This window comes from Nicotiana sylvestris, chromosome 10 (assembly GCF_000393655.2).
Source record: "Nicotiana sylvestris chromosome 10, ASM39365v2, whole genome shotgun sequence".
Taxonomy (NCBI): Eukaryota; Viridiplantae; Streptophyta; class Magnoliopsida; order Solanales; family Solanaceae; genus Nicotiana; species Nicotiana sylvestris.
The window spans coordinates 143777413-143891059 of record NC_091066.1 but is presented as its reverse complement, the minus strand read 5'-3'; the positions used below and the strand labels follow the sequence as shown (position 1 = coordinate 143891059).

At 39.6% G+C, this 113647-nt stretch overlaps 2 protein-coding genes and 1 long non-coding RNA gene across 7 annotated transcripts; 2 read left to right on the top strand and 1 right to left on the bottom strand.

Moving 5' to 3' along the window:
• Window positions 1-12208: 12208 nt before the first annotated feature.
• LOC138880482 (uncharacterized) lies at window positions 12209-20550 on the bottom strand. The gene is made up of 3 exons (XR_011403179.1): window positions 20086-20550; window positions 15405-15720; window positions 12209-12428 (listed from the first exon to the last, which is right to left on the bottom strand). It is a non-coding gene; the product is annotated as an uncharacterized lncRNA (long non-coding RNA).
• A 27698-nt stretch (window positions 20551-48248) lies between these two features.
• LOC104212020 (binding partner of ACD11 1) lies at window positions 48249-52388 on the top strand. Of its 4 annotated transcripts, none has more exons than XM_009761191.2 (5): window positions 48249-48398; window positions 49610-49749; window positions 50685-50760; window positions 51452-51565; window positions 51658-52388. In XM_009761191.2, the coding sequence occupies exons 2-5, from the start codon at window positions 49634-49636 to the stop codon at window positions 52087-52089; spliced, it is 738 nt and encodes a 245-aa protein (XP_009759493.1). In that variant the 5' UTR covers window positions 48249-48398; window positions 49610-49633; the 3' UTR covers window positions 52090-52388. The 4 variants fall into 4 exon arrangements, with proteins under 4 accessions (XP_009759493.1, XP_070016507.1, XP_009759494.1 ...); XM_070160406.1 differs by having other exon boundaries at window positions 48264-48398; window positions 51661-52388; XM_009761192.2 differs by having other exon boundaries at window positions 48395-48469.
• Window positions 52389-53430: 1042 nt separating this feature from the next.
• Window positions 53431-60137, top strand: LOC104212021 (sucrose transport protein SUC3). 2 transcript variants are annotated; one of them, XM_009761194.2, is made up of 14 exons: window positions 53431-53805; window positions 54541-54606; window positions 55072-55170; window positions 55253-55317; window positions 55399-55483; window positions 55563-55596; window positions 55699-55798; window positions 56039-56114; window positions 58284-58643; window positions 58791-58934; window positions 59107-59340; window positions 59469-59532; window positions 59618-59661; window positions 59794-60137. In XM_009761194.2, exons 1-14 carry the CDS (start codon window positions 53527-53529, stop codon window positions 59959-59961), a joined length of 1818 nt encoding a protein of 605 aa, XP_009759496.1. In that variant the 5' UTR covers window positions 53431-53526; the 3' UTR covers window positions 59962-60137. The 2 variants fall into 2 exon arrangements, with proteins under 2 accessions (XP_009759496.1, XP_009759497.1); XM_009761195.2 differs by lacking the exon at window positions 53431-53805 and having other exon boundaries at window positions 54536-54606; window positions 55278-55317.
• The last annotated feature ends 53510 nt before the right edge of the window (window positions 60138-113647 follow it).

Below are 113647 nucleotides of genomic sequence, written 5' to 3'. Positions count from 1 at the left end.
CGCCTACGTATCCTTCTTTGAGGAATCAGGTCAAACGTAGTTCACTAAATAATAGTGATTTTTTTTTATTTATTTCATATTTGATTTTCATTGATTCCAAGAGAGGGTAAGAAAGAAACAAATATGGCTCGAAGGGGAAGCAAATGGTATAGTGTTTGGATAGAAGAATAAATTGCCTTTGTCATTCCAATCTTCGAAATAATGCTAAATACAAACATTCAAAAGTTATGCATAATATCTTTTTACCGCGTCAGAATTGATCGCCATATCTATGCATTTGCCTTCAATATCTGTTAAGCATAGTGCACCATTCGATAATACTCTGGTCACAATGAATGGTCCTTGCCAATTCGGGGCAAATTTGCCTTTTGCCTCAACCTGATGTGGAAGAATACGTTTCAGCACATGTTGACCCACTTCGAACTTCCGTGGACGCACCTTTTTATTGTATGCTCTTGCTATTCTTCTTTGATATAATTGACCATGACATACTGCGGCCAATCGTTTTTCATCAATCAAGTTTAACTGTTCTAGACGGGTTTTGACCCATTCATCATCATCAATCTTTGCTTCGGCGATGATCCGAAGGGAAGGAATCTCAACTTCTGCAGGAATTACTGCTTCAGTGCCATATACCAACAAATAAGGAGTTGCTCCTACTGAAGTGCGAACAGTAGTGCGATATCCCAATAACGCAAATGGTAGTTTTTCGTGCCATTGTCTTGAACCTTCTACCATTTTCCGAAGTATCTTCTTTATGTTTTTGTTGGCTGCCTCGACTGCTCCATTCGCCTTGGGCCGATATGGGGTAGAGTTGCGATGTGTAATCTTAAACTGTTGACATACTTCCTTCATTAAGTTGCTGTTAAGATTAGCACCGTTATCTGTGATGATCACCTTTGGGATTCCGAATCGACATATGATATTTGAGTGGACAAAATCGACCACAGCTTTCTTGGTCACCGATTTGAATGTCTTGGCCTCAACCCATTTGGTAAAATAATCAATGGCTACCAGAATGAACCTGTGCCCATTGGATGCTGCCGGCTCAATTGGTCCAATCACATCCATGCCCCAGGCAACGAAGGGCCATGGTGCCGACATTGTGTGCAACTCGGATGGTGGAGAATGAATCAAATCTCCGTGTATCTGGCATTGATGACACTTGCGCACAAAACTGATACAATCTCGCTCCATGGTAAGCCAATAGTAACCAGCTCGGAGGATTTTCTTTGCCAACACATATCCACTCATGTGGGGTCCGCAAACTCCCGAATGTACTTCAGACATGACAGCTGTAGCTTGTCTGGCATCTATGCATCTTAATAATCCAAGATCTGGTGTTCTTTTATACAAAACTCCTCCGCTTAAGAAGAATCCATTTGCCAATCGCCTAATGGTCCTCTTTTGATCTCCTGTGGCTTGTGCGGGATATATCCCCATCCTGATATACTCCTTGATGTCGTGGAACCATGGTTCACCATCAAATTCTTCTTCAACCATATTGCAATAAGCGTGCTGATCGTGGACTTGAATATGTATCGGATCTACATAAGCTTTGTCCGGATGGTGCAACATTGATGCCAGGGTAGCCAATGCATCGGCAACCTCATTATGGATTCTTGGAATATGTTGGAATTCCACTGATTGAAACCGCTGACAAAGATCATGTAGACATTGTCGGTATGGTATGAGCTTCAAGTCTCGGGTTTCCCATTCTCCTTGAATTTGATGTACCAAAAGATCTGAATCTCCCATGACTAAGATTTCTCGGATACCCATGTCTGCGGCTAGCCTTAACCCCAAAATGCAAGCTTCATATTCAGCCATATTATTGGTGCAATAAAATCGCAATTGAGCCGTAACAGGATAGTGATGCCCTGTTTCAGAAATGATTACAGCTCCTATTCCGACTCCTTTCATGTTGGCGGCTCCATCAAAGAAAAGTTTCCAGCCAGGTTTTTCAATTTGTTCCACCTCGTCGATATGCATTGTTTCTTCATCAGGAAAATAAGTCTTCAACGGCTCATATTCCTCATCGACTGGGTTTTCGGCTAAATGATCGGCCAGTGCTTGGGCTTTCATTGCAGTCCGAGTCACATAGATGATGTTAAACTCTGTGAGCAAAATTTGCCACTTTGCAAGTCTTCCCGTTGGAATAGGCTTTTGAAAAATATATTTCAATGGATCCAAACGCGAAATGAGGTAAGTAGTATAGGACGACAAATAGTGTTTCAACTTCTGAGCCACCCATGTTAGGGCGCAACATGTCTTTTCCAGATGAGTATACTTAACCTCATAACCTGTGAACTTTTTGCTAAGGTAGTAGATGGCCTGTTCTTTTCTGCCGGTGAGGTCATGTTGCCCCAATACACAACCAAACGAGTTTTCCAAGACCGTCAAGTAAAGAATCAAAGGTCTTCCTGGCTCTGGCGGGACCAACACGGGTGGGTTCGACAAGTACCCTTTTATTTTATCGAACGCTTCTTGACACTCATCGGTCCATTTGACTGCAGCATCCTTTTTCAACAATTTGAAAATTGGCTCACAGGTTGTTGTGAGCTGAGCAATAAACCTGCTGATGTAATTTAACCTTCCCAACAAACTCATTACTTCAGTTTTGTTCCTTGGAGGTGGCAATTCTTGGATGGCTTTGATTTTTGATGGGTCTAGCTCGATGCCTCGCCGACTGACTATGAATCCCAGCAACTTTCCAGATGGAACTCCAAATGCGCATTTGGCAGGGTTAAGCTTGAGGTTGTACCTGCGAAGTCTTAAGAAGAATTTCCTCAAGTCCCCAACATGGTCGGACTGATGCTTTGATTTTATGATCACATCGTCCACGTATACCTCAATCTCTTTGTGTATCATATCATGAAACACTGTGGTCATTGCTCTCATATAGGTTGCTCCGGCGTTCTTCAAACCGAATGGCATTACCCGGTAGCAATAAGTTCCTCATGGTGTGATGAATGCCGTCTTTTCTGCGTCTTCTTCATCCATTAGAATTTGATGATACCCGACATAACAATCCACGAAAGATCCTATATCATGCTTAGCACAATTATCGATCAAAATATGGATATTAGGTAATGGGAAATTATCCTTCGGACTTGCTTTGTTGAGTTTGCGGTAGTCGACGCATACTCTAATTTTGCCGTCTTTCTTTGGTACAGGAACGATATTAGCTAACCAAACAGGATATCGAGTGACTCGAATGACCTTTGCTTCCAACTGTTTGGTGATTTCTTCCTTAATTCTCACACTCATATCAGGCTTGAATTTTCTCAGCCTCTGCTTGACAGGAGGCACCGTTGGATCGGTGGGCAATTTGTGAACCACTAAATCAGTGCTCAGGCCCGGCATGTCGTCATATGACCATGCAAAAACATCTTTGAATTCTATGAGTGCTTTAATTAACTCTTCTCGGATCTTTGGTTCGAGATGGACACTTATTTTAGTTTCCCGGATATTACTCGTGTCCCCTATATTGATGTCCTCGGTATCACTCAAGTTAGGTTTGATTTTTTCCTCAAAGTGAATTAACTCTTTACTAATCTCTTCAAAAACCTCATCTTCATCATATTCTGATTCATAATCACAATATATTTCTTGAATTAATATTTCGGAACCAGATTGATTTTTAAGACTGGGCTGAGGATTCCTCATGCATGCCATATCACTAGAGCCAGCGTAAAAGGAACTGTACAGGAAAGAAGAAAAAGAAAAGAAAACTATCAGGAATGATAATAAAAAGGAAACTGCTTTTTATTGGATGATGAAAGATAACAAGGTTTGCACACTTCAAACAAACTGTAAGATAAGCTTTGGGATTACAACCCTGAAGTAACCCAAACAAACTGAAAGAAAATCAAAATAAACTACCAAGACTCCTTTCGAATTGGGAGAGGAGTGGCTTTCCAATTATTAAGCTTTGTTTCTGGCCCAACGAATTGAACTTCTGCGTTGCTACACCCTTCTCCGCTTTCCAACATATTCACATCATTAAACAATTTCTCGAATCTTTCAATTAATTCCTCCTCAGGATTGACCCGGGATTTAGGAATTGTTGTTATCGGGCGATTTTTAGCACCGGTCTTGACAAAAGACTTTGACAGATGTGGGACTGGTTTTGGAAGAACCCATGCCTTGTGTTTCAGCTTTCTGGCCTTTTTCACATCGGTGATAGTGGGTATAAATCCCAAACCAAATGTTCCCCAGTTCTCGGGGAGAGATACTGGTTGTATAATTCCTTGCAAAGATGAGCCCAGACCTTTGCCGGGTATAAAACCATTTTTTAACATTTCATAGGCTATCATGACTGATGCAGAGGATATCTTTGGATTCGGAAGGTATTTCCCCTCTGGAATTTTCTCTACCGACACTGTGTCGGACACTTGGTATACCCATGGTCCCTGGTAATTTTCTATTCCCTCGACCGGTACAATGGCACTGCTGCGAGCATTTAAACTTTCTTCCCCATGCACAACTATTTCTTGATGATCCCATTCAAACTTGACAGCCTGATGTAGTGTTGACGGGACTGCTTTAGCAGCATGGATCCATGGTCGACCCAACAACAAGTTGTAAGAAACAGTTATGTCCAACACTTGAAATTCCATTGTGAATTCAACTGGCCCTATTGTTAGTTCCAACACTATGTCGCCAAATGAATCTCTGCTTCCACCGTCAAACCCCCGTACGCAGATACTATTCTTCTGGATCCTCTCCTCTTTAATTTTTAATTTGCTTAAAGTGGAGAGAGGGCAGATATTTGCACTTGACCCATTGTCAACCAATACCCGGGTTACTACGGAGTTTTCACATTTCACGGTGAGGTAAAGAGCTCTGTTGTGCTCGGTACCTTCCACAGGCAATTCATCATCAGCAAATGTAATTCTGTTTGTCTCAAAGATTCTGTTGGCTATTCTTCCCAAATGATTTACAGAGATTTTTTCAGGAACATGAGCCTCATTCAGGATTTTCATCAAAGCCAGACGGTGCTCCTCTGAATGGATCAGTAATGACAACAATGAAATTTGAGCGGGCGTCTTCTTCAATTGATCCACAACAGAATAATCATGGAGTTTCATTTTTCTTAAAAACTCTTCCGCCTCTTCTTCCGTCACAGCTCTCTTTATTGGTGTTGGATTATTTTTAGTTTTTCTTAACTCTTCGGGCGTAAAACATCTTCCCGAACGAGTCAAGCCTTGCACCTCACACACTTCTTCCTTGACTTCTTTTCCCTTGTACATTACAGTCACCCGTTCATAGTTCCATGGGATGGCTTTGTTGTTGATGACTGGCAGCTGGGTTACAGGTGTGATAATAACCCGATCTGTACGGGCTCCTTCCACGAATACAATGGGTTTGTTAGCAACCCCTGGTACTATCACTTTCGGCCTTTCTTGTTTTGTGGCAACTTTGCTCGATGATCCCTCCTCGACTATCATAGATGGTTCATCACCATTTCTGTTCTGCTTAGGTACCGGCTTCTCCTCTGTTAACTGCTTATCTGGCTTGGCTTCATGAGACTTGATCATCATGACAGTTTGTGACGGCTTCTTTGTCTCCCCATCAGCTTGTATGATTTCTATCATATTGGCCTCTTGATGGGCTGGCATTGGATTTCTATTGATATTGGGAGCTTCGGGGGTTTGAACCTCGATTTTATTAGTATCAATCAGCTCTTGTATTGCATTTTTCAAATGCCAGCATTTCTCCGTATCATGGCCTGGTGCACCGGAGCAATACTCACAGCTAATGGTGTAATCCAGATTCTTTGGAGGAGGATTGGGTAGCTTGGATTGTATTGGTCTTAGCATGTCTAGCTGTCTCAGCCTGTGGAACAGACTAGTGTAAGACTCTCCCAATGGAGTGTAAGTTTTCTTTTTCTGTTCCCTTTCTCCCCTGAATGCTGGCCTAGGCCTGAAACCTGGTCCGGGATAGGCTCGTGGGTAAGTACTTGGTATGGCAGGAGCACGCCAATTGGCGTGAACAGGTGGCTGATTGTATGCTTGAGCATGGTTAATGGAAAAATGAGGCTCTGAAGGGTGATAGTAGTGTTGGGATGAATCATGGTGGTAAGCTGATTGGCGAGGTCGTTGTTGATTATAGTAAAGCGGTGAACCTCTGGGTCCCGGCCAAATTCCTGAATCAACTACTGCTGCTTCCTCCCTCTTCTTTCTTCCGATTCCTCCTACCCCGCCTTGAATAGCTTGAGTAGTTGCCTTAATTGCTGAATAGCTCATGATTTTATTTGTCTTGAGGCCTTCTTCCACCATACCTCCCATCTTCACTACTTCGTTGAATGATTTCCCTACCGCTGAAACCAAATGGGCATAGTAAGTTGGTTCCAAGGCTTGGAGGAAGTAGTCTACCATTTCACTCTCCTTCATAGGAGGATCCACTCTTGCTGCCTGTTCTCTCCACCGGAAACCATACTCTCTGAAACTTTCATTGTGTTTCTTCTCAAATTTTGTCAAAGATAGTCGATCTGGGATGATTTCCAGATTGTATTGGAAATGGTATGCGAATGCCTGTGCCAGGTCATCCCAGGTGTACCATCTCCCATGGTCCTGGCGTGTATACCACTCCAAAGCTGATCCGCTTAAACTTTGACTGAAGTAAGCCATCAATAATTCATCCTTTCCCCCAGCTCCTCGCATCTTGCTACAGAAACCCCTTAAGTGGGCTACTGGGTCGCCGTGCCCGTTGTATAGGTCAAATTTGGGCATCTTGAAGCCAACTGGTAATTGCACATTGGGGAATAAGCACAAATCTTTGTATGCTACACTGACTTGCCCACCTAATCCTCGCATGTCTCTGAACGATTGTTCTAGACTCTTGACCTTCCTGAACATCTCTTCTTGTTCAGCATTTTTGGCTGGCTTGTCAATTTCGGTTGGGAGATCAAAACGAGGAGCAGTTGAATGGATTTCGGAGGCTTTGAGGGTGGGCTCCGGGGGTAATATTGGTTGTCCTGGGCCTGGAATGTAGGCTCACTAGGAGATTTGTGGAATGTAGTCGGGGGAGGTGCTACGAAAACAGGAGTCATAGGTGGAGGAAAATATGGAACTGGTTTCGGAGGTGGAGATTGCGGTGTCTGAGAGGTGGTGCCTCGGTAGTGCTGGTAAATGGGGAAATTTAGGGATAATTCAGTGGTAATATTATCCTGAGTTTGGGTCATTGATGGAGCAGGGTTAGTTGGGTAAGACGGGGGTAACTGTCCTGTAGACCAGGCTTGGTACATCTCAGCCATTTGCTGCTTGAGTTTAAACATCTCTTCTTTCATTTTCCCGACATCCATCTCCTCTAGCTCCATACCTGTGTCAACATCTGGGATAGACATACTTTCGGGTATTGGTCCTTTTGATCTTGTGTGATAATGATAATATGCCAGTATACTCTTTAGAGAAACTAACTGCTTGAATTCTGAAAATGAACAAACTTGTTAGTTTTGAGAGTTTAACACATATATAATTACACGTTGAGATGCAATGCTCCTAGACAAATAATCCCTTTCTATTATGCATTTGCTCGGCTGCTTGTGTCGTCCCAGCTTTCTTGAAATTTTTATTGTTGTTCACTTTTAATTTTATTTATTATATATATCTTTTATTGTGGTGGTCGAATCTTATAGAGATTGCCTACGTATCATGCCCCCGCATGAATCAGACCTTGCGTAGTTCGGACACGAGGCAAACACTTTTATTCATTATACAAAGATGAACAGACATTACATTTGAAAACTTTGTAAGAAAATGGCTTGAAACACACACATTTAAATCAAAATAAAAGATACAATTCTTAACATCTCACAACGTGCCCCACTTTCCACTTGTGTTAATAGATTATTTGCTCAATGTGGGGCTTGACCTGGATGACCTCCCAGCGTACGATACATCCTTTCCAACTCCATTGCTAAATGACGGGCAAAAATGGGTGCATGCTCTGTAAATCTTTCATAATCCATTCCTTGGCAGTTTACGTAACTTTGAGAGGTATAGACTGTCAGGTCGTGGATTTGTGCCCTGAAATCTTGGAGACGTTGGTCTTGGTCCTGCAATTGCTGCTGGCGAGTGGTGGCTATATCTCTGACACGGTTTTCACGATCTAGAGCTGACTCTAATAGAGCTCGGAGTCTGGCCTGCTCTAATCTTGCATGCGCTCTTTCCCTGTCGATGTCTGCTTGTTGATGTTCTCTGTTGCATCTTCTTGCCTCTTCTAGTTGTGCACGAAGCTGATCTTTCGATCGTATCCAATGGTCTTTTTCCTTCTTGAATTGTGCCATGTCTTCTTCGGATTGCCTTACTTGGCGTTCCTTATTAGATCTGGCCTCTTCGTTTAATTGTTGGATCCTTTCTTTTGCTTTGCTCAACGCCCTTTCGTTTTCCGCAAGAATGGAATCATAATCTTGCATTCTTTCAAAAAGATTGGCGATGGTTTTTTGATCCTTCCAGCTCCTCTTTGGTGTCTCAGAAACTCTTTTCATTTTTTGGAATCGAGCATGAAGATTTTCATTCTCACAAGCTAGACTCTTCTTCTCGCCTTCGGCTTCTTGTGCTTGCAAATCTTTCTCCAAACTGAGGCTTCTCAGATTTTCTTTTAGGGCATGGATAGTTGCTTTGTACCCTTTTTCCTTTTCTCCCCAGATCAACCGCTCTTGGATTTTATCATTGAAGTTTTGAACATGGGGTCTTTTTGTTGGCCTTCTTAGCTCAGGCTCTGGTACATCATCCACGCGAGACCGTTTTTCAAACCACCTTGCATATCCAGGATTTATCTCACCCTTTGTAGTGTCTGGGACTTGAGTATCACTTTTCAAGTATCGACATCCATTCCACATCTGCTGAAGTAGAGCCTCGGGAATAGTGGCTTCTGGGTGTAATTCGATTACTTGCATACTCAAATCTTCATCATCAGGAACTACTTGATATCTCCCTAGTTGTCTTAGGACTCTTAGTGGCGCATACGGCTGGATGCTTCTCAATCCCAATAGTAGCAGATAACTATTTGAGGTTGACATGTGTATCACTTCCCTCATCGGGAGCCATCCCAAAGTCCATTCAATCTGATTTGCCGTTAAAGCCTTTAGATGAGATACCCATGCTTCTATCCCTTCTGGAGCCTGATAATTTTTTATTCTTTCCTCATAACTCTCGATGCAATTATCATTGTTTGACCCATACTGTATGATCTTGGGCTGTTGTTGGAGATGTTCAATCACCCACATTTGCAACAAAATTTTGCATCCTTCGAAGACTTTTGCTCCTGATTTACATAAAGTCAAAGCCCGATAAATGTCTGAGAGAATGATGGGGACAAGGGTGTGATTTTCTTTGGTGGTGAGGATTTGCACAACTTTCGCGGTGCGAATATCAATTGTTCGCTCTTTGTTTGGGAAGATCATGATTCCTAGAAAAGCCACCATGAAGGCAAAGCGACGGTGAATCTGCCAAGTGTCTTTGTTTTGCTTGTTAGTAAGGCCTTTCTCATGAATTTCGAACCCATCTGACTTTCCGAACCTTGAATACAAAAAGTTGAAGGAACAACATCCATTGATGACATTGCTTTTCCTGATTTGACTGCTGATGTTCAGGAGACCGAAGAATCGATGTACCGAAGGAGCCTTTGTAAATATCAGGCTTTGATTTCTTAGACTTCCGTCGAAACCAGCATATCCAGCTATCTCCTGTAATGTAGGAGTAAGCTCGAAGTCAGAGAAACGAAAGACATTGTGAACAGGGTCCCAAAAAGTTACTAACGCCGCAATCAGATCATCACGGGGTTTAACTTTCATAATATCCGTGAGATTTCCCAAATGCTTGACGACCCATTTTTGACCATCTTCGCCTAAATCATACCACCACATTTGAAGCTGAAATAGAAACTCTTCTGTATTCGTGGATGGGGGGTTTTGCGTGGTGCTCATTTTGTATCTGAAATTTAATTTAATAAAGTCAAGACTCATTTTGAAAATATACACTAAAAATCATTTTCAAAAATTTTTATTTATTAAAACCTTTATTTCAAGATTTAAAACTATTTTTTGGAATTTTTTTTTTAAAAAAAACAACCCATTTTATTCCTTGGTTCTCACCATGATTTCATTTAAGCTGGTCAACAAGCATGTTCGAGGCAAATGAATGCACAAGTAGCAAGTAGGATGCATCAGGATGGTCTTTTTGTTTCGGGTTCACCTGTCCTAGACAGACCCAACCCCTGTGTTGAGTCTCCAAGGCCAAATGTACATGATGCAAATAGACGTTCCTACTAGGGATCCGGTACATGGCTGAGTTATTCTAGGTGAAAAACCTGAGGTTAATTGTTCGAAACCTGGCTTACCCAAACGGACAGTTTGAGCCGAAGTGGGGGCAACGTACCGGGAGCACGAAAGTCTACCCGACCTAGTTACTTGTCCCAACTCCGTCTTATTTGGTATGACTTTAACAGAAAGGTGGGTCACGCGCACGTGTACACCATAAATTCAGAAGGCTCAGAAAGAAGGAGGTTTCGTAGCAGTTGTATATATTCACAATTCAAATAATATTAAAGCGGTAAAAAAAACATTTAGCATGTTAATCATATAAACAGTTGAAAATCATATAGTAAATAAAGCCAATTATCGCAGTTATTTTAAGCTCGAATTCTTTAAACCCTGAACCAGTGGTTCTGGGTTACAGTACACAGTTGTCCCCAGCAGAGTCGCCAGAGCTGTCGCACCTCCTTTTTACCGCGCCCGCGGGGCGCGTGGGGAGTTTTCTCCAATTGAAGGACAGTCGAAACGGTATTTATTTAATTATTTCAGAGTCGCCACCTGGGAATTTTAAGGCGTCCCAAGTCACCAATTTTAATCCCTGAATCGAGGAGAATATGACTCTATTTATTATTCTGCGAACCAGAAATCCTGAGTAAGGAATTCTGTTAATCCGGAAGAAGGTGTTAGGCATTTCCGAATTCCGTGGTTCTAGCACGGTCGCTTAACTGTTTTTATTATTGGCTTAATTATCTTGATTTTACTAAATACGTTTTTATTGCATGATTTTACTACCGCTTTTACTTATTATTTACAATTATATAAACGAATTACGCGTACGTATATTCGTATTATATACCTTCCATAATTACGGGGATCATGTCACGCATACGTGTACACAATATAATTGACCATATTATATCCTTTATTACAAATTCATATGTTCGTGATTTAAAATAAAATTAAGAACGTCACCACCCTTATATTTAAACAGTGAACTGCACATCCCGGGTTATATGAAATTTTTTTTTACATCCTCGAAGAAATCCCTTTTATTAAATATTCGCTCGAAATTGCGCGTACGCATAATCCGATTTTGCTTTTAAAAATATAATCAGGGTACGCAAACGCATCCCTAATTGCGCAAAATATTTGTAATGGTATTATGGATTTTTCACAAATTGTTTGTTATATCTACACATTTTATATGAAAATCCTGAGGAATTCACATTTTTAGGATGCCTTTAATTTTTTTTTTTAAAGGATTCACAATTTATTAAATATTGCCCGTCGATTATAATTTCCGAGTATAAATTATATTCATCCACACTATTCTGATTCAAAGAAAAGAATAAAAATATGATTAATACTGTTTTTAGCAAATACAACATATATATATGCCAAAGAATGAATTGTATATGAAACTAACAAGAATGATTTATGAAGGGAAGAAATATTTTTTGAAGAATTTTTATTATTTTTATTTAGTGCAAATTCTATTTCTACTTACCATTGATATAAAGTATTGCAATTTATGCTTGTACACCTCATTTCATTCTCATATACTTGCTTTTAATCTAATAGGCCTAATTGTTTGGTTAATTTATTTATGAGGGTAAATAGGCATCAAGTTGATAAGAAAAGAATTATTATACAAGCTGATTCAATAAAATTGCCTTACATGCAACCTAACTGTATGTCGTAAACATCGTAACAAGCTATATCATATCACTTTTCGCCAATGGTTATACACGCATCTATTATCTTATACATGAAAAACACCACCAACACCATTTTAATCTTATTTAACAATAAATGTTACTAGTGTAGTTTTCTTGATATTTCTATATTAATCTTTACTTAGCTAACAACACCAAAAAAAATTTAAATAATGGCCAACATTCATGCCCTATTCCCTACCTTGACAACTTAATTATAACCTCCTTTAATGAAAATTTAGAAATTAACCTTATTACAACACTTATACAAACTTCAAGAAATGACATTTAACTTACAGTCATCCCGTCAACATATACTACTTATTTAATCATGAAACAAAGCTGAATTTTTAACTAAAGAGCTCAAATGAATAGAAGATAGTATTACAATTCAAACTTTATTTATTGTCATGTTGAAACCCTTCACAACATAGGTTTTAAAAGATATGTACCTGGCAATGAAGGAAGAAGGAGTTAAGATTTCAGCAGTAGCAGCAGTAACAAATTCAGCAGAATAGCAGTATACAGCAAGTCTGAACAAGACCCGTTAACCCAGATGAACAGTGACAGAAACTTGAGGAAAAATTTCAGATTCAAACTGAACAATATCCACAAACAAACAACGGACAGATTCTAGAATAACATTTTTCAGATTTCAGTTTCTTTCCTATTTCAAATTCACATTCCTGATTTTCTGTTTCTGCATTTGTATCTGTTTCAGATTGTGTGTGTGTGTGGATATTCTCTTTTTGTTTCTTTTTCTGTTTTCTTCCTCTCTTTCCTCTTCTTACAAAATAATCTGATTTCTGTTTCTGATTCTATTTCTATTTCTTCCTTTCTTTCTGTTTTTCTCAAATGTATCTGTATTTTTTTTCTCTCTTCAAAATCTGCCTTTTAAATCAGATTTTTCTCTCTCTCAATTCCCTCTTAAAATCTGATCTCTATCTTTCTTCAAAATCTGTATTCAAAATCTGACCTCTTAAAATCTGTTGGCTTCCTGTATTTATACAGGTCTGTCCCTTTCTTTTTAAGTGCTGGCTGGACCCTTTTCTTCTTTTAAAATCAGAAAGTTCCATTAAAAACTGCTTTTGAATACTTTAAATGATCTTATCCTGATTTTAAGCAGCCCCATTACCCTTTGTTCCCCATTATTATCTTAAACTATAGCCACTAACATTCCACTTTCAGCTCACTATTATTATCAGATTACCTTCACTATTTTACCCCAGAAATGCCCCTGAAATCTTGCTGTAATCACTGTTATTACTGCCCTAAAATTCAGAATCTATTACAAAACAGATCTTAAAATCTGTCCAGGCTTAATTATCCTTCTGATTTAAATAGCTAGAACCAATCCTAGACAAATTCTTAAGATAATTGTATCTACCTAACCCTTGTAAGCTTGAATTCAAACTTAACATCACAACAACATTACACTGAATTCAGTATAATAATTCAAACTGAACTTTAACTTTGAACAAAATTAAACAAACACAGGAGCATTGTCAATATACTGACAATGCCCTGAAACTCAATGTTCAGAAATCAACATATACACACCATTGACAAACTTTCTGCTTATTAAACGAGAATCAATTAATTGGGAAGAACTAATTGACTGATTTCAATGATAATAATCAATTCCAAACAGATAAACAAGGTATTACAAACAGCATTAATGGCAATAAGAATTTACAAAACAACTAATCGACGAACTTAATCGAGTCGATTACACATATTATAAACACTCATAAACAACAGAAACAATAGTATAATTCTGATCAAATAGACGAGTATGAGACAGTATAACAGAATTGACTAGAAAATTATGAAAAATTAAACAGACTAATGAAACAAACATAGAATACATGTAGAATACACATAAGAAACAGAAAAATTACCTCTGAACCTTCAAATTCAACCGGACTCAAACTCAACTTGGGTTCGGGCTTTTTGAAATCAAACAGACCTTAGTCGAAGTATTTTCAACTGAAAATACTTTGACTAAGGTCGATTAAACCTCAATCTTTCGTCTGAATTGAAAAAGATTCCAATCTTGGAAAATTTAGGGTTTCAGATCTTGAATTTTAAATCCGAACACTTCTGGGTAGATTCGAATCAAACCAATGATGACACAAGGGTGAGGGAAGCCTAGGGGTGATTTGGTATTAATTTGAACGGGATCTGAGTGAATTCATTTTTGATTCGAACCTTCAAAAGAAGATTCGAAGAGTTCTGAGGGGATTCGAACCAAACCAACACTAGATCCATAACGAGGCATGCTAGGGGGTGCTATGGTGTTAACTAGGGGCTGTTTGGTTTAGATCTGAGCTTGGCTCGAATCTTCAAATGAAGATTCGAGAACCTTCAGGGAGATTCGAGCCAAGCGGATAACATATTCGGATAAAGGGTGTTCATGGGGTTCTGGGGTGTTATTTTGGTGACCGGCGGCGTTGTTGCCGCCGGGTTTCAGGCGGTGGGGATGTTAGGGCGGCTAGGGTTAGGGGTTTGTTTGAGGAAGACGATGATGAACAGTGGAGAGGGGGGGTGTTAAGTTAGGGGGCCGGGGTAGGGGTTTGGACTTATATAGGGACGGGGTGGGTTGATGCTGACCGTTAGATATAGTAGAATGAAAGGTCAGGATTTATCCACTTAACCAAATGATGTCGTTTGGTTTAAGCTGGGGGGACGGGTTGAACCGGGTATCGGATCGGGTAATGATTACGGGTTAGGTTCGTGGGATCTCAGCCGTTGGTCGGCTTTGATCCAACGGTCACTGATAAACTACGACCAAACGATGTCGTTTTGACTCGTTTGAATAAGACCGGATCTGGGCTGCCTGGATTGGGCTGAGGGGGGTAACTTGGTTTTGGGCCTGGATTTTAATCCAGGTCCGATATTTTTTTATTTTTCAATTTATTTTTTATTTTTCTAATTTAAATTTCAATATTAATCACTTTATAACAACTATTCAACATACAGACAAAACATTAATCACACAGTGGAATATTTAAAATAGAACAAAATGCATATTTTTGTGATTTTATTTTGAATCAATGCATAATTAAATCCTAGATATGCATGCAACATGTATTTTATTTTATTTTTCATTTTATTATGGCAACGTAAATATTTACGGATATAAGACAAATATTTAACAAACATCACGCAAATTCAAAAATTGCACAGTAAAAGAAATTTATTTTATTTTTGATTTATTTTGGAGTAGTTTTCGTAAGGCAAAAATCACGTGCTCACACATACACATAAGGTGATACCTAGGATTAAAGATCATTCAACTTCTAAATACACTTGTATACAAAAACATAACTACATATATACTAATTTTAATACCTATATACAAATATATACTAATTTATACATATTTATACATATATATATAACAACATATACAATTAATGACATACCTTGTTGCATTAGATCTCTTCACCTTGAATTGGAACCTCTCGCGTACAGCCAAGTTCTTCATCACATTCATGACTGTCTCTTTATCTTTATAAACTTGATCCTCCTCAACAAATTCGTTCAACATATTATCTATTATACCCGTGTTTTCACTAAGTTTCGTGTTTTCAATCAATTCGATATCATGCATAATCTCAGTGCTATCAATTGTGGATACATCTATAGAATTGGAACTTGTAACAACCAAACAACTTGAACTTGTAGCAACCAAACAACTGGAACTTGTAGCAACCAAACGATTATCATAAATCTCTTTCACTGTCACAAACAAGGGATATTCAGTGAAATTCAAGCTTTTCTTCTTTAATTCGATATACACTTTTACACCTGTATCATTGTATATCAGAATCGGTTGCAAACCATCATTTGGGAGAAAGTTAATCTCTATTGTGTTTAACTCACTATTGATCCTAATCTGTTCCGAAATAGCTGCAACTAAATTGTTGTAGCTGAATGTCGACTCGATTATTACACAATCGCTGACGAAATTGATAAACTTATTTTCTTCCCATTCACCACTATGAAGAACGTAAACGGGAAAAAGCTCCATCGAACAAAAAATTAAAATCAAAATTGCAGCCAAAAATGAGAATTGCGCTGATTTGTAGCAAAAAAAATTGAAGAAATTCGAGATGAAAAAGAAATTCTAGGGTGTTTGGGGCTGCATTGATCGCAAGATCTCATTTTTGTAGTATTTGGGGAAGAAGATTGAAAAGAATCAGAGAAAATCCAGCTGAAACAAAGAAAATCCCGCTTCTTACTCCCCAAAAACGAAAATAACGCCCCTTTTTCGGATATGAGCCTCTAATTTTTGGGCTATTCAATTGTAAATTGAAATTTGGGCTATAAAGTTGAAAAGGAGGCAGCCCCGTTGTTTTAATATGAAAATTTTCCATTTACGTCCCTAGTCACTTGGCCGAACAACCCATAAAAAAATGACCCATGTTTGAAGCCCTTATCCAATGTAGCCCAGGTTGTACATAACCTGAAAATTATTTTTCACCGGTTAGCCCACCCCTTATTTCTGCGTTCCCCTTTTTTCTTCGTTCCTCTTTTTCTTCGTTCTTATTCTCCTTCCCATGTCAGCCTTTGCACCACAAAATTTCTCTACTATTGTTATTCTCCTTCAATTCTTTTTCAGATTTCAATGGTTAACTAAGGATCTGAAAAATAAAAGTCACCATTACAGGTGGTTCGAAGATTCGATTTCAGAAATTGAGTTTTTCGATTTGTTAGTTGTTTGGAATGAGTGTTGTCTCAATTGATTGGAATCATCAAGATAAGTTCAAAACTTAAATTTCAAGTGATTTGGAGTAGATTTAGGCTATATTTGAGTTAAATTTCAGAGGATGTCCAAGGAAGAAGAAGAACACGTGAAGCTCCATTGATAAGATTCATTTGTATAATAATGTATAATATTATATAAATAGTATATAATAGTGTATAAACACAATTTATACACTATTATATCCAAGGTTGATACATTATTCACAGGTATTTGGTGAATTTCTCGCATTTTGTTCTTCTTATACACCTATATACATAGTGTATCAAGAATATTTTCACTCTGTGATTATACATTTTTATACACTTTTATACAACTATATACATAATGTACCTCTTTGTATAAAAGTGTATAACATTGTATAAAAGTGTATAAGCACCGTTGACGAAATTTTTGTACAATTTTCACTTGCAATTGTTGTATAAAACTAGTCCAAATCTCTAGCAAATAGTTTCAAACTTTGTATACAATCTACTTAAACTATTTCTAATAAGTTCAAACAATACACACTCCAAATTTCTCACAAAATCATAATCGAAATTTAACAAGATTAGTATTAAAGGAGATGAGATTTTAGGTTTCTCGTGTCTGTTTTTGCATTTTGCAGTTGTGATAGGTATGTATAAACTTGAAGATATACAAAATTAAAAAAACATCAGAGAAGTATTGGTTATGGAAGAAGGCACGAATGAATGTTGACTGAATGGGGAGCTGATTTTTGTTTTCAGTTTTGTTTTGCATATGATTCTTTTTCATTAATTAAATAAATTAAATATTTATGGGTGAAAAATGAGGAGAGAGCTACAATAGGGGTAGATAAGAATAAATGGGGTTGTTATAATTAGAGGGAATGGGAAAAGAAACGATCTTATTGATATTTGGCTACACATTTGCAAACTTGTAACTGGGCTAAAATAGTGCAAGATCAACTTATGGAGTGCATTATTGTAAAAATAGCACGGTATAACCAGTTTTCGGCCTGGTCATTCAAAAATAGCCAGCGTTTACTAAGTCAATGAAAAATAGCCACTATTTTGCTGCAAAAACAGAGACCGGTATGCTTGCTGGAACTCCAGTATATTATGCTGGAGTTCTAGTGTACTTATGCTGGAACTCCATCATATTATGCTGGAGTTCCAACATATTTATCCTGGAACTCCAGTATAATATGTTGGAGTTCAAGTATACTTATGATGGAACTCCAGCATAATATACTGGCGTATTTTCCGGGTTTTAACAGTGTTTTCGCTCAGATTTATCTTTACATGAAAAGTGGCTAAATTTCGATTACTTTTGAAACTGAGCTATTTTTGAACGACCAGTTATAAATCTGGCTATTTTTGAATTTCTCCCTGCATTATTCTGTAATTTTGTCATAAATTTTATATAGAGTTTCTTTAAATATGACATTGAGTCATACTTCTAATAATAGAATAATATTGAATCCTATTTGAAGTTATATTTAATAGAAGAATTTGAATCCTTGTGAGTATCCACGGTAAATCTTAAATATTACCATTCTATCCAATATGGAATAATCTCTTTTAAAGAAATAATTTAATTTCAAAGATGTAAAAGCTTATTAATATTTTTAGAATATTTTTGTTGTTCAAAATTTAGTATGGAACATTCATGCTTTTACAATAAAATAAAATAAATATATAAATAAATAGATAGATCGATAGATACATAATAGATTAACATGGCCTGAATTCCTTCAAACGTTCAGATTATTAGTATCCAAAAAGGAATCAAACGTTTGAGTGTGGGGAATGGCAATTTACGCTTATTTCATTGAAAATCTTAGGCAAAAGCCTTATATAAACAAACGTTTAAGCCATGACTTTGGAATTAAACTTCTACACCATATGGGATTTATATCCCAAAGTGCGGTAAAATGGGATTTTTCAGTCTCCTTGTCTAAATAACTAACTGAACTAATATACGGATAGGTTAGCCTCGTCAACTTTGTGTAACGTCCTATGTGTAGTTTGAATGGGAAAATAATTCTAGGCTTAGGTGATTTACATTTATGTTCTCAAATTATATAAATATTTAAGGTTATAAAAGTCGATCAATATTTCAAGGATATTTTGGTCGTTCAATATTTAGCATAAATTATTCGTACTTTTATAATAACTAGTTTTAGAGTACGCTTGTTGCGCGTGTATATCATACTAAAAAATATAAACTTTTTAAAAATCACATAAATAAATATTGTAAGAAATATTTTTGCACTATAAAATAAAAACTAAAGGAAAAAGTTATTATTACAAGATTGGCTTGATATGTGAATTTGATATTGTGAGATAAACACATTCCAGTCCTTTTTTCATCATATTAAATCTTTTTTATTCGCATTAAATATTTACATCAAATTAATTTCGTGCTTTTAATATAGCATATAGATTACTTCGTCTCAACAAGTATAAATTTTATAAAAATTACATAATTATTTTTAGGAAATGTATGTTAGTAACAAATGATAATGCGCACACACCACCTATTCCAAAAATGTCTATTTAAATCAGTCGATACTGTCACACCCCCTTTTACCCCTCCAAAAGATAATGTGGGTTATGGATTGTGGGTTAAAGAGTTTTTCCAATTAAAGTGACAATTTGAAATAGGGATTATTTTATTTACAGGGTCACCACTTGGAATTGATTTTTGTCGGTGTTCCAAGTCACCTTTTATTTGAATCCCAATTCAAAGGGAGGTTTGACTCTTTCACTATTGGTCAGCAAAAACAAAGTCCGGATAAGGAATTCTGTTGATCGGGGAGAAGGTGTAAGGCATTACCCGAGTCCCGTGGTTCTAGCACGGTCGCTTTATTGACTATATTTGGCTTATATTATGTAATTACTCATTTTAGGACCTATGTTTATTTTATATTTTACCACTTTTAATTACTTGATTACAAAATCTTGAAACGAGTCACACGTACATATACTCTTTTGGTGCGTCAAAATCTATGTCACGCATACGCATACACAACTAATGACACTTGATTATTACTAAGATTGTTTGGCCAAAGTCACTTAAAGGAATTACATGTCTTAAGCCTCTTTTCAATTAAGTCCAAATCTGTATTAGTCCAGTGCCGATAAATCCCACCATCTCACCTAATCTAAATATATTTTAACAAAATTGCTTATGTTTTTAAAACGACAAACATTTTTACATATGTTTAATTCATTAGATCTACTGATTCAGGGCATTAAGTTGATAAAAGACAAGAAAACAAACAATCATCACATTTAAAAAAAACTAAAATAAACACATGGCTAAAAGACAAAGAAACAAATAACATATTAAAAATTGGTGTAAAAATATACCTTGTATTGATTGAATCCAAACTTTAAAATTGCTGGTACTAAACAACCAAACCAAGAGCGACGACCACCACCGGGAACCTCCAATGGCACAACATTGTCGAAAGTACGAAATTGACTGAAAGTGGAGAAGTGTCAGACCTATTTCAGGGGTATTTTAGGCTTGGCTTTGGGTAGCATTAGAGCTGATTTTCGGGGTTGTTAGCAGCTGATCTCTGCTGTTGTTTTAGCGCTGTTGCGACTGGTTTTTGGCTGATTTTAGAGCTGTGTTAATGGGTTGAAAAAGGGTGCTGGACATGGACGAATTTTTTGCTGGGTTTGAGGATTGTTTCGCTGTCTTTTGGAGCTTGAATTTCCAGCTGGTTTGGGTGGGTTTTGGGCGACTTTTGGCTGCCTTTTTGCTGTTTTTTTCAGCAATTTCGCAGCAAATTTCCCTGCTCTTTTTTGGCCTCTGGGGTCGAAGTTTGGGTTGTCCCTCTTTTTTTTTTTAAGAGGAGCTTTACATGGCTGCTTTTATGGCGGAAAAAATGGAGTGTGATGGCTGCTTTTTTTTCTGACTTTGTTTGTCGAAAGTGACCAGTTCTTCATGAGCTTTACAGCTGGGTTATTTAGGATGCAAGATGATGCACTCATCCTCTTTTCACACGCTCATTTTCCTTTTATTGTCCCCTACTTTCCTCCTTCTTTTTTTGACTTTTTTGTTGTGTGTGTTTGTATTAGTAAGATATAGTGGAAATGTGAGTTGTGAAGGAATAATTGTGTTAGTGGTAAGGTTCGTGCTAAATGATGTGAAGGAGTTAAAAAAATTCAAGCATGGTCAAAAATTAGATGCTCACAGATACATGTTTATTGATTTAAATGTTACAAATATTTTAGGCTAATTATGTTGCACTTGATGTATTTATAAAAATTGAATATGTATTGTTCAAGGAAAATATAACAACAAAACTACGTTTAATAAATAATTAGTTAAATTAGTTCAATATAATTCTCAAAGTTGGTGCATATACATTTTGAGAGATAATTACTGATTCTATTATAAAACATAGGGTCCTCAACAACTAATGCAACTGATTTTAAAGTAAATCATTATCCTAAATAGCACAAAGAAGATCCAAAAAATCATATAGAAAATAAAAATCAATCAACATCGATAAATCTATAAAAATCAAAGAATGCAACTCGTTTTAAGTTATATACGGATTATGCTTACTTTCTCCAAGTCGAATCCATAACAGATCTAGCGAGATGTTGGGAAATCAAAACAAGAAAAATAAGATGTTATGTAAAGCAGGACACTAACGAAAAATTGAACACTAATTAAAATCAAGCATCAAAGTAATAAAAAAAATAAGATGGCAAGTGGTTAAAAAAGCCAAAAACAAAAATAAAGAGAAAGAAGAAGATACCTATGTGATGTAGTGGATATAAGGTTATGAACGTATCATGAGAAAAGTAGTAATTGGTTTCCATACCTCTCGTATACAAGAGAAGAATTAGAATTGGATGTCGAAACAAACTGTGTCTTTTGGGCAGTGTCATTGTGCGAGTGGGATTAATAGTCCAAAATATTAGGAGTTTTTAATAAGGAAAGATTTAATAATTAGTATTTTAAATGATTTTAAAGTCCAAAAATATTAGGAAGATAACTTAGATTACTATTTTGTTCGGTGTAAAAATATATTTTTAAGGGTATAAAAGGCGAACGACATTTCGCTAAGGGCCTTCGTGCTTTTAATATAATATAGAATAAATATAAATAGATATAGATATAGTTATAGATATAGATAGATAATATTCATCACTTACTTAGGAGATTAGAAAACGATGCAGTGTTGTTTGTTTCTTTGCCATGTTTGCGTCGTTTTAAATGAATTGATTTTTGAATTACAGTGAGAAGATTTGTATTGGTATTTTCGATTGTTCTGTTACGGTAACCCCCGCTCCCCACCCCACCCCACCCCACCCCCCAAAAAAGTGTTGGAAAGAAAACTACTCCGTAATAGATATTAGAAAATAAATTACTTTATCCTTTTTCAACTTCTACGAAAATCTGCTCTTTTTAATGTATCGAAATATACATCGCTCCACCAATAATGTATTTATACATTACAGCTCAATCAAAGCGTAAACTTTATAGATTATTTACTCTAAGGGTCATTTGTTCGAAGACAAGTTATGCAGGATTAATAATACAAGAGTTAATAATACCGAAAATTAGTAATTCATGAATTATAATGCGGGGATTAAAATGCAAAAATTTTATTTTTTATTTTTACTTTTTTAGATAACTTTTTTAGCATCTATATTCTTATATTATATTATATCTTATATAAATAATAAGTAAATTTCAACATAAGTTATGCAGATATTATTTTAAGAGAAAAATAAATGAAGCAAACTAAATGATGTCTATAATTGTGGAGAGTTTAATGTGGTGATTAAACCTTGTTTACCTTTCAAATTGGATAATAATTGAATTTGTACGCGATTTTAAGGATATGTGATATAACTTGATACAAATTAAGAAGACACTTTAATATTGAAATTAACGATAAGAAAATAAATGCAAACCACAAAATTGAACAGCCTCTGACTTTGATCACCCTCGAGTCAAGAAATATCTCAACTAGTGTTAGAACTGAACGACAAGGTGAGAAGAACTAGAAATGATTAGTATATTGCTTTCTTTTGTGTGTGTTATAATGTATCCTACAAATGATCTGAACCCCCCTTTGTATAGTAGGGGTGTTCTACTTTTGGTATAATTCTATACAAGGTAAAAATCTCATGATTTGCTAATTAATCGGCCTCTTCTTGATACATGCCGAGATTTTCGCCGTGATCCTTGACCAATTGCAGATATTTCAGCTTTCCGTTATTTGGCTCGGTAAGTTTCCCTCGATCTTGCTCGGTCTCTGGGTCACAAACTCGACGATCTAATTTTACATCTTGGTTCGATATAACCCGAGCTCAAGCTTTGACCTGCCATGTTTCAGTCTAGATTTGTCAAACAATGGACGAACCCAGTTTTGACCGTATACAGAAAGTCCCCTCGTTTTTCGGAGAGAAGATGACGAGAAGCGATATGAACTTCCGAACCTCGCTCCGATAGATCATGACGTAAGCGACAAAAAGTCGTTGAAACGTCCAGTCGGTCCAGTCTCCAAGGCATTAAATGTGTGGTTTTGAACATTCATTAGTAAACTATAAATATCCCAACTTTCATTCATTCAAACTTTATGTTCAAAAGCTTCTTCTACTCTTGTTCTTTAAGAATCTCTTCACTCTCCAACTTTTGTGCCAAGATTTCTTGAACCTTTTGCGGCCACTAAGCGTACCTTCTTAATATCCTTTTCTTCATCTTTGCTTTAAAATGGCGAAAACTTGTAAGACTCTTCCACAGAAAGAAAAAGTTTCTTCATCATGGCCTGTCGGCGATAGGATTGCGGCGGAGCCACTCCCTGAAGAGTTCGTTCCAGGAGGGTGGCTGATCGGTGCTGATTTCAAGATAGAAAAAACTTCCTCGGTACCGAGTCGATGTGAGCCGGTCTCGGGATATATATATACAATCACCGATGATCTCCTCTTCAAGGTCAAAGAGGATTGTAACTGGGTCGATAAATAAGTGGTAGTGCCCTCGCCTGAGGAATCAATTACCACCCATATGGAGGTTTTTTTTAGGTGTTTACACTTACCTCTTCATGTTGGGTCCCTTAGACCCGATCATTATTGCCTTCTGCAAAAGGTATGAAGTGACCCCCAGTCATATCAGTGTTATTAAAAGTGCACGTTTCTCGCTTAAAGCGCAGAAGCGAGGTGAGGCGACTGCCCTGCGCTTTTCTACCCTAAACCGCGACTCACATGAATAAGCGCACGCTTTACCCTAAAAAGCGAGAAGCGAGGCGATGAAAAAAGCACAGAAAAGCTCGCTTAAGCGAGGTCCAGGCATCTGCTAGGGTTTTAAAAAAAATAACTTCGCAAATACACTTACGCAAATACTCTGCTGCAAGCGACGACTACATTGTTCGACGGGTAAGTTTCTTCTTCTTCTTCTTCTTCTTCTTCTGATTTTTTTCAGTTAACTATTTGACTCCCATTTCTCTTATTCTTTCTATTTTTTTCAGTTTTTATTGCTCTGTTCTTCTGCCCTAATTTATGCTATGTTTTCTCTGTGTGCTCTGTTTTTTGTTATTTTCTATTCTTTCACTGTTCTGGTTCGTATCCTTAATTATTCTTTTTTTTTTGGATTGTTGATTGTAGTAAATTCATTCTTATTATTCAATAGCATCAAGCCAAAAAAGAGATCCAACTTGGGCGAAGGAGTTGCAATTGGTAGTACTAACACAAAAATGCAATGTATCTTTTGTCAAAAAATTTATAACGGTAGAATACATCATCACAAGAGACATTTAATTGGTGGTTTTAGAGATGTCAAAGAATGTCCAAGTGTTCCGGATTCTGTTAAGCAAGAAATTAGAGAGTATGTTGAGAGAGAAAATGAGTTAAAAAATCCAATGAGCCATGGAGCATCTATGATTAATCTTCTTAATGAAGATAGTCAAATGGATGAGGATGACCTTGAAGTCAATGATATATCAATGAGACCACCTCCCTCAAAATCTCAAGGAAAAAATTCAACAAGTAGAAGTGGATCATCCACCGCCGGTAGCAATGTGAAAGGTCCTCTTAATCTTTTTTCTCGCAAAAACCAAATGAAAAGAGAAAGGGTGAAGCTATTGACTTAGATTCTTGTAGGAAGAGTTTAAGGGAGCGCGTTGTAGATGCTTTTGCCAGGTGGATGTATGATGCAAGACTCCCTTTTAATTGTGTAAATTACACCGATAGTTTTGGTGAATTTATTGATGTCGTAGGCCAAAATGGCCCAGGAATGAAGCCCCCTACCTATCATGAAGTAAGAGTTCCTTGTCTAAAAAAAGAGGTGGAGAAGACAAATAAGATTGTCGAGGAGCATAAGGTGCAATGAAAAATTTATGATTGTTCCATTATGATGGATAAATAGACAGCAAAAAAAATGGAAAAATGGTCATTAATGTTTTGGTGAATTCTCCGAGAGGTAGTGTTTTTTTTAATTTTATGATGCTAGTGACTCTTCAACCGGTTCCAATAAAATATTCAACTTGTTTGAGAAAACAATATTGAAAGTTGGACCGGAAAATATGGTTCAAGTTGTTACTGATAACACAAGTGATAATAAAAAAGTGGGTGACGTGTTGAAAGGAGTTTTCCCGAATATTTTTTGGACTCCTTGTGCTGCACATTGTATCAACTTGATGTTTGGTGACATTTTCAAGTTAGCCCCATATTTTACAGGTGAACAAGTGGTTCTTATTTTGTATTTTAACCTTCATGTTAATTGCTTATACTTATTAACTATGAAATTGATTTCTTACAGTTTTTGCTAAGGCGATCAAGATACGTTCTTACATTAGTCAAAGGCCATTGTTGTTGAACATGATGAGAAGAGACAGAAATCAGAGAAATTTGGTAAAACCGGCTAAGACAAGATTCACGACAGCTATCATGACTTTGCATAGTTTTTACCTGCAAAAGAAAAATTTGCGAACCTTGTTCATGTCAACCAAATAGAGTGAGAGTATCTATGCAAAGGAAGCTCTTGGGAAAGAAGTTGCGAGATTTATTGTTGGTCCATATTTTTTGAATGACACTGTTCAAGCACTTAAAGTTAGTAATCCTTTTGTTACTGTACTTCGTTTGGTGGATGGGGATAGAAAAGAGATACATTTATGAAGCCATGGATAGGGCTAAAGAATCTATTGAGAAGGCATTTGATCATGATAGGAGGAAATATGAGAGAGTTTTTGAAATCATTGCTAAAAGGTAGACGGATCAACTTAATTAACCTTTACATGTAGTAGGGCATATTTTGAACCCCAGATTCTTTTATACAAATAACGAGAAGAAGACTTTAGATGTAGACATGTGAAAGGGGTATCATGCACGTATTGCAAAGTTGGTTCCAGATAAAGCGATGAAAGACAAAATAGGCGAAGGGCTTGGTGTGTATATGCAAGCCGATAGAATACTTGGATTAGCTTCGGCCATTAGAGGCAGAACCAAATTGGCACCAGGTAAGCAAGTTCTTTTAATTGTTTTACTCTTTAGAGCTTTAACTTTTAAGTTATTAACTTCTAAAATAATACTTCTACAGTTGAATGGTGGATGCGATATGATTATGAAGCTTCAAACTTGCAATAATTTGCTATTAGAGTTCAAAGCTTAACTTGTAGCTCATCCGGATGCGAGAGAAATTGGAGTGTTTATGAACATGTGAGAAGCTATATTACATTATTACTAAATTGAAGTGTATCTCAATTGTCCTAAGTACTCCTCTTAATTACCTTCTACAACTTATATGCAGATTTATACTAAGAAGAAGAATAGGCTTGAGCTAAAGAAACTCAATGATCTCGTGTTCGTAAAATATAATAGAACATTGGCTCGTCGTTACAAAGCTCGCAATATTATTGATCCAATTTTATTTGATAACATTGATGAAGCAAATGAATGGTTAACCGGAGCCCCCAAAAATCGTGAAGAAGAAGAAAAAGAAGAAGAAGTATTTGAAGGAGAAGGTTTCACTTTTGGTCATGTTGCTATGACAAGTGGAGTTGAGGAGAATGTTTATGGTTTTAGGGGAAGTACTTTAAGGAGCAAAGAAAGAGTATCTACAAGTACAAGTACATGTACAAGTAGAACCCTAATTGATGAAGCCTCCGATGAAGAAGAAGAAAAAGATGACCAATATAATAACTCGAACATGACGACACATCAAAAGCTTGGAGATCTTGTTGAAGAATAGGATGTTGCTCCTTTTGTGATTTTGTTTTGCATTTGCTTAATATGTTATGACTTTTGAGGATTATTCACTATCTAGTTTTAGTATCTATTATTTACTTCTTGATTTAAGAATTTAAACATTTGCTTAATATGTTATTTTTATTGAGTTCTTGGCCATTTATCTATGCCTATTTAATTTATGTGTTAAATTGCGCTTCATATGAAAAAAGTGCACGCTTCGCTTCGCTTTTCTCACTTCGGTGAAGCGAGGCCTTCTCGCTCTCCAAAACACTGGGTCAGATTCACCCATATTTCTAGAGGATAGTGATTCTTTTTTATTTTTTCGTAAACAAAATCGAGCGGTGTACTTTCACCCTCGATCACCTTATGCGCCTGTACAGTCCCCGACTCTATCGAGGGGATTAATCAAACTTGCTCGCTGGGCCACCAGGGCCCCGTTCTCGAGTATAGATAAGGATCGGGACCGAGTTTGGATGGGTCGATTTGTTCAAGTGAGGACCTCGGACTTGATCCCTGCCGAGTATATGCCATTTCTCGAGAAATGGAATATGAAGCGTAAGTATAACTTCTCCTTAAGGATTTTATTTATTGTTTCTTCCCTTTGCTTCCTTCTTACAGTATTTTTATGGTGCAACTGTGTCTCGGATGTCAGATGTAGTTCCTCAACTCAATGAGCGGGTCGAGGGCCTGGTGCCACAAAGACCATATTCCGATCCCGCATGGCACGAATTGTCGAAGGGTCGGTGAGAGGCGCATAATCATGGTAAGTTTTCTTTTCTGATGTAATAATGTTTGATTTCCTCCTTGCGCTATCGAATTCTTTTCGATTTTATTTTCTTTTGTAGGTCTCCCCAAAGATGTTGCTATGAGGTCTCCATCCGGTGATGAGGATGTGCCTCTCAAGTCCCCTGCTCCGAGGCAGGATGATGAAAAAAAGAGAAAAAAGCCCCGAGCTCCCCGAACTCGGAAAAGAAAAAACCAAAGAAGAGGTTGCGCAAGCCCAAGGGAAGAACCGACACTCTATCCTCGAACTCAGTCCACCGACTAAGGAACGATTTCGAAGAAGAAGAAGAAGAAGAGAAATTCAAGCTGGTGTCCTGCGTGCGGGCAGGTGTCGTGATACAAGGGCCCTCCGAACTGGTATGTGCTGAAATTGAACCATTTCAACATGAGGAGGTTGATGAGGGAGTTTTATTCGAAGCTCCCGAACCATAAGGGGGTGAGGCCACTCCGCCCTAAGCTAGGGGGGTCGAGAAAGAGAGCGAGGCTGATGCTCCTCGAGCAAAGGAAAGTGCCCTGAAAGATGCGCTTGGGCGATCGACTTTACCAGTGGGTCTCCTTAGTTCTCAGATGCCATGATCCATGAGGCCGGCATGCTAGAAAGTCATTCTTACGAGGGGCCTCAGGGGGATGCAGATATCCACAACTTCTTATATGGGTTAGAGTCTACTACCTTAGAGGATGTAACTGGGCTCGGAGATTTGCCGGTGCCAAAGAAGGTACCATCGCTGGGAGCCAGTGTGTCTTCCTCGAGCCCAAATTTAGTGGACTGGGTCCCGGCTCCGAGTGTTGACCCTGATCGAAAGAGGTCAATAGTTTTCTCTACTCGGAGGATACCTAGGTTTTCTTTGCCCTCGCGGGGATCGCTAGCTATCTTCGGTGTTTGGTGACCGAAGAGGACCTGGCCATGATGGACAAGGTAGAAATGCCCTATCTATTTAATGAAGCTCAACAAACATTGAATCGGGTAACTTCAACTGTCTTTTTCATTATGTATTTTAAACTTAAAGTTGTAAACAATCATAACACATTCCTTTATGTTTGTAGGCCTCGATACTGCACCATGAGACTTTCCTCCAATACCGGGAGGAGTTAACCCAACATGAGGCCGAGGTTCGAGTGCTTACTGAGAAGACGGACACCTACAAACGTCTTAGTAAGAAACTTCAGTCCGAGTTAGAAGTTGTTACAACCCATATCCACACGCGTTAGTTCATGCCATATATTAGTTAACATAAATTCAAGAAGGAATTACCTTTGAGATGATAAGAAGTTAATCCTATTGGTCTTAAGTGATACAAGGGTGTATAAGGGTGATTAACAAGTATTAGAAGTTAAACGAATCAAGGATGTTGTAACTCGTATTTTCAGGTAAACCTAGAGGTTCTTAATACACTCAAGGTCATGTATTAAAGTGTTTGAATCATATAATATCCGTATCATAAGTCTTGAAGTCAAACGAGTTATGAAACAAAAGTCGACAAACGTTGTCGCAACTTAGGTTCATAATTTTACTTAAACATTAGGTTAAATGTTTCTAAGCTTTTCTCCTAATTTACAAGGAATTACGGGGTGATCTACCCACCAAATTAAATATCTACGAGTCTAGTTTCCAACGCATTAAACCATTTGTCAATACGATCTCAGAGTATAGAGATATTCATATTTTCGCAAGCCTACGCAGATTGGTAGATGACAAGTAGGTGCATCACCTACTTGCCAAAATGATAGGACAAAATTAAAAGACCTAAGTTGGACAAGAGAGTACTTTTAAGGGTTTATGAACTCAGTTATTTCATCCATATTTTCAGACCCTCAAAACCAAAGTTAACCCCTGCAACTCCTCCCCAAAAATCCCACACAAACCCTAATCGATTTTCCCTCTCTTTCAAGTTCTATTTGAAGGTAAAACCTAGAGTTTGAAGAACCAAGGGAAGGGCTGAGTTATCCAACAAGTAAGGTAAGTTACTGCCATCTTTAATACATTTTTCTCTGCTGTGAATTCATGGTAATTCGTTCTATACATGTAAGAACTCACGGGACGGTGATCGGAAGCCGTGAGTTCGAGTTATTCACTTGTAGCGGACTGTTTTGTGGACTGTTTTGTGTTGCTATTGGGCTGCGTGTTTTACTACTATTTTGTGGAGTTTTGGAGGTGGAAGGGTGTGGAGGAAAACCATATATATGTAGGGTTGTGGGCTGATAGTGATTCGTAACATTTCTGGGTCGTTTGACACGACTACGGTGGTCGTCGTATGTATGTTGTAATTAGGTTGTGCGTGGACTATTTTGGGAGGCTCAATATGTTTATTACTGATGTTGTTTGGGCTGTTTGATGATTGTTTGCAATGGTGTGAAGTTAAATATATAGGGCAGGTGCTGTCCGTTTCAACGTAAAATAGGTTGTGGTCGATACATAATAGTTATGACGCTTAAATGATAAAGATAGTATTGTTTCTCTTATTGTAGACTAAGGAGTTGTGACAATTGCATAGCTTGTAATTGAGGCAGTATATACAAGGTATGTGAGGCTATGCTTTTTCTTCTTTTTCACGACTCCGATAGTACATAATGTAATGAACGAGCTTCCAAAGATACTCTACTCTTAGAAGCTAGCAGTACTTACATTGCTTTCCCTCTTATGGACTGATTGATGTTAATGTTGCTTCTCTTATTCTTATGTTACCAATGTTGTTGGTACTTCCTGATTCTTATAAGGTTCGTAATGAAGAGTTGGTCCTAATAACGTGTACAGAGGATACCGACCTTACGTCAATCTGAAAGGTTTAGAATGTGATTCCATAAGTCGAGCATGCATTATGTATATGTATCTATTTTACTCTACCGAGCCGTGCTATAGTCAGCCGAGTACGGCACATATTTTGCAACCACTGATCAGTTGGGTTTTACCGAGCTCCACGTGGCCGGGTACGATTCTACCGAGCCTTATGACGGTCGGGTACGTTTTTACTGAGCCTATTATGGCCGGGTATGATATGATGATGATGAGACCCACAGAGGCGTATGTTTTAAAAGTTTATGTATACATACATATGTATCATGCATTTCATGTCAGTATCCCTCAGAGGTACTTAGATGTTCCAGGTTGTATATTCTCTATCCCAACTTACATTACTGTTCATATTTATGGTTCCCTGCCTTACATACTCAGTACTTTATTCGTACTGACGTCCTTTTGTTTGTGGACGCTGCATGTCGTGCTGCAGACCCTAATAGACAGGCAGGTGCAGCTCCCCCACCACAGTAGGTTGTCCAGTTCAGCAGTGATTGGCGAGATCCCTTCTCCGGACTTGCCGTGGTCTTGGTATGCATTTTTGTTATAGACATTATGGGTATGTCGGGGCCCTGTTTCGGCTATGTTGCAGCACTTATGTTCATTTAGAGGCTCATAGACAAGTGTCGACTCATGTATAGTTTGGTATGTCTTGTCGGCTGGTTTTTGTTGTATAGTCTTTCATGGTAGCGTGGTAGCTCGTACCTTATATGTAGTTTCTTGATTGTCTGGTCATCCCCTGCTATGTATGTTCATGCCGTCATATTTTATTGCTGGTTGTCCATGATCCAGGTCTACCATTTATATTGCTCTCGTCAACCCTAAAAGATAATAAAAAAAGGTTAGATAAAATGTACGTTGGTGCTCGGCAAGTATGGTCGGGTGCTAGTCATGGCCCTCCAGTTTGGGTCGTGACAAACTTGGTATCAGAGCAAGTCTGTCCTAGGGATTGTCTATGAGCCGTGTCTAGTAGAGTCTTGATTATGGATGTGTAGCGTGCCATATTTATAATCAGGAGGCTACATGACATCTAGGGTTGTTACCTTCTTCCTGAATCTAGATCGTGCGTAGAGTTGAGTCGTAAGTGTTTGTCTCTAATATTCACCTTGTTTTCTTTCAGCGATGCCTTCGACTAGGAAGCAAACAATTAGTAGACGGCTTGATACAGCTGCGGGAGAGGGTACCAGTCAGGTGTCCCAAGCCAGAGCAGGCCAAAGTGAGGCTCAGAATGAGATGTCGTCTCATACCTCAGCTACCCCGTCTCCTCTAGAGGATATTAGGAGGCACCCAACACCTCCAGTTCCTCCGTCTAGCACTACAAACCAGGATATGCGGAGTGCTTTGCAGTTATTGACTAGCTTGGTAGCTGCTCAGGCTCAAAGGCAGAATACAGGTGCTGCTGAGAAACCAGTTAGTACGAGAGTTCGTGATTTTATTAATTTAGACCCTCCAGTGTTTACTGGATCAGACCCCAAGGAGGACCCGCAGACTTTTATTGACCAGGTTCATCGTACACTTCGGATTATGCATGTTAGTGATACAGAGGCAGTAGAGTTGGCTTCATATCGGCTACGGGATTTAGCGGTTCTCTGGTATGATAGTTGGGAGAGATTCAGGGGTTCGAACGCTCTTCCAGCTGTGTGGAAGGAATTTTCTGAGGCCTTTCTTCGTCACTACTTGCTAGTTGAGATACGACGAGCTAGAGTTGATAAGTTCTTAAACCTTAGACAAGGTAATATGAGTGTGCGAGAGTACAATATGCAGTTCGATTCTTTAGCAAGGTATGCTCCCCATATGGTGGCCGAGATGAGTGATAAGGTGCATTTGTTCGTGAACGGATTGGGACCACATCTGATAAATGAGTGCACGACAACCTCCTTGGTGGAGGGCATGGATATTTCCCATATTTAGGCTTATGCCCAGACCCTAGAGGATCGTAAGCGCCAGTAGAGGGCAGATAGGGAGCAGGATAGGGGCCAACATAAGAGGGCGAGATTTGCAAGGTATTCTAATGACTTCAGAGGCAGCGTCAGGCCCCAGTCTTCGAGGAGTTCGGCGCCACCTATAGCTAGTGCTCCCCCATAGTTTTAGAGGCCTCAATATGATCGATTTAACCATTCTGGTCCAGGTCAAAATTCGCAGGCATCAGGCTCGCAACATCATAGGGATACTAGTCAGACGAGACCCACAACACCACGTTGTGATCAGTGCGGCAAGGCCCACTTTGGACTGTGCCGTCGAGGTTCTGATGCATGTTATTCTTGCGGACATCCTGGCCATATGATGCGGGATTGTCCTAACAGGGGAGGTGATGGTATGGCTCAGCCGACTGGATCTGTGTCTGCTTCTTCCTCATTAGTTCGACCTCCAGCACGGGGTTTTCAGCAGTCGACAGGTCGTGGTAGAGGTAGAGGTGCAGTGCCGAGTTTGAGGGGTGGTCAAAATCGAACCTATGCTCTAGTATGTCGACAGGATCTCAAGTCGTCTCCAGATGTTGTTACAGGTATATTATCTGTGTTTTCTTACGATGTATATGCTCTGATTGATCCGGGATCTACATTATCATATGTTACACCCTTTGTGGCTAATAAGTTTGGCATTGAACCTGAATTGATAAGTAAACCCTTTGCGGTATCTATTCCGATAGGAGATTATGTGATTGCTAGAAGGGTATATAGAGGTTGCACTATGATGATTTGTAGTCATCAAACCTCGGCAAATTTATTTGAGTTAGAAATGGTTGATTTTGATGTGATAATGAGAATGGACTGGTTGGCATCATGCTATGCAAATGTTGACTGTCGTACGAAGATGGTTAGGTTTCAATTTCCTAGTGAACCCATCATTGAATGGAAAGGGAATATTGCTACACCAAAATGTAGGTTTATTTCCTATCTTAAGGCAAGGAAAATGATCTCAAAAGGTTACATTTATCATTTCGTTCGCGTTAGGGATGCGGAGGCGAAACCGCCTACTTTATAATCAATCCCCGTGGTCAACGAATTCCCAGATGTTTTCCCAGATGAACTCCCAGGCCTTCCTCCTGAAAGGGAGATTGAGTTTAGCATTGATGTGTTGCCTGACACTCAACCGATCTCTATTCCTCCATACAGAATGGCCCCGGCAGAGTTGCGAGAGTTGAAGGTGCAGTTGAAGGACTTGCTGGATAAGGGCTTTATTAGGCCTAGCACTTCACCTTGGGGTGCACCAGTCCTATTCGTGCGGAAGAAAGACGGGTCGTTACGGATGTGTATCGACTATCGACAGTTGAATAAGTCTACTATAAAGAACAAGTATCCACTTCCAAGAATTGATGACCTGTTTGACCAACTCCAGGGTGCCAAGTATTTCTCTAAGATTGATTTACGTTCAGGGTATCATCAGGTGAGGGTTAGGGAGAAGGATATTCCAAAGACGGCCTTCCGGACAAGATATGGGCACTTTGAGTTCTTGGTGATGTCGTTCGGGCTAACAAATGCCCCAGCAGCTTTTATGGATCTCATGAATACTATATTCAGGCCCTATCTTGATGTGTTCGTGATTGTATTCATTGATGACATTCTAGTGTATTCTCGTTCGGAGGTGGAACATGCGGGCCATTTGCGGATAGTATTACAAATGCTTCAGGATCGTAAGTTATATGCTAAGCTCTCCAAACGTGAATTTTGGCTGAACTCAGTAGCGTTCCTTGGCCATGTGATATCTGACGAGGGTATTAGTGTCGACACTTAGAAGATCGATGCAGTAAGGAATTGGCCAAGACCTACAATACCATCAGAAGTCCGCAGCTTCCTAGGGCTAGCTGGATATTATAGGCGGTTTGTGGAAGGGTTTTCCTCTATATCATCACCATTGACTAAGTTAACACAGAAAGATACCAAGTTCCAGTGGTCTGACACTTGTGAACGTAGTTTTCAGGAGCTGAAGAATCGATTGACATCCGCACCAGTGCTCACTCTTCCTGAAGGAACAGAAGGTTATGTGGTATATTGTGATGCCTCAGGTATAGGTTTGGGGTGCGTATTGATGCAGCGTGGGAAGGTGATTGCTTATGCATCAAGACAATTGAAGAAGCATGAAAAGAATTATCCAACCCATGATTTGGAATTGGCTGCAGTAATATATGCTTTGAAGATATGGCGGCACTACTTATACGGCGTCCATGTTGACATCTACATAGATCACAAGAGTTTACAATACATCTTCAAGCAGAAAGAGTTGAATTTGAGGCAGCGTAGGTGGCTTGAATTATTGAAAGACTACGACGTCGAGATATTGTATCATCCCGGTAAATCCAATGTTGTGGAAGACGCTCTCAGCCGTAAATCAATGGGAAGCTTAGTACATATTGAGGCAGGTAGATGGGGGTTGACTAAAGAGCTTCATCAGCTAGCCAATATGAGAATCAGATTGTTAGACTCTGATGACGGAGGTGTTACTGTACAGAATACATCAGAATCATCTTTGGTAGCCGAGGTAAAAGCACGGCAATATGAAGATCCTATCTTAGTACGATTAAGAGAGAGCATTCAGCAGTGTAAAAGTATGGCTTTTGAGATCGGAAGAGATGGGGCACTGAGATACCAGGGCCGATTATGTGTGCCTAATGTGGCAGGGTTGCGAGAGAAGATTATGAATGAGATTCATCAATCCCGATATTCCATCCATCCCGGCTCGACAAAGATGTATCATGATGTCAAGGAGCAGTATTGGTGGGATAACATGAAGAAGTCTATTGCAGAATTTGTAGCCCAGTGTCCCAATTGTCAACAAGTAAAGATAGAACATCAGAAACCCGGTGGATTGCTTCAGAATATAGAGATTCCGACCTGGAAATAGGAGGTGATTAATATGGACTTCATTATTGGATTACCTCGCTCTTATCATAAGTTTGACTCCATCTGGGTGATAATTGATTGACTTACAAAATGTGCCCATTTTCTGCCAGTTAAGACAACTTACACGGCTGAAGATTATGCGAAGTTGTATATCAAGGAGATTGTTAGGCTTCATGGTGTGCCCATATCTATTATATCAGACCGAGGAGCTCAATTTACGGCTAACTTTTGGAGGTCTTTCCAGAAGGGTTTAGGCACACAAGTAAATCTCAGCACTGCATTTCATCCGCAGACTGACGGACAGGCTGAACGTACCATTCAGACACTGGAAGATATGCTACGAGCATGTGTTCTAGATTTTAAGGGGAATTGGGATGATCATCTTCCACTCATAGAATTCGCCTATAACAATAGCTACCATTCCAGTATTAAAATGGCCCCATACGAGGCACTATACGGGAGGAGATGTAGATCACCAGTTGGATGGTTCGAAGTCGGTGAAACAGAATTATATGGGCCAGATTTGATTCACCAAGCTATTGAGAAGGTGAAAGTGATACAGGAGCGATTGAGGACGGCACAAAGCAGGCAAAAATCTTATTCTGATGTCCGACGTCGTGATCTAGAGTTTGAGGTTGGTGATTGGGTTTTCCTGAGGATCTCACCAATGAAGGGTATTATGCATTTTGGGAAGAAAGGTAAGCTGAGTCCAAGGTATATCGGGCCGTATAAAATTCTTCGACGGATTGGACAGGTTGCTTATGAGTTAGAATTGCCATCCGAATTGGAATTTGTCCACCCGGTATTCCATGTATCTATGTTGAGGAAATGTATTGGAGACCCTTCTCGAGTCGTCCCTATCAAAGATGTACAGGTTACAGAGGACCTATCATATGAAGAAGTGCCAGTGGCTATATTAGATCGACAAGTCCGCAAGCTGAGAACAAAAGATGTAGCTTCCATCAAAGTATTGTGGAGGAACAAGAATATGGAAGAAATAACATGGGAAGCAGAAGAGGAGATGAAGTCTAAATACCCGTACCTATTCCAGAATGAAGATAACAAGGATGCTGGTGGAACACATGATACATTGGAAGGTGAAATGGCTCTATGAGGTAAGCAATAACTTGAGAATACTCTTCCTTAATACAAAATGGCGATATGCAGATAATGTACATGTCCATAATGCTTTGCATACTCTTGTAAGGCCATACGTTGAGTTAACCGCTTGCAAGTTTGTCCTCTATTTATGGGAGAGACTTGACCGGAATCCACGATGATTTAAACTCCCCATGAACCCTTACATTCAAGGACGAATGTTCCTAAGGGGGGAAGGGTGTTATAACCCATATCCACACGCGTTAGTTCATGCCATATATTAGTTAACATAAATTCAAGAAGGAATTACCTTTGAGATGATAAGAAGTTAATCCTATTGGTCTTAAGTGATACAAGGGTGTATAAGGGTGATTAACAAGTATTAGAAGTTAAACGAATCAAGGATGTTGTAACTCGTATTTTCAGGTAAACCTAGAGGTTCTTAATACACTCAAGGTCATGTATTAAAGTGTTTGAATCATATAATATCCGTATCATAAGTCTTTGAAGTCAAACGAGTTATGAAACAAAAGTCGACAAACGTTGTCGTAACTTAGGTTCATAATTTTACTTAAACATTAGGTTAAATGTTTCTAAGATTTTCTCCTAATTTACAAAGAATTATGGGGTGATCTACCCACCAAATTAAATATCTACGAGTCTAGTTTCCAACGCATTAAACCATTTGTCAATACGATCTCGGAGTATAGAGATATTCATATTTTCGCAAGCCTGCGCAGATTGGTAGATGACAAGTAGGTGCATCACCTACTTGCCAAAATGATAGGACAAAATTAAAAGACCTAAGTCGGACAAGAGAGGACTTTTAAGGGGTTATGAACTCAGTTATTTCATCCATATTTCAGACCCTCAAAACCAAAGTTAACCCTTGCAACTCCTCCCCAAAAATCCCACACAAACCCTAATCGGTTTTCCCTCTCTTTCAAGTTCTATTTGAAGGTAAAACCTAGAGTTTGAAGAACCAAGGGAAGGGCTGAGTTATCCAAAAAGTAAGGTAAGTTACTGCCATCTTTCATACATTTTTCTCTGCTGCGAATTCATGGTAATTCATTCTATACATGTAAGAACTCACGGGACGGTGATCGGAAGCCGTGAGTTCGAGTTATTCACTTGTAGCGGACTGTTTTGTGGACTATTTTGTGTTACTATTGGGCTGCGTGTTTTACTACTATTTTGTGGAGTTTTGGAGGTGAAAGTGTGTGGAGGAAAACCATATATATGTAGGGTTGTGGGCTGATAGTGATTCGTAACATTTCTGGGTCGTTTGACACGACTACGGTGATCGTCGTATGTATGATGTAATTAGGTTGTGCGTGGACTATTTTGGGAGGCTCAATATATTTATTATTGATGTTGTTTGGGCTGTTTGGTGATTGTTTGGAATGGTGTGAAGTCATATATATAGGGGAGGTGCTGTCCGTTTCAACGTAAAATAGGTTGTGGTCGATACATAATAGTTATGACGCTTAAATGATAACGATAGTATCGTTTCTCTTATTGTAGACTAAGGAGTTGTGACAATTGCATAGCTTGTGATTGGGGCAGTATATACAAGGTATGTGAGGCTATCCCTTTTCTTCTTTTGCACGACTCCGATTGTACATAATGTAATGAACGAGCTTCCAAAGATACTCTACTCTTAGAAGCTAGCAGTACTTACATTGCTTTCCCTCTTATGGAACGATTGATGTTAATGTTGCTTCTCTTATTCTTATGTTATCAATGTTGTTGGTACTTCCTGATTCTTATAAGGTTCATAGTGAAGAGTTAGTCCTAATAACGTGTACAGAGGATACCGACCTTACGTCACTCCGAAAGGTTTAGAATGTGATTCCATGAGTCGAGCATGCATTATATATATGTATCTATTTTACTCTACCGAGCCACGCTATAGTTGGCCGGGTACGGCACCTATTGTGCAACCACTGATCAGTTGGGTTTTACCGAGCTCCACGTGGCCGGGTACGATTCTACCGAGCCTATTATGGCCGGGTACGATATGATGATGATGATGCCCACAGAGGCGAATGCTTTTAAAAGTTTATGTATACATACATATGTATCATGCATTTCATGTCAGTAGCCCTAAGAGGTACTCAGATGTTCCAGGTTGTATATTCTCTATCCCTGCTTACATTACTGTTCATATTTATGGTTCCATGCCTTACATATTCAGTACTTTATTCGTACTGACGTCCTTTTATTTGTGGACGCTACATGTCGTGTTGCAGGCCCTAATAGACAGGCAGGTGCAGCTCCCTTACCATAGTAGGTTGTCCAGTTCAACAGTGATTGGCGAGATCTCTTCTCCGGACTTGTCGTGGTCTTGGTATGCATTTTTGGTATAGACATTATGGGTATGTCGGGGCCTTGTTCCGGCTATGTTGCAGCACTTATGTTCATTTAGAGGCTCATAGACAAGTGTCGACTCATGTATAGTTTGGTATGTCTTGTCGGCTGGTTTTTGTTGTATAGTCTTTCATGGTAGCGTGGTAGCTCGTACCTTATATGTAGTTTCTTGATTGTCTGGTCATCCCCTGCTATGTATGTTCATGCCGTCATATTTTATTGCTGGTTGTCCATGATCCAGGTCTACCATTTATATTGATCTCGTTAACCCTAAAAGATAATAAAAAAAGGTTAGATAAAATGTACGTTGGTGCTCGGCAAGTATGGTCGGGTGCTAGTCATGGCCCTCCAGTTTGGGTCATGATAGAAGCGGCTCGTAGGGGGCATGCCAAGATGGCCGAGCAAGTAAATTGAGTACTTCACGATAGTGAAGACGAATTGGACATAATGGCTAACGATCCGATCCTGCAGGTCCGACAGAAGCTTGAACTGATATGACAGCTTCAGGCACAGGTAGATACGATACAAGCTGAGGCTGAGGAGTTCAAGAAAAATATAGACCTCTTAGCCTCGAAAGAGGAAGCTGTCCAAGCACAACTGGAGTCGGCCGAGGCCTAGCTCCTGGTTGCAAAAGAGAAATCCTCGGTGCAGGACAAGAAGATAGATGAGCTCCGATCTCAATTGGACTCGGCTATTTCTGGTAAAGAGAAACTGGCCAAGGAACTCAACGCAGCCAAATCAGAGGTGGTTAAGGCCAAGCTCGAGGCTGACGCCAAAGTCGCCTAGTTCAAGGTTGACGTCGAGGCGATCCAAACGTAGACTAAAAGTATAGTGGAGCATGCAAAGTGGCAAGCTCGAAGGAAAGCCCTCGAAGAAGTTCATGCTCAGAACTTCGACGTACTGCTTGAACTCGAGAGTGCTAAAGTAGAAGAAGCTAGGGCCCAGAAGCTGGCCTTTCCCGAGGAATATTCCAAGAGCTTAAGTGAGTCTGAAGACGAGGAAGATTCCGAGGATGAAGAGGCTGCCTCTGATGGGGACCAGGCCACTTAGGCCTTTATATGTTTTTATTTTTTGCTTTTTTGCATCTTTTTTAGGTTGTTCGGTCATTGTAGATTTTTGTATTGGGCAATTCTGGCCTTTGTAAAAAGATTGTTGGATAAATATATATGAGGTTTTATTTCCCTTTTGGTTTTTATATTTTCCCTTTACCTTATTACTTGTATTCACGAAGGCCGGGATGCCTTAGCATAAAATTACTTAGGTTATGTTCGAAAGTCCAAACAAACCTCGCCTTTACATTACTCTATTTTAAGGCGTCTTAAGGGTTCGGTGTTACCGGAAACTTTTTTCCCAAAGTAGGTATTCGAGATCGTAGTTCGCCGAGGGTATCCTTTAGAACCGATTATGAAAAAAATTTCTTTTTCGAAGGCCTAGTTCTTGTTACGTGTTTCGGACGTCTCCGAACTGTGTCAATATGGACGTAGCCTTTTAGTTCAGGAGCTGCCCATTAGACCTGCTTTCCTGAGCTATTCGGGCTTGCCCAAGATAACAGTCCCCAAGCACCTTTAAAATTTGGGGGTTGCCTAATAGGTCTTATACTCCCGAGGCCCAGTTATTTGGGCCGTTCGAGTTTGTTTTTGGAAAGCAATTCCCGAGTGAGGGAGTAACCATTCAAACTCTGGTTATAAATGGCCCTTTATCTTGTTACCTTTAGGAGATCGGAGGTACGAAATTCTTTAAGGGATGTAAAGAGGTAATTTTTCTAAAACAATAGTTATACATGTATACATATTTAATGCTAGGGCTCGAGCAATCTATGTGGGCATGGTTCGTTTGACCGTTTGGCCCTTACAATAAATCCTACCAATCGAGACCCTTCCTTTACGAAGTAATTTCCTCGCTAAAGTTGATATCCGTGGGTAATGCATATCTGGGGGTAATGCCTCCCAGTATTCGAGGTTGATTGTAGAAGAACCTCGGGTACCATTAATGCGATCTTCAACACTGATTCATGAGCGGTCTTTGATTCTAAGTTAGCACAATCCACTGTTGCCTCGTTAAAAACCTTGCCGAAAACCCCATTTGGGATAAAAACAATTCAAGGAAAAAAGAGTGCAACGCGTGCTTTTAGACCTAAAGACTTTGTGCCGCTCCTTGTGGACCACCTGCAAGTGTTAGTCCGAAAATAAAAGGAAATGAAATGGGGTCATACCTTAGCAGTAATACCATTTTAGGTGAGTTATGTTCCAATTGTTCGGTAGTTGTTTTCCATTCATCATTTTGAGCTTATAGGATCCTTTCCCGGTGACCTCGAGAATCCAGTACGGTCCTTCCCAGTTCGGACCCAGTTTTACTTCGTTCGAATTCCGTGTTCAATGTGACCTTCCTTAGTACTAAGTCCCTAACATTGAAGTATCGAATGTTGGCCCTTCGATTGTAATACCTCTCGGTCCATTGCTTTTGGGCGGCCAATCGAACAAGGGCGGCTTCACGCCTTTCATCCAATAGCTCTAGGCTCGTATTCATGGCTTCGTTATTTGATTCCTTTGTTGCATATCAGAATCTGATACTTGGGTCCTTGACTTCAACCGGTATTAGAGCTTTAGCGCCATAAACCAATAAGAACGGGGTAGCCCCGGTGCTGGACTTTGAGGTTGTGCGATATGCCCAAAGAACTTCAGATAAGACCTCATTCTCATTTCCCTTGGCGTTGGTCAACCTTTTCTTAAGGTTTTGGATTATGGTTTTGTTGGTTGATTCGGCTTGTCCGTTCCCACTAGGGTAATAAAGTGTTGATAAAATTCTTTTGATCTTATGATCTCCGAGAAACTTGGTCACTTTGCTGCCGATAAATTGTTTCCCATTGTCACATACAATTTTAGATTGCATCCCAAAACGACATATGATGTGGTCCCAAATTAAGTCGATGACTTCCTTCTCCCTGACCTTCGCGTATGCCTGTGCTTCAATCCATTTAGAAAAATAGTCGGTCATAAATAAAATAAATTGAGCCTTAATCGGTGCCCATGGAAGAGGGCCGACGATGTCCATTCTCAACTTTATAAATGTCCATGGCGATAAGACCGAATGCAAAAGTCCCTGTGTTGGTGAATCATCGGAGCATATCTTTGGCACTTGTCACATTTTCGTACGAACTCTTTTGCATCCTTTTCCATATCGATCCAATAATAGCCGGCTCTGATCACCTTTTGAACCAATGATTCGATGACTGAATGATTTTCGCAGATGCCCTCGCGAACTTCCCTTAGAACACACTCGGTATCTATCGGTCCTAGACATATTGCTAGTGGGCCATCGAACATTCTTCAGAACAAGGTTCCATCCTCGGACAAGCTGAATCGGGCTGCTTTTGTGTGCAGGGCTCTCGATTCTTTTGGATTTGAGAGAAGTTTCCCGGTCTTCAAATACTCTACGTATTTATTTCTCCAATCCCAGGTTAAGCTTATGGAGTTTATTTTGGCGTGACCTTCTTCTACTACCGACCTCATGAGTTGTACGACTGCCCTCGAGTTAAGCTCGTCGTCTTCGACCGACGACCCTAAGTTTGCAAGGGCATCAACCTCACTATTTTGATCTTGAGGCACGTACTGCAAAGTCCATTCTTTGAACCGATGTAATGTTACTTGTAACTTATCTAGGTACCTTTGCATTCGTTCTTCTCTGACTTCGAACGTTCCGTTAACTTAGTTCAGTATAAGGAGGGAGTCACACTTAACTTCGATCACCTCTGCCCCAAGCTTTTGGCCAGTTCGAGACCTGCAATCATGGCCTCATATTCGCCCTCGTTGTTAGTCAATTTCACAGTTCTAATGGATTATCTAACTATATTACCTGTGGGTGGCTTCGGTACGATGCCAAGTTTGGACCCTTTTGCGTTCGAGGCACCATCTGTAAAGAGGGTCTAGATTTCTAAAGACGCCCATGAGTTTACCAATAACTCTCTTTCGACTTCGGATATTACGATCGGCGTAAAGTCAGCAACGAAATCTGCCAAAATTTGAGATTTAATGGATGTCTGAGGTTGATATTCGATATCGTACCCGCTGATTTCTACGGCCCATTTGGCCAATCATCCCGAGAGTTCGAGTTTGTGCATTGTATTTCGTAATGGGTAGGTTGTCACAACACATATAGGATGGCGCTGAAAATATGGTCTCAGTTTCCTAGAGGCACTTAGCAAAGCGAGTGCCAATTTTTCTATGTGAGGATATCTAGTTTCGGCCTCACTTAAGGTCCTGCTAAAATAATAACTTGGAAATTGCGTACCTTGTTCTTCCCGGACTAGGACTCCACTTACCGCTATTTTTGATACTGCTAAATACAAGTATAGTCATTCATCTGCCCTCAGTGTGTGAAGCAATAACGGGCTCGATAGATATCGCTTAAGCTCTTCTAAGGCCCGTTGGCATTCGTGGGTCCATGTGAAGTTGTTTTTCTTCTTCAGTAATGAGAAAAATCGATAGCTCTTATCGGAAGATCTCGAGATGAATTGCCCTAGGGCGGAAATATACCCGGTTAGCCTTTGTACGACCTTGACATTATCCACTACCGTGATATCCTTGATAGCTTTGATCTCTTCAGGGTTGATCGCAATTCCTCTGTTGGACACCATAAACCTAAGAAATTTACCCGATCCGACTCCGAACACGCACTTTTTTTGGATTCAGCTTCATGTTGTACTTCTTCAATATACTGAAGGTTTCCTGCAAATATTTTAAATGGTCCTCTACTTGTAGGGACTTAACTAACATACCATCAATGTAAACTTTCATGGATTTCACTATTTTTTCTTCGAGCATTCGGTTTACTAGGCGTTGGTTAGTGGCACCAATATTTTTTAATCCAAATGGCATTACATTATAACAGTATATGCCATACTTAGTGATGAAGGAGGTCTTTTCTTGATCATCCAGGTTCATCTGTATTTGGTTGTACCCAGAGTAGGCATCGAGAAAATTGAGGATCTCGTGGCCGACCGTAGCATTGATCATACGATCGATGTTAGGCAAAGGGAAAGAGTTTTTGGGGCATACCTTATTTAAATCTTTATAATCCACACACATTCTTAGTTTGTTTCTTTTTTTAGGGACTACTACTACATTTGCTAACCATTCCGGGTATTTGACCTCCCAGATGGATTAAAGAGTTTAGTTACTTCGTCCTTGATGAAAGCATGCTTGATATCGGACTGGGGTCTCTTTTTCTACTTGACTGGATGGAATTTCGGGTCCAGGCTCAGCTTGTGAGTAGTGATGATCCTTATCATATCGAGATGTGACCCAAATCCATGTTAGCTATAAGAAATTGAATGAGTTTTTTCTTGAGCTCGGGTGTTAACCTCATACCTAGGTATATCTTTTGATCGGGAAAATGTTCAATCAATACGACCTACCCCAGCTCTTCAACCTTTGATTTAGTAGCGTTGGAATCATCAGGAACTGTAAAGGATCAAGGAACCCCGCAATCATCATCTTCGTCAGTCCCCTTCTTGTTCGGTTGGGTCGAGGCTGGCATCGGTGATTGCTATTTGGCTTCCTATTTTGCTTTCGAACCTGGCTCCTTTGTCGATGAGAGCATTGATATCAGAATTATTTCATCGACGACAAACATTTCCTTTGTGGCGGGTTGCTCCCCGTAGACCGTCTTGATCCCTTCCGGTGTTGGAAATTTTAATACCTGGTAAAGGGTCGAGGGCACAACCCTCATGTTGTGGATTCATGGCCTACAGAATAGGGCGTTGTACCTCATGTCCCCTTCGATCACATAAAACGTGGTCTCCTAGGTCGTACCGGCTACATTTACCAGTAACGTTATTTCTCCCTTAGTAGTTTTGCAAGCCATGTTAAATCCGTTTAGCACTCGGGCCGCATGCACGATTTGGTCATGTAGGCTGAGTTACTCTACGACCCTCGATCGAATGATATTAGCCGAACTACCTGGATCAATTAATACACGTTTAACTTGAGTTTTATTCATGAGTGTAGAAATTACTAGTGCATCATTATGGGGCTACATGATTCCTTCTGCATCCTTGTCGTTCAAAGATAAAGTTCCTTCTGGTATGTAATCTCGGGTCCGTTTTTCCCAATACTTTGGTGCGCTTTAACATCGGACCTTGAAGAACATTGACCCCTCCGATGATCATATGAATGACATGTTGATGTTCGTCTTGCTTGTTTTGTTTATTGGAATCCTGCTTCTAAAATGATTCTTGGCTCGGTCGCTCAGAAATTCCCGAAGGTGCCCGTTGTTGAATAACCGGGCTACTTCTTCTCTCAATTGTCGACAATCCTCCGTTCTTTGGCCATGTGTGCCATGATATTTGCATATTTGGTTGGGATCCCTTTGGGCTGGATCGGTTTGTAAAGGTCGAGGCCACTTGGTATCTTTGATGCTTCCGATAGCCGATACGATGGCAGCTGCATCAACATTAAAGTTGTACTCTGATAATCGTGGTGCTTCTTTAGGTCCGATAGGTCTATCCAAGCCATTCCTACTCATGATCCCTCGAGAGCTCTGGATTCAATCACTTCTCCTTTCATTTCGTGCAGAATTTTGCCCAGATCTGCTACTTCTACGATCTCCATTATACGACCGGTATCTCTCTCTGTTCAACTCAGTTCTCGGTCAATATCCCTCTTGATTCTATCGATGGGTCTGATAGGATAAACGGACCCGGAAGGAGCCCTAAGTTGATCGTCTTCGACCCTGATCTTTGATTGGTACCGATTATGCACATCCGCCCAAGTAATAGCCGGGTACTCTATCAGATTCTGCTTCAACTGCTGCGAAGCCACCGGGCTTCGAACATTGAGTCCTTGAGGGAAAGCTTGAACAACCCAATCATCAGTGACCAGTGGTAGGTCCATCCATTCCATTTGTAATCGAGACACGAATTCTTTGAGCATTTTATTGTCCTTCTGCCTTACCTTGAAATGGTCGAACTTTCTGGTTTCGACCTTGATGGCCCTGACGTGTGCCTTTACGAAAGAATCTGCAAGCATAACAAATAAGTCAACAGAATTATGGTACCATATCATAGTTCCCTTTGACAGGGTCTCTACAAATTTCTTTAGCTAGACAGATTCGATCTCGTCATCCTCTAGATCATTCCCTTTGATAGCACATGTGTAAGAGGTGACATGCTCATTCGGATCGGTCGTTCCATTGTACTTTGGAATCTCTAGCATGCGGAACTTCTTGGGGATCGGCTTTGGAGCTGCGCTCGGGGGGGGGGGAGGTTTTTGCACAAACTTTTTGGAGCCCAGTCCTTTTAATATTGGCGGTGCCCCCGGGATTTGATCGACCCTGAAGTTGTAAGTTTCCACCTTCTTGTCGTTTTTCTCGATCTTCTTTTCTCCCGACTCAATTCGTTTTGTCAGTTCTTCGAGAATCTCCATGATTGTCGGATTGGTCTCCGATTCTTTCTCGTTTGATTTCCTTGAAACCGATTCGACCCTGTGAACAACTTCCTGGGATGGCTCGGGATCGATCCTACTCGGTGGGTAATTCTGGTTTTGAAGCTGGACTATCGCTTCCTGTTGAGCCTGCAACATTTCGAAGATCAATCGCAGGCTGATCTTGCCATCTTCATAGCCATGAGTGCGTTGAGCGGCTGATCGAACATCTTCACTGATGTTGCCATCGGGATCGACAACCAAATTTGCATTGATGGCTACATGTAAGCTAACGTCGATTGGATCTACAGCCGGAACTTCATCGAGGCCAATCGGGGGAGCGTCATTCCCTGGTGCTATTTTATCACTTTCGCCGTGGTGGCCGAAATCATTGTCAACGTGTAGGGGTGCTGACTGAGAGTTCGACATTTTGGTCTTGGAATCAAAGATACTCCAAAGAACAAGTGTAAAATAGTATGTGTTATGAAAGTTTGTACTAGGTAATCACTATTATTCTTAGCCCCACGGTGGGCGCCAAACTGTTTACCCTTAAAATTGAATAACAATTGAATTTGTACGCGATTTTAAGGATATGTGATATAACTTGATACAAATTAAGAAGATAGATTAATATTGAAATTAATAATAAGAAAATAAATGCAAACCACAAAATTAAATAGCCTTAGCCTCTGATTTTGATCACCCTCGAGCCAAGAAATGTCTCAACTAGTATTAGAACTGAACGACAAGGTGATAAGAACTAGAAATGATCAGTATATTGCTTTCTTTTATGCGTGTTACAATGTATCATATAAATGATCAGAACCCCCTTTATATAGTAGGGGTGTTCTACTTTTGTTATAATTCTATACAAGGTAAAAAACTCATGATTTGCTAGTTAATCGGCCTCTTCTTGATACGTGCCGAGATTTCCGCCGTGATCCTCGACCGATTGCGAATATTTTGGCTTTCCGTTATTTGGCTTGATAAGTTTCCCTCGATCTTGGTCGGTCTCGGGGTCATCAGCTCGACGATCTAATTTTGCGCCTTGGTTCGATATAACTCGAGCTCGAGCTTTGACCTGCCATGTTTCAGCCTCGATTGGTCAAAGAATTGACGAATCCGATTTCGACCGTATATAAACCTATTCTTCTAACAACCAAACGGCTCTAAAATGATACAAATGTTTATAGTCAAAATATTTAAAGTACAAAAATTATTTGATGCAATTATTCTTTTTTAGGTTGAGAAGAGTTATACTCTAGGGGCTGTTGGATTATCGTGATTAAAATTCTACTCTCGATATAACATTTAGGAATGTGTATACCCACTGTTAGGTTTATCATCACTAGAATATCTAAGGTCAAAAGTCAATGTCATTATCATTTCTAGAATATCCAAGATCAAAATTGGAACAATTTTTTTTATCCAAATCTATCAAATTTCGAATCAAATGCATATTTTAAATTATATACTAATATTTTAATTACAAAATAATACTAAATAATTCAGGAATTACTTATATTATAATCCTAACATTACCAAACAAGTAACAACTTGTTTGGATGATTGTTACGTATCGTTTCATAATGTATCGTATCGTATTGTATTGTACTGTATCGTTTGGTAAATACAATGTTTGGATAGATTGTGTCGTTTGCCATCATTTCATGATATCACACACCAGCAATATGAAGAATAAACTTGCAATATTATAAAGAAAAATTATGAAACAGAGTAAAATTACTATATAAAAAGTAGGATAAATGATCAAATAAAATTATTAATAATAATGAAGGATGAGATTGAGATAAAAAGATAATGCAACGACACGACCATACCAAATTAGTCGTTACATAAAGTAGCACATTTCATCATTATGTAACGACGGATTTAACAATACGAGATAATAAAATTTAAGTAACAACCAAAACAAACATCGTATATAAAATAATAATACCATACAATACGACGGGTAACAACCATCCAAACAATATGTAAGTGGGAAAATAAAAAGGGGAAACCGATTTTGGGTTTATTGGCTTTTGTTCTTTTTCAAAAGGGATCAACCGCTCACCAACAAAAGATACTTCATACATACGCTACTGAATACTGGAAAGCTTCACTTTCACACCGACTCTTTTTCTTTCCCTCTTTCATCTAAACCCAGTGAAGGTATGTCTCAGTTTTTAGTTATGGATTTATTCATCAGCTTTATCAATCCATTTATCAAATTAGATTTCTAGGTATTCTCTCGTCTTTTTCTTCTTTGCGAAAAATAAAAATAAAATTGGAGTACTTGTAGGTTGAATTTGTGCGGTAATTGCACATTATGATCACACTGATGTTGTTTATATCATTTATGCTTGGATAATTCTAAATTACGATTGGAATTGTTGATAATTTGAGCATAATCGTTGTTCGGTATTAAGAAAAAAAACATACAGAGATCTTTGTTGGTTTTATAGTTAGGTTTTAAAGCTGTTCTTGCTAATTTTAGTGTTAAATTTATGAAAAAGGATGAAACAGAACTATGGTTGATAATTTTTTTTTTGGCGGGGGGGGGGGGGGATGGTTTGTTTGTTTTCTTGAACCTGCTGTAAATCGATTTACTGATAGCTAGATTGGGTACTCTTTTTTTTAATCAATTTGTTGGAATATAATGTTGACTGGTTAATAATCTGTTGTACTTTCTCCATTTGGGCTCTTTTTGGGCTGCTCGGCTGTAGTACCATTTGTTTCCTCTTTAGTCAGTTGGATATGTTTATAAGCATTGAAGTTGGAGATTTGGTAATAGTGCCCTTAATTGGATCTCGGATATGATTTCCCCCTCTTTTTCCAACTTCTGTGGTTTGTCCCCCAGGGTGTTGGTCTAGTAGTAAGAGCGCAACGCATGTGTGGATTAGGCGCACATCACTGGTTCGAACCCTGCTACAGACAAAAGCATGGTATTTAAGTGGAGAAGCCATGTGTCACCGGTCCTCGGGGATTTTTCGGTTGTAAAAAGAAAAATTATGTGTGTGTGTAGTAATGGGTTTGTGCTATTCGACGGACCTTGTCAAATCTTAACTTGCATCGAATAATGACATCTTTGTCAGGAAAATCCTAGGTTTCTGTGCTCTTTTGATGAGTATGCATGCTGGTGCAATAAAAACAACCAGCTGTCTAGGATGTGATTTCTTCTTCTGTAGATTATTAGTTTAGCGAGCTTCTTTAGTAGATGTGTGAATGTTCTGAGTTTTTACTTTTTTTGCTGATGCTTATGGTTATTTTCTTATTGTGCATATATCACAAATAATATTTGGGCCTGAAAGGTGGTACGGTATACCGATGGCCTAAGTTGTATAAAGTTCAGTTTATCTGATGCCTAATTTCTTTGCTCTCAGTAAAGCAGAGTTAAATCAGCAGATATGAATCCAGGGGGTTATACAGCAGAAGTTACAGGTCTTTCTCCTAATACTACTGAAAAGGATGTTCATGATTTCTTTGGTTTCTGTGGGGCAATTGAACATGTTGAGATTGTCAGGTGTGTTTAATATCTGGGAGTGCATTTACAATTTTATCACTCATACTCTATATTTCCGTGTCAATGGTTTAGGATGAAAAGAAACGAATTGGAAGGGAAATTATGAGTAGAGTTATATCTTTGAACTCACGAATGTATCTTCCTTGTTTTTCTTTTGTTTCAATTTCTTCAAATCCCTCAAAGTTCAAACCGACCCCTTAATTGTATTGTACGTACAATGTAAGATCATCTTTTCTAATACACTTAGCTTGATATACGTACGATAAACAAGTTTTGTAGCCACTATTGTTTCTTGGGTTATTATCTTGTTTTCTTTTCTAATCTTGAAAGCTTTTGAATCTTCTGAAATGTTTGTATCAGGATAGAGCAAGTATGCCATATGTAGGTTGAGCAAAACAAAAGGGATTTGGTGTTCGGGGATATGCATCTATATCTGTTCATAATTTGGTCTTGTCTGTGACATAATTAGTTGATTATTTGGCAAAACTGTATCTTTATGTCTCATTGTTTGTTCTGAGAATCCAGTATTGTCGCTATGTCCTTTAGCAAATGAAAAGCAGGAAAAATTTCACTTATGGTACTTATCTTTTACTTTCTCTTTACCCTTCCAAAGTACAATATGTGTGTAGAGTAGTGTTTGCACAGCCTTTTTGTTGATACCTATTTTTATTGTAATTTGAAGAAATGTGGAGCACCACTGAAGTCTTATACCTCACAGGAGCTTTTTGAGTCAGCCAACTGTTTACAAATCACATTAGGCTTCAATATTACTACTTTTGTTGTTATTTTGTGAAAATCAATCATGTAATCGAGGAACTTTATGCCAAGTTGGCCTCATAACACACAGCATGTATTTCATTCCTGCTTTTTCCATAAGTTACTGTATAAAAAATTTTGGTCGTTGATTGAGTTTATGCTTGTGGTTGAGAATGCAGAGCTGGTGAACATGCAAGTACAGCCTATGTGACATTTAGAAATCCTCATGCCTTGGAAACAGCTGTCTTACTGAGTGTAAGTTCCTTCAGATGGTTTATTGGTTTAGTTGTATAGTGAGTAGTAAGGTTTAGGTCTCTGAATAAGCAGCATAGAATTGCATTCTGTCTACAATTTGACAGTTGCTAATTCTGGTTCCATGTGGTGTTAAATGAATGGATTATGTGTTACTTTCATTTTTTTTTAACTTGTGTGTGTTGAATGTAAAATAGTTCATCTACTGGACTTAAACAAAATGGTATGTGCTTTGAGAGTGAGGGCAAGACCTCGATATTGATGTTTGAGTTCCAATATAAATATTGTTGGACCAATAATTTGAAACCCTTCCATTTGTCACAACAATGCAAAGACTTTCTTTTTCCTCGAGCTGTTTTCATAGAGCTTAAAGTAATGTTGGTGTTGCTCGACAAGGTATTGTTTTATTATATCGCCAGTTATAGTTGGTCAAAATGCTCATCTTCTTTGCGGTAATTGGATGTCCTATTCTCCTGTAACGCTTCTCATGAATTTGCTTGGTCTCAAAATCCAAGCAATGAACCCCTTAGTATTATTTTGATTCTGCATACATCTCTGTGCACTTAGATTCAGTTACATATAAATATAATTTATTGTTGATAGATGTAATTTTTTATTTTTCGCACCAAACTAATTTTTCCTTAAGATGTATATTTTGATTGAATGGTTCTCATTTATAACTAACTTCTCTCAGGGGGCTACCATTTTGGATCAACGTGTGTGCATAACCAGCTGGGGTCACTACCAAGATGAATTTGCTTATTGGGATCATTCATCATGGAGACCTCAAGAGGAAAGTCGTTCAAGTGTATGTTCTTGCCTCCTGCTTTCCTATCTGTATGGTACTCGTTTCTCTATGAATGAGGTGTGTATTTCTAATGAGTGGATTTATAATTCCAGCAGGACCCCCAGGGACAGCATTTTGTTTCTTCTGCTGGGGAAGCTGTGATGATGACTCAAGATGTGGTTAAAACCATGCTATCTAAAGGGTATATTCTTGGAAAAGGCGCATTAGGGAAAGCCAAAGCTTTTGACGAATCTCATGCGCTGTCAGCAACTGCAGTCTCCAAGGTTGCTGATTTGAGTGAGAGAATCGGCCTCACCGACAAGTTTTGTGCCGGGGTTGAAGTGGCCAGATCTGTGGATCAGAGGTATCACATATCGGATACCACCAGATCAGCTGTGTCAGCTACAGGTAGAACTGCTGTCTCTGCTGCAAGTGCTGTTGTTAACAGTAGCTACTTTTCCAAAGGAGCTCTTTGGATGTCTGGTGCTTTAAGTAAAGCGGCTAAAGCTGCAGCTGATTTGGGTAGCCGAGGCATTAACAAATGAGAAGATTCAGAGCAACTGCCATGCAGCTTAGATTCTTCTATATGAGAATAGTGCTAGTTGATGTAGTTTTCTAGAGTATATACTTTTATGCCTGTCGCATGCAGTATCCCTTTCATTGGCACTGGTATTAGTCCTCTGGGTTGTGTGGTCTAGAGTTGTGATTTGAATGGATTGTGCTGATATTGATTCAGCTGAAATCAGACTGGTGTTTCCTTTCCACTTTTGTTGGATATCAGGTCGATGTTGTAAAGGACATACAGTAGATAATACGTGTTTGAGCAGAAATTTTCTTCAGTTTATTGGAGGTTTTTTTACTGGTCTTGCAACATGCAGTTGTGCTAAAATTCTTTGTAAAGATGACTTGTTAGAATCTGCTCTCAAGATACAAATTTTAAGATTAGATTTAAGGAGGCTGCTTTCGACAACTGATGAACAATCTTTTATCCCTCTATGTAAACTGGACTCGGTTGCTGGCTATGATGTACATAAGTATTTGATAAGTGTGTGAAATTTTGTTTATTGCTAAGTTTTAGCGTATTAAGAAGAATTTGCATGGAGTACTCATATCAATATCATATCTTACATGGGTACATTAAGAAAAATAAAAGATCCACGAAATTCAGTAGGTGTTTGGACAATATTTGAGTTGAAATGTTTCCATAAATGTTTGAAGCAACGGTTAAGTTGTCTTTGTGTGACCTATAGGTTACGAGTTCGAGTCGTGAAATTATTCATTGATGCTTGTATCAGGGTAGGCTGCTTACATTACACTCCCTTAGGTTGCGGCTCTTTCCGGACCCTGCGTGAAGGCAAGATGCTTTGTACACCGGACTGTCCTTTTTAAATAATATTCATAGGTCTATATTATTACATGTTGTTGTGTCATTCTCTTTCGTTATCCTATTAGGTTGTTGATAATATTTTGACTATTGAATTGTACAATTGAAGAGCATATTATTAAATTGTCTTATTCAGAAGCATATCATAAGAAAGTAGTATATGAAAATTACAAATGTTCCTGTTGTTATGTCACAAAGGACTCTCGTGTCATGCCACAATGACAAAATGACATAACAAGGAAAGTGAAATTCTTACATTAGACTATTCTTAAACCCGACTCCACCCCCACCCCTCCCTCGCTCGCCTCCTAGCCCATCGCCGTCGGTGGTCTTACGTCTTCTTTGTTTGCCTTTAGGAAAAAGTCAAGCACCCTCCTTTGAATCCAACGCTTACCGAATCAACAATCCGACGTCGTTTCCCTGTAAAATTAAAAAATATTTGACGTATTTTCACTCCATCACGGTTCATACAGCTGAGCTTCAATTTTGATATCTTAGCTAACGCATTTCCATTTTCCAGATCGAATGTGATACCGAAAAAAATAATCAATTTAAGTTTGTAGCTGTAATTGTAACTGAAACAGATCTAAATTCAATTATGGATGCGGTGTCGATAAGAGTACCGTACAAGAATTTAAAGCAGGAAGTGGAATTAGTTAACGTTGATGAATCATCTCGGTTTACTCATTTAGAGATCCACAGTGATTCATCTTCTCCTCCTAGGGTTTCCAATGGCGAATCACACGATTCACATTCTCCTCCTCAGCCGCCGCCTGTACGGAACAGTTTACTCACTTTAATTCTCAGTTGCACCGTCGCCGCCGGTGTTCAGTTCGGTTGGGCCTTGCAACTCTCTCTCCTCACTCCTTACATTCAGGTGCATTGATTTCTGCGCTACGACTCTCTCTGATCCATTTTATATATGATAGTGTTGAACTGAAGTTTGATAGTATGTTAATTTGACTTGTGTACCTGTTTCGTTTTGATTTGTTTGACTGGATATGGAGTTAGAGATGTTATTTGACATATGCATTTATAATACTGGTAGTGAAAGGAACCATTTGAGTCACAATTGAAAAGTTCGTTTAATGGAGGTGACATTATTTTCAAAGCTAAGAAGTCAGTTTCTATTTTTGGTAAAAAGCTGTACATCCGAGAACAGTTTCTTTCTGTACCAAATTTCGGTTTCTATAAGGGAACAATTTTAGTCTATAAGAGGTCACACTGAATATTTCAGCAAATAGCACTCTTTAATAGCTTAACGGCTTTTAAATACAGCTTGCATTTGATATGTCGCCTTTGAGAGTTGATACTTTGTTTTTAAGTAAATAAGAGAAACAGAAAGCAAAATCATGTTCATGTCATTATGGCTGGCATGGAATTTGCTCATGCCAAAAATTAGAAGGTTTGATTTTTCTGTAATCTTAGTTGCAATTATATTGATCCGAAGATGTGCAGAAATGGTCTTTAAAAGCCATAGCAGCTTTCCGCTAGCCTCGAGCAATGAATTCTTACAATTTTCTATCTTTTCAGTGGCTTTAGGTTTTATTTTGCCTATTTCTCGTTTTGAGCTTTTTCTTTGCCTAAAATTCTTCTTTTTTGTGTTTTGCAGACACTTGGCATAGAGCATGCCTTCTCTTCTTTTATTTGGCTTTGCGGTCCTATTACAGGCCTTGTGGTAGGTGTCACAATCAATTTGATATGAAATATCATGGCATTTTATTGCAGATTACTTGGTAAAACATCCATCTAAAACGATGAAAGGCAGTAATTAGGATCAGAGATGTGAGAACAGCTTTACTGAGATTAATTCCTGAAGATATAAAATAGGGATAACCTTTGCACCTGCAGAGCCAACTACATAAAAGCTCCAACACTTTGAAATCTTATTAACTCGTTAAACAAAAATTTGTTAAGACTTCAGCCCTGGTACTTAACCTAGCAGATATGGCTTGTTGAACTATTACAATTTTTTCTTTTGGAGCTCTGCAAAATTTGTCTGTTCCTAGCACTAGAAGTCTGTCCTTTGTTCAGTAAATTAATGTCGCCAGATATATGCTACACACAAAATATGTGGAGAAGTTTTGCTGCAGCTCCATCGATTATTCAACTTAGAAGCTTTTCTTCTTGGACATTCTTTCAGGTACAACCTTGTGTAGGTATATGGAGTGATAAATGTCATTCGAAATATGGCAGAAGAAGGCCTTTCATTTTTGTTGGAGCTGTCATGATATCTATTGCTGTAAGCATTTAGAAGTTATGTTTATCCTATATTGAATTAATTGGTTCCAGTTAAATTGGCTGAACTTAATCTTGTCATTTAGGTGATAATTATCGGGTTTTCTGCAGACATAGGATACTTATTGGGGGACACAAAAGAGCATTGCAGGTTCTTTCTTTCTCTTGGTCCTGTAGTTTTGGTATTATCTGAATAAGCTGTGAAGTCTTTGATTAATGTCTGAAAATACAGCACTTTCAAAGGCACTCGCTCTAGAGCGGCTATTGTCTTCGTTGTTGGGTTTTGGATGCTCGATCTTGCTAATAATACTGTGCAGGTTAGCATCTGAAAGTTTAATACTATTGCTAGGAGTTATGATTCTAATAGATGGTACCATAATTGTTTTATGTTGGCAGGGTCCAGCTCGAGCTCTTTTGGCAGATTTGTCAGGTAAAAGCTCCATTAGATGGAAGGGAGAATTGTCTTTCAATTAGTTGATACAGTTCTCCTTTTGTTGAGAGTTATCCAGATGTCTTTGTAACTTGATTGTAGGTCCTGATCAAAGAAATACTGCAAACGCTGTGTTCTGCTCCTGGATGGCTGTTGGAAACATTCTTGGATTTTCTGCTGGAGCCAGTGGAGGTTGGCACAGGTTGGTTTTTTATTGCGTATCTGAAGTGACATGGTGATGTTATATGTGTATATGCTTATATGAAAAGATAGTCCACATCCTGCTTGAACAATAACACTTGTTCAGCATTCTTCTTAAGGGTCAACACTTTGAAATTTGTTACTCTTTTAGTGGCAAAAAATTGTTTTCTCAATTAAGATTTGGTTCACAAAATCATTACATGCTTAAAGTAGCCTTTGACAAAACTTTGTGTCTGGACAGATGGTTTCCCTTTTTGACAAATAGAGCTTGTTGTGAGCCATGTGGAAATCTCAAAGCAGCGTTCTTAGTTGCAGTGGTGAGTTATTTGTCCTCGATAGAGCCCTTGCATAGATATAGTAATTTCTATTTTTGAATCTTGATTTATGGGATCTTCTACTTTAGTTCGACATGTTTTATTCTACATTTTTTATGGATGTACATTGACAAAAAATATTGCTAAAAGAACATAAAAGGGAGTTTTTGGATCTACTCGTCACATCCTGCATCCTTAGTTAATAAAGATATTCCTCAAGCATCTTTTTTAAACAATGTCTTAAAACATTAATCATGTCCTCTTATGCATCTTGTCTCTTGCTAGTTGCTGATATACTATTGTTGAAATTTGGCTTTCCGAAATTGGATAAATTTCAATGACAACATATACTCCCGAATCCCAAGCTAGTTATGGTCGGCTAATGACTACAAGAAACCCCAGAAGATTCATGTAAATTGATGGAAAACCCAACAACCCTAAAGAGAAGATGAATAACATAAACATAAAGGATAGGGAGGAGTTGAACTAATTAACTAGGTTAACACAAAAGCAAGCAATAGATAGCTTGAATCCTTGCTAACACTATCAGTTAGCCCAAACCAAGATAGAATTGGAAGAAATAAAGGATTGGTTCACATAGAAGAAGCAATTAGTCAACACAAGAAAAATATATGTTCAACCAACTAACTAGCAATTCAACTATAAGGGGTTGTTTGGTACGTGGGATAAGGTGGGATAAAGTGTGATATTAAATTTATACTATATTTGGTTGACAGTATACATTTATCCCGGGATTTATTACCGGCAACCAAACATAGTATGAACTTTGTACCAGGATTAGATATCCCATCTTATCCCACCTTAACCCATCAAACTTGATATTATTTTATCGCACCTCCCAAGTGGGATAAAGTAGTCTGCGTACCAACGACCCCTAAGGTTCATCCAAGGAAGAGGAGAATTGAACTCATACAAACACTTACTAAGAAGCAACAAGATGAGGTTCAAGAAGAGGTAAAGGTCAATCCCACAAAAAGGTTCTCTCACAAGAGATTTTGTTGAAGTCAACCTTAAACACTTCCTATTTATACGCTAAGCTAATGGCCTAGGCCCATCAGATTAAGTTTAATTGTCACTTTTGTTTTCCTTTTGGTGTTGGGAGGAGTTTGTTAATGAAGCCGAATCTGTACTTAGCCTCCTAGAATCCTTGTAAGACTGGAAAAGGGTTCCTTATTTGGTTCTGTTCACCTGTATATATTTAGTGCTGCTTATAATGTGGCCTTTCTCCACGAAAGAAAAAAGAAAAAGCTAGGTAGGCCGTGTGGCCCAAGTGGGGTGGACATGTGGCCCACAAGTGATTTGGTCATGAGAATGACATTTCCAGAAGTCCAAATGCTAGTCAACCAAGTGTCCAAGTCAACATCTTGGTCAAACGTGATCAAATCCCGGTCAATCCTCCGTCTAATTTGGTCACTTTTCGTAGATCCCACCAGTCTTGTTAAATGGTGTAAGTTCGTAAAAATGCTGCCGTGCTACATTATATGAATTCTCATTATTCGTTCCACTTCATGTGAATCTGTTTCATCTAAAATTGGATAAGTGCTGTGAAAAGCCATTGCACCGTTGCTTAAAGTGATGAAGTCATGCGAGGCGGGTTTATTGCTTCATGGGTGAAAGTTGAAACGATGCGCTTCAATGAAATTTATGCTTCAAACAGTGAGACTGAACATGTTTTCAGTTAGAAAGGGTCAATTCTTTAATTCTGGCTTTAAGAGGTGGTAAAAAAGGAGAAAAAATGGAGGAAATGTAACCTTATGAGTTTCCCTTTGAACAGTGTATATCTCATGATTCAGTTACATTTCTTGTGAATTCCAGAACCTGGAATCAAGGGTTCATCAAATAAGTTGACCGTGTCTTTTCCTGCTATTTGTGTTTAGTCTTAAAATATTGTTAAAGAGCTTTAAGTACTATGTAATTCGCAGAAGTCATTTTGTTGACTAGCATTTCTAAACGCAATCAGCTAATTAAGGGAGACAATTTTTCTTTTTATATTCTAATTATTAGGTGTTATGAGTTATGACTGTGAAGAATTAGTACTATGCTTAAGCTTGAACATAGTAAAAATGAAACCTTCTCTAGTGTTGTTACTGGCATGATCTAGTACTCATGCTCGTTCTCTGTCATTCAAAGTTCTTTCTGGACTGTGAACAGGTCTTTTTGACTCTATGCACGTTGGTAACTCTCCACTTTGCCAAAGAAGTCCCGCTGTCACTCAAGCAAACCAATCGCTTATCAGATTCTGCTCCTCTGTTGGATAGTCCACAGAATACTAGCTTTGACCTTTCTCAATCAAAAACGGAGTTACAATCTATAAATAATGTGACCAATAATGAATCTGAGGTGGGTCATGTAACCATTAATAGTCCAAAGAATGAAGACCAGAGACATGAGCAGGATCAAGGTGATAGCTTCACTGATAGCCCTGGAGCGGTTTTGGTCAATCTATTGACCAGCTTACGACATTTGCCTCCCGCAATGCATTCGGTTCTCATTGTCATGGCTCTGACTTGGGTGAGTAACTTTCTGATTTTTCTGATTTAAGCTTTTAACTAGCTGTACAATTTTCCCATTTCGCTATACTCTATGAGTTTTATTCTTTATTTTTCTCATGATCTTTCCACTGCCGCTAATTATATATCTTTATGTTCTTTCAACCAGTTGTCCTGGTTTCCCTTTTTCCTCTTTGACACGGATTGGATGGGGAGAGAAGTCTATCACGGGGACCCGAAAGGAGAAGCAGCTGAAGTAAAAGCATATAACCAAGGTGTCAGAGAAGGTGCATTTGGTTTGCTATTGAATTCTGTAAGAACTCAGAATTGAGAATCACTAGTTATCCTTTATTTAGATCTAATAATAGGTGTTTTGCAGCTTAACTAGAATTAATGATCAATCGAGAGCTTATTTATGTTTCTCTCTCATAACTGCCCCCGTGTTTTTAACGTCTTAAGTTATTGTCATGAATCTCCCTGAGCAGGTTGTTCTTGGCATTACCTCCTTTTTTATTGAGCCAATGTGCAAGTGGATTGGTTCCAGACTTGTTTGGGCTGTGAGCAACCTCATTGTATTTGCCTGCATGGCCAGCACCGCTATCATTAGCGTGGTTTCTATCAGTGCACATTCGCGAGGAGTTCAACATGTGATTGAAGCTACTGAATCAACTAAAATTGCTTCTTTGGTTGTTTTCTCGCTTCTTGGCATTCCTCTTGCTGTAAGTTTTAATTATGTTTTTGTACCTATTAGCTGATCATACAGTAGATATGACTTGTATTTCTGTGGGGATTGATACTTTTGGGTGCATGTTCATCCTTTCATGCATTTTGCTTTACATGCCTGCAGGTCACTTACAGTGTTCCTTTCTCTATCACAGCAGAGTTGACAGCTGATGCTGGTGGTGGTCAAGGTGTTTGTTCAATCTGTTAAAATATTATCATGTCTTACGATAAGGCCTTATATTATATTATTTGAAACTGGTATGCCTTTTGCAGGGTTGGCAATAGGAGTCCTAAATCTTGCAATTGTTGTACCGCAGGTAACTGTCTTTCTATCCAATTATTGCTATTCATCTCTATTGTGTGCGCAATATTTATATGCGAGGATGTAATTAAGTTTCTTTGTATTTTGTAATTTACGTTAAGGTTGACATATTGTTCTATTTTCTTAGATGATTGTTTCACTTGGTGCCGGTCCATGGGATGCTTTGTTTGGTGGAGGGAACGTACCGGCATTTGTCTTGGCATCTTTATCTGCACTTGCTGCTGGCATTTTTGCAATGCTCAGACTACCAAATTTATCAAGTAATTACAAATCAACTGGCTTCCACTTTGGTTGAGTAAATTAGTTCATTATACTCATTACACGTAGGACATGTTAACGAACCAACAAAAGCATAGTAGTGAAAGATATCTGATACTTCCACTCATATTCAATTCATTTGTCCCCAATTTTTGACGTTCTTGTATAATGTAAATTGTCATCTATAATGAGGAAGGAGTGTTGATTCGTATATGTGAATATCTAGATATTTTAGTAATTTGTCGCAATCAATTTTTCTACAATCTTATGGAGTTGTTTTAGAGACTTATTTACTCTTATATATATATATATATATATATATATATATATATATATATATACACACACTAGGGACGAAGCCAAGTTGATATTATATACATACGGTGGTGAAAATGTATCCGATTTCATTGCGCCTGTGGAAGCGTGTATAATTGTAGTTTGGTAGGATGTATAAGAATAATGTGGAATAAGGTGTATTAGTAATGCATGGATTAGTAATGCATGTGTTAGTAATGCAAACATTAGTTGTGCATATATTATTTCTTATCTGCTGTTTGGTGTGGTGTATTAAAATTATAATGCATTGCATAATTTTTAAGAAAAATAGTTGTTTACAAAAATGTCCTCCATATTCTCTAGCTTTAATGAACTCTAAGGACAATTTTGTCTTTAAACATACTAATGCATGCATTAATAGCGTTGGTATTACTAATGCCATGGTTTTCTATGCATTACTTGTATTAGTTATACACATGTTAAAAAAATGTACCAAGCAAGGTATTAGTAATGCATAGACTTAATGCTTGCATTATTTTTTCTAATACCTCCTACCAAACGATCCCTAAGAGTCTGGAAATAGAGTATTAACTAATTCAGCCATATTTAAACCACTAAAGACTCTTGCTTCAATTCCACACGACAGTTACATCAACTTCACATGAAAAGGGTTCCTTTCAAGGATTTAATCCTATATTTAGAAAGGGTTCAACTTCTAATCTCCAATAGGTCATCTTTTCCCTTCAAAATTTCCAATTATAGAGAGCGAGTAAGAGTGAGAAGTGGAAAGCTGAGGAACATTATAAAAAATTATACTACTACACTAATTATGGCAGGTGACTCCTATATAATTTACTAATTTCAATCAACATTTTCCCTCAAGTTGGGCATGGAAATCATATGTCCCAAACTTGTTGCATGTGTAGAGTATTGAAAGGTTCTATCAATGATTAGCGAGCTAGTCGTTCAAACTCGCAAATAGCATTTACAAATTTAATTTTCCGAGCTGCTGATTGTCACACACCAACTGGCCGGAACTTCAATGCAATAAGCAACTGTTTTAGGGATCTTCTTCTTCTTAATATAGATTTCTTCAAATACATACCAAACTTAAGAACGAAACGAGCCCATATGACTTATTTCAAGTGGCAAAAGGGACCTGTGACTTAGGTCCCAAGTTTGGATTGCAAATTAAGCTTGGTGTTTGCAACAAATTATTTGTGAATACAAAAATAAATTGCAACCACAATATAAATATGAAGAAACATAGTTTTATCGATAAAATGGCGCGGGTATAATTCTATTTGTTCCCTTGATTCTTCTCTCCTGATTATCTCTTTGATTCGAGGGCTAGAACAACGTGTTTCTCGAACGTAGGATGTTGCGGGCTTTCATGGATTTATTTGATATCCATGAAGTATGTTGTGAATCTTCTAGAAATATTTGAATATCAAGAATTATTCGGCCACTTCTTGATCTCTTTGTGAATATCCCGTGAGTTTATGGAATTTTCGAGATGATCTCCATTTTTGAGATTTTTTTAAAGGATTATGTGATCCTTTTTATAGGAGTGACTTAGGGTTTTGGTAGAGTAGTCTCCAAGCAACACTAACAAATTTCTAGAATTTTAAGAGGTCTTGTAGTATCTTGAATTTAGGATTTAGCTCTATCCAATAAAATTTCGATGTCTACACTTGGTATTTAAGTGGAGAAGGAAATATTGATAGACCCATTATTCTTGAGTTTTGAAGGTTGTGATTAGTCCTAAGAATAACCTCAGATAGATTTTTCGATCATCAAAAATAAAAAAGACGGAAACCCACAAGCGAAGCGATCACTAATAGAAATTCGATCAAAACCGACTGATATCAGTTAGTAATTAGCAAAAACTGATTGTAAAACGGCTGATTCATAGGGTCGAAAATCGTTAGGTCTGTAGAGCCAATCGACCGACTTTGGTCGATTGTGACCGACCGATTTCAATCAATCAATTAAATCCTACACCCGACCCAAAAGAAAAAGAACGACCGAAAAAACGACTGAATTCGGTTGGTTAAAATCGATCGCCTTCGGTCGGGTTTTTTAAAATTAGGTACAAAAAAATTACATCATCTGAGATTCGAACTGGGGTCTGTACGATGACAAGATACTATTTTGCCACTAAAACATTGGTGCTTTTTTAGTTTAAGACTTTATTTTATTTTATTCATGCTCTTTAATCGTATTTTTACGTGAAAATAACCGATCGATTTTCTGAATATTAATTTTAATTTGTTGTAAAGGGAAAACCTGCTGAAGTTGGTCGATTTCTTGAAAAATAAACTTCCCGAGACGCAAAAGTAATTTTTCGCGTTTTGATGCAAAAAAAATAGAAGACCTTATTCGATCGATTTCGTAAAAAAAATTAAAAAAAAAAAGATTTTTAAAAACTCACCAAAGTTGGTTGGTGTGCTATAGACGATTTTGACTGAATTTTTAGTAGTTACGAACCTCAACAAAAGAAACAGAACTTAGATTTTGTTTACCTAAAAAATACGAGTAACAATTAAATTTGATTAGTGGTTTTAAAGATATGTGATTTAGTTCAATACCAATTAATAATCAAGAAATATGAAGAATAATGAAAGATAGAAGTGAATCAAACCAATGTTACTTAGCAGCAGTGACCTCGAGCTTAGTGACCTCGAGGTGGCTTAGAGCAGTAAGAACAATTAAGTGATAAAAATAAAGTAAGAACAATGGAGCTAAAGGACAATGCTGATGAACAGTAGGCAAAAAGGTAGAAAATATATTTTTTTCTCAGTGATGATAAGATGATCTTACAAATGATTGAGGTCCCCTTTATATAATAGGGGAACCCTAAATAAAGAATATTTCTATTTACAGTAAGGAATATTCTTCGTACAACTGTCTAATCGCCTAGTACGGAATAAGACAATCATATTTCGGGATTTGCGCCATGAATTTGAAGACGTGGCATGAATCTAACTCGTTCTGGTACAAATCCACAACGATACTATTTCGGAGTTGAACACACTCGACCTCAGCATGCATCCAGTGACAAATCCAAAACTTTATGCAAGCGGGTTCAAACGCATGCTGAAGTCTTCAACGACAATTGACAATACAAGCGACATTGAGTTAACAAATGAAGTTTACCTTGCTCTCTTTATTTGGTTCTTAACAAAACATAATTTATTTTGCTAGCGACTCTTTATTTTGTTTCAAAGTCGTACTTTTTAAAATAATTTACTATAAATTTACCTAAATTTTAACAATAAATCTATTTACCTTTACAAATTTAACAATTTATTAAAACTTTAGAATTTTTTAAACTAGTTTTACCATACAATCATCAACGTGATCTATATTAAAATACTAAATGGCTTACTCGTTAATTCTAATTTAATTCACGCTGAATCTAAACAAAAAACAATGAAAGAGAGCTATAAACTCGACTAAATTAATAATTTTATCAAAAAGAGCGCCAAAACTACAAAAAGAAACTAATTTAAACAGCAAAAGAAAGAAGACAAAGAAGTGATATGAAAGTTTCATATCTAAAGGCGGTCAAAGTTTGATAGAACAAAATATGAAGGAAAAATAATTAAAAAGTAAAAGCAAAAAATCAATGTTTATACATTTAAAAATGAAGAAAAATATAAAACCATGGCTCAATTCTCAAACTTGAAAAAGTAAAATCCAAGGTTTATGGTGTAGTATTTACCTGGCTTTCCTGGATTTACTACAGTGGAATTTAAGAAACATAAGGGCCAGAAAAGCTATGAAAACTAAAAACGTAAAAAAAAAAAAAAGCAAGAGCGTGGATTCGACCACGCAACCATCTGCAAGCTTTAAACCTGCTTTATCCATCCAACCAACATATGCCTTTCGTTAAGAGGGGTCAACGGCTCGTATTTAATACAAGTTTGTTTCGCAGAAAGATAATTTCCACATAAAAAAGTAAAAAATAATAATTGCGAAGCGGGTTCAATTGAACCCCCTTAAACCAACGTGGGTCCGCCCCTGCATGCATCATGCTTAGCCTTCGAACTCGGGTCTGGTCCCTTGAGCTCAGACTTGATCTTACCCGGACTCGGACTTAGGACGACCTCTCAAGTATAGAGATCAAAGGCATTCGATCTCGACCATATACAGATAGTCCCTGCGTTTCTTAGAGTAAGATGATAAAAAATTATTTGAGCCCCGATTTTCTCGAACCTCTTATGATGGCGTCATTTCCGTGATGCAGGCGTTCGAAGTGACCGAAACGTCCCATCGGTCCACTTCCCCAAAAACATTGAATGCATGCAGTATTGGTCGGCCACTAGTGCTGCTGAACCATCGTTGCCCTTCTATAAATATGAGGCGATTCCTCTGAGTAAAGAACTTTACTCTTTCTTCACATCTTTCCCATCTTCATCTCTTTCTCTAATCACCTGTTTTCACCGCCTCTTTAAGCGCCGGAAAACGCCAAGCTCTTGCAAGAAACACCACATCCCTGTGCAATCCGTATTCTTTAGCTTACAACCATGGCTAAAACTTCCAAAACGATCTCTAAAAAGGATAAAGAATCGTCTTCTTCTGCCTCCCGATCGGCAAAACCGGTGGTGCCGCCAACTCTTGAGGAAATCACCCCCGGTCCTTGCATAATTAAGAAGGACTTTAGTATCGAGAATATCCCCGACGTCCCAGGCCGATGCGAGCACACATCTCGATATATTAGCTTGATATCGAAGAAGCTCATCAAGGATGTGAAGAAGAATTGTGGCTGGGGAGATGAGGTTGTGATTCAGATCCCGAGCCCCGAGGAAATCATTACTACCCACGTGGAGGTTTTTTTAAGTGTTTACACTTACCCCTTCACATTGGGTTCCATCGATCCGATGGTTATCGACTTCTGCAAAACGTATGAAGTCACCCTCGGTCAAATTCATCCCTCTTTTTGGCGTATCGTGATCATGCTGTGGTATTTTTCCGAGAAGGCCAAGGGGTTGGAATTCACCCTCAGCCACCTGATTCGATTGTATCAGCCTCAATTATTTTGAGGGCTTATCAAGCTAGAACTTCGAACAATGAAAGCCTTCTTTGACAGTACCGATGAAACCAAAGATCGGGGTTGGATGAGCTGCTTTGTTAGAGTAAGAACCTCGAATGTCATCCCCGGGGATAAACTGTCATTCCCGGAGAGGTGGAATTTCAATCGTAAGTGGAGTTCGTTTTCCCAGTATCTATTCATATTCTGCTTTCACATTTCATAACGCCTTTATCTTTCTTTTGGCAGCCAATGCCTGGGTGCCCCAAGTGGTGCCCGACCTCGAGGATTGGGTTCGAAATTTAGCTTCCACCTCATCCTACGATGAGCGCAAGTGGCGTGAATTATCGAAGGGCTAGTGGGAGGCCAAGAACCATGGTGAGTGCTTTTCCCAAGTTTCAAACACTCTTCGTATATTATTGTCATCAACTTACTAACGTTCATTTGCGTAGGCCTTGGTGATGCATCCGAGATGAGGCCGGATCCGCCCGGGGAAAAGCAAACTTTCGATTCCGAAATCGAAGAGGGACAACAAAAGGAAAAGGGTTTCAAAGCCTGAAGACCCTCAAGATAAGAAAACTCCTGCTCGAAGGCTGTGGAAAAGGTTTGCTCAAACGGGCGCATATTCGGCCCATGATTCCCCGGATGATGAAGAAAATTACGGTGAGGAGTCGGCGTTGTTGTCTCGAACCAGGAAAACGATTGAGGCCGCCAAACCTTCCGATCTAGAAACCTTATCCCGTGGTGATGTAACCCCAAAGAAAAATGTGGGCAAGGCCCCCGTGTCCCCGGAGGTTGAGATTGTCCCTCCATATTCAACAACTACATCAGAGGGGGTAAATGTTGAGACCCCCGAAGCTAATGAGAACGCCCCGAGTGAAGAGCTCGGGGCCGCGACAACATGTCACTCCTTTTCTTTGCCAACTTATTCTGAGGGGGAAATCAAAGAAGCCAACGCTCTGCGTATGCCCATTCCGAGCAAGGTCATCCAGGATAATCTCTTTTAGGGTTGGTACACTGGGATTGAGGATGCCAATGACCTTAATGATGTATCTACCATCTTTGAAGAGGCTCAACATCTCCTCTCTCGGGTAAGTATTTACTTCCATTATTGTAATTTTCTCTTTCTTTTTCTTTTAACTGATATGTCTCCATTTCACGTATAGGCCATTGTAAAGTTTAGAGTTGAGCTGAGCCAATGTGAGGCCGAACTCAAGAAAGTTTTGGGCGAAGAGAAAGCCCTAAGGCTCCTCTATAGCCAAAAGGAAGAGAAGCTTAAGAATCTCCGAACCGTATTGGCCAAAGCTCAAAAAGGCGAGTCCGAGCTAGATGAGCAGGTAATTGTGATTTTAACAGAGTTCGACCTTCTTGGCTCTGCTTCGGAGGCTAACACATTGATATCTCAGCTGCAGCAAAAGGTAGAGATGATTGGGCAGCTCCGGGGCGAAGTTGATCAAGTTAGAGCTGATTGTCATTAGTGGAAGAAGAACATGGATCAACTTGCTGCCGATAAGCAAGCTGCTACGGCCCAACTGGCCTCGGCTAAAACTCAGCTCCGAGGCATTGAAGCAACGGATCTGGCTCAGGCCAGGAAAATCGAGGAGTTAGAGGCTGAGCTAGCTAGAGCCCAGGCCGAAGCTGTACAGGCTAAGGCCAAAGCTGAGAAGACAAAGGCTGTGGCTGATAAATCCATTGCCATATACTTGAGGGAAGCTGCGGCCATTCAAGCTGAGTTGAGGGAGGCCTCCAACCGGGGAAAACGAACCAATGAATTGGCTAAGTGACAAGTCCATATGGTGACTCTCAAAGAAATCCATGCCCGAAGGTTCAACCTTGCCTAGGAGATAGCCGAGGCAAAGGCGCGATAAACCGATGCTAGGTTTCTTGTCTCCTCCGATGATGAGGATGTAGCGAGTGGATCCGGGGACGAGGAAGGTGAAGAATATGTTCCCGAGGGATAGTAGACTCCCGAAGATAGAGCCGCTGAAGATGCAATTTCTGAAAATGACGCTCCCGGGGGTGTGACCCCAAAAATAGATTAAATTTTCTTTTTTGTGCAAGGGCCCTTTGTGGGCATTCTAAATATGTTTTGTAAATTTCCCTTATGAATATAAAGTATCTTTTTGCTCTATCCTCGACTTGTGTTGAATTTTATTTTGTCCCCGTTTGTGGAAAATTTTGATGATTCAAATACTCAGCTCGAGTATCGGTTCAGACTCGTAACGTAATAAGCCCTTAGGTTTTTATTGCTTAATGATAACTAGGGATTATAATGCATTTTATACTCCTTCTTACTCGAGTTTTGATTAGAAATGTATACAAAATAGTCTCAAAGGCTTACATGTTGTACTTGATTGCAGGGTTTGGTCAACAAGGTGATACTTCATCAAAACCAGCTCAAACAAAAGGAGTGAAACATGCACAAGTACCAAGAACAAGTCCAAGCACAATGTAACAAAACCAATACAACCGCACTCGATTTTGTGCGGTCCGCAAAGAGGAGGTTCAGAGAGGTGCTCAATTCAGACAATCAAGCAATGCGACCGCAAAGCATTTCATGTGGACCACATTGGCTTCATTGCGGCCACACTCGATTTTGGGCAGTCCGCAAAGCTGGAGTTCAGAGAGTTGCTAATTTTGGGGATCATAGCCAATGCGGTCCGCGGTCCTTTTGTGCGGACCACAATAGAAGCAACCGTGGCCGCGAAGCATTTTGTGCGGCCCGCGGTGGCCAAGTTCAGAGAGCAGAAGTTTAAGCCAAGGAGCCTCAGTGTGGCCGCACTCAATTTTGTGCGGATCGTACTACCCCTGCAAGGGTATTTTTGTCCAGAAAATTCGGGCTAGTATAAATAGTTTCTTTTCCCATTTTTAGGTCCTTAGTTGTAATTTCAAGCAGAGCTGCGCTCGTGAACAGTGTCCTTTTACTATTTTGAGTAATTTTACAATAGTTTTATCATTGAATCTTCAAGTTTCAGCTAGTAATTAAATATTATTGGTTTTTCTTCATCTATTTCTTTGTTTTCTTCTATTATCATGAGTAGCTAGACCCATTAGCTAGGGTTGTGGCTCAACCCTAGTATGGGTATTTGACGAGTCTTGTGTTTTAAGGCTTGAATGTCTATGAGTGTTTGATATTTGGACTAATTTAGGGTTTTAATATTGGATTAGTGGTTGCAAACACTAATTTATGCTTTTTTGACTTGGGCTCTTCTCGAGAAAGAGAGCCTAAGTATAGAAAAATTAGTCCAACAAGGAATTGTGGTGTATCCAAGAGATTGATAGCCCCAATTAAAGGGTTAAACCTAGAGATAGTAATACCGGACTTGAACCTCAATTGCTTGCACAAATTATCATACCCAATTGGTCTTGAGAAAGTCAATTAGGGCAAAATCACTCAAATTATCGAGAGGTATAGAGTGAGAAGTATCGTGCAATGTTTATATCATAATCCCCAAATATGACAACCTAGCCTTAGACTCGAGAACCCGTCAAGTATCCACCTAGGAGAAAGTCACTTCCCTAGTGCCTTTTAACTATTTAAACAACCTTCGAATATCTTACTCTTAGCTTAACTTAACTTAATTTAGCATCTTAGTAGTATAAAGTTAGAAGTAATATCAAAACCAATCATGATAAGAAGTGCAATTAAGAATAATTACGCATCTCTAATTTAGGTAGACACTCAATTCCCATTTCTAGCTCCCTGTGGAAATCGATCCCGACCTTCTTAGGTAAAAGCTGCTTCGACCACTCTCACTACTTTGTAGTAGTGCAAGGTTGGCCTGGATCACTTTTTGGCGCCGTTGCCAGGGAGCTAAAGGTTTTGGCTATCTATCTAACTAGTTTTGTGTATTGTTATTCTTTCCTTCTGTGTTACTAATTTGTGTGTGTCACAACTTCTGGGACAAAATGACAGCAAAATTAAACAACGCACCTCTTGGAGATCTTCCGCCGGGGGAGGATGTAAATGACAATGTTGATGATGAGGTCCCTATTGTGCCTCAAGGCCAAAGAAGAAGCCGCCAGGCCAACGATAATATTCCAGACCCTCCCCCTCCACATCCAAGAGTGGCTCCTTGAGTGCTTCCCAACCAAGGCTATGCAAGTGCAATTGTCCCACCCCAGATCCGAGCGGACAATTTTCAAATTATCAATGTGATGCTGATATTGCTGGAGCAACGTAGGTATTTCACGGGCGCTGCCAATCAAAATTCTTACAAATATCTCAAGGATTTCGTGGATACCTATTGGGGGAGAAAACAAACTAATGTGTCAGAGGATGCACTTCGTTTGAGACTCTTCCCTTTCTCACTTATAGGGAAGGAATTGGATTGGCTTGAGTGACTTCCCAATCATTCCATCACTACTTGGGATGAGTTGGTAGATAAGTTCATTGTGATGTTTTTCTCAACAAGGCACATGGAAGCATTGAGAGATGAGATCTTAGCCTTCAAGCAGGGGCCATCGAACCATTACATGAGATTTGGGAGCACTATAGAACAATGGTAAAGGAATGCCCCAACAATGATATGATTGAGGCGATGATCCAACATACTTTCTACCGGGGCATTAACACAACAAACCAGTGCATAGTGAACCAACTTACTAGGGGTAACTTCATGAAAATGTCATAGGATGAGGTTTGTGACATCCTTGACGAGATGGCTGACACGTCCTCCGCTTGGCAAAGTAGAGCCAATGTGCCCCAGGGTGATCCCACGGTCACTCATTTGCACAAAGAGCTATATGACCATGGGCAGGCTATAGCAGAACTGATAACAACAATGAACCAGCTAGCAAAGGTACAATTACAACAAGTTCAAAATTCGCACCAAGTGAATGCTATGGAGGGTGTCAACATGCTAGTGAACAAAAAGAAGACAAAGAGGTCAACAAAACCAAGGGAGTTCAGATCAATTTGACAATAATTGTGGTGGATTCCACGATGATGGTTATGATGGGCAGAATGAAGAGGTACAATACATGAACAACTATCAAGGCCAAAAGGGCAATTCTTCCAACTAACAACAACGGATACCCTAAGGCAATTGGGGCAATCAACAACAACAAGGGAACAATAATTAGGGAAACAACAACCAAAATTCCAATTGGGGCAATCAGAACAATAATCAGAACAATCAGGGTAATTGGAATAGTAATAACAACAATTGGGGTGGTAACAATAATTAGGGAGGTTGGAACAATGGCAATCAAGGAAATCGGGGGCAAGGCTTTCAAAGACCCCCAATGTACCAACAACCGAACAATCCATCCCCATTTCCATCCCAAGGTCCTAGTTCCTCCAACAACGAACTGGGGAGAATTGAAATGATGTTTGAACAGATGATAAAAAAGAATGCGGACTCTGATGCTCGATTTTCTTCCCACAATACTTCAATCAGAATCTTGGAGGTTCAATCAGGCCAAATCTCACAATCCTTGAATACTCGCCCTAAGGAGGCACTACCAAGTGATACGATAGTTAACCCGAAGGGTGGAAACAATCATGTGATGGTGGTGACTACGAGAAGTGGAAGAGGCGGTGATGTGAATGCCTCTAAGCAAAAAGCAATTTAGAGTGATGAAGTCGAGTTGCAATAAGATGAAATTCCTTTGGTGGTTGAAAATGTGGTTGATGAGAACATGAATGAAGAAGTGAGGATTGATATTCAAGATGCCGAGGTGGAGACTCAGAATGACGTGAACCTGTCTAGGGAACACTTAATAGACATGACGGATCCGGTTGTGCCTAAAGCCAAGGCTCCTTTTCCAAGGCCACCTCCACCTTATCCTCAAAGGCTCGCGAATCAGAAAAATGAAAATTAGTTTTAAAAGTTCATTGACATGATAAAGAGCTTATCCATTAATGTGCCTTTGGTGGAGGCACTTGAAAAAATGCCGTGCTGTGCTAAATTCATGAAGGACTTGATGACAAAGAAAAGATCCATGGATTGTGAAACTATAAAGATGACCCATCAAGTTAGTGCAATAGTGAATTCAATGGCACCGAAGCTTGAAGATCCCGGTGCTTTCACCATTCTTTGCACCATAGGGAGTGCGGACTTTGCTAAAGCTCTATGTGATTTAGGGGCAAGTATCAACTTGATGCCCTACTTAGTTTTCAAGATTTTGGGTATTGGGCAGCCGAGACCGACTTTCATGAGATTGCAAATGGCGGATAGAACGATGAAGAGACCATTGGGTATTATTGATGATGTGCTTGTCCGGGTGGACAAATTTATCTTGCCAGCTGATTTTGTGATCTTGGATTGTGAGGTTTATTATGAAGTTCCAGTCATATTGGGGAGACCTTTCCTTGCTACTGGGATGACCTTAGTTGATGTGGAAGCAGGGGAACTCACCTTCCGGGTGGGGATGAGAAAATGGTCTTTCATGTGTGCAAGTCAATGAAGCAGCCCAATAGTTCTGAGGTGTGCTCTTTTGTGGACCTTGTCACAGCAGTGATAGTTGATGATATAAATGCAATGATCAATGTGGAGGACCCTCTAGAGGCCGTATTGTTGAATCTTGATGTAAATGATGATGAAGGCCGAGTGGAGTGTGTGAATGCTTTACATGGGATGGGCTCTTACTCTTATGAGCCTAAGGAACTATCTTTGGACCTTGAGAATAGGAAGACTCCACCAACAAAACCTTCAATTGAGGAACCTCTGGTGTTGGAGTTGAAGCCGTTACCTCCACACCTCAGGTATGAGTTTTTAGGCCCTAGTTAAACTTTGCCAGTTATTCTTTCCTCTTATCTTACTAACATGCAGGTTGATGCCACTTTGGCGGTGCTCCAAAAGTGGAAGAAGACAATTGGATGGACCTTAGCTGATATTCGGGGAATAAGCCCCGCATTATGTATGCACAAGATTATTCTGGAAGATGATGTAAAGACCTCATTGGAACATCAAAGGAGGTTGAACGAGGCAATTCAAGAAGTTGTGAAAAAGGAGGTGATCAAATGGTTGGATGTCGGGGTTGTGTACCCCATCTCTAATAGCTCTTGGACTTCGCCGATGAAATGTGTACCGAAGAAGGGTGTCATGACCGTGGTTGTAAATTCTCAAAATGAGTTGATTCCTACCAGAACCGTCACAGGTTGGCGGGTATGCATGGACTACTGTAAGTTGAATAAAGTGACCCATCACTTTCCATTTCCTTTTCTTGATCATATATTAGATTGCCTTGCTGGTCGTGCCTTCTAGTGTTTCTTGGATGGGTATTCTGGATACAACCAAATCTTGATTGCTCCGGAAGATCAGGAAAAGACCACATTCACTTGTCCATATGGCACCTTTGCCTTTTCTTGGATGCCTTTTGGGTTGTGTAATGCACCGGCTACATTTCAACGGTGTATGGTGGCCATTTTCACCAATATGGTGGACGATATCTTGGAGGTGTTCATGGACGACTTTAGTGTTGTGGGTGATTCATTTGAGGAATGCTTGAAAAATCTTGATAAAGTGTTGGATCGTTGTGAAGAAACCAATCTTGTTCTTAATTGGGAGAAATGCCACTTCATGGTGGAAGAGAGCATAGTTCTTGGGCATAAAATTTCAAAGCATGGTATAGAGGTGGACAAAGCAAAAATTGATGTGATTCCAAGACTCCTTCCCCTACCTCTATCAAGGGAGTTAGAAGTTTTCTTGGGCATGCGGGGTTCTACCGGAGATCTATCAAAAACTTTTCGAAGGTAGTGAATCCCTTATGCAAGTTATTGGAAAAAGATGCCAAGTTTCTATTCGATGAGAGATGTATGCAAGCCTTTGAACTTCTCAAGCACAAGTTGACCACCACTCCTATTATTACCGCACCTAATTGGAGCTTGCCCTTTGAGCTCATGTGTGATGCGAGTGATGTTGCAGTTGGGACTGTTTTGGGTCAAAGAGTGAACAAAATGTTTCATCCGGTGTACTATGTGTGAGCATGTGATTTTTTCTCTATACGAAATACTCCTATAAAATCCCAAGAAAATAGGTTTTCTGTTAATTATTTGCCATTTTTAGGAATTTTTGTAGAATTTTCTTAATTATTTGCATTTTTGTGCATGTTTAATTTTTATCTAAATCATGAAAAAATACCAAAAATATCATGCACAGCACTTAGGATTTGTTCTTGCATTTTAGAATTAATCAATAATTATTTGTTTTATAGAAATTTGAAAATCACAAAAATAGCTCATTTTTACATTTTTTGTCTTTTAATTTTTAGTTTATTGATTTTTTCTCTTTTAATTTAGAATTAAGTGATGTTTATAATTTTCATAAATAGATAATTAGTCTAATTTTACAATTTAGATAATTTAGGATTTCATTAATTAAAAAAAGAGATTAAACAAAAAAAATAAATAATAAAAGAAAGTGGGAAAAAACGAATTTTGGAAGAGGTCTAACACATTTGGGCTGCTCTTCAATTGGTCTTAATCCCCAGCCCAAAATACCCCTTTATCGCTCCAGCCCAAAAAACCTGACCCAAACCCACCTTTTTACCCGCCCGTTTCCCCTCCATATATAAACCTCCTTATATCATTTCCCTAATTCAAACCCTAGACCTAAAAAATGCAGAAACAGCTCCCCCTTGTACTGTTCATCTTCTTCACCGATTCAAGGCGAGTTCAATCAAACGAGTTCATTCTCTCCACGTCACCTTTATTCCAACATATTTCTGTCAGAGAAAAAGAATATTCCCTCTGAATTCTGTACTATTGAGCGTTTTGCTGGATGAATGGGAGCCGGGATGGATGGAAATCAGTCCATACCTTCCATTTGTCCTTAAAATTGCTCACAAACGAGGGGATTTTTTGGATTTTTGAGCAGAAGCGTTGAGATTTTTTAGGGTTATATATAAGGTAAGTCTTTTCTTGTTAAAGGGAGGAAATTTTTTTCAGAAAATTAGTAGAGTAAATTTCTAGGGTTCTTGAAGTTTTTTCTTTAGATCAGGCCTTCTTTTTAGTCCACATCTTTTCAGAAAACGATAAACACGAAATAAAAAATGGCCTGAGTTTGTATTCTTCATTCGAGTTTCATTTTCAAAAGAAAATTAGAGAAAAAGCACAAAAACGTTTTTCAACATTTTTTTGGTTGATTCTGGTTATCAAGAATGGTTTTGCATTGAGTTGATTTCTGGTTCTCAAAGCTGTGGATTTGCCGTTGATTTCGTTTGATTTTGACTGCTGATTTTGTGTTGGCTGGCTCGATTCATATCTTTCTCTGCCTTTATTTGTTTGCTGCTGATTCTTCTCGAGTTTTGGAGTCGACCTTTGTGTATTGGTTGATTTTTACTAAGAATTTTGGCAATAACAGGTGCCTTCCTATTACTCTTGCCTCTATTATTGTTTCTTGTTTATGGTTAAATGAGAGTTTGGTTGTTCTAATTGTTTGATGTCAAAATAGTTGTGACTGTATTTCTGTTTAGGACATTAAAATTAGTTTGTCTTCTCTTGTTAAAGTAAAAATGAAAGATTTGAACAAGGTTTATCAGTTAATGAATAGGTTCATATTTCTGCGATTCTTCCCTGTTAAGGTCTTTAAAGTTCTTGGTGTCCATGCCTCATCATGATTCACGAGGAACAACTATTCCTGTTAAGGTCTTTGACACATTAGGCCTTTAAAGGAGAGCGAATTGGCTGATACAGAATCTTTGGCATCCTAAACTGGTGCCTTTTTCTTCGCCATATATGTTGTGCTGCTTGCTTGGTGAACAACTATGTTATCCGACTTTTGACTGTTTATACACAAATTGAAATGGAGCCGTTTGGAACCATTATTGAAAATGACTGCAACATTAATTTGGTATTTTTTAGTTGTACATTTGTTGGTAGTCACTTTCTAAGTTGAATCACTGTGATGTGGAGTTATATATGATTTTGAGCATATTACAAAGTAAAACTGAAAACGAGAGTGATGAGACATTTTTGTGTTGCCCTTGGTTTTGTATTTTGTGATAACTTGATTCATTAGTTGGACCGTCCTAGCTCAAAGGAATAGAGTAGTTAGCGAATGTTTAAGAACTGATTAAATTTCCTTCTAACTATTTCATGTTGGCCAAAGTTATGATTTCTATTGCTGTAATGGGCTATGAATGTGTATTTGAATTTTAATTTGGGTGAAATAGTGAAATGGCTTGAGGATGATGCCTAGTGAGCTACTAGGAAGTTTGATTCCAATTAGGGAATATTATTGCTAATTAGTTGAATCATTCAGTTTTAATTTGCAATCCTTAGTCTCGAAATGTGTTAATCACCTATCCTCTGGTCGAATTTTGTAGTCAATGCTTGAATTAATTCACTTCAAGGGTTGTCATTTAAGCTGTTTTTGTATGATTTTGTTTAAGATTCAGATTACCTATTACCTATCCGTTACAATTTTGTATGTACAAAGTGTGATGGGCCCAACTTGCCAAAGGCCCAACAGAAAGGGACTATGCACTCAAGTCTGATCTACCGAGGTCATTGGGCTTCAAGAGTTAGCTCAATTGAATTTACTTGACTTACGAAATTCATTGGCAAATCTGTAGAAAGCCTAATACGTATTACTTTACAAGAATCAGAATGTGAGCATTACTAAATCAATCAGGTTATGACCATTTCTGATACTTCTCTTAGTATTGAAACATGGATCTACTCACAATCAATTTCTTAATTTATGACCTTTACAATAAGCCCAAATTAGGATAAATAATATTTTTTTAATACCGTAGTTTGCTTTTAGGCGCGCAATTAAATTATTACAACTACGGGTACGGTTCCCGTGACGTAGTTGTGATGCTTAATTACTAAAATTCGGGGGTACATTTATGTGACCCGGCCATAATTTAGTCTTTTAAAATTAAACATGTTGTAGATCGTGGGTACGACTCCCGTGACATGATTCGCAATATGTAACAGTAATTATTAAAAGCGGTTATAAAGTTAAAAAATGCATAATAGGTTTAAAATGTGTAGTAAATCAGATAATAAGCCAATTATTAATAGTTTAAGCGACCGTGCTAGAACCATCGAATTCGGGAATGCCTAACACCTTCTCCCGGGTTAACAGAATTCCTTATCTAGAATTTCTGGTTCGCAGACTTTTGAATAAAGTCGAAAATTTCCTCGATTTGGGATTTAAAATAAACCGGTGACTTGGAACACCAAATAAACTATTCCAAGTGGCGACTCCGATAAATTAATTAATCCCATTTCGAATAATGTCACTTTAATTGGAAAAACTCCCTTATATCCCCCTCTCGGGTGTAAAAAGGAGGTGTGATACCTCTGGCGACTCTGCTGGGGATCAAAACCCAGAACTTCGGTTCAGGTTTCAAGAATTCAAGCTTAGAATAATTGTTATAATTGGCTTTTATTTATTATCTGATTGTTTATTACATGTTTTAGCCTAATGTGCTAAATGCCGCTTTTTACCGCTTTGATATTATTTGAACTGTATATAAGCTGTTATGAAACCCTTCTCTTCTCATCTTTGGGGATGTGCACGCTGGCGTGACTCCTCTTTCTTTTAGTGTCATACCTTGAATTAGAAAGAGGCTCAGACAAGTTACAAAGTCGGATGACCTTTTGGTTCCCCGTACGTACCCCCTATCGAGTTGTCCGCTCTGGAACACCAAGTCTAGAACAATATACCCGTGTTTTAAACTTAGAAAACTCAGCCTCATACTGGATCCCTAGTAGGAACGCTTGTTTGCATCATGTGCATTTGACTTTGGGGGCTCAACATAGGGGTTGGGTCCGTCTAGGACAGGTGGATCCCAGAATCAAAAGACCATCCTGATGCATTTTTACGTGCTACCTGTGCAATTATTTGCTTCGGTTTGCACGTTGACTAGTTGCTAGAATAGGGAGGAAATTGGAAAACATAAAATTGAGGTATGAGAGAGATAATTACTCGCCTTTGAAAAAAAAACCTATTGTCCAAAGTATACCGAAACTCTGCCGAAATTTTGAAAATTATTTCAAAACAAAAAAAAAACAAAAAAAAGTATTTCATATTTTTCATTATGTCAAAACTGACCGAACTACGCAAGTTTGATTCTCACCGGATGTGGGATACATAGGCAACCCTCACCGGGTCCAACTCCATTTTTGCAAAAATAACCCAAAATTTGAAATTTTGTTATTCTGTCATAAATAAAATTAGGTAATGTTGTTATTGTCTAAATAACCCAAAATGTCCCCAAAAGGACGCTGGAAGGCTGTTTTTGCAAGAATAACCACCGATTGCCCTTTTTCAAAATTTTGGCTACCTAGCAAACATAGCCCTAAAATCTTCCTTTGCAAAGTGCTGAAGGGCCGCATTTGCAAAAGTAGTTGTGTTATTTAAGTTTTTGCAATATTGACCTCTTTTATAAAATTCGCTTTGTTTTAAACCAATCACCTTAATTTAAATGTGCAGAATGGGCACGAGTCAAAACTTGCCAATGAAGGTCATGACCAAGATTCCTTTGGAACTGTATATGTGGTGGGAAGATCTGGGTAAATCAGGACGAGATGTGGTCAACCATTACTTGGGGGGTCTCACCGGTTTATTGAAGATCAGGCCTAGAGGAGAAATAATAAATGCACTGGTTACATTTTGGAATCCAGCTCACAACGTGTTTCATTTCTCGGACTTTGAACTCACACCCACTATGGAAGAGATAGGCGGTTATGTTGGGAGTACCGAAGCTTTGAGACATAGATACCTGGTTGCCCCAAGATCCGTCACTCCACACAAGTTTCTAGGTTTGCTAAAGATAAGCAGGGGGGTCCAATACCCAGATTTGGCAGCTGGTTTTTCCACTCCATAGTTCATATACAAGCGATACAGACACATAAGGGGGTTCACAATCCAGAAAGCAAAATTTGCAGCAAAGGGAATCGACTAAAATGGGAAGAACATAGATTCTTCGCTTTCATGGTGGTATTTTTGGGTCTTCTAGTCTTTCCCAGGAAAGATGGGAATATCGACGTACGGATAGCCGGGTTGTCAACACTTTGCTTACTCAGGCCAAAATCACCCTCGCACCCATGATAGTGTCTGAAATATTCCGAGCTCTCACAGTTTGCAAAGCCGGAGCAGACTTTTTTGAAGGGTGAAACTTGTTGCTACAAATGTGGATGATTGAGCATCTATGTCATCGTACTCAGTACATGAACTATGGGTCGACGGGGGAAAGCTGCATAGAGGAGTTTTATACAAGGGTCGACGGGTTCAACATGCCAGAAGGGGTCACAGAATGGATATCTTGCCTCCGCCCCGTCACTGTAAATCAAATAGAATGGTCGTTGGCTTGGCTTCCTGTTAATGAAATCATATACGTGCCAACCACCGGTCCCCACTTCCTCTTGGTGGGTCTTAGAAGTGTCCAGCTTTATGCCCCGTACCGGGTTTTGAGATAGCTAGGGAGATGTCAAATAGTTCCCAAAGATGAGGACCTTAACCTTCATGTGGTAGAGATCCGTTCTGATGGCCAGTTTCACGAAGCAGTGGTTCGCCAGATGTGGAGTGAGTGTCAGTATTTGACGGCAAATACCCAAGTACGTGATCTATCCAGAGGTGAACTCTCACCTGATTATCTCATCGGGTACAAAAGGAAAGTTGAGTTTGGAAGTCCAGCCAAAAGACCCCACCTCCAGGAGTTTGTTGAAGCATCCCAAGAACAGTGGGAGTGGTTGACAAAAGAAAATGAAAACCGAGCCACCATAAGCAGGTTAGAAGGGCAGATCAGAGACCTTAAGTACGATAGTGATATGTAAGCTGCTGCGGATGAGGGTGAGAAGAAAAAATTAGCCCAAGAAAATGAAGTCCTCCGGGCCTAGATCCAAAGGATGAAGATAACTGCTGAGAATCTGGAAAGAAGCCGAACAGATGAAAGACTCATTAATGGTCTTAGGAAGAAAATATATGAGTACGGGAATGATTTAGAAAAATCCGAAGGCAGTTTGGCAAGAGCCCGAGCATAGTTAGTGAAGAATTCCGCGGGACGGGCTGAGTTTGTTCGGCAGTTAAAAAGGAAATATGATGGAGAAGTCACAAACCTGAAGAAAAGTCTAACTACCCTCGAGAATGAGATGGCTAAACAAGACAAGAGCTTCAAAGACAAGAGATAACATTGCTACGGTTTGATGGCACAGCTAGAGGGAGACCTACAATATTTGCAAGAACAGAATCATACAGCCACCTAGATCTTGGAGGCTAGATCTCAGTAGATTGGGCGTTTGTTGCAAGAAAAGGGCATCATTAGGGAAAGGGTTAGAAGAATCGCCGACTACATTGTGATGAAGTGCAATGAAAGCGAGGACATGACCAGGTCCATGTTCTTCGCCATAGTAATGATCTTCATTCGCCAGATAATGGATGATCTCTACCGCCTCCAGGATGATATGGCACGTAGGCCCGCAGCAAGACCAGTTGGTGTTCCTAGAGCAGGATTAGAGGCATTGATATACTATTGATTGTTTTCCCTTTTTCAAGTCTGTATTTTCGTTCCTAAAAGTCTGTTTCGAGTCTGTTTTAGTTTTCAATTCTCAAGTATGTAGGATCGAGTCTTTGTAATAGAGAAAAATTAAAGGTCTTGTTTTAATGAAAATTTGAAAAAACCAAAAATGTTTTATTTTTGCATTTTTATTCCTTGAACTACGTCATGATCTGATTCACACGACGTCGGGGAGAAAACAAGGAAAAGAGAATGAGAACAAGAGAGAAAATAAGAGTGCAAAAGAGAGCGAGAGAAAAGAGCGGGGAGATAAACGAAAGTCGGGATGAGACATGCAATCGTTGCAAAACATATAGAAACAGATTTAACTGTATAGGTGCATCACACCCCCAATGTGCGATTTCCAATGTGTTAATTGCTTCAAACTAACCGGTTTGTTGTCTACTGTTGAGTATAGGTTCTGTTTTTAAGGTGGTTGGTTTGTGGTAACCTGGCTTCACACCCATACTTTACAAGATCCAAGGGCAGTATAGAAATATCATCGGAAGGTCATCCACCAACTATTCCCATCCTAGAGGATAGCTCGCTATCGGTTATCCCAACTTCAGAATCAGCGACTGCTGAAGAGAATAAGGCACTGCGCCTCCGCGTGCTAGAAATGTGGGACGCCTAGTTCAATGGGAGAGAGCCACCAAGTGCCATACCCGGTTTCCCCAAGCTACTTCCTAGAGCAAGTGGAAATTCCAATGTCCCAATAAATTACCCGAATACCCCACTTGGATACCCCACCATCTCAACTCACTTCACCGGAACACCTTCTAAGGTTTTCCCCCAGGTAGTTTCGGGAGTGGCCTCCAACATATTTACCGCACCACCAACCTCAGCTGCGGTACAGCCGACTGTGCCCAGGCCAACCTTTGATCCATTATCTTTCACTTTCCAAGTACCATCTTTTCCACCAGAACCTACTCATTTCACCACCAATTCTTACCCTCAACAACTCCAGTACGAGTTTACCACAAGATAGGAGAAGGCTACAAAGAACCCCGAGCAGGAGGAAATCACTCGGAAGATGAGGAGCATGGAACAGAGCCTTAAGAATATACAAGGCTTGAGTGGACAAAGAGCGTATCATACGCTGATCTATGTATGTTCCCACATGTGCATTTGCCCCCGGGTTTCATGACCCCAAAGTTCAAAAAGTATGACGGGCATGGGGATCCCATAGCCCACCTCAAGAGATACTGCAATCAATTAAGAGGGGCAGGCGGAAAAGAAGAGCTCCTAATGGTTTATTTCGGAGAGAGTCTATTTAGCATTGCATCTGAGTGGTACATGGATCAGGACGTATCTCGTTGGCACATTTGGGATGATCTGGCTCGAGATTTTGTCAAGTAGTTTCAGTATAACATAGACATAGCTCCCGACAGGAATTCTCTATCAAATCTCAAGAAGAAGTCATCGGAAAGTTTCCGAGAATATGCTGTTAAATGGCGCGAACAACCGGCCAGGGTCAAGCCCTCGATGGATGAAATGGAAATGATTATTGTTTTTCTACAAGCCCAAGAGGCTGACTACTTTCAGAATATGATGTCTGCAATGGGGAAACCGTTTGCTGAGGCCATCAAGATTGGTAAGATGGTCGAGAATGGTCTAAAAATAGGGCGCATATTGAGCCAATCTGCCATAAGAGCTATATCCCAAGCAATTTAAAGTGGGTCCGGAGGTGTAGCGAATAGAAAGAAGAAGGAAGAAGTGGCGATGGCGGCTTCATGTCTGAGAAACCCTCCTCCACCCAGAGGTTACGACCCTCCAAGCGCACCACAACATTATTATCCCCACCAGGATGTAGCTTATGCTATGGCCCCCAGCCTTACGCGGTGATGAACGCCTAGCCATACGCTCGGCCACAACAATAGTTTAAATAGAGCTCCACCTCCTAGAAATAACCCTTTCCACCAAGCTTCATTATAATCCCCGACCTCCACAAAATAACTTCCCTTACAATGCCCGTGCTCGGGAGCCACCCAGGAGAACAAACTTCACGCCTATTGGTGAGTCATATTCTAGCCTTTTCCCTAAACTAGTCAAAATGGGTTTGCTACAACTCGTACCCCCGAATAGACAAAACCAGAGTCACCTTCCTACCAACCCGGTACCCGATGTGCCTATCATTTTGGGGTGGAAGGACATAACATTGAAGACTGTTAGACTCTCAAAAGGGCCATTGAGAACTTCATAGAGCAGAAGAGGGTAGTACTGAAAGACGAAGAGATCCCCAATATGACCAACAACCCATTGCCGGCTCACAACAACGGGCCAGTAATTGGGATGATTTATGAAGATAAAGAGTTTGATCAGCTCTAAAAGCCATCATTGCCATAGCCGATGTGGAAAAGAAGCCAAAGGCTATCGTGAAGCAAGATAAGGGGGAGAAGAAAAGTAAACCCACCCCTCAAAGTGCAGAAAAGACAGTGGAAACCCAAACTAGGGCAGTACCCCTAAAAGATGCCATTCTCTATGTTCCCCGGGGTCATAGGAAAGAGCAAATGACATTAAGCCTTCCAAAAAAGATTCGAGCTGAACAAGGGAACTAAAATGTACGTGCCTAAAGGGGCCTATATGGTACGGGGGCCAGTAATTTCACCAAGGCTAAATGAGCCCGTGGTTATTGTTCGCGCACCACAGAAGCCCATGACCGACCCTACTGCCGTCCCATGGAATTATAACAAGGCGGTAGTAACCTACAAGGGAAAAGAGGTCCTAGGAGAAGCAAATGAAACTAACACAGCTGAGAAATACCTTAACTTGGAGGATTTGAACAAATCCAAGAAGAAGCGTTTCCCACTCAAGAAGCTCGTCAGCGCTGAGGAGGCCGAAGAATTCTTCCGTAAAATGAAAACTGCGGACTATGAGGTAATAGAACAACTACGAAAGTCTCCTTCACAGGTCTCACTCCTGTATCTACTGGTAAGCTCAACCGAGCATCAAAAAGTGTTGATAAAACCCTCAATAAAGCTTATGTTCCGATTGAAACCACTGTTGAACAACTGGAAAGGATGGCGGAAAGATTCTTCGCAATCAACCAAATCTCATTTAGCAAGAATGATTTGCCCCCGGAAGGGGCTGCCTATAATAAAGCCCTTCATTTGATAGTTAAATGTGAGGGGTACTATGTGAGGAGAGTCATGCTGGATGGCGGATCCGGAGTTGATATCCATCCTCTCTCAACTTTGCAAAGAATGGATATTGGGACTGAGAGAATTAGGCCTAACAATGTATGTGTGCGCGCCTTTGATGGCATCAAGAGGTACACCATAGGTGAGATCGATTTGATTCTGACTATTGGTCATGTGGATTTCGAGGTGACATTTCAGGTCCTAGACATGGACACTTCTTATAATTTCGTCTTGGGAAGGCCGTGGATTCACGCAGCAGGGGACGTACCTTCCACTCTCCACCAAATGGTGAAATTTGAATATGAAGATCAGGAGATTGTAGTCCACGGAGAGGACGAGCAGTCACTTTACCGGGACCCGTCAGTCCCATGTCTCGAAGCTTGGGAAGGTAGCGAACATATAGTCTATCAAGCTTTCAAGGTTGTGGTCGCAAACCAATGTGAAGAAGGAAGCCCATGCCCTCAACACTTTCTCTAAAATGTGTCAATTATGGTTTCCAAGGAAATGATCAGGCATGGTTATAAGCCCGGGAAGGGGCTCGGGACTTCATTGCAAGGTATTACAGAACCTATCATTCTGGCTGCTAGAGGGAAGTTCTTTGGTGTGGGTTTTCAAGCCACGCCAGCTGATGAAACATGGGCAAATGAGCGAAAGAACAATGGTTGGGTCTTGCCTCAGTCGATCCCTCACCTTTTCAAGACATTCGTCAAGCCCAAGTACATATAAGAGGAAGACGAGGCCTTCACGGCCGAAGAAATAGAAGAAATATATGGAGCTATGAGGAAGATGTTGTATGAAACCCACATGGTCCATCCAGGAGAAGTCTCGAGAACCGCTGAGGTGCTGTATATGGGGCCCAATGCCAAGTTGAAAAATTGGAAGACTACTCCGTTCCCAGTCATGAGGTGCTGTATATGTGGAGGTATGAGGCAGATGTTGTATGAAACCCACATGGTCCAGCTGGGAGAAGGCTCGAGCACCACTGAGGTGCTGTATATGGGGCCTAATGCCAAGTTGCAAAACTGGAAGGCTACTCCGTTCGCAGTCAGGTGGGAATCCCGGTAGTCCAATCTTGCCAACTTTTCTGCATCACGAGTTATTCTAGGGTATAACTCGGATGTTTCTTTTAGTTTACCGTCTCTAAATTCCAATATAAACCCTGTTATCTTTAAAATTCAATGAAATGAAATCAATATTTCATCGTTCATGAATCTCTCTCTTTATTCTTTTTTATTTTTGTTATTTTCTCTTATTTCTTCTTTCAGTTCTAATAATGCGGCTTCAAATAACATGACATGCTTGCGGACTTCATGCTCAGATCCAAACACGCTGTCTAATTGTGAAATAATGAATCAAGAACCGGAATATGATGAAGAGGCTTTTAGGGAAATAAACTGAGAATTAGAACAATTCGAGAATAAACCTAAGCCAAACTTAAATGAAACCGAGCCGGTTAATTTGGGTAGTTCTGAAGAGGTCCAAGAAACCATGATAAGCATTCACACGAATGAAAGAACCAGGGATGCATTGATCCAACTTTTGTTCGAATTCAAAGATGTGTTTGCTTGGTACTACGATGACATGCCAGGATTGAGCGTCGATTTGGTGGTCCACAAGTTGCCGACTTACCCCGATTATCCCCCTTTCCAGCAAAAGCAGAGGAAGTTCAAAACTGATATCAGTGACAAGATCAAAGAAGAAGTCACCAAACAGTTGAAAGCGGGGGTGATGTGAGTGGTCCGATCACCACATAGTTAGCTAATGTGGTTCCTGTGCCAAAGAAAGATGGGAAAACTCGGGTGTGTGTTGACTATCGAGACCTGAACAAAGCAAGTCCCAAAGATAACTTTCCTCTGCCAAACATCCATATCCTCATTGACAACTGTGCCAAACATGAGATACAATCTTTCGTGGATTGTTATGCTGGATATCATCAAGTCTTGATGGATGAAGAAGATGCGGAAAAGACAGCCTTCACCACACCCTGGGGCACCTATTGTTACAGTGTTATGCCTTTTGGTCTGAAGAACGCCAGGGCAACTTACATAAGGGCTATGACCACCATCTTTCATGACATAATGCACCAAGAAATTGAGGTGTATGTGGACGATGTGATCATCAAATCTAGAACACAGGACGGCCATGTTCGGGACCTGAGAAAGTTCTTTGAGCGGCTGTGTAAGTATGATTTAAAGCTAAACCCAGCTAAATGTGAATTTGGAGTTCCGTTTGGGAAACTTTTGGGATTCAAAGTCAGTCGGAGGGGCATCGAGCTAGATCCAACAAAGATAAAGTCTATTCGGGATTTGCCTCTCCAAGAACCAAGAAAGAGGTTAAGAGCCTGCTGGGAAGGTTGAATTACATCACCGGATTCATTTCTCAGTTGACTTCCACATGTAAGCCCATATTCAAGCTGTTGAAGAAAGATGCATCGATTAAATGGACAGACGAGTGTTAAGAAGCATTTGACAAAATCAAAGAATATATGTCGAACCCGCCAGTCTTGGTCCCACCTGAACCGGGAGGCCTTTGTTTTTGTACCTGACAATCTTGGAGAATTCCTTCGGCTGTGTCCTCGGGCAACACGATGTGATCGGGAAGAAAGAGCAGGCAATCTACTATTTGAGTAAAAAGTTCACAAGTTATGAAGCCAAATATACCTTGCTGGAAAGGACTTGCTGCGCCTTAACTTGGGTCGCTCAGAAGCTCAGGCATTACCTATTGGCCTACACCACTTATCTCATCACCAGGCTGGACCCGTTGAAGTATATATTCCAAAAGCCGATGCCCACGGGGAGGTTAGAAAAATGGAAGATCCTGCTCACTGAATTTGACATAGTCTATGTCACTCGCACAACAATAAAAGCCCAAGCTTTAGTAAATCACCTAGCTGAAAACCCTGTTGATGATGAATATCGGCCTTTGAGCACTTACTTCCCGGACGAGGAAGTAAATTCAGTTGAGGTAACATCAGAAGACACCAATGCTTGGAAAATGTTCTTCGATGGAGCTATGAACGCAAAAGGTGTCGGGATTGGGACAATCTTGATCTCACCCACTGGCCAGCATTATCCAGCCACAGCCCGACTTCAGTTTTTCTGCACAAACAACACCTCCGAGTATGAAGCCTGCATTATGGGCATGAATATGGCAATCGACCAAGATGTGGAAGAATTGATAATCATGGGAGATTCAGATCTGATCATCCGACAAGCTCAGGGATAATGGGAAACGAGATGTCAAGCTTATTCCATATAGGCAACATGTGGAAGATCTTAGTAAACGGTTCAAGTCAGTTGAGATCAGGTACATTCCTCGTTTTCACAATGAGATAGCCGATGCACTCGCTACTCTAGCCTCGATGTTGCCATATCCAGGCAATGTCCACATTGACCCACTGGAAATCCAAATCCGAGAAAGGCATGGTTACTACCACACGGTTGAGGTGGAACCAAATGTTCAACCATGGTATCATGATATCAAGAGATTTCTAAAAACTAAAGAATATCCTGAGCAAGCTAATGGAGATCGAAAGAGAACCATTAGAAGGCTTGCCAGCGGTTTCTTCTTGAGAGGCGAGGTCTTGTACAAAAGGACTCCAGATCTTAACTTGTTAAGATGTGTGGATGCCGAAGAGGCCGAAAGAATCATGCATAAAGTACATGCAGGAGTGGGCGGACCCCACATGAAAGGATACGTCTTGGCAAAGAAAATCCTTCGAGCAGGCTATTACTGGATGACTATAGAAAAAGATTGTTTCAGTTTTGTCCGAAAATGTCATCAATGTCAGGTGCACGGTGACCTGATTCATGCACCGCCTACAGAACTGCATCCTATGTCAGCACCGTGGACGTTCGTTGCTTGGGGTATGGACGTCATTGGACCAATCTAGCCAAAAGCTTCAAATGGGCATAGATTCATATTGGTTGCTATTGACTACTTCACAAAATGGGTTGAAGCAATCACTAAGAAAGTAGTGGTGGATTTTGTGCACTCTAATATCATCTGCCATTTTGGTATTCCTACGACTATTATTACGGACAATGCAACAAACTTGAATAGTCATTTGATGAGGGAGATATGCGCACAATTTAAGATCACCGGAATTCCACCCCTTATCGGCCCAAAGCTAATGGTGTTGTTGAAGCAGCAAACAAAAACATCAAGAAGATTCTTAGAAAGATGATCCAAAGTTCGAGACAGTGGCATGAAAAGTTTCCATTTGCATTGTTAGGATACCGCATAACTGTTCACACATCAGTTGGGGCAATACCTTATCTATTGGTTTATGGCACTGAAGCCGTAATACCTGCAGAAGTTGAAATCCCATCTCTCCGAATCATCGTTGAGGCTGAAATTGAAGATAGTGAGTGGGTCAAGACCTATCTAGAATAGTTAACCCTGATTGACGAAAAGCGAATGGCCGCAGTTTACCACGGGCAGTTGTATCAATGAAGAATGGCCTGTGCCTATAACAAGAAAGTGCGGCCTAGGAACTTTGAAGTGGGGCAACTCGTTTTGAGACGTATTCTCCCTCATCACAAGGAAGCAAAAGGAAAGTTCACTCCTAACTGGAAAGGCCCATACATTATCAGAAATTGTTGCCAAAATGGTGTTGTACCTAGGAGACATTGAAGGAAATAACCCTAAAACCGTTGTAAATGCAGACACGGTCAAAGGGTATTACGTTTAACCCTTCCGCGGTGCCAATATTATCTGATTGGGATGACGAAGGCTTTTATTCTCGCTACTCCAAACACTTCTACCTGTTACTAACCCTTCGAGCCGGTTACCTTTTTTTGATTACCCTCTTCAGAACCTGAAAACGTTTGTAAACAAAAAAAATCAATCAAAAAAAAAAAAAAAATTTCAAAAAAAAAAAATCAATCAAAAATCAAATCAATATAAAAAACAAAGTTTCCCTGAACTACGTTCGATTTGATTCCGAAAGGATACGTAGACAGCCTCTCTCTGGGGTTCAGTCACACCAAAATAAAAATCCAAATTCCCCCAAAAGCGAAATTGGGGCAGATGTTATAATGGTTCGGCGATGATCCTGCCTGAATGGTTTCAAAGTTGTAATTCGATCCAAATTCTTTTTAACCCAAACCCTGTTCAAGTCCTTCCGATCGATTGGTGAGAGTGTTCAATGATTGGAGAACGCAACTACTTGGATCCGATGCAATCAAAATGAGAGAAATAAAATGAGAGAGTCTTGTTGGTGAAAATCTACATGGGCACCGTAAGGTGATGGTAAGCAGAAAAATTGAAAAATGAGAGTCTTGTTAGTGAAAACTCGTAAAGAGCACTATAAGGCGATGGTGAGAAGACAAATGAGAGAGGTCAATTGGAAAAAACCCGCAAATGGCGCCGTTGATCGAAAAGAAGGAATTCCTCACAATCATTGATCCTGAAAGAGTCCAGGCAAGGTTTCCCGGTTTTAAAACACGGGTCATAATTGGTTTATGAGAAGTTGGATAGTTGCACAGATCGGGTATCCAGTCCAAGAAGCATGTCATGTCTATTGAAGTCTGCATGGATAAGTCCTTCTTCCCTCCCCCGAAAGGGACACTTCTCTTTTAATTCATTATTCTGTCCTTTCTTTACTTTTCTTTGAATCCCTTTCAATTTTAATCTTCTTCTGAAACTAATCGAAAGAAAAGATGGCAAGATTGGTTCTACAGGTTTCTGTTTAACAAAAACCAAAATTCAAGGAAAATCACCCAGCCTCAGCAGGTGCCTCAAGTCGATCTCGACTGGCCTTGATGGTTGATGCTCCAGAGTCAGAAACTCTTGAAAAGGAAGTAAATTCAAAGTCAAGTGCCCATAAAGGTGAAATAAAATGAAAACCAAGCCCCAAGGGTTAACCGTCAAGTGAAATTCTGGGAGAAATCAAGATATCGGTTTTAGAAGAGAAAGCAGTCTCCAGAAAGCCAACAAGCAGTAAAGGATTTCAGCAAAAGAGTTGGGCCGAGATCAAGTGATCAAAATAAGCAAGGCCACAAAACCAACTACCATTTCAAACTGACAAATTGTTCTTTTATTTGAAAATAGGTGTAGTCTAAGATAACCTCGCAAGAAGCAGGTGCAATAAAAGCAAGGTGTACAGAGACCAGAATGGTCCTGCAGCAGAAGTTAACCTAAAAAAGGGAAGTCCCTTTCAAACTCTTCATGCATTCTCTTGAATAAAGTATTATGGTAGCCTAGGGTCCCCAATCCCTAGCTACGTTCTTCCAACATAGGGTCCCATTCCCTAGTCACTCCCAGCATAACCTGGTAGTCTTTTCCATTATGGGGTTCCACTCCCTAGTTAATCCCCGGCATAACCCGTTGACCTTCCCGGCATAACCCGAGGATCTTTTCTCTTTTCCGGCATAACCCGTTGACTTTCTCCGGCATAACCCGAGGACCTTTTCTCTTTTCCGACATAACCCTATGACCTTTCCCGGCATAGCCCATGGACCTCCCCGGCATAACCCTAGGACCTCCCTGGTATAACCCGAGGACCCTTTACCTTTCCGGCATAACTCGATGACCTTCCCCGGCATAACCCGAGGACCTTTACCTTTCTGGCATAACCCGATGACCTTTCCCAGCATAACCCATGCACCTCCCCGGCATAACCCAAGGACCTTTTTCTTTCCGGCATAACTCGATGACCCTCCCCGGCATAACCCGAGGACCTTTTTTGGTATAACCCGATGACCTTTCCCGTCATAACCCGCGGACCTCCCCGTCATAACCCGAGGACCTTCATCTTTTCCGGCATAACTTGATGACTTTCCCCGGCATAACCCGAGGACCTTCCTACCTTTACGGCATACCCCGACCATTCTCCAAGCATAACCTGGCAATCTTTCCAATTTAGGGCTCCCAATCCCTAGTTGATTTCATTATAGATATAGGGATCTACTCCCTAGTCTCTTTTTCTCAAAGGATACACAATCCTGATTTTATTGCTTTCAATAAAAAAATATTTTAGCTTTTTGTTACAATAACTCACGAAATTTTCTTAGTGAATACTGGGGCAGAAAATTTTTGTTCTTTTTTTTGCTTTGGTGCGTGAATAGGTTTTCACCGTGAGGAACAAGGTTTGAGATGACCAAAAGAAGAAGTCTCAACCCAAATAAAAGAAAAGAAGAAACAAGAAAAGAAGTTGAACTCGAGGTGCAGAAGCGGAGAAATGATGCGGACTACTCAAAATTTGATTGAAATCACAAGTTTTGCATGTCCAACCTTGATCCAAAAGCTGAAGAATGAACCAACAGTTGCAGCTAGCGAGCATCAAGATTCAGATAAAAGTCTGCAGGAAGAACCATCCAAGACTCAAGATCAAGCTTTAGAAGGTTTATAGATAGGAATCTTGTAATTCGTAGTTGATAGGCTTAGCTAGTTTAGCTTCTTATCTTTTATTTCGGTGTAATCAGGAGTTCAACAAGAAGAAACAGCAGAAACAACAACAACAGTAGTGAAATCACAGTTTTCCGGTAGTCCCAGCTACCAAAACTTCCAGAACTACACTGACTTGATTCTTTTATAGCCAAAGATATGTAGGCAACTTCTGAAGCAAGGTTCGGTCTGGCTTTTTCAAAAGATGCTTCCCATGGAGTTTCAAACGGGCAAAAATCCCTCATAATTGCTCACTTTGTCTTTTCCCGAAAACTTTTCGTGTTTTCGAGTAAAGAGGGGCAGCTATGAGCATGTGATTTTTGCCCTATAAGAAATACTCCTATAAAATCCCAAGAAAATAGGTTTTCTGTTAATTATTTGCCATTTTAGGAATTTTTGTAGAATTTTCTTAATTATTTGCATTTTTGTGCATGTTTAATTTTGTTCTAAATCATGAAAAAATACCAAAAATATCATGCATTGTACTTAGGATTTGTTCTTACATTTTAGAATTAATCAGTAATTATTTGTTTTATAGAAATTTGAAATTCACAAAAAATAGCTCATTTTTACATTTTTTGTTTTTTAATTATTAGTTCATTAATTTTTTCTCTTTTAATTTAGAATTAAGTGATGTTTATAATTTTCGTAATTAGATAATTAATCTAATTTTATAATTTAGATAATTTAGGATTTATTTTTAGGATTTCATTAATTCAAAAAAGAGATTAAACAAAAAAAATAAATAATAAAAGATAGAGGGAAAAAATGAATTTTGGAAGGGGTCTAACACATTTGGGCTGCTCTTCAATTGGTCTTAATCCCCAGCCCAAAAAACCTAACCCAAACCCACCTTTTGACCCGCCCGTTTCCCTCCATATATAAACCTCCTTATATCATTTCCCTAATTCAAATCCTAGACTAAAAAATGCAGAAATGGTGCCCCTTTGTACTGTTCATCTTCTTCAAACCTCAACTCTCCTGAAACTCCGGCGAGTTCGCTCAAACGAGTTCATTCTCTCCGCGTCACTTTTATTCCAACAGATTTCTGTCAGAGAAAAAGAATATTCCCTCCAAATTTGCACGATTTCTATACTGTTGAGCGTTTTACTGGATGAATGGGAGCCGTGGATGGATGGAATCAATCCATGCCCTCCATTTGTCCCAAAATCGCTCACAAACGAGGGGATTTTTTGGATTTTTGAGCAGAAGCTTCGAGATTTTTTAGGGTTATATATAAGGTAAGTCTTTTCTTGTTAAAGGGAGGAAAATATTTTCAAAAAATTAGTAGAGTAAATTTCTAGGGTTCTTGAAGTTTTTTCTTCTCTTCAGGCCTTCTTTTTAGTCCACATCTTTTCAGAAATCGAAAAACAAGAAATAAAAAATGGTCTGAGTTTGTATTCTTCATTCGAGTTTCATTTTCAAAAGAAAATCAGAGAAAAAGCACAAAAACGTTTTTCAGCATTTTTTTGGTTGATTCTGGGTTCTCAAGAATGGGTTTGGATTAAGTTTATTTCTGGTTCTCAAAGCTGTGGATTTGCCGTTGATTTTGTTTGATTTTGACTGTTGGTTTAGCGCTTGCTGGGCTCGATTCATATCTTTCTCTGCCTTTATTTGGTTGCTGCTAATTCTCATCGAGTTTTGGAGTTGACATTTGTGTATTGGCTGATTTTTACTAAGAATTTTGGCAATAGCATGTGCCTTCCTGTTACTCTTGCCTCTAGTATTGTTTCTTGTTTGTGGTTAAATGAGAGTTTGGTTGTTCTGATTGTTTGATATCAAAATAGTTGTGACCGTATTTCTGTTTAGGACATTAAAATTAGTTTATCTTCTCTTGTTAAAGTAAAAATGGAATATTTTAACAAGTTTTATCAGTTAATGGATGGGTTCATATTTCTGCTATTCTTCCATATTAAGGTCTTTAAAGTTCTTGGTGTTCATGCCTCATCATGATTCATGAGGAACATCTATTTCCTTATAAAGGTCTTTGACACATTAGGCCTGTAAAGGAGAGCGAATCGCCCGATACAGAATCTTTGGCATCATAAACTAGTGCCTTTTTCTTCGCCATATATGTTGTGCTGCTTGCTTGGTGAACAACTATGTTATCCGATTTTTGGTTGTTTATACACAAATTGAAATGGAGCCGTTTGGAACCATTATTGAAACTGACTGCAACATTAATTTGGTATTTTTTAGTTGTACATTTGTTGGTAGTCACTTTTTTAGTTGAATCACTGTGATGTGGAGTTATATGATTTTGAGGATATTACAAAGTAAAACTAAAAACGAGAGTGATGAGACATTTTTGTGTTGCCCTTGGTTTTGTATTTTGTGATAACTTGATTCATTTGTTGGACCGTCCTAACTCAAAAGTATAGAGTAGTTAGTGAATGTTTAAGAACTGATTGAATTTCCTTCTAACTATTTCATATTAGCCAAAGTTATGATTTCTGTTGCTTTAATGGACTATAAATGTGTATTTGAATTTTAATTTGGGTGAATTAGTGAAATGGCTTGAGGATGATGCTTATGTGAACTACTAGGAAGTTTAATTCCAATTAGGGAATATTGTTGCTAATTAGTTGAATCATTCAGTTTTAATTTGCAATCCTTAGTCTCGAAATGTGTTGGTCACCTATCCTCTGGTCGAATTTTGTAGTCAATGCTTCAATTAATTCACTTCAAGGGTTGTCATTTAAGCTATTTTTGTATGATTTTGTTTAAGATTAAGATTACCTATTGCCTATCAGTTACAATTTTGTATGTACAAAGTATGATGGGCCCGACTTGCCCAAGGCCCAACAGAAAGAGACTATGCACTCAAGTCTGATCTACTGAGGTCATTGGGCGTCAAGAGTTAGCTCAAATGAATTTACTTGACTTACGAAATTCATTGGCAAATCTTTAGAAAGCCTAATACGTATTACTTTACAAGAATCAGAATGTGAGCATTACTGAATCAAGCAGGTTATGACCATTTGTGATACTTCTCTTAGTATTCAAACATGTATCTACTCACAATAAATTCCTTAATTTATGACCTTTACAATAAGCCCAAATTAGGATAAATAATATATTTTTTAATATCATAGTTTGCTTTTAGGCGCGCAATTAAATTATTACAACTACGGCTATGATTTCCGTGACATAGTTGTGACGCTTAATTACTAAATTCCGGGGGTACATTTATGTCACCCGACCATAATTTACTCTTTAAAAATTAAAAATATTGTAGATCATGGGTACGGTTCCCGTGACATGATTCACAATATGTAACAGTAATTATTAAAAGTGGTTATAAAGTTTAAAAATGTATAATAGGTTTAAAATTTGTAGTAAATCAGATAATAAGACAATTATTAATAGTTTAAGCGACTGTGCTAGAACCACAGAATCTAGGAATGCCTAACACCTTCTCCCGGGTAAACAGAATTCCTTATCTAGAATTTCTGGTTAGCAGACTTTTGAATAAAGTCGAAAATTTTCTCGATTTGGGATTTAAAATAAATTGGTGACTTGGAACACCAAATAAACTATTCCAAGTGGCGACTCTGATAAATTAATTAATCCCATTTCGAATAATATCACTTTAATTGGAAAAATTCCCTTATATCCCCCTATCGGGTGTAAAAAGGAGGTGTGACACTATGCGAGCAAGACAATGAATGATGCTCAAGTGAACTACTACACAGTGACTGAGAAAGCGCTTTTGGCTATTGTGTTCGCGATGGAGAAATTTTGGCCGTATCTTATGGGTGCCAAGGTCATAGTACATACCGATCATGCCGCACTCCGATACTCGATGACGAAGAAGGATTCCAAAGCTAGATTGATGCGATTGGCCTTGTTATTTCAAGTGTTTGATTTGGAGATTGTGGACCGGAAGGGTAGTGAAAACCAAGTGGCGGACCACTTGTCCTGCTTGGAGGAGGAGGGGAGGCCTCGTGATGGCCTAGAGATCAATGATTCATTTTCCGACGAACAACTCCTTTCGGTGTCGGTGAATAGTATGCCATGGTTTGCGGACGTTGCTAATTTCCTTGTGACTGGTATAATCCCGTGTGAGCTCTCCTCTAACCAAAGGAAGAAGCTCAAATGGGATAGTTTGGATTTCTATTGGGATGAGCCGTACTTGTTCAAGATTTGCACGGATGGTGTGATCCGACGGTGTGTCCCGGAGGAAGAGCAATTGAGTATCTTAGAGGCTTGTCATTCCTCTCCCTATGGTGGCCATCATGGCAGGGCGAGGATGGCTTCCAAAGTTCTTAGTTGTGGGTTTTATTGGCCAACTTTGTACAAAGATGCAAGTGAACTTGTGAAGAGGTGTGACGAATGTCAAAGAGCGGGTGGAATTTCGAAGAAAGATGAGATGCCTCTCAATACCATCCCTGAATTTGATATTTTTGATGTATGCGGCATTGTTTTTATGGGACCGTTTGTTAGCTCGTGTGGGAACACATACACTCTTGTGGCGGTTGACTATGTTTCAAAGTGGGTTGAAGCCGTGGCTTTACCCAACAATGAGGCTCTGAGTGTTGTTGCGTTTCTCAAGAAGAGAATTTTTACAAGGTTTGGCAGTCCTCGTGCAATCATAAGTGATGGGGGGTCTCATTTTTGTAATAGAGCTTTTGACACTTTGCTTGCAAAGTATGGTGTCAAACACAAAGTTTTTACTACTTATCATCCTCAAGTGAGTGGCCAAGTTGAAGTTTCAAATAGGGAAATCAAGAGTATATTGTCAAAGACGGTCAATGCAAATAGGACCGATTGGCCAGAGAAGTTGGATAATGCTCTATGGGCTTATAGGACTGCTTACAAGTCTCCGATTGGTATGTCTTCGTATTGGTTGGTGTTTGGGAAAGCTTGCCATCTTCCGGTTGAGTTAGAGCACAAGGCCATGTGGGCTTTGAGGAAGCTGAATCTTGAATGGGATGTGGCAGCAAATCTTCGTGTGGAGCAGCTTAATGAACTTGATGAGTTCCGATTCCATGCCTACTCCAGTTCGTCCTTGTACAAGGACAAATGAAGTACCTTCATGATAAATATGCTTGTGGTAAGGAGTTCAAAGTGGGTGATTTGGTTATCTTGTTCAACTCTCGGTTACGTCTGTTTCCGGGAAAGCTTAAGTTAAAATGGAGTGCACCTTTTGAAGTGGTGTTTGTGACTCCGTTTGATGCACTTGACTTGAAGAACCAAAATGGTGAGGTTTTCAGAGTGAATGGGCACAAGGTCAAGCACTACCTGGGCAAGATTGATGACAACCACATGGTGACACTTCTTCATCTAAAGTGATTTGATGGTAACCTGCATTGTGCCGCAACGTTAAATCAGGCGCTTCTTGGGAGGCAACCCATGTGTCTTTTTTTTTCTTTGATTCTCTTTGTAGTGTAGGATTTATTTTTGAACTGACTGGTTGTGAGATGCTGCAGGATTGTGTTGATGCAGTGTAGGACCAAGTTGAAAAATGATCACTCTCTAGAGTTTGCAATGCGGGCCGCACTACATTTTGTGCGGCCGCAAAGGCCTTTGTGCGGGGGCAAGAAATCAATGCGGACCGCAGAGTGATTTATCAAAAGTGGGGAGTCTCTGAAGTTTTCTTCCGTGGCAGCATTGCATTTTGTGCTATCCGCGGTGGACCACTACGACCACACTGGATTTCTTGCGGTCCGCAGTGGCCAATATCCTATTACTTCATATTTTTGAGCACCGCGGACCGCGGTGCCATTTTGTGCGGTCCGCATTGGGTAGGTGAGCTGGGGCCCAGGACCTTTTTCTATAAATAAGACCTGAGGCCTTACATTTGAAGTTTTCGATATTTTTACTCTCAGAAGCCTAAAAATTACTGTTCACTCTCTAAATTGCACGAATTCAACTGCTTAATCTTGATTAATAATCAGTACATCTCATTTCTGGTAATTTTAATTCCTTCTTAGTTGTTTAATTTTGGTATTTTCTTTTGATTTTCATTGTCTTGTAGTTTTTCTTCTTTTCTTTCCGTTTTTCTTTTAACAGTAGCATAGGTTAGTTAATCCTGCTTAATTAGGAATAATTAGTTACAACACTGATGCAAAACCTAGGGAATCATTGATAGGTAAAAATTTGGACTAAAAATGGACAAAACTTGAACCCTAGGTTGGTGTTGCTGCTGGGCACTCACCGCTGACTGCGGTGGAAATTGTGCGGTCCGCAGTGCTTTTGTGCGGTCCCAATACTATTTTGTGTGGACTGCGGTGGATTAAGTTCTAAAAGCTGACACTTGAGAACCGTGACCACAAAGGATTTTATGCAGTCCGCAGATGCTGCATAGATTCAGAGAGTGGGTAGTCTGAACCCCACCTTTGTGCGGACCGCAATGGATTTTGTGCGGTCCACGGTAGCCTCTTTGCGGTCACACCTCATTTTGTGCGGTCCGCATTCTGCAACTTTTGACTGTCTGCAACAATTTTTTTGCAATTCTGAAGTTAATTGTTTCTTCTGATACTAACAAGACTCAATTGAATGTTTCTTGTAGACAATGGTGAAATCACGAGGCAAAGGTGGTAGACAATCAGGAAGAGGAGAGTCCTCCCGGGATAGGGGACAATGAATGATAAGATTAACCCCGCAAGCCCGATAAAACATCAAAAACACCAGAAGGCTCATAAAAGCTGCAGATAAAGCTATTGACCAATCAGGGAGTGAGTATGAGCCTTCCCGGGAGGCATCGTCAGGCTCCGTGCCAGAGTATGTTCCTGACTGGCTAGAGAGGAACAGGTTGAGGGATACACCTCCAGTCTCTCCCACTGCCCAAGCATCAATGCGCATATATTCTGAGTCGTCTGAGGGCTCAACTGCAGGCAGTGGCAATGAATATTCCACCTCTCCTACAGCTTCATTATCCGGAGAGGGGCCCATAGAAGAAGGGGAAGAAGTAGAAGGGGTGAGCCCCAAGTAGGAGGATTACAGAGGACCAGAAATCCGGAAGCATGGCAGGACTGATTTGTGAGTGAGGTTGCCTATCACAAGTTCAGAGAGTGGTGGCCCGAGAGGAAATTGATACCTGAGCATAAATTTATCACCCGAGACCTTTTGCCTCACAACCCCAATGTGTTGAGGCAGTTCAAAGATAGATATGGATGAGACCATTTCATAGGCCAGTGGAGGATGCCAATGAGCACTTGGTGAAGAAGTTTTACACGAATGTTGCCCACATAAAAAAGGGCACCATAGTGACCAAAGTGCGAATTTGATGGCAAGACCATAAATGATTACCTAGGCTTCATGGAGGAGGATGAGTCATTGTATTTGGAGAAGATGGAATTAGGTGAGGTTGCTCGTCCTTGGTTGGCAGGGTACTTGGAAATCCTAGGTACCACCCCAGATTGGTTGACTGCGGGAGTGAAGATCTTGAGGAGAACTTTAAACTTTGAGGCTAAGGGGTGGGTAACATTTGTGTGTAGCAGGCTAGACCCCACCACTCACGACAACTCACTCCCTATTCACTGGGATATATTGGTAGCATCGATCATGGCGGGGTACCCGATTAACATCGGGAATGTGATGTCCAGGGTTATTATATGGGTGGTGAATGAAGGTGACAGATCTTATCCCTTCCCCAACTTCCTAACCATGTACCTGGAAGACTTAGATGTGGAGAAGCAGAAATTTGATATAAAAGTGAAGGCAAAGGCACCGTTCTTATGGTACAGCCTGCAGGGTGATGACAACCCTAAAGACAAGCACTACAAGGGCAAATCCACTTCTTCAACTGACCAGTCTGAAGATCCAGTAGTGGTAATGGCTCCTACTCAGCCTCCTTCCACCTCAGCAGACATGGCCCCAGGACCATCCACTTCTACAGCTCCAGAGATTCCCTCCTCCACTACATACCCCCTGACTACCTACTGCTTGAGCCAGACCCTTGCCATCATCAACAACTAGATGCAGACAGCTACTTCTAAGCTATCTATACTATCTACTATGGTGGCAGCCCAATCAGCACCCCCTCTACCATAGGTCCCACAATCCATTGAGGACACTGTGAAGGAAATTCTGGACAACCAGAAAAAGCTCATAAGTGTTGTTGACTCTCATGGAAAGGCATTGAAGGAGCTTGCTAGGGAGGCGAAGAAAATGAAAAAGACTCGGACTTCAAAAGAGTCGGTAAAGGAGCTAAGGATCGAGGTAGAGAGGTTGAAGGCGGATCACCTGCCTTTAGATTTGCTATTGCATGACCCGGCACCAGCAGCCCAGCCCTAGCCAGAGCAGGAGTTCGAGAGGTCACCCAAGAGGAAGAGGGTGATTCCCCATTCTGATGATGCAGTCATACAGTTGGAGGACCCACAGGAAGGTTCCTCCAGCCAGCCCCAAGACTCAGTCCAGGCCCAGGTCGCAGCAAAGCCACAGATCACAAGGAGCCCGCCATAGGTTCCTAAGCAGACAGAGGACCCAGGGACCCAGACTCAGGATCCGATGCAGACGGAGGGCCCATAGGGAGTTTCTTTTTCCTCTCTTCTCTATTTTATGCTTATTTTGGTTAGTTGGCATTGAGGACAATGCCAGTTTTCATTTGAAGGGTAGCCCTATTTAGGTAGTTGGATGACTATATATATGACAGTATTTTATGCTTTCTTTCTTTTTATCTTTGGTATGTATATAATTTTATCATTTCATTGCACTTTTCGTACTTTTTACTTTGGGTCTGTATATACAGTTACGTTCTTATGTATATATTCATTCTCCCTATTGTATATAAATCCCCTCTTATTCATATTCATTTTACTTTCCGCACTTTTCCTTTCTTAGCTTCTTATTTTATGTTCGTAGCTTCTTGTTTTGAGTTTTTGCAATAAGCCTTTGGTTTTCTTAATGCCACGGTTCTTTTCAAAGGTGGAATTTGTGTGAACCGGGTGGCTCTTCCCGATGATGGATGGCATGACAACTTTCTTAAGGGTTTGAGTCTGCTTTTTACTTTTTGCTTTTTAGTAGTTAGTTGGTAAGGGTGCCTCAAGCAAAGCTTCACTTGGTCCTAACACATTTGCCTTTGATCCTATGGTCAAAAACAAATCGTTGTATATAGGATGGTAAAAGTTGTGACCTTGAGACTCTTGTGTTGGCCGATAATCATCAAGTAGTTTTTCGGGACCATTGTGTTGCTCAAATCTTAGCTAAAGTTGGGCCCCCGACTATGTGTCTTTAGCAATCCCATAGCTTGTGTGGTGAGAATTTAAATTGCAAGTCCAAGCCCCGCGCTATTCGTCTAGAACTTGCCCTGAATGTTTGTCTAGGCGAAATTCTAAATGTAATTTGACTTGAGACGTGATTATAGGCTCTCCTTGATCCGAATGATATTTTGAACACTTCCATATCCTACCAATGATAAAATCCCTAGTCAACCCTTTTGAGCCATAGACCTCTTTCTTTCAAGAACCACGATACAAGCCTTTACCCGTTCTAAAAAAATACCCTCTCTTGGCACCCGATATTTCCTTAGCACATGGCAAAAGCATAAGTTTGGGGGGGGGGGAGACGAGGATTGCAACAAAGTGGTAAAAGGTACAAAATGAAGAAAAGGAAAGGCAATGAAAAAAGGAAGAAAATCAAAAAGACGAAAAGAATGATCAATGTAGAAAAGAATGAAGGGATTCAATAAAAGTAAAGAATGAAAGGTGTGAAAAGTTGAGAAAGGAGAAAAAGATTTGAAATGAACAAGAAAGAGTAACAGTGTGTCTCTCTAACCCCTTAGAAAGAAGTTAAATGACTTAAAAAGTCAAGAGAATATGTGCCAAAATGAAGCAAAAGAAGTGCTAAAGGGAAGATGAAACCTACTTAGACCAAACATTTCCTACCCTGAACCAAAAGCCTTCACTATGACTCCACAAAAGCCCTATATGATCACATAAGGGGCAAGCATATGGTACTTAGAGCCGGACTTGTGACTTTTCCTTGAGAGAGATGAGTGTATTCCCATTAACCTCGTTCTGAGTGCTGCAATCCTAAAGGTGAGGTTTGCTTAGGGAGAGTTGAGAATGTGTGAGTTTGGGTTCCACAATGACCAAAGTAATATAAAGAGTTTCTTTGATGAGTTGAGTCAACTCTTGATGCTCTTGTGTCGCACTAAATCCATGGTTCTTAAAAGGTCGAATGTTGTTAATGATTCATTTGAATTGAGGGCAATTATTAGTCCCAATTGAGGCTAGATGAGATCACTTTAGGTCAGCTGAATTTTCTTGGATTTACTCTTAAGGGGTGGGTCTTATTTTTTTTGCTTGAGGACAAGCAAAAGCTTAAGTTTGGGGGAGTTGATAACTAGGGAAATGCATTTTACACTCCTTCTTACTCGAGTTTTGATTAGAAATGTGTACAAAATAGTCCTAAAGGCTTACATGTTGTACTTGATTGTAGGGTTTGGTCAACAAGGTGACACTTCATCAAAACCAGCTCAAAAAAGGAGTGAAACTTGCACAAGTACCAAGAATAAGTCCAAGCACAGTGTAATAGAACCAATGCGGCCGCACTTGATTTTGTGCGGTCCACAAAGAAGAGGTTCAGAGAGGTGCTCCATTCAAACAATCAAGCAATGCGGCCGCAAAACATTTCATGCGGACCGCATTGGCTTCATTGCGGCCGCACTCATTTTTTAAGCGGTCCGCAAAGTTGGAGTTCAGAGAGTTGCTAATTTTGGAGATCCTAGCCAATGCGGTCCGCGGTCCTTTTTGTGCAGACCGCAATAGAAACCACTGCGGCCACAGAGCATTTTGTGCAGCCCGCGGTGGCCAAGTTCCGAGAGAAAAAGTTTAAGCCAAGGAGCCTCAGTGTAGCCGCACTCAATTTTGTGTAGACCGGTAGGGGTATTTTTGTTCAGAAAATTCGGCCTAGTATAAATAGTTTCTTTTTTCCATTTTTAGGTCATCAGTTGTAATTTCAAGCAGAGTTGCGCTCGTGAACAATGTCCTTTTACTATTTTGAGTAATTTTACAATAGTTTTATCATTGAATCTTTAAATTTTAGCTAGTAATTAAATATTATGGTTTTTTCTTCATCTATTTATTTGTTTTCTTCTATTATCATGAGTAGATAGACCCATTAGCTAGGGTTGTGGCTCAACCCTAGTGTGGATATTTGATGGGTCTTGTGTTTTAAGGCTTGAATGTCTATGAGTGTTTGATATTTGGACTAATTTAGGGTTTTAATGTTGGATTAGTGGTTGCAAATACTAATTTATGCCTTTTTGACTTGGGCTCTTCTTGAGAAAGAGAGCCTAAGTCTAGGAAAATTAGTCCAACAAAAAAATTGGGGTGTATTCAAGAGATTGATAGCCCCAATTAAAGGGTTAAACCTAGAGATAGTAACACCCGACTTGAACCTCAATTGCTTGGAAAAATTATCATACCCAATTGGTCTTGAGAAAGTCAAACTACCGAGAAAGGACAAAATCACTCAAACTACCGAGAGGTATAAAGTGAGAAATATCGTGCAATGGTTATATCGTAATCCCTAAATATGAAAACCTAGCCTTAGACTCGAGAACCCATCAAGTATCCCCCTAGGAGAAAGTCACTTCCCTAGTGCCTTTTAACTATTTAGACAACCTTCGAATATCTTACTCTTAGCTTAACTTAGCTTAATTTAGCATCTTAGTAGTATAAAGTTAGAAGTAATATCAAAAACAATCATGATAAGAAGTGCAATTAGGAATAGTTACGCATCTCTAATTTAGGTAGACACTCAATTCTCATTTCTAGGTCCCTGTGGAAATCGATCCCGACCTTCTCAGGTAAAAGCTGCTTCGACCACTCTCACTACTTTGTAGTAGTGCAAGGTTGGCCTCGATCACTTAATATAATACCCCTTAAGGCTTTAGATGGTCCTCGAGCTAAGCTTAAATCAATTTGATGCGAGCTCGGAACAATGGCACTCTTGGGTCCGAGTTGAGTGAGAACGAGGTCTCAGACTCCTATATGCTTTTGACCTTTAAGCTCTTTTAAGCTGGCCCTTAGGCTCTTTTAAAATTGGTCTTTAGGCTCTTCAAGTTGGGCCCTCTCAGCCTCTAAAATGGCTATGTAATTTTTCCCTCATTTCGGCTAAAAAACTTAGTGAAAATTTAAATATGCCTTAGCATGTGTTTTCGTACCCGTTGGGTTTTTTGAAGGTTTGACGTATCGAAACCTTATTAGTAATTTTTTTGTGTAAGCGTAATCGAATACCTCTTGAGGTTTTTCCGAAGGCTGATGTTATCAAAGCCTTTGGATTATTCGAGGGCTGAATTTATCGAAGCCCTTTATATATTGCTTTTGCCGAGGGTAGCCTGATTTAACCAGTTTTTCAATGTTTGAAGGTCCTTAGTTTATAGCGGAAGTCGGACATTCCCGAACCGCATTATTTTGGCCGTAGCCTTTATCATGGTCATAGCTTTCGAGTTTGTCACTTGGACTTGTTTCCCGATAACTTTCTGAACTTGTTTGAAAAATGTTAGTCCTCGAGTATATTAGTCTTGGCCTTTGTTTCGAGGGGATGCCTCTTTTGAGGTCTTATAAGTCCGAGTTTTCGATGACTCGGATATACTGACTGTCTATGACAGTCCTTGAGTATTCGGGGGTGCTTTTATGCTTTGGCTCTTGAGCCGTTTCCCGTATGATTATAAGTGTAGATCTCATATAATAGTAGACTTCTTTGAAACACAAAGTGTTTTTGATATTAACAGAATGCTTCTTCAAATAATTGATTCATGCGTACATGCTTTGCCGTCGGGGCTCGACTATTCTATACGGACACAGTTCATCTGACCGTTTGGCCCATTATACAATTTTCCTATTGAGGCCCTCTTAGGCGCGAAGTATTTTCCTTGAAAATATAACCTCCGAGGGTGATGCCCCTAGTATTCGAGGTTGATTGAAAAGAAGCCTTGGATATTGTTGAGTTCTTCTTAGGTAGCACATAGTTGTTGCCTCGTTAAAAACCTTGCCGGTAAAATCCAACTAGGACAAAATCCGATTTAAGGAAAAAAGAGTGCAACGCATGCTTTAAAATCTAAGGACTTCATGTAGAAGAACGATGCCTTCGAGATCTATGCCCTTGACCGAAAATCTGTAATGAGTTAGTTTTAAACTTAAATGGACAAAAAGGATAAAGTCGTACCTTAGCAGTAGTACCATTTGAAAAATGGTATGTTCCAATTGTTTGGCAGTTGTTGACCTTCCATTGTGCTGAGTTTGTAAGATCCTTTACCGATAATTTTGAGGACTCGGTATGGTCCTTCCCAATTCGGGCCTAGCTTCCCTTCATTTGGGTCTCGAGTATTGAGGGTGACTTTCCGTAGGACTAAGTCCCCGATTCCAAAATGTCGAAGGTTGGTACTTCTATTGTAGTATCTTTCGATCATTTGCTTCTGTGTGTCCATTCGAACGAGCATTGCTTCTCGCTTTTCATCTAATAACTCAATGCTGGGATTCATGGCCTCATGATTTGACTCCTCCGATGCACGCTGAAATCTGGCACTAGGTTCCCCGACCTCGACGAGGATGAGGGCCTCGAAACCATATACTAGAGAAAATAGGGTAACCCCCGTGCTAGACTTCGATGTTGTCCGATATGCCCAAAGGACCTCGGGTAGAACTTCCCTCCATTTTCCCTTTGTATTGTCTAACCTTTTCTTCAGGTTTTGAATGATAGTTTTGTTTATTGACTCGGCCTGCCCATTTCCAATTGGGTGGAATGGTGTCGACAAAATCCTCTTTATTTTGTGTGCCTCGAGGAACTCCGTTACCTTGTTGCTGATAAATTGTTTTCCATTGTCGCATACAATATCGGCATGTATCCCGAATTGACATATGATGTGTTCCCAGATAAAGCCAATAACTTCCTTTTCTAGGTCGTTCTCGAAGGCCTGCGCTTCCATCCACTTAAAAAAATAATCAGTCATAAATAAAATAAACTTAGCTTTATCTAGAGCCGATGGTAAGGGTCCAACTATGTCCATACCCCATTTCATGAAAGGCCATAGGGATAAGACTGAATAGAGTTGTTCTCTGTGCTGATGGATCATCGGTGTAAATTGTTGACACTTATCACATTTTTTGACAAATTCCTTATTATCTCTTTCCATGCTATCCCAGTAGTGACCTGTTCTGATAATTTTGCGGACTAAAGATTCGGCACCGGAATGGTTCCCGCAAGTGCCTTCGTGGATTTATCGAAGGATATAATCGGTGTATCCTGGCCCCAAACATATCAATGGTCCATCGAATGTTCTTCGGTACAATGTTCCATTTTCATCTAATGCGAATCTAGCAGCCTTGGCTTGTAATGCCGACGATTCTTTGTGGCCCGATGGGAGTTTTCCGTTATTTAAATATTCGATATACTTGTTCCTCCAGTCCCATGTTAAACTTGTTGAATTTATTTCGGCATGACCCTCTTCAACCATAGACCTTGATAGTTGGACGACAGTCCCCAAGACAATATCATCTTATTCGATTGAAGATCCCAGATTTGCAAGTGCGTCGGCCTCGTTATTTTGCTATCGAGGCATGTGATCCAGAGTTCACTCATTGAAGCGGTCTATCCTCTCAAACCTCGAAACTTTTGTTTACTTGATTTACCACCAACAGAGAATCGCACTTGGCCTCGATGACTCTGCTCCCAAGTTTTTGGCTAGTTCGAGACTTGCAATTATGGCCTCATACTCGACCTCATTGTTAGTTAATCTAGGAGTTTTGATGGATTGCCTAATGGTGTCACCCGTGGGTGGCTTCAAGACAATGCCAAGTACGGACCCCTTCACATTCGAGGTACCGTCTGTGAAAAGGGTCCATAACCCCGATGATGTACCCGAACTCAACAGGAGTTGTTTCTCTACTTCGGGTACGAGGGTTGGCGTAAAATCGGCCACGAAGTTAGCTAGATTTGAAACTTGATGGCCGTTTGGGGTTGATATTCGATATCATACCCGCTACGCTCGATGGCCCATTTGGCCAATCGACTCGATAGCTCGGGCTTATGTAAAATATTTTGAAGGGGTTACGTGGTTAATACACATATAAGATGGTATTAAAAATATGGTTTTAGCTTTCTACATGCGCTTATCAATGTAAGTGCTTATTTTTCTAAATGAGGGTACCTAGTTTCAGCATCTCCTAAAGTTCGACTTACGTAATAAATAGGAAATTGCGTACCTTGCTCTTCTCGAACTAGTACCCCACTTACCGCTATCTCGGACACTGCCAAGTATAGATAAAGTTTTTCATCTATTTTCGGGGTGTTGTCACGCCCCTTTTTTCCCCTTTTTGACGGGGAAGTCTAGGTTTCGACATTCATGGGGGGAGATAACTCGTTTCCTTTTCAGAATTTGGGTATTTGGAGAGTTGCCACCTAATGGATTATGGTGCGTTAGGGCACCTAGAGAAACTAACTCATGAACTAGTTTAAATTACCAGAGATTAGGGTAAGGGCTCGAAATAACCTTAAGGGGAAGGTGTTAGGCACCCCTCGTAGTCTACAATGGTGGGTCCCCACCGAACTTAAACTATGTGAATTAGTCCTTTTACAAATAAAATTTTTTAACACGTACTCTCAAATAAAGACATGTCTTGACATTCCAAGTGCATATATGATTCAAGTAATGAAAACAAGGGAAAAGATTTGAATAATTTGCACATATGTAAAGAAAAGTAAATTCATTTAAACAATGGGAGTTGGGAAAGAGGGGCCCTAGGTTGATTAGCCTACAGGATCATATCCACACAATGTCCGGTAATCACTCCTCAATGAGGGGCTACACATGACATTAGTGCGTAGTCATCATATCCTTACTACCCAATTCCCTCCCTTTGGTCATAGCCTAAAGCGTTCTAGCAACCTTGAAAGATATCCTATGCATGCACTACCAGTCCCTTCCTTGTGGCCCTGGAGGTATTTAGGACCTCTAATTTAGGTAGTTCTAGACCATCCTAAAGTACTTAAAGGAGAAAAATCTAGGCATCAATCAAAACAGTTAGGACCGCATTAAAGAGAACAATTAAATGCCCACATTTATCTCCACAAACATAACAAATAAGTGCACATCTCAAACAACAGTTTCAAGTATTTAAAAGAAAACCTTAGAACATGATATCTAGGTGCATAGTGATTATACAGTATTGAGTTCAGACCAAAGTGTCAAAGACCTATTCAGCTTGCCTACTGATTTTAGACCTGTTTGAATATGAGCAGTTACAGATAACAGAACATAGTTTTACAGTTGCAGGATCTTTAAACGACCTATAGGCTTGCCTAGGCGTATATAGTGATATCCTATGAGCATGGTATCTAATCGTTAATCAGGAAGGCAGTAAATCAGTAAACAATTTTTAAACGGGCAATTTGAATCCTATATGCATGCTCTCTAGTAATATTAGCTTAGGCAGTGTTGAAAACTATTAAAGAAATGAGTAGGTTAGTTAATTAAACCGATTTAGAGTCTACAAACATGAGTTAAACCGGTTTTAGATCTAACTAAATTGGTTTTAGATCCTATAGGCATGATTTCTATGTGAACATAAGGTGAAGCAAGCAGGATTTATCGATCAAAGTGAGGCATGATTTCTATTAAAACTTATTTTAATCCTATAGGCATGATTTCTAAGGAGAAGAATTTGAATGCATGCTGTAATGAAAACTGAGCTTCAATTACTTTATACCCTATAGACATGATATCTAATTATAAAGCTGATTTAGATCATATAGGCATGGCTTCTAATTGTGTGAAAGTAAAGCATGCAGAATTTATTTAAACCAAAGCAGATCCTATAGGCATATTATCTAACAAACACATTTGAATTGAAAAGACCTTATAGGCATGTTATCTACCCGATTTTACCCACAATATGCAACTACCCACCCTTTTTCACTAATCACCCCAATGTTTGTTTACAATAATTATATTACAAACCAATGATTGAATAAAAATTACATTAATAGAACAGAAATTAAGCTATAGGAAGCCTGATGTAAGTCCAAAACTGTCATGGTGTACCAAGCCCTTACTGGTCTCAAATGCCCAAAGTTCCATAGCCCAACTCATGTCTAGGTGTGTCAGAGTTCCCTAAGGACCTCAAAGATCCTGGGCAGTGCTCACACCCAGACTTTTCTCAAACAAAGACTGATTATATGCAGTATGGAAGTGCTAGCCCTGATATGCCAGAGTTCAGAGAGATCTCAAGGGTCTCAAAGCAGTATACATATCAGAGAGGCAGGACTTAGTAATATAAGAGTAATGTGAGAGTGCATAATGACTTGAAAGAGTTTGGTAAGCAGTAGCAAGAGGGCCTTAGGAATGAAAAAGGATTTTCTGAAACCAGTACATAGTTAGGGTGGAAAACAGTTTGAGAAAACATGAAGAACCTTTTTTTTGGGATCAGAGAGCAAGTCACAGAACACATAGTTTCAGAACAGACTTCACACAAGGAGAAAGGGGAGGGGGACACCTAGAATGCACCTTAGTGATGGAAAACAAATACACAGATTCCTCAAGAAGTTATGGAATTGACAAGTTAGTTACAAAGTTATGTTGAGAACACACAGGTCTTAGACACAAATAGGATCTCATTAGTGAAGTAGATCAAGTTAGACTTAGATGAACAAACTAGACAAACACTTCATGAAGAATTCAAGGTTTTAGAAATACTAATCATATACAAAACAAGAAGAATTTAGACATGCTGGGTGAGACAGTAAACACACAATGCAGCTTGAACATACTAGTAAACAAATTATCTAAAGCAGGATTGGCATGTTAAACAGTATACTAGCTATAGCTTTTAACAGAATAAACTTAAACATGCTGAGTGACACAGTAATCTAGGCATGCTAATTGCTCATTGAATAGAATAGCAAATAGAACTGGAAATCACAACTAATGAACTACAGCAACAAAAAAACACATAGTTTTGAAATGGGAATTGAATCAGGACATACCAGTTAAGGAGAGAATACAGAGTACAGAGCAAAGATGGTGCAAGTAGCCAACCTTGGCTTACAGCCGGCTGGATTAGTGAAAATTGCAAGTAACAGAAGAGAATAGAGAGCTTTTGAGAGTGTGAGAATGTAGATGAACTAGTGTTCGTCTCTAGAAGTGAGGAGTAAATGAGAGTATATATAGTAGTTAAGAGCAAGAAAAATAAGGTAAATGGAATCAACCTTTCTGCAATTAAGGAAGCCACAGAATCAATTATACACCAATTAGTATAATTTTCCCTTAATTAAGGGTAATTAACCAACGATAAAGGCAGAATATATTTAAGGAAAGAAAATCAAATGAACAATTAGGGGTAAATAGACAAGAGTGAAATAATCAGTAAAGATTCAGTAAAGATCACGGTTAATTGAATAAGGTAAGAAAGCTAATCAAGATTGTAAATAAAGGAAATAGTCAGGAATTAGCACACAGGTCTTAACAAAACAAACTGTAAATCAAGAATCCAAATCAATCATTGATTTAAGGAGATAAGTACAGGTTTACCATGAATAGGCAAAAAATGAACATAGGCATATAGAATCCGTAGAAAAGTCAAACCAAGAACATCAATAGAGTCACATTAGGATCAAAAGACATCAAATTAGGCTAAAGAAGAATCACAGAAACCAAAACATAGAACAAAGTCAGTACACAAGTAACCTATATAAACTCAGAATCCAAATAATAATGTTGAAAAATTACGATTTTTAGCATAAACAAGTTATGGTTAAAGCAATCTTCATGAAATCAGTTAAAACACACAAACAACAGAAGGTTAAACACTCAAAATCATCAAATGTTTTGGAGAGAGAAATTTTGGGAAACCCTAGTCATAGAAGTCAAAAACTTGAAGTATTGTAGTGTTTAAAATCGGTCAGTAGTAGAGGTATAAGAGAAACTTAAAGAAAAATCACAGAAACTTGAAAAACATTTCAAGTATGCAAAGATTCAAATAGTAGATAGCAAATAACCCAAAATATAGTGCTAAAATTGGTTGATAGTAAAGAAACAAGAGATATTTAAAAAAAAGTCATTGACAAACTCAGAATCCTTCCAGATCTATAAAGATCGAGACAGATTTATGTCCAAAGATTAGGGCTTTGAGGAGAAAAGGGAGGGGTAAAGAGAACCTGGTTTTGAACCAGAGATTTGAACCATGAAACTTCAATAGAAATTACTCGTAAGCCATGGACGAACCCTTGAAGAGCTTTGAACAAGATCTGGACCAGATCTCTTCGAGGTTCTTCCATAAAAACCACATAATCAAACAACCAAGGGGATATGAGACAAGTAGAGGCTTCGTACAGCCATAGGACACCATAGATCGGATAGAGATTCAAAGGATTAAGACTGACTTTGGGTGACGGCGATTAGGGTTAGGGGTTGGTTTCAGAGAGAACCAGAAAGGAGGGGATTCAAGGGTGGCTGTTGGTGAGAATGGCTAGGGTTTGGGGTCGTTTGGAACTAAAAAAAGGAAAGGGTTAATTGTGGTCGTTGATCTTTGTGATCAACGGCCGAGATTGAAAGGGTTTGGGGCTGGACCAAGTGTTAAGGTTTGGGCCAGGTATGTTTGGGTTAAAATTGGGCTGAGTATTGGGTCAATTTTAGAATCAAAATTGAATAGAAAATGGGGCCAGATTTTAAATAGCCAATTTTAACAACTAAATAATTTGTAAAAATAATAAATGAGTACCAAAATGTCTTTGTGCACTAAAAATGATTTAAAATAGCTATTTAACATTTAAAAATATAAAAGATCATTTTATGCATAAATAATATAATTATACATTAGTATGAGCTATTTTTGCAAAAATATGCACTTTAGCTTAAAAATGCAATTATAAAAAATGCATTAAAAATATTTAAACACTATGTTGGCATAAATACTGAATTTAGGTGACTAAATCATCACAAAAGTAGTATGAAAGATAATTATTGGATATTTATATAATAAAAAGAGGAGAAATAAATTGATTTGGAGCCTTTAAAACTATAGAAAAATTATAAAAATTCTTATGCATGCTTATAACTGCATATGTACTATTTTGAAAGTATATATATGTATTAAAAATATGTTAGGGAAAATTGGGTATCAACAGGTGTGAAGCAAAGGTGGGCTCGACATATATCGCTTTAATTCTTCTAAGGCCTGCTGACATTCCGGGGTCCATGCGAAATCCTTTTTCTTTTAGATCAAGGAAAAGAATCAGTGACTCAGAACTGATGACCTCGAAATGAATCGACCCAGAGCAGCTATTCGGCCTATTAAACTTTGCACGACCTTCACACTATCCACGACCGTGATATCCTCATGGCTTTGATCTTATCGGGGTTAATTGCAATGCCTCTATTCGATACCATGAAACCGAGGAACTTACCCGAGCCGACTCCGAAGGCACATTTCTCCGAGTTGAGCTTCATGTTTTATTTTCTCAAGATTTTGAATGTTTCCTGCAAATGAGTCAAATGAGGGAATTAACCAACATATCATCAATGTAAACTTCCATTATTTTACCTATTTGTTCTTCAAACATTTTGTTAACTAGGAGTTGGTATATGGCCCCGACATTTTTTAGCCCGAAGGGCATTACATTATAACAATAAGTCCCTAATTTTGTAATAAACAAAGTCTTTTCCTGGTCCCCCGGGTTCATCTGAATCTGATTGTACCCGGAGTAGGCGTCGAGAAAAGTTAGGATCTCATGGCCAGCCGTGACATTGATCATACGATCAATGTTGGGTAGTGGGAAAGAATCTTTCGGACATGCTTTGTTCAAGTCCTTGTAATCTACGTAGATTCTAAGTTTGTTCCCTTTCTTAGGAACTATAACTACATTGGCTAGCCATTCGGGGTACTTTACCTCCCGAATAGATCCTATTTTAAGGAGTTTGGTTACCTCATCTTTTATAAAAGCATGCTTTACCTCGGACTGAAGCCTCCTTTTTTGCTTTACCGGTTTGAACCTGGGATCGGTGCTCAGCCGTTGCGTGGTGATCTCTGGTGGAATCCCTGTCATATCTAAATGGGACCAAGTAAAACAATCCATATTATCGATAAGAAATTGAATGAGTTGTTTCCTGAGTTTGGGAGTCAATCCCATTCCTAGGTATACTTTTTTCTTGGGCATGTATTCAATCAAAATGACCTGCTCTAGCTCCTCGATAGTTGATTTGGCAGCATCGGATTCTTTGGGAACGATGAAGGTTCGGGGAGTAAGGAAATTCTCATATTCGTCCTTGATTACCTATTGCTCCGATTCCATCTAGGCTGGAGGCGGTAATTGCTATTGGCTGCCTGTTTACCTTTGATGCTCGATTTCTCCGAGGCCGAAGGCTCTGGTATCGGCACCACCTCCTCGATTGCAAATATCTCCTTTGAAGTATATTTCTCTCCGTAAACCATTTTCACTCCCTTCCTCTGTTGGGAACTTCATCATCTGGTGAAGAGTTGAAGGCATTGCCCTCATGTTGTGTATCTATGGTCTTCTGAGGAGCGCGTTATACCTCATATCACCTTCGATGACATGGAACTTCGCATTTTGTATCATCCCGGCTACGTTTAATGGCAAGATAATTTCTCCCTCTGTTGTTTCGCTTACCATGTTGAAGCCATTCAAGACCCGAGATACAGGTATAACTAGATCTAGGAGGCCGAGTTGTTCCACGACCCTTGATCTGATTATGTTTGCCGAGATACTTGGATCCACTAAAACATGTTTAACTTGAATTTTATTCAAAAGGATAGAGATTACTAGGGCATCATTGTGAGGCTGAGATATGCCTTCTGCTTCCTCGTTACAGAATGATAAGACATCGTCGGCCACATAGCTTCGAGTCTATTTTTCTCTGGTGATTGATACTTTGGTGCGCTTGAACACAGGTCATTGAGGGACATCGACTCCACCAATGATCATGTGGATAACATGTTGTGGTTCTTCTTGTTCGTTTTTCCTTGCATCTCTCTCTCTAAAGTGATTCTTAGCCCGATCACTTAGGAATTCTCGAAGGTGGACCTCATTGAACGTCTGAGCCACTTTTCCCTTAGCTGTTTGCAATCTTCTGTTCTATAACCAAGTGTGCCATGATACTTGCACATCAAGTTCGGGTTCCTGTGAGAAGGATCGATCTGTATTGTCCTGGGCCACTTGGTATCATTGACTCTCCTAATAGTTGAGACGATCCCTGATGCATCTATGTTGAAGTTGTACTCTGATAATTGAGGGGCCTCGTCGGGGTCAGTATGCTTATCGAACCCGCTCTTACTCACGAGTCCCTGAGAACTTTGACCTCAATTTTTTCTCTGATCGCTCCGAGGAGTGTTATGGCTCGGGCCGCTGTTCCTTCGATCAACATATGGCTGATACCGTTCTTTGTTGAATCTCGATTCCTGGTCTGTATCCCTCGGGGGCTTGGCTACGAATTTATTAGGATGAACTGAACCCGATGGGGCTCCCAACTGGTCTTCCTCAACCTTGGTCTTCGACTGATAACGATTGTGCACATCCGACCATGTCACGACTAGATATTCAATCAAGTTCTGCTTCAACTGTCGGGATCCAATCGAGCTCCTTTTATTCAGACCCTACATAAAGGATTGAACTGCCCAGTCATCGGATACCGGTGGTAATTCCATTCTTTCCATTTGAAATCGGGACACGAACTCTCTTAGCATCTCATCGTTCCTTTGCTTAATTTTGAAGACGTCCGATTTTCTCGTGGCCACCTTTATGGTCCCGGCATGTGCTTTCACAAAGGCATCCTCTAGCATAGTGAATGAATCAATGGAGTTAGGATTTAAGTTGTGATACCAAATCATGACTCCCTTTAATAGTGTTTCCCCAATTGTTTTCAACAAAACTGACTTGATTTCATTGTCATTCAAGTCATTTCCTTTAATCCCCACACGTGTATGAAGTTATATGCTTATTAGGATCGGTTGTCCCATTATATTTGGGTATATCGGGCATGCGAAACTTCTTGGGAATGGGCATCGGAGCCGCACTCGGGGGGGGGGGATGGTTTTTGTATGAACTTTTTGGCGTCTAAACCTTTCAAAACTGGAGGTGCCCCCGGTATCTGGTCTACCCGGGAGTTATAAGTTTCCACCTTCTTATCATTTTCTTCAATTTTCTTTTCTCCGGACTCGATCCTCTTGGTTAGTTCCTCGAGAATTTTCATAATCGTAGGGTCAGTCCCCGAGTCGCTTTCATCGGGCCTGCCTAGTGCTGGTTCAGTACGCTGAGTGTTTATTGGTTCGGCTGTGTTTGGAGTTCTATTCTGACTCTGAAGTTGAGCGATGGCGACTTGCTGAGCTTGCAACATCACGAATATCACTTGGAGGCTGACTCCCCCTTCTTCCATTCCCTGTGTTCTTTGGCCATCGGGCCGGGCTTCCTAGCGTATATCTGCTTCGGGGTCCACGCCTAGATCTATATTCAAAGCAATGTGCGAA

What these genes read in the sequence shown, in the direction of transcription:
- LOC104212020 (XM_009761191.2), top strand. Translation starts at nt 49,634, where the DNA reads ATGAATCCAGGGGGTTATACAGCAGAAGTTACAGGTCTTTCTCCTAAT. An exon ending in AAACAGCTGTCTTACTGAGT is followed by an intron (nt 50,761 to 51,451) that starts GTAAGTTCCTTC and finishes AACTTCTCTCAG; the next exon opens with GGGGCTACCATTTTGGATCA. An exon ending in AAGAGGAAAGTCGTTCAAGT is followed by an intron (nt 51,566 to 51,657) that starts GTATGTTCTTGC and finishes TTATAATTCCAG; the next exon opens with CAGGACCCCCAGGGACAGCA.
- LOC104212021 (XM_009761194.2), top strand. Translation starts at nt 53,527, where the DNA reads ATGGATGCGGTGTCGATAAGAGTACCGTACAAGAATTTAAAGCAGGAA. An exon ending in CTGTCATGATATCTATTGCT is followed by an intron (nt 55,171 to 55,252) that starts GTAAGCATTTAG and finishes CTTGTCATTTAG; the next exon opens with GTGATAATTATCGGGTTTTC. An exon ending in TTGCTAATAATACTGTGCAG is followed by an intron (nt 55,484 to 55,562) that starts GTTAGCATCTGA and finishes TTATGTTGGCAG; the next exon opens with GGTCCAGCTCGAGCTCTTTT.